This window comes from Natrix helvetica (assembly GCF_964273705.1).
Source record: "Natrix helvetica genome assembly, chromosome: 4".
In the NCBI taxonomy this organism is placed as follows: Eukaryota; Metazoa; Chordata; class Lepidosauria; order Squamata; family Natricidae; genus Natrix; species Natrix helvetica.
In genome coordinates this window covers 59,207,878-59,352,056 of record NC_138550.1, presented here as the reverse complement: position 1 = coordinate 59,352,056, position 144,179 = coordinate 59,207,878, and the positions used below count along the sequence as shown (strand labels likewise).

The 144,179-nt window shown below is 38.9% G+C and overlaps 1 long non-coding RNA gene across 2 annotated transcripts; it reads right to left on the bottom strand.

Annotated features, from left to right (window-relative positions):
- Positions 1 to 57,866: 57,866 nt before the first annotated feature.
- LOC309391183 lies at positions 57,867 to 132,280 on the bottom strand. 2 transcript variants are annotated; one of them, XR_014175239.1, is made up of 3 exons: positions 132,053 to 132,280; positions 130,871 to 130,982; positions 57,867 to 58,037 (listed from the first exon to the last, which is right to left on the bottom strand). It is a non-coding gene; the product is annotated as an uncharacterized lncRNA (long non-coding RNA). The 2 variants fall into 2 exon arrangements; XR_014175240.1 differs by lacking the exon at positions 57,867 to 58,037 and adding an exon at positions 128,554 to 130,233.
- Between the last annotated feature and the right edge of the window lie 11,899 nt (positions 132,281 to 144,179).

The window sequence follows — 144,179 nt, the reverse complement described above, 5'->3', positions numbered from 1 at the left end:
TACAGCCTGGCAAGGCCTCATCGGCCCCGACATCTTCCACGTCAAGCCCGATTGATCACCAATCACAGCTGGGGTCTTTTTACAACCTAAAGCCCCTGAAGAGAGTGCAAAGGACTTGTCTATTCACCAGATGCTTCAATCTATCTTAAAGGGACAGGATGAAATGAAAAAACAACTGCAAGACTTAAATGATCAGCTCAGAGAGACGAATCAACAAACCATACAGAATGAACAGAGGATAGGTGTACTGGAGGAGGGTGCGATTGGGATGAGGGACGAGGTGAAGACAATCCAAAGGAGGAATGTAGAATTTGAAAACCACATGATAAAAATGGTCTTTTTTCCTTAGGTTCCAAAATTTGCCAGAAGTTGAGAATGAAGATCTTAAGGAGATTATGACCACAATACTAGCAGAATACATTAATAGAGATAAACAACAGCTCTGGTGGGATATTGACCTGATCTATAGGATTAATTCAGCCTATGCAAGAACGCACAATGTTTCAAGGGAAGTTCATGTTAAATTTCTTAGAAAGACCACAAGAGATGAGGTTCTAGGAGCTCAAAGGGGAGGACCACTAAAATACAAGGATAAAGAAATAACCATTCTTAAACAGATCCCAAAGAAAGTAAGAGATAAGAGGAGGAAATATTCCTTCTTAGCAAAAAAATTATATAATAATGGGGTCTGGTTTAGGTGGCTGTTACCAGAAAGCATGTTGATTTTCTGGGAGGGCAGTAGAATTAGAATCAACACAGTTATGGAAGCAGAGGCTTTCACTAAAAAACACAGTGCTGTCTTAGGCGAAATGGGGGATGTTACACAAGAAACAAAGGAGGGAGGGGCTGAGGCTCTGCCAGTGGATGGGAGGGAGTATGCAGCAACCAGAAGACTCAGATCACAGAAATGATTTGAAACATTATTGCAATTGTTGTTATAATGTACCTTTATGGAAGTGATACAAAATAAGATGATTGAAACATACTAATGATCTAGTGTTAAACTTAAAACTGCTAATACTTATGCAAATGTTGATATTTTTTATTCTTGTTTGTAAAAGTTGTGAGACCTGGGGGGGCTTCTCCCCCCCCCCGTATGATGTAGCTGTCAAAATGTTCTATAATCTTTTAACCCTTTTTCCCTGTAAAATTTGTAAAATCAATAAAATTTGGACAATTAAAAAAATTCACTATATCTAAAAAAAAAAAAAGATTGTAGCACAATGTGACCATCCCTCTAATTGATCAAAATGACAAGCACATGAGGAGAAACTCTACAGTTGAACTTAGTAGCTGAATTTTGTGGGTATAATTTCTATAAAACTTGAATGTAGTGCAGCTGGTACAGAAAATTGTTCCACTTCCCTAGACCCCCACAAATGTAACAAAGACTAAACATATAGACTATAGGTTTGGGTTATACCGGTCAGAAGATTACAGCTAGTCCCCAGTGCATGATCATAATTGGGATTGAAATTTCCATCATAAGTCACTGAAGTCATAAATCAAGTTGGACCCAATTGTATGACACCTTTTATGGCAGTTAAGCAAATCATGCTGTTCTTAAGTGAATTATGCAGTTATTAAGTGAATCACATTGTTGTTAGCAATTTAGCTTAACCAATGGGTAGTTTTTGCTGGGAACTGGGAAAAGAGGTTGCAAATTGCAATCATGTGACCTCAGGATGCTGCAATTATTTGTAAATACAAACTAGTTGCCAACTGCAAGAATTGCAATCACATGACTATAGGGAGTGGTGTGGTGGTCTTAAGTGCAAGTACAAATCATAAGTCACTTTTTTCTGAGGCTGTTGTAACTTTGAACTCTTATTAAATGAACAAGCTCTACTTTCTCTATAAAGGGATGTAGCTGATAGATTAGCCAAAGTTCTTCAAATATTGTCTTGATAAGACAACAATGCATTTGTCATGTTAGCCACAAATTGAGGAAAACCTCATATGATGCATTTTATCTTTCAGGAGACTATAACTCCATGTAATAATTCCATCTAGACTGACATTTTTTTCAACTCATGGTATTTCATCTTATTTTGGTTAAACTCCAGTCAGTTGCCCTTATCCACTCAAAACCTTTGTTTAATCAGCTTTCTTGGAAATATATGGGAGGAGAAGAGAGATATATTCAAATGACAAATTGATCTAATCATTTAGTCTGCATTTGTTGATGCCTCCTCCAAGTGGCACAACACACATCAACGGTATTAGGATAGCTGCCTGAGTTATACCAAGGTACAATGGGGCAAAACAGAGATCACCAATTGTTCATTTTTACCCCCTAAAGTATGTCTGCATTTCTATAGCTTTCCTGAAAACTGCCCAGTCCTTTTATGTGTGAATGGTGCTCTTTTTGGCTGCATAAAGATTAGCACTTAGAAAATGAGTTTATTTTTAGGGTTTTTTTCTTGCTGATAGTGAATCAGTATTTTATCCTCATTTGGCTCTTTCTTCTCCCCTCTTTTGTTTATCATGTTTGTTTTCCCTTGCAAATCTCAGGGCTCCTCTGTGTCTTCCAATATCACTCTCCTGTCTGGGCTTGGTTGGTGCTCTTTATATTAATATAACATTTTATTGGAATTCAGTATTAGTACACTAAGGCAAAACTGAGACCTGTGGAAAGGAAGGCGAGATTTTTATTTGAGAGGGAAGCTATGGTCAATGACTTTTGACAAAATAGGCAATTTTGGTTTATTAAATCAGAAAGTATATAAAATAAATTAGTGCTTTTGTGGAATCATTTGTACTATCATTCTAAGATCAGACTAGAATATTTCTCAAGAGTCTGTGGTAGATCTCCAGATATTCATTGTTGTTAAGTATTCTCTAAATATAGTCTATTCTCTGCAAATATAGTCAGTAGAAGAATGTTGATCTATTACCTAATTATTTTTAGCCTGGGATTTGATTTAATACCAGAAACATGAGATATCTCACATGATACATTGCTCATAAATTAATATAAAGTTGTTCCATTTGTGCATGGAATTCACTATTTTGCAAACTGCAGAACTGAAACTGCACAACTGAAATTTATTTTACATGAAGCTAATCTCATAAATAATGCACCAGGGTGGGTGTGGCCAGTTCAGCATCCTTGTTTCATGGGGAACTGTGGTAGCCAAGTGATAAGGCAAGACTTCCCTCAGACACTCTCATCCTTCCTTCCCCATTTTCGCTGGCAGAGGGCTGCAGGAGGCCATCACAGCCAAAAACGTACGGCCCTCCTGAGCTCTGTTTTCACTGGCAGAGGCACCACAGGCTGGTCCTTTGCTGTTTCCAGGGCAGCCCCGTGGGCCAGATCTAAGCACCCTGCGGGCCTTGAGTTTGACACCCTTGTTGTACAGAGACTCTCAAACTTGCCATTTGGAAAGCATGTTTGCTGACTGTCCGGTATAAAGGAGAGGACCCACAAGAATGTAAAATCCTGATGAAAAAGGAAGGTAATTTCAATTTTCCTTGAATGGCTGCTTCTTAAAGTTATCTTCAAAACTGAATTGTTACAGTTCAATTCTTGAATATCCAATGCCTAAGGCTGTCTTTGACTGTACTGTTTAACACTCTGCCCCCCCCTAATTTTGACACAGAAATTACCCTGATCACTCACTATACTTAGAAATATAAAGTTGGTGAAGCAGTTTGGAAGAACCCTGATTAGGAAAATCTATTGTGTCAATATAGTTCATATACCACTCAAGGCCCGCAAAAACATAACCAAATGTCTCTTGTCTCAGGAAGGGAGAGGAAGGCAGACAGATAGACAGACTAATATGCTCTAGTGTAGGACTTTAAGCATCCTTAATTTCTGTGTGTATATGTTTTTTTTTTCTGGACTCCAATTTAAAAAAATGATCCCGCAAAGCTGTATCTGTATATCTTCTGCTGAATAAATAAATTCCTGAATTAGGGGTCAGCACGATTTTTGCCATGCTCAAGGGATGTCTGACAGGCAGATTCTGTCCCATCACCATAAGAGGAGATCCTTTACCTAGAGATGAAGGAAAAAAGATGGCTACATATTCTTAGCAACCTGCTAATCACTGCTTTGTAATACTTTGCTTTAGCATGAAATGGCATCCCAGATAGACATAATGAACTAGACAGTCTAGCACATATAGTAGAAACTAGTGGTACCCATATCAGTCATGGAACAACATCCAACATTATCAGTGAAGCTGCTGCAGTAGCTGCAACTCTCCAACATCAAGTACCTACCTTTTTGTATGAGAAATATGTGGGAATCCAAGCACATTTTTTGGCTTTCTTAACATAACTTTGTTATATTGTTGTTAGTTTGTTCTTTTGTTATCTTTATTTTTTTTCCTTTTCTGGAAAAAACTATAATGTGTCTCTTGATTATTGTATTGTTCCTGCTTTTAAATAATCAGTTGTCTGATCATTTGGAGCCAAGCAGTTCTCTACATTATATACATAAATAAAAATAAATGCATAATATATGAAACATCTCCCTGGCATCTTTCTCACCAACCAAACTCAAATTGTATTTATAATTTTTTTAATGATTGGTTAAGCTGAAAAATGGCCAACCCTCCTGACGCCGAACACATTTGAATAGCCAAACTAATTTTGCAATGTATAAATAATTTTGAGGAGCAGATCAAGCTGGTAACTTTCAACCAGGAAATTAATTACCCCAGGCAGAGGAAGCATATAATGCATAAGCATGTTGCTGAGTTTCAGCTGTTAGTTCTTGATGTAGTCTGTAAAGTTTTAAACTTATTAACCAATTCAAATATGGACTATCAGATGAGCTCTAAGCTAGACTAATTTCTCTGAGCACACCAGTGTTCTAAATTAATTCATGCAGTGGTGCAATTCAGCCAGTTCTATCCGGTTCTGGCAAACCAGTAGAGGTGGCGGCGGGAGGTTCCACTCACCCGCCCGGACGTCATCACGTCCCAGTTTTGACATTCTTTGCATGAGCTCACATTTGTGAACCAATAGCGAAGATAAGTTGATTTCACCCCTGAATTCAGGTATATTTGACTATTAGTGGAAGACTTGAAAAACAATACCTGAATGAGGGTAGTGTCTGGGGAGAAAATATTTCCTGTTTTAGTTAAGGGATGGCTAAAGTGAACCACCATATTTCTTTGCAAGGCTGCAACTCTTCAATTGCTGGGGAAGGCACTTCTACACAAGGATTCTGCAGCAGCTCAGGACCTGCTCCAGGCCTCTGTGGATCCATGATTCTAAATTCAATTGCTGTGCTAATTTCCTTCAGGCTCAGCAACAGCACAACAGGAATATAAATCTGAAGAAACCAGTGTTGTTTTATTTTAATGTTTAAAATAAAATAAAAAGAGTAATGCATTACGTAGTTTGCAATCTTCAACATACTATATATTAAACGTACAGCTTCAGTCTTGTTCCACATTAACACATTCCCTGACATTCATTGGATATTCAGACATTAGAAAGGCCAGTACAATCGATTTCAATGCATGGCTCCTCTCAGTCTGTCTGAGTTGAATGCTCAGTTCATAAACGCTACTGAAATTTTAGTCTGAAATTCTACAGATACGGGGAATAAACGCCATGGAATCTAGTAGGGATACTTTTGGGTACTCATTGAGTAGAATAAGGATGCTGCCAATTTCCTTCTCATTTTATTCTCAGATTTCAAAGTGGATTATATTATCTTCTTACTGTTATTATATTTTCAACAAATTTCAAAGGATAGAATATGAAAATATATTTTAGACTAGGCAGTGTGATTAAACCAAATCTCACATATGACAATCAAGTCTTGAATTGCAGGGCCTAAAATATTAGTCTCATAGTTCCTGAAATTATTCATATAAATATATATGACATGTCATAATAAGGTGGAGAGATAATGTGACTCAACATTTATTACAAAACTTTACATACTGAAAACACAGCTGATCTTTAACAGCAAACGACTCTTATTTATTAAATAATTTATTTTGAATAGCAGTGTTTTTGTTTTTGGAAATGTAGATTCTAGTAGATTTTGCAAAAGTTAGACTAGTGCTTTGTCAGATCAATCTCTTTCTATTTAATTGTGTTAGAATTAAAGAACATAAATATAGAAAAAAGGTACAAAAATGGGAATATCTTCAAATGAATGCAATTGGTATTAGGGATGTAACTGCCAAGTATATCGCCTGGTTAATGAAAGAGTTTGATTTTGGCTGCCTGTACTCATTTCAATTAAGGTGCTTTGGTCATTCCTATGACCTTCTCTCCAGTGTAGATAGTTTTACTCAGAAGAGCAGCTTGGACATCAATAAAGAAAATATTTCAGGCAAAATAAAGGATAATTCTGAGCCATGGTGGCGCACTGGTTAGAGTGCAGAACTGCAGGCTACTTCTGCTGATTGCCGGCTGCCTACAATTCAGCAGTTCAAATCTCACCAGGCTCAAGGTTGATTCAGCCTTCCATCCTTCCAAGGTGCGTAAAATGAGGACCCAGTAAAATGTTGTGGGCAATATGTTGACTCTGTAAACCGCTTAGAGAGGGCTGTAAAGCACTGTAAAGTGGTATATAAGTCTAAGTACTATTGTTAGTGCTATTGCTATAAGCTGAAAAGAAGAAAGCTAGAAAGAGGGACATGGAGTTAATAAGCAAGTATTTATCATAAGGAACAAGCCACAGAACATCAACAGATGGAAAAGAACAGATAGGCAGTATGAAACAGACAGTAAATCAAATAGTGCCAGAACTTCAGCAAAAAGCTACTCTATGAAGTTGCCAGATCATCTTATCTCATAAGTAGAATTAGTCATATATTAAAATACTTGCTTACTGGTTTAACTTCCTCTCTTAGTCATAGTCCAAATATAAAATTAAATGTTTTTAGTATTTGTGCTTATTTATCCTTTTGAGACTTAGATCTTGATTTTCTTGGCTTGCCTGTTAAAAGGAGAACACACAGAAGTTTGCTTAAAAGGTACAGAAATGCATGTCTCTTATTTATCACCTTTTCTTTTTGTGCCATGTTTTAGTTCATGTTGTAAAGAATTCTGAGAACACAATACTATTCATTGCATGAATAAAATACAATATATACTTGTTACCCTTGAAATATTATGTACCATATTTTTCGGAGTATAAGATGCACCGGAGTATAAGATGCACCAAGGTTTTGAAGAGGCAATTTTTTTTAAAAAGTAGGTAGGTAGATAGAGGGACAGAGAGGGAGAGAAAGAGAGAAATACAGTAGGTAGGTAGGGAGAGAGAGAGAGAAATAGAGAGAGATAGAGAGAGAAATACAGTAGATAGGAAGAGAGAGAGAGAGTAGGTAGGTAGGTAGGTAGATGTTTCCAGGTATATTTATCCATGTGCTGGAGAAAGAAATTGCTGACAATCTGCAGCACCTAAGACTTTGTTTCTGCTGGCATAGCACTTGATCAATGTAATTCTCATCAATCAGTTAAAGAGCTTTCCAAAAGGGAAAAAAAAGTTTTTGCACTCTGCTAACCTCCCAAAAACAGCCCGTTTTTCACGAAAATTGGGCTTTTTTTTTTTTAAAAAAAGGCATGAATAGCTTGCAGAGTGCTCCTGGGGGGGGGGCCAAACGAGCAAAAAACGGCCCATTTTTCACAAAAATGGGCCCGTTTTTTGTAAAAATAATTTCATGCATAGCCTTATGGAGGCCTATAGAGTGCTACTGGGGGCTGGAGCCCCCCAGGAACTCTGAAAACCTCCATAAGGGTATGCACAGCCATTTTGGTGAAGGGGGCAGGGGTGCAAAAAGTGATGTATTCGATGTATAAGATGCACCCAGTTTTTCAGCCTCTTTTCTGAGGAAAAGAGGTGCGTCTTATACTCTGAAAAATACGGTATATATAAATTCTGGCCAGAAGTAACTCCATGAAAAGATGGTAACAGAGATACATTAAAATTGTAAAACAAAAGGAACCAGATTGGAACAAATTCAGTGGAGAGTCCTGTCAACAGCAATATCTCAAAGATAATTTAATACAGAGCTTAATGTAATAATTGTTTATATACAGTAAAAGCAGATGTGGGTTTCTGGTGGTTCACCCCAGATCGGGCGAACCGGTAGTGGCGGTGGCGGTAGGCTCTGCCCACTTGCCTGAATGCTTCTGTGCTTGCACAGAAGCGTCGTGCGATCACGTGAGCACACGCATGCACGAGCGAACCAGTAGTAAAATAAATTACAACCCACCACTGAGTAAAAGCAATAGCACTTAGACTTGTATACCACTTCACAGTGTTTTACAGCCCTTTCTAAGTGGTTTACAGAGTCAGCATACTGCCCCCAACAATCTGGGTCCTCGTTTTACCAATCTTTTTTATGTCATTAGTCCCCTGTGGAATTGTGCACTAGCACTCTTCTATTCCTTTCCTCCACAGCTGCTACTAATGCATATTGCTACCATAATTAACTGTTACTTTCCTTTATTAATTTTCCTAGCCCACCTCTAAAGCCTATAATTTAATAATTTATAGGAAGAAATATGTTATCTAAGCAAAGTCTTTATGATTCAACAGCAAATGAACCCCATGTCCTTTCGTTATGAGAATGTAAGGAAGAAAAAAGGTAAGCATCCACTTTTAACACACTCTGTCAGGGTTCAAAGGAACACCCTCAACAAAAGAAGACTCTGAGGCTTGAGTTTCCCCAAAGTTCCATTTTATTAGAGATGTCATATTGGCACATCTGGGAAAAACCGAATCTGAAAGTTTCCAGGTTTTCACCACCCAAAAGAAAGTTCAAGTCCCTGCCCAGCACCTGGGCACATGATCCAATCAGGCACCATCCAATACTGAAGATGCTGCCCAGTCACCTCATTGCAGCTGCAGGGCAAAGTGGCCTTTGACTCTCTGAGAAAAGAACATTATTTTGACAATATTTCATCCATACTCCATATAATCCCCCCTCCCATTTTCCCACAGTAGAAAATGTGGCAGACCTAAAGGCCTAAATGTAAAAGATGGCTTCTAGGTCTGACACACTCTGTGAACTTTTATATACTGTGTCCCCCCCCCTCCCGCCCTCCATTTACAAGCTGAAAAACCTCAACTGATATAATCATTCCTCAAAAATGAGCTGGGCCTGTAGTGTTGCCTGATCAGTTGGACTGATCTTTTTAATTTCTTCAGCTCTACAGTAGCTTTTATATGAAGCAATAAAATTTACATGTTATTTCAAGTTTGGTGGTGCACTAAATTTGTATAAATATCATTACAATTTGAATAAACTCATTAAAATCACTGTTTTTAATCTCTAATATAAAATTTGACTTGTCACAATCATTGTATACTAAACTGCTGTCAATAATTTGTCATAATCCTAAAATTCCTCATACAACTGCAAATCTAGCCAACATCAGCCTTAACCATATGTGTGGTTAAGGGTAGGGTCTTTTTAAGATTTTGAGGGCCAAGCAGAATTAATATTTACTTGACTTTATGCACACACATTTTTCTTACTGTATCCTAGTAATATTTCACCATTATTTTTGTCTTAATTCTCATATCATTAATTGGGGCTATGTGAGGAAACCTAAAATAAATTTGGAACTGCTTTTTAGCTTATTAGTTTTGCTAATTTAAATAAAAAACATATAGATAACTTCAAATACTAAATTATATTTTGAATGGATATGAAATACCCCTTTGTCCCACACTTTTGTAGTATTCTTGAATTAGGATGCTGCATCAACAGATGTTGACCAATTTTCCATTTCTATACCTTTCTGCCAATTCAGAAAAAATATTTCTTGAACGCTGCAACACCCCATTTTAAAACTATCCTATAAAACCTGATGTAATCAGCAAAGCTGTGGCCTCAGTACTGACTTCTAACTGTATTTAAAGGTAAAGCTTTCTTCAAATAGAGAAAAGAGGATTCTCTCCCACAGAAAATGAAGCTAGTGACTGTTATGTCAACAAGCACAAGAACTGATTCTTAGAAGAGACTGGCATCCTTGCTGTTAGACCAAAAGTATTGGTGGAAGAAAAACAGAATCTTAATGGCTTTGAACTGCCAATAAATACTTTCACATTTTAAAGCAAAGTTACTTTGCTAAAATTATTGCACATCACTACAAAGTTATTCTTAGTAAATCTTAAACCAGATAAGAAAGAATTATTTTCTGCTGTCCTTCAGCCCCAATTGTTACTAGGGATCTGACATCAATTTGGATTTCCAGTGACTTCATGTTATATGTATATGTCATTTTCTTGGCAGTAATAAATCACCAATAGAAAATAATATTGATAACTCAGGATTGAACTGCAGGGTCCTAGGTGCTCTTTGAGCTTGGTTATTTTCTGGCAGAGGTTTCATGACTAAATTAGTGGTCGCTAACATATGTAATAAGAGCAAACTCTACTTTCTGCTAGCACTGATGATGTTACTTAGTTTGCTAATGAAATGTCTGCAACAAAACAGACCCTACAGTAATAAATAAGCTGTTTGCCATTTCCTTTTTTTGAGGATTTCTCCTGAACATTCAAGCTTCAAGATCCCTAGTAATAATTAGGACTAGCATACAGCTCTAGTACTGTCTAGAGCAGGGGTGTCAAACTCAAGGCCCATGGGCTAGTAGTGGGTTCCGGATCTGTAACCAACCGGATGCTGCGATGGGCCTGGGCGTCCAACACGTGAACATACGCTGCGTTCGCATGTGCACCCACCACCCTGTGATGCTCCAGGTGCTTGGCAGAGCGTCACACAGGTGCCGTACAGTGCATGTATGTGCACAAATGGCCCAGTTGGCTCAAATACAGATAAGGAACGTGGGTGGGTGGGCCTTCCAAAGCACTGTTCCAGTATGGTGCCTGCTACTCTCAACAGGCACCGATTCACCCGTACTGGGGCATACCTGCCAAAACCCACCACTGCCATGGGTGGGCTTCAAAACGCTTTACTACCTATTTTGTGGGTGTGGCCTGTTTTGTGGGCATGGCTTGGCAGTCATGTGACTGGGTGGGCATGGCCAACTTGATGTCACTCACCAGGAGATATCATGGATTGGGTAAAATGTGATGAAGCTCACTTAACAACGCTCTTGCTTAGCAACCAAAATTTTGGGCTCAATTGTAGTCATACGTCAAGGACTATCTCTGCCTTCTTCTGCATGGCAGTCTTGTCTTAGTAAACTCCTTCTCCTTTCTGGCAATTTTTCTTTCTGTTAGAGGTACCAAAATAATCCAGACAATGAAAGGTTTCCTGTTGCAGCAGGGGGTTGGACTAGATGACGTCTGAGTAGCCTTCTAGCCCTAAATTGCTGTGATGTTTTCCTTCCTTCCTTCCCTTTGTGGGAAGCACCCCCCCCCAAATAATTGCTGAATGTCAAACCTCCTTCCGAGTAGCTTTTCAATTTAAAATCCAAAGTTTGCAGCTTTAAGACTTGTGGACTTCAACTCCCAGAATTCCATAACCAGGCATGCTCAGTTCTGATTTAAAGTGACAGCATTTGCTTTTCTCTTGAATTTCCTGGCTGAAAAGTGAGTTAGTTTCTTTCTTTCTTCTTTCTTTCTTTCTTTCTTTCTTTCTTTCTTTCTTTCTTTCTTTCTTTCTTTCTTTCTTCCTTCCTTCCTTCCTTCCTTCCTTCCTTTCTTTCTCTTTCTTTCTTTCTCTCTTCCCTCCCTCCCTCTTTCTTACTTTTTAAAGCTTCTTTCTGATGAATTTTCTGATGGGAGAACAGGTTCGAGGGCGTGACCAAGCCACCATTATTACTACCGGTCCTATCCGGTACGCCAGATTTTCACTACCTCTTCTGTTGTACAGGGAGAAACCCACCTCTGCCATGAGCCAGATCCAGTCTGTGGGATGCTTAGATTTGGCCTGTGGGGCCGCCCTGGAAATAGCAAAGGACCGGCCCGCCATGCCTTTGCCAGTGAAAATGGAGTTTGGGAGCACCATGCGCAGCCCTCCCGGGCTGTTTTTGGCCACAATAGTCTCCTGCAGCCCTCTGCCAGTCTTGTTTTCACTGGCAGAGGGCCGTAGGAGGCTGTTGCAGCTGAAAACAGGGCCCGGGGGGGGGGGGGGCACTGGCAGAGGGCTAGCAAAACAAACTAAAAACAAAACGAGAAATGTTTCCTCTTTTGCATTTGAGCATGCAAGAAAGGACAGGAAAGGAGAAAGGGAAGGAGGAAAGACAAAGAAAAAGAAGGAAAGATGGGAAGAGAGCAATGAAGGAAAAATAAGGAAAGAGGGGAAGGAAGAAAGAGAATGAAGAGGGAAGGAAAAAGAAGGGAAGGGAAGATTATAATGAGTGAGTGAGGGTCTGAGGGAAGTCCTGCTGTAGCACTTGGCTACCACAGGTACCCCTGAGATGAGAAACATTGAGTTGGCCACGCCTATCCTGGCCATGCCTACCCCGGCCATGCTCACCCTGGCCCATCGAAGTCAAACACAACCCGGATGCAGCACTCAATGAAATCGAGTTTGACACCCCTGATCTAGAGGTTTCCCATCCATATACAAATTGGATTTCAGCCTATTTAGCTTCTGAACCCAAACAAAGCCAGCCAAATATTACTACTTATTTTCTATCAACTGTTTAAAAAACAATAATTAGTAGCAAGTGAAACATGTTCAACTCCTACTGATCAAGTCAACAAATGTTCATCATCTTAACCTGCCTTTTGTGTGTTTTAATTTTTCCCAAGGACATTTCAGTAATCTCATTAATGTTATGCATGTATTACCCAGTGTCTCTCTCTTTTAGTTCACTTAATCATACTATTATATTAATATTTTTCTAGCCAATCACCGGCTCTTGATGTATGCCTAAATCATAGGGAACTTTGCTTGCTTTAAACCTTTATTTAGTTTAGGAGTTAGTAACTAATTTTTGCAATCCATTGGTACATTATGCAAATCCATGATTTAAAGGTATCTATCTTCTTTTCTTCATTGAGATACACTATTATTTTAACTATTCCAATATTTGTACTCATCCAAATGTCCTTATCTTTCTTAATCTTAAATTGTTATTGACTTTCCCCCCTGAGATTTGCTTCTTTATTTTTCCAGCATTCTGTTCCTCTAACGCTATGTATGCATTTTGGCATGATCAAAGTCTTAATATTTAACATTGCCCTTGGGTTTTGCTTTCAGATTTTACTTTCTTAAGGGACTCTTCTAAGCATTCATTGTTTTCAGTTAATGGAAGTGGTGTCATCATCTTAAAATCCCAATATAAATGTTTGAGGAATGCTGTTGTTAAATCCTCTATTGTAAGAAATATCCATATTAGGCCTGTGCAAACTCAGATGATTCAGACAATGTACTTTGGACTTTGTCTGTAAGTGGATGCTTTAGAGCTGCAGCATATTCTTTTTACAGTCTCACTCTCATTCTGAATTATCTGTGGAATGTTCACAACCCTAATCCACATTGTGTCCATAATTTCTTTCTAATTAGCTACCTGCCACAGTAGGACCTCTCCTCTTATGACTGCCAAGTTTGTGACAGAATTTGTCAAAAATGTTTGAAACTGAATCAGGGAGTATTTTACCATTGCAGATTAACAGAGTTGGAAGGGACCTTATAGGTCATCTATTCCAACCCCCCCCCCCCCCAGCAGACCCTACACCAACGATGGTGAACCTTTTTTTTTTGCTTGCATGCCATAAGGGGGGGAAACGCAGGGGGGTTGTGCATGGGCGTGCTGCACCCATAATGCAACACGCGACCCCCCAGTGCACATGCGCACATGAGAGGCGCTCCCTCCCATTTTTTGCATGCTTTTTTCGGCCTCCCCAGGCTCCAGAGGCTTTATAGGAGCCTGGGGAGGGCAAAAACAGCCTCCCCTGCCCCCTGGAGGCCATCCAGAGGCTTCAGGGGACATTCAGGAGGCTTCCCTGAAGCCTCCGGAGGGCAAAAAAACAACCCTATGAGCAAACCAGACTTCCATTCCTGAACTTCTGGTTTGCCCATAGGGCCAGTTTTTTGCGCTCCATAGGCTTCAGGGAAGTGCCTAGCCTCCGGAGGGCCTCGGGGGGGGGGAGGCGGTGGGCTCCTATAAAGCCTCTGGAGCCTGGGGAGGGCGAAAAATGGCTTTAAAAAAGGTTGAATTCAGCTGGCCAGTGCGTGCTTGCTCGCTGGCCAGCTGACGGCAACGCCTCGCATGCCCTGACAAATGGCTCCACGTGCCACCTGTGGCATGTGTGTCATAGGTTCGCTATCCCGGCCCTACACCATTTTTGATGATGGCAGTCCAGTCTCTTCTTGAAAACTTCCAGTGAAGCTCCCACAACGTCTGAAGGCAAGCTGTTCCATTGGTTGATTACTCTCTCTGTCAGAAAATTCATCCTTATTTCTAGATTGAATCTCTCCTTGTTCAGTTTCCATCCATTATTCCTTGTCTGGCCTTCAGGTGCTTTGGAAAATGGCTTTGGAAATAACCCTCCTCTCTGTGGCAGCCCCTCAAATATTGGAACACTGCTATCATGTCTCCCCTGGTCCTTCTCTTCACTAGACTAGCCATGCCCAGTTCCTGCAACCGTTCATTGTATGTTTTAGCCTCCGGTCCCCTAATCATCTTTGTTGCTTTTCTCTGCACTTTCTATTCTCAACATCTTTCTTTATAGTGTGGTGACCAAAACTGGATGCAGTACTCTCGGTGTGGTCTTACTAAGGCTTTATAGAATGGTATTAGTACCTCCCTTGATCTTGATTGAATCCCTCTGTTGATGCAATTTAGGATTGCATTGGCTTTTTTGGTTGCTTGCTGCTCACTGTTTTGTAAGACCTCAGATGTTGCTGAGCTATACCTTTCAGCATCTTTAGCACAACAATACTATATTTAAGGAGTGTTGTATTCTAGTAACTCAGTAATAACTGGAAAAATCACAGATCTCCATAGCAAGAGTGTCACAGACTTTGGGACACTCTTGAAGAACAAATATTCCAGAACCAGATTATTCTTCAGAAAATCTAAATATATCTTGGATCCCATTTTTTAAAAAATATATTGGCCCTTTTTATTGGTCTTCTAATAGGAAGGCAATTTTAAAGAAATGTGATGTTTTTGGTCAGATGATCACCAATCTCATATTTACATTCTTTATGAAATATCGGATGGATACCATCTGGATCTGGTAATTTATTTGCTTTTAGTTGGTCAGTAAAGTGACCGCTACTATTTTGCTCCAATAATCTTTAAAAAATCTATATGCTTGCTATGAAAGCAGAAACACAGAAGTAATTTCTTCCCTGCAATCTTATTACTAATATCACTCATTTAATTCTCTTTTCATTTAACTGCCTAACTACTTTTCTACCTATAGGAAGTTATCTATAATTTTTCATTATTGACCGTAACCTTACATGATACTTTTCTGAATCTAGCATTTCCCTGTAAATCCAAAGAAGTGATAGTTAGCCCCAAATTTGCACTGTTTTGTATCTCATCAATGCTTCTAATATAAAGGTGTTGTATTAGATGTAAGAAAGACCCATTCTGCTTTCTTTGAAAACATGATTCCTACCTGCACTTATATTAATGTTGCAAAGATCAAGTGCCCAATTCTGGGCTAATGGATTCGGTACAGGAAGCATTTTTCTTCTTAATCTGAAGCCTAAGCCTTACTAAGAGACATGCAAAAGGAAATCAGTGTTTTTAAGAAGTGTTGTTCCTTGTGGCCAGCTGGTCCTCCCACCTCCAAAATTATATTGTAAATTGATAGAAAATAATTGTTTTTCATGGAACTGCAGAAATTGGTGAAAATTTTCTGTTTGTTGTGTTCTCAAATGAAAACAAATGTATTAATAAGAACATCAGAATCCTTATTAAGTCATACAGAGCTTTCACTCTCTCTTTCTGGAGCTTTTAAAAAATGTTTATCTTTTAACTTTGTATTAAAAAACCCAGTAAAGTTATAGAAAAACAACAAATGTTCAGGAAAATGTTCTGACATGAACCTGAGTGCAAAGACTCTTCTGACAAATTGTATCAAAACTGTGCCAAAGGGTAATGTGACTATACCAAATAAAATTGCATTAATATAAAATGTAATTACAAATATGGCTTACATGGAATTTATTTCTTAAATTTAGAAATATAACTTAAAATTCTTCCCCATTTTACAATTTGTCAACTAGTATGGCTCCCTCAATCACAGTGATTTCTCCCCCTAGTTCTTTTCTTAGTCGTAGTTTTACTTAATACTTGAATCCTAGGTGTGTCAGTACATGACATACCTTTTAGTTGGTGGGATGAAATTATTCAGATGTGGGTTTGCAAGTTGATATTCTTTTATATATATAAATTTTTATTAGATAAACATTAAAAACATTGAACATAGTGCAACATTTCTGGCATAAACATTTCCATATAGTGATTAGATCTTACAACAATTACATTTTATATCCATTACATAGGTGTGTGTAGTCAGTCAGATTACCTGTCTGTTTCTTATATATAATTACTATCATACAGATACTATACATATCCAATTCCTACTTATCATACATTCTTAATACCATATTTTCCAATTCTTAACTTGTCTGTGTTTCTCTGTACCGTCCTTTTCTCCTCATTTCTAACCATCGGTACCATTTGCCCCAGATTTCGTGATATTCCGTCTCACCTTTGTCTTTGAGCTCTAGAATCAGTCTGTCCATTTCTGCACAGGTCAGCATCTTATTTATTATTTCTTGTTCCGAGGGAGTCTCTTTATTTTTCCATTTTTGTGCAAAAACCAGTCTTGCTGCCATTAAAATATGCAGCATTAAATATAGCCCACCTCCACCATATTTTTCTTTTGTGATCCCTAGTAGAAATAATCCTGGCCTCAACTCCATCTTTCGATTTAGCATCTCTTCCAAATACTTTCTTATCTTGTGCCAGAAAGCCCTAGCTTTCATGCACTCCCACCACATATGGTAGAAGGTCCCTAGTGCAGCATTACATTTCCAATATTGTGGTGATACATTTTTGTTAATTTTTGCTAATCTTGTGGGTGGGATGTGCCACCTATAGAACATCTTGCATAAGTTTTCCTTATACGAGATGGCTAAAGTTAACTTTTTGTTTCTTTCCCATAAGTCTTGCCAATTGTCCAAATCTATGCTGTAACCAAAGCTCTTACTCCAGGCTAACATGATTTCCTTTACCTGCTCTTCTGCCATTGTATAATCCAATAGATATTGATATAATTTTTTAATCATTTTCTCCTGTTCACCTAGTAAAATTTTATTTAATTCTGTGGGTTCTTTCTTAATACCTCATTTTTTTTGTCTTTTGTGTATTGAGATTGGACTTGAAAGTCCATCATTCCAGTTCTATTCCTTCCTCATATAATTCTCTTCTAGATTTTAGTTCACCTTTTTCTGTTTAGTATCTCCTTGTAAGTAATTACTTTCCCTAAATTAATAACATTCAGATGGACGAACATCTCCAACGTCGATAACTAGTTTGGGGTTTCCATGTAGCTTTGTTGTTTAATCCTTAACCACACATCAAGTAGAGCTCTTCTTATATGGTGCCTCGGGAAGTACTGGTGGGCTTTATGTTTTCCATCCCATAGGAAGGCGTGCCACCCCATTTGCATATCATGACCGTCCAACGCTAAGTCTATTTTTAAGTCCTATCCAATGTTTTACCCATGTTAATGCTGCCGCTTGATAGTATCTTTCCCAATTGGGCAATCCGAATCCTCCTCTTTCCTTGGAATCCTGTAAAAGTTTCAATTTAATTCTGGGCCTCTTTCCTTGACAAATAAATTTAGATACTATTTTGTTTAAATTTCTGAAATATTCTTTCTCCAATCTTATTGGTATATTTTGAAATAAAAGCGTACTTTGGATAAGATATTCATTTTGACTGTTGCTATTCTCCCCATGAAGGAGAGCTGTACATTTTTCCACCATTCTAAATCCACCTTAATTTGGTCAAATAGTTTATTGTAATCATCTGCTGACTGTTACGCATCTCGCCATTAATTGTATTCCTAAATATCTCTCTTTCTTTGCTCTTTGAATGTTTATTCTCTCAACCAATTCATTTTTCTGCCCATTTGTCATATTTTTCACTAACATCTTAGTTTTTTCTTTATTTACCCTCAAACCGGCTGCTTCCCCACATTCTCCCAGAACTTCCATTAGACTCATACCAGATTGCAATGGTTTTTCCATAATAAACACTAGGCTGTCTGCAAATGCTTAGAACACAAATACTTCCTTTTTACTTTCTATACCTTTAATTTGCTCATCTTTTCGAATTATCCTAGTCAAGACCTCAAACGTTAATACAAATAATAGTGGTGATAATGGACACCCTTGCCTTGTGCCTTTTTGGATTTTTAAGCTCTGTGTTGTATCCCCATTTATTACCACTCTAGCCACTTGATTGCAATAAATTGCCTTAAACATATTTATGAAGTTTTCACCAAATTCCATGTACTTTAACTGGCACAACATAAAATCCCATTTGACATTGTTGAATGCTTTTTGTGCGTCGATAAGTAGCAAGTTGATATTCTTGATACTAAAGATTTTGACTGGCACAGAATATGGTAAATATACCTGGAGTAAGACTTGGCTTGATTATGCATGTAGCTACAGTGTTCGCCACTATTTAACCAAACTAACTAGCATTATTTCTTCTATTATACTATTATACTTTACTATTATAAAGTGCTGCATGCTATTTAATAAGACTAAATCTGGTAACCTAGAGCACAGGTCCCCAACCTCCAATGAGTGTACTGGCACTGGCGTGCAGCATGTCAGAAACTGGTCCGTGCAAACAAGCAAAGCACCATCTGCAGGATGCAGGCAGCATGCAAAGCCACACACCCTCTGGTCTGTGGAAAAACCTCTCTCCACGGAACCAGTCCCTGAGGCCAAAGACTGGGGACCGCTGACCTAAAGTACTCCTCTTCTTACTAAAAAGCATTATATAAAAGTTTCCAGTGACAAAAGCAATGAAAAGCAGAGATAAATGTTAATAGGACCATGCCTTAAGGAAGTTTATTAATGAAATAGAAATTGATATATTGTACAAATAAGAAAAAGCAGAAGGATCTGCCTGAACAGCATGACAGTGGTCTAAACATATAAATGGAATTGATGAAAATGTGCATGGGAGTGAAGATACAGTATTTAATAAGAAATGAGAGGCTAACATGAAAGTATGAATTGGAGCCTCAAAATAGTTGTGAGATGCATATGAAATGAACACATAGGTTGGTGATAGTTGCATGTTATATTCTGATGAATAGTGATAATGAGAGAACCAGAGATGAATACTGAGAAAAAAAAAATCAGTATTCTGAATGAATATAATATGGGTTAATATATATATATATATATATATATATTCTGTTGGATGAGGAATGCATTTCAGGAACAAGGTGAAAAGCTAGAGAAACAATAGCTATGCCATTTGGGACCTAAGAATGAATGAGAGTGATGAATGATTAATGAATTGACGGTCAATGAAAAATACAAGGGTTATGAGAGGATCTAAATGTGGAAAGATAATTTGTGGTTACTGTCGAAAGTGGATATGAAAGAAATGAGAGAAAAGATAGAATGACTGCAGGAAAAGAAAGTATGAGTCTTGTATTTAAAAAAGAAGGTAAACTGTTCTTCCAACAGAATGAGTGAAAAGTAGACATAATGAGGAGGAATGTAGGAGTTGCATGGAACAGAGACAAAATAACCACAGTACAAAATGATGCAGAGATGGGTCAAATTATGTTAATAGAAAGCATGAAAAAGGATGTTTTGAGAATGATGAGATCAAATATGAATGGAGGCTAAACAAAGAAAGTTTGTTGTTAAAATAATGACATACTTTGCATTAGAAGAGACAATTCAGAGCAAAATGAGATCCTCAAGTTGCACCTCTATAACTATTTAAGTCAGCTGCGTCTTTTCTTGGGTCTTCCCAGCTGACTTCCATCAATTCAGAATGATCTTGGAACAGGTACAATTGGGTTAACATGTGCCCACCAAGTGGCTAAATGTGCACTTCTGCATACTCCAAGTCAACTTGTCCCTTTGAATCTGACACATAGTTCCAGGAAGATGGGGGATGGGACAATTCAGTTTAAAAGAGGCACTGAAAATGCAGGGTGATTTTGATAAGAAGCAAAAATTGTTTGGAAAATGGGTAAAAACAGCTAAACAAATGGCCTCCAGCAGAGTGCATGAAATGAGAATAAAAGTAAGGATAAGAAACTAAAGTGAGGAAATGCTAGAAAGAATATTTCAGAAATTTGTGTAGGAATTAGAGCAGGAGTGTCCAAACTTGGGAACTTTAAGACTTGTGGACTTCAACTCCCAGAATTCCCCAGCCAGCATGGCTGGCTGGGGAATTCTGGGAGTTGAAGTCCACAAGTCTTAAAGTTCCCAAGTTTGGACACCCCTGAATTAGAGTTATATATAGATGAATGGAATTTAAATGATTTTTCCGTTAGTTTCCAAGAAAAAAAAGAAAAAAGTAAAATGCTGTAAAAAAATTTGAAAATAAAAATGTAAGTCTACAGATGTTGAGTATAACTGGAGGAATGCTCAACTCTGGAGTGTCTATGCAAAATGAACATGTGCCTCATAATTTTAATAATACTATTTTTGTTCCCTTTTACAAAAAGATAGTAAGGATGAATGTGATAACTACACCAGGATAGATTTATTAAGTATGTCTGTATGATAATTAGCAAAATTTGGGACATGCATTGTAGTTTTACACCAGGCAGAGGTGTAAATTTTTTAGCAAAGTCAATGAGGACATGAGAAAGTTTATATGTTATATATGAAAGCATATAATGGGAACAGACTTGAAATATAAAACCTTTTGCATGAATATGGATTCATGATTGTTGCTGTTTGATGGAAGCAAAGATTCTCTCTCCTATCTTTTCTGAGAGAAAGGGGGGGAGGGAGAGAGAGAGGGAGAGAGAAATTTATGAACACTTAGAAAGGAACAAGTAGAAAGGAACAAGCTAGCATGGGTTTATTAAAATAGATGCCAGATAAATGTTTCTGCTTTTTGTTTATTAAATGTATATGCTGCCCACTTCCAGAACCAAACAGATAGCACAGGGATGATGACTTCTTACTCCATCAATAATTTCCTGCAGTGACCCCACCCCCCAGTGATAGAATGTTCTACAGGGTTGGGGCCATAGTGAAAAGGCTCTTCTCCTTGATCTCACCTGCTGGAAGATGGGGCTCCATAGCAGGCCTCTTCCACTGGTGCAAGTGGGGTGGGCTAGTCCCATGGGGTGGAACAGCTCTCTCAGATAGCCTGGGACCCTTGCCAGATAGAGCTTTAAATAACCAAAAACTTTGAATTGGTTTCATAAGCAAGCTGATAACTAATGCAACTCACATAACAGTGATGTTATATGTGCCACTGACCTCCAAAACTGTATGTGCCATTGCATTCTGCACCAGCTGTAGCTTTCAAACACCGTTCAAGGGTGGCCCCATGTGGAGTGCTTTTTTGACAAAGTTATTACATATGTAGAACAAGAGAATACTGGGGCTGTAATATATTTATAAAATATTGTATTTAATGAAATCCACTATAGTTCCTTCTTTGTAAAATGAAACAATGTGGGATGAATGATGCCACCACCAGATGGACTCACAGGTGGCTAAGCAAACATAGCCAGCACCTGGTCCTTAATGAATGTGCCTACATAGAGGGAGAAATGCAGTGAGTTTCCTCAGAGTTCTATCCTTGACCCAATGCTCTGCAACATTTTCATAACAACTTAGATAAAGGGATGCTCAACAAATTTGCAGATGATAGATGCTGCAAACAAGTAAAAACAAACTGAAGAATCAAAAGGCTCTCAACAGACTTCAACATTGGATTCTATCTAAAAATCCAACTGTAATAAATGTAATTTTTTTGAGTGGGGGGAATGACAAGACAGGTAGCATGGCTTAGCAGTAATATGAGAAGAATCTCAGTATCCTGGTAGACCACAGGTTAAACATGGGCCAGCACTGTGCTACAGCTGCCAAAAAAGCTACTGCAATGAAGAAAGGTATAGTACTGAAATCATGGAAGTGATAATTCTATTCTGTGCTGCATTGTCTAGGCCACAAGCAGAGAAGAGCAACAAAGATAGTGAGGTGCTTATAGCAGATGCTAAATCCTTTTAAGAATGATTTAAAAAACTGAATATGTTTTGCCTAAAGCTAAGGAGAGACTTAATAGTTTGCAAATACTTGGAACTGCTGTCACAGAAGAGACAGTAGATTCATTCCTTAGTGCCCTAAGCTAGAAAAAAGATCTGATGGATGGAACCGTTGCAGAAGATTCAAGCTGAAAACAAAGACTTTCCTAATCAATGAAACAGTATACCTCCTGGAGTAACGGATTCTTCCATCAGTGGAGGCTTTCAAGCAAAAATTGGGCAACTATTTGCTGGTACCAAGAAGTTACTCTGCTACAGCCTATTATGGGGACAATTAACTGCCAAATTTATATATGTTCATAGGGCAATAATTTTAATTTATTTGCTAAACTCATGAACTGTTTAAATTATTTCAGGGTAGGCTATTTAATGTAATTTGTGTTTATTGTATGCTGTTTGTAACAATTTGCTTAAAACTTACATCTCCTATTATTATCTATGAACAATTTGTTTAGTGCAGAAAGATTTTATGGAGTACAAGAAGATAACAAGGAACATCATAAATTGGAGATGGAGGTAAATAAGAATTTTAAATCAATACATGCAATTATATGGAATGTAACATAAAAATCAACACAATGAAGTCACTGTACCCAAAGATACCTCGATGTATCATTTTGAAAGTTACAATTCACTGCAGATTACAACTTTCACATTGCAATTGGATCTATTTGTCAATTCTTTATTTTTTTTCTTCTGTTCAAGCATGTCAAATTCTCAAGACATTGCCTGGAGCTCCTGCAGTTTTCCTGGCAAGTTTTTCAGAAGTGGTTTGCCATTGCTTCCTTCTGAAGGCAGAGAATAAGTGACTGGCCCAAGGTCATCCAGCTGGCTTTGTGCCTGACTAGAATTCAGTCTCCTGGTTTCTAGCTTGATGCCTTAACTACACCACTCTTCTCTTTATTCATTCTGTTGCATTCAACGTGGAGACTATCTATATAGTCACTAAGAGTCAACAATGACTTGACAGCATGTAATCATCAACACAGAAATGCAATTCTGAGCCATAAGGAAATTTCTGGGTACCAATGATTTGACAACTCAGTGTAATTGAGCCCATTCACCTTTTTTCTTCTGTCTTTCTTGGCATCACAGACTCCTCCAGAAAGTTAAATGAATACTTTAACATTTCTCCACTGACTAAAGATGTTTTCCACCCATCCCTGAGATGGCAGAAAATGTAGGAACAAAATTTGTTGCCCTGTTACAGATTCGTTTTCTGCCTTTATATCTTCGGTCACTGCCAGTTACATGACTGCCCTGCAAAGTAATGTAGTGTGACAAATTTTACTTCTTCTGTAATGTAATGTAATGTAATGCATTCCTTATGGAATACTCTCCCCAGAAGCAGATCCAGTCCCCACCTTGATGCAATTGTGTAAAGAAGTTAGAGCTGTTTTACTGAAATGGGCTTTGGGCAGGAACAAAAAGGCTGCCTTCTTTCTAGATTTTTTTTCTTTTTAAATACTCCTTTTGGTTTATAATTTTGTTAATTTGGTTTGTTTGATGATGCACGCGTCCCAAAATCCTGAGACTGGATTGTAAGAATTATGAAATAAATAAAAATGAATCGAGGCCGGATAAAACCCCTGGGTGCTTTAACAGTAAGGGGTCAATGCTATTTTAATATTGATAAAGCTAACAACTTAAGGCTGTTCCACTAAAGAGCCTGAACAAAATAAGTTAATGGAAACAAGGGTAAAATTGTTTTGTCAAGGAATACTATGAGTAGTACCAGTCTGTAGCACTGAGAAAGGATGTATTAGTGTGGTTCCTAACTACAATTAAGCTAAAACAACAAAAGGCTCTGCCCTTTCACACTTGCATTGTGACACTATAGTGAGGAATTTACATCAGAAATTTCATCATTTACCCTTTTCCTGTGGACACCTATGGTAACGGCTGTAAAATATGACGAGACTAACAAGAAAAGGCTAAAATATTTGGGATTCTAATTGGGAATCCCAAACTAACTGGGAGCAGACATTATTACCTTGTACAAAATCATCCATGGTGTGGAAACAAATGAAAAAGCAGCAGCATTTATTCTTTTAAAATACTAGGATCAGAAATAATCCAATGAAACTATCTGGAAGGAGACTGGTGTTTTTTTTTTTTTTGCCATACTGCACTTGAGCGGAAGTTAACCTATGGAATTAATTACTGCAAGAATATTCTTAAGTTTTATGTAACAGTTGCAATATACATCTGAGTCTTCGACATTTCCTTTTTTGTATTTGGTTCTGTGTTTCTCGTTTTGATTTTTAGGATGTATAATTGTGTGCGTTCACTTTCTACTTTAAAAAAAACTAGGCAACTATAAACATTGTTTCAATTCAAAATGGGGGAGAAAAACCCAATTCACACAATAGAGGAGGCCATCATACAATATCTATAAAAATAAAGTATGTACATAGTGACAATAATCACCTAAGAGTACTGATGGTAAATTCCAAACAGTGATTCTGTAATAATTGCTTGCAACTCAGTTACACGTAGTCCTTGACTTAAGTTCACAATTGGAACAAAAATGTATAGTTAAATGGTGCTTAAACTTTGGAAGATAAAATTTGTCCACAGAATCAATAAGGATGACAATACAGATAGTCCTTAGCATTTATTTAGTGAAGTTACACCACCACTGAAGAAAGCGTCTTACAACTAGTCCTCACACTCACTATCATCACAGTATTCCCACAATATCAAAATTCAAGCCCTTGGCAACCAGAGTGTATTTATGATGGTGGCATTGTCCTGGGTTCATGTGATTATTTGTGACCTTCCTAGCTGGCTTCTGACAGTCAATGGGAGAAAGACTGGTTTGCTTAATGACTGTATGATTCACATAATGACCATGATTCAAGCAAAAAAGTTATAAAATTCAATTACTACCTTGCTTACCAATGGAGTTTTGATCCCAATTGTGGACATAAGCTGAGGTCGGTCTGTAGCTATAAGTGCAAATTGGATCTAAGTATCTGCTATTCCCAACCTGAACAAAATGCTACTGGTGAAAAATCAAAAGCATATGTAAAGGAGGAATTGTAAGAACAATTCTTCAGTAACCCTTAGAAGTGGCTACATTCATGCTGAAGCATGTTTTTAAAAATCCAATTTCTAGGTAACGTGCTCTAAAAGAATTGATCGTGATTTAATCCTTAGTGATTATCATGGTTTGGTGAGAGATGTGTTGTAACTCTGATAGGAAACAGTGAGTGTAATGCTATCACACTTAGCACACATGCAAGTGGGAATTTGCCAGAAGGAGCCAAAGTTCTACATTGTCTGTGCAAGGGAAAACTTCCCAGAATTAGGGAATAATGAAAGAGATTGAAATGAAAAGTCAAGAAAGCAAAATCTATTCATGATTCCTAGATGTTATATAAAAAGTTGCTAACTGAAACTCATCTGGAATGCCTCCACATGTAAAAAAAAAACAACTCAGCAAACTCAAGGAAGAGGCTAGCATAGCTCTTCAAAAGCATCCAGAAAGCTGTGAAAATTAACAAGGTTTCTTTCAAGAAACAAAAATAAAATGTATGATGAATTAACACAAGGAAAAATTTAGAACTGTAAGGCATAATGTACTTTAAATGTGTTGCAGTCACTTGCTTGAGATGGCTGGTTATAGAAATTGAATAAATAACTGAAACAGAAAACCAGCCCAGGGAATAGTTGGACTATTTATACAATAAAGAAGTGAAAAGGGATGCACATGGATGATAGGGAGACTGTACATACTGTACACCTTATAGAACATTTTAAGAGAATAAATAAGAAGAAATAGCAAATTCAACTTCATACTATTTAAGCTGGTGTTGTACATTGGGGCAAACCCCCTCACTTCACATGTGTAACTGATGGGATATGAGCTGTTTCTAACTCAGGAGAGGAAGGAAGGAAGAAGGAAAGGAAGGATCTTGAAGTTATAATGGAATAGCTCAGTGAAGGTATTATTTCAAGGAGAGTGTTTGAAACGGAATATGTGATTTACAATACACATGTTGGCACTTTTAAAAACCAATTGCTTACTTTTCTGGAATTACAAGCCAGTAGACAGGCAGCCAGGCAGATATAGTTTTGGCTTGCAGAGATAAATATTTTGTGGCCAGATAATTTTTGCTTCTTTGCTCACTATGTTCCATTTTAAAGTTTCTATTACTAGAAAATAAGAAATCATGCTATAACCGGCACCATGGTGGGCAAAATGCTATGTAGAAAATTTAATTAAATTTCCCAAACGCCAGCATTCCTATTTACTTAAGTAAACGGTGGTATGCAATATTATTGCACAACTGATCAACTAATGATTCATTAACAGTTCTGCAGCATTAATACACAGGTGCCATTGCATGACAAGCAGAGGTGGGTTGTTCCTGGTTTGGCCCGGATTGGGCGAACCGGCGGTAGCGGGAGGCTCCGTCCACCTGCCCAGATGCTTCTGCACATGTGCAGATGCATCGCGCGAGCGCACCCAAACCAGTAGTAAAAAAATTGGCAACCCACCACTGATGACAAGCCATATTTACAAAGAGAGACAAATGTCATAGATTGAAATGACGACTTTTTTAGACATTAATTTTACAAACAATGTGGCTCATACGTCTTTAATAATAGTTCATTCCTATCACTGTACCTAATATATTTTCTTTCTCATGTGCAAAAAAGTAAAATGTCTAAATAGAAAGTATTAAAATATGAAATTCTATATCTAAATTATAAACTGTTAAGAGCATAGCCTTGTCATTAAAGGCCAATCCAATATTATATAATTCTTATAGTGTTGCCAGAAAATGGAGCAATGGTTTAGAGAAACTATATTGCTTTTAAAAACACAGTGGAATATTAAAGATGAATCCAATTCCAAAGATAAATTTTATTTCATATTCCAAAATATGATAATCTGGTTCAATCGCTGGGATTATACCAGAATGGTGCTGGTGCTGGTACAGCATCCCTGCACTGAAAGCAGCCTTCTTCAAGGAAAGAAACTTTGTTATAGGCTTGACAGTCTCTGGTCTGAAGCATCTAAAAATATAGTCTATTTGCCTGCACTCCAAAAAGAAACAGAGTTCCTAGCGAACTCTTGTCAGAATTTGTTGCATAAATTCAAATCCAGTAGCACACACAGATAACTGATGCAGCAGGATTCATTAACTTCTTTATATACCTAAGAATAGATGAATAAATGTACAATGCCAACAAGTGGTTCCTCCAAGTAAACACAAGGCAGGAGAGTTACAGGCAAACACAAGCAGTTAGTTTTATATCAGCAGACAAGCACAGAGAGACCGCTAGTTTTTTACTTCTCAGAGCAGCAGACTGCTTGAGGCCAGATTTCTTAGTTTCTCTGTGCACTCAGATCTGTTTAAGCTCCCATTGGCTGACTTAGTTGCTATGCCTATTCATTGGCTGACCTTGTTCCCATGTCTCTCCCAGTCATGAATATTTTAACAACTCTACCATATAATCTTTATACGTATATGCCACAAGATTATCTATATGGTCTTGTACAAATACGTTTGAATTATTATTTAGCATGCTTCTATTTTTTCATTTAAAGTGCAACATCGCTAATGTAAAATGTATCCTTTTGAATGCATTATAATTTGAAATAAAAATGATAAAAGACCATAATGGAAGTATTTTAATTATTTAATATTAAGAAAGACTCCAGCATATCTTTCTTATAAAGCTAAGTTTGTACTGGTAAGTAAAAACAGAGTATAAAACAGTATCTTGACAATTTCCTTTTGTACTTCCAGACAGCCTGAAACCCAGCAGACAATGTAGCTGTTGCTTAACAAACACAGTATTCTACATTGTATGCCAGGTGAAGGCCACAAAGCTGGATTATCTTCATCATGATACTGGATGTTGTTTAAACAGGCCAACTAGAACCGATGGAGGACCCCAATATTATCTTCAGAGCTTGTTCAACTACTATTATTTGAAAGAGATGAATCAATTCCATTCACCACAGAAACAATGCCTATTTCCTATGTTCTAATGTCCCTGTGCATAGCTGCTTTTTATATGCATGGTGTGTGTGTGCGTGTGTGTCTCACAGGTATATATGCTACTACAGTGACCACCCAGTTTCAAAGTGCAAACATTTTGATTAGAGTGTTTGTTCAACATCTTTTTTCGTTTCTGATCTGAAGGAATATTTACATGCAAAATCCTTAAAAAGATTCCTGGCAATGTTTTTTTTTTTAAATCTCCTGTCCCTATATGTAAGTGTAGGACCACATGCTGTTTCATCCTCATTGCAAACCTCTCCCCGCCCTGTCCCCAACCTTCTGGGAACCATTCCTGTTCTAGATGCTTGGGGAGGAGGACAATGTGAAGTGGAAGAGAAAAATGTTAGGATGTGAAACAGTATCAATGGATGGTCTGAGCCACATTGCTCTCTGATCCTCTCATATTTTGCCTACATTTCTATCCATGTATGCTACTTTCTAAAGATAGTGTCCAATAAATCATACGAGTGGATAAAACACTTTATCTTTAGTATCAAGGACACTGGAACTTGGTTGATGGAAGACTGCAGTAATTGGTGAAAATATTTTTAAAGATGCTGCCTACTGTTTATTGCAACTTGTTATAATGGGCATTACTAAAAGAAAATTCGGTTTAATTCAATCAGAGGTATGTGTGTATATATATATACATCTCTCTCTGTGTGTGTCTGGATCACTTTTTAATACTTGCAGATAAACTCTGGTTATTATTAAATAATTTTATCTTATATATGATAGTTTAAAAAGTAATTCAGGCTATCCAACAATCAGGAATGAAGTACAGTGACAAGCTGCTACAAGATGTCTTCAGAGACCCAGTAGCCAGATGTAGCTGCTGACCGAAGAAACAGAATCTACACTGACTACTGAGCGACTGATGAGCAACTGAGGTTCCTGGGCCACCACGTGCTGTTGTTGTGGCAAATTCAACCTGTGGAAACAGAACAAGAATAATTACCCAGAATATATTTTTTATGATAAATAGATTCAGACACTTTTAAACATTATGCACTTCCTTATACATAAGGATTACCATAGCAAATATCAATTGCTTAGCAATATAAATCTTTGTTATCATGATAAACTGGTTGAGTTAATTGCTGCATGTGGATGGCTTGGGTCTCAATTCATTAATATCTCATAATGAGGTTAATTATTATTTTATTATATGCCACTTCCATCAAGTGACTAAGTAGCTTACAGAATATTTATATGGTGGTGCAGTGGTTAGAATGCAGTACTGCAGGCTACTTTTGCTGACTGCCAGCAGTTTGGCAGCTTGAGTCTCTGCAGCTCAAGGTTGACTCAGTCTTCCATCCTTCTGAAGTTGGTAAAAGGAGGACCTAGATTGTTGGGGGCAATATGCTGACTCTGTAAACCACTTAGAGAGGGTTATGAAGCACTGTGAAGAGGTACCATATTTTTCGGAGTATTAGACTCACTGGAGTATAAGGTTTTGAAGGCCAAGGTTTTGAAGAGGCAAAAAAAAAAGTTTTTGCACTTTGCAAACCTCCCCAAAACGGACTGTTTTTCATGAAAACAGGCCTGTCCCCCCCCCCCCAAAGGGCATGAATAGCCCTTAGGAAGCGTGTAGAGTGCTCCTGGGGGGGGGGGGCAAAAACAAGCAAACAATGGCCCATTTTTTTACTAATTTCTGCCCTCCCCAGCCCCCAGGAGCTCTCTGAAAACCTTCTAAAAGGTCATTTTGGTGAAGGGGGCAGGGTTTCAGGAGGCAAAAAATGCTGCATTCAATGTATAAGTTGCACCCAGATTTTCAGCCTCTTTTTTGAGGGAAAGTGGTGTGTCTTATAAGTCTAAGGGCTATTGCTATATACATTAAAAAATATCAAAAATATCAAATGGCAATGAATACTAATTCTATTAGATTATTGTTTTCAAATTGTTAGTATTTAACAATATTGGCAAGCAATGAATTATTAATTCCCTTGCATTCAAAATGCAAATTTTGATACCTTTCCTTAAGAATTATTTAATCTAAATTAGCTCAGTATTCAGCAAAAACATTGAAAATATTTAAGCAAGAGAGTGAAATAAGTTTACTACTACTTATTTTGGAGTCATTTTTTTTAACAATGCTTTATGATCCAGATTAAGTTACACCATTTTTTAAAGTATTTTTGAAACAGAAATTGGAAATTAAGTAGCATACAGCACAGCAGTTACTGTGCATATTTTGAGAATTATTTATGTATTTCCTTCAAGTAAAATTTGAATTAGTCAAATCAATCAATATTTATTTAGTCAATGATCAACAGAATTTAAAGGAATACTTATACACACTGATCTAAATATAAAACATTAATAGGTGTACAATAAAAACTATATAACCCAAACAATTTACTAAGATGTATCAAACCAAAAGTAATATTTAAACCAAAGGTAATTATGTTTTTAACCAAATATATCTTACTTTTATTGAAGCAACACAAAATGTAGCTTTTGCAAACATGGTTCTAAATCCTGAAGATCATGAATCCTGAAGATTAACGTAAAATGGATCTGGTCTCCTAGAGAATTTATCTATTAGGAGCACAATGTACATTGGCCTAATGTCTCCATAAAATTTACAATATAAATAATGTGTGAAATAGTTTCAACTTCCTCCTTCCTTCACCACATGGGCAAATACATTCAGGTACATGGATTTTACTATATTTGCCTTGAAGAAATGCAGATGGAAGAATGTTAAATCTAGCTTTAGAGAATGGGATTCTCACTTTAGGGAAAGGTAGATTTCGCAGATATATTTCTGGTTCCCATGCACCTCTGTTTATTCAAACTCTATTGTATTGGGGGAAGCCTCTTAACTTCAATCTCAAACTCCACCTCCCTTATTCTCTGAATAATTATTTATTTAGCTTGATCATAATCAAATGATATTAAGAATAGTGCAGAGAGCCTATATGAAGCCAGTTATTCTATTATTTCTGAGATGAGGAAAGTTATCTGTTAGAACCAAAGGAGTCAAACCAACTGGGAAGAATTTTATTTTGAGGGTAAAGGATCTTTTATATAGAAGGTCAAACAAAAATTGATACTTTTCTCACAATACAATGACAAATAACCATATTTTAGCTTTTACATTTATATTATATCATAGTCCCTTTCATCTAGTGTCTGGGTTAAGAGTCAAGTCTTATGGCTTTCTAGAAGGAGGAGGATGTTCCATAAGGTAGAGACCACCATTGAAAAGGTCTGTCTCCTAAGTCCCACCAAATGGGAACATTTTAGGGCATATCCTACCTGAACTGGGATAGGAAGATACTGTCACGCTGCCCAAAAATAACATAGTGAAATCCAATCGAGTCCTCTAGACGAGATGGGTGGCACATAAATCAAATAAATAAATAAATTCTATTTGTTTACACCTATTGGACAGACTGTTGCCAGACTAAAGCTATAACATTTTAACCTAACAAATATACCCTGAGAGATTCTAAGGGCTGGCTATCCTGAACCTTTTCCTTTCTCCCCCATCCAACCTATGACTACACAGTCTCTTACTTTGGGCTTCTCTCTGGAATGTACTGTTCCTCCCTGAGAAACCATGGAGCTCTTGCCAAATTCCCTGTTCCCACTTCTTCTCTACATATACATTCCATCACAGATACACTTAGAGAGAGAAGGTCCTACAGATAATCTAGTGCCACGCTATGTAAGGCTTTCAAAGCAATAATTAATACCTTCACTTGCACCCAGAAGAATCTAAGAGCGAACACAACAGAACTGTAACATATGCAAACCTACAGGTGCCCAAAACTGTATGCAATTGCATTCTGGATCAGTTATAGCTTCTGGGTGGTCTTCAAGGACAGCTCTATATATAACACATTGAAGTAGTCCAAACAAGAAGTTACCAAAGCAGAAATGATCAACAGCAAGGCTTTCTCATCCAGTAAAGGGTGCAATTCCCATACAAAACAGATATGTGCAAAGGCCTCCATAGCCATGGCTACCACCTGTTCTATGAATCATGAGTCTAGAAAGACTATAAATTCAGTTTAGTCCAAAGGAGTGCCAGCGTACCTAGAATCAATGATGGCATATCACCAGGCCCTAGGACACCAAAAATCCCAAGTCATTCTGTCTTGGCAACAGGTTCTTCAAGAAGGTTCTTCACTAATCAGACTTTCAGAGCCCCAGGTAGTTTATCAGTGCTGAAATAGCAGCACTGCCTGGCCTAGGGTGGAAATGTACAACTGGGTAACATCAGTATGTTGTTGATACCACACTCCATGCTGTCGAATGACTTCACCCAACTGTTTAGGTAAATGTTAAATAGGAAAGCAGGAGCTTGGAGCTTGATCTCTCTCACACACCCCTGGGCTGGAAATCACTACAAAGAGAGCAGGAAAACCACTTCAAATGGTGCCTCCAATTCCCAGTTCTTAAAGCCAGTTAAAGAATGACTAGTGCTTGCAGGAGGAGCCTCTGAAATTGCCAGTAAGCTCAGGAGGCAGAGGCCTCGAAGAAGCCCTGGTGAGTCTCTCCAAGAAGGGCTAATTGAGAGACTTAGCTCTGAGGAGCTATCCACTAAGTCTTCCCAATTTAGACGTAATTTAGGTGAAATGTAGAAAAATATCCAATTAAAGGTAATTATATTATTTACGAAAGTTGAGGAGAAAGCAGTTAGCACAGCCAGTTCGAATCGAACTGGGTCTAAAAAAGCAGGAGGACACTCCTCTGAGGCGATGACATCACTTTGGTAGACTCAGTTCTATTGGTTACTGACTGAGTTAACCAATGCATGACCGCTGTCTCCACCAACGTTGGAAAAAGGTGAACAAAATACAAGTTGCAGCATGATCTTGTCCAAAGAGTCTATCTACATACTAAGGTAACATGAACATTCATAAAATGGCATAGAACCGTGATGGCGAATCTGTGGCACGCGGAGCCATTTCTTAGGGCACGCGAGGCGTTGGCCTGTCAGCATGCAAGCGCTGGCCAGCTGATTTCAGCCTTCATTTTTGGCATGCAATGGCAAAAAGGTTAGCTATTACTGGCATAGAATGAATGTTGTCTCTTCAACTGTCAGAAAAGATAACCTCTATCCCAACAGGAATATGGGCAATATCTGTAAATGTTCTTTGGAGTTTAAATGTCATTAACAAAGACATTTTAACTTCCACAACTTTATTGGATTAGGTTAATGTTTATAGTATTTGGAGCAGCTTCCTTAAGTGACTTTCAACAGGGTATAAGCAGAGAAAAATCTATTTTTCTCTTCCTTTACAGCAACAGCATGGATTCTGCATTATGCTCTAAGCTGAATACTGAATACACTTATTGATTTCCATGGCTGACACTCCAGTTATCTGCCTACTTGCTTCATTGCCTGCAATGCCTGTGTAAACTCAGGCAACCTGTGGACTACTAAGCCTAGGATAACTGTGTGTTCAGTTCATCGCTCACCTCAGTATATTCCTCCTGTACTGAATTATGGAATTTCTCCAGATCCAGATCCATTTGCACGTACCTTAAAATCTCACAGAAAATTTGGAAGCGACTACTGTAACTTAGCAAAAAGTGATCTGACCAAGAGAAATTAATTCTGGTTAATAACTAGCAGCATATTTATGTTTTATTGCCATTTATGTCATTTACTGGATGATGTGGTTACAACGGATTTTTTTTTTTGAAGATGCAAAAATAAGTAGTTTGTATCAACTAGACAACTTATGTCTAGTTGACTGGGTCATCCCTTGAGACAAAGGTAGTGCAGTGTGGTGTGACCAGAATGAACTTTACATTTTTCCATCAGAGATATTAATTTTTTCCATCAGAGATATCCTCCTTGCTGCTTTCCAAAGTTTGGTGCCATCTCTTGACCATGAAGTCTACTCCTCTTTTCAGCTATATGCCTGTCAGGGATGCTGCAATAGCCAGAAATTTAAGAATAAAACTGGTCTGTGGGTGGTGGAAATTACAATTTCGTAGAAATAATATGTTCTGGATTTTTTATGCATTTTTAAATTACTGGAAAAGAGGTAGCTTGATTCAAAAATATTTGAATAATGTATAATGTACTGGGAGTGGAAGCAATTTCTGATTTTTTTACTGCCTTCTTTATTGACTTTGCTTGTGGGAAACTAGAAGGGAGCATTGGAAATCATGATCAAGTGATCAAGGGGATGCTTTCTAAATTGTTATGAACATTGCAAAATTTTCAATTCCACTGGAGTAGTTTTTTAATGCATTTTTTATGTTCAGAGATTTGAACTATCTGGATTCAAAAAATTGTTCCAATATAATGCACCACTTTGACAAACAGGAGGGTACAAAAAGACAGGAGAATTTTGATAGTATACAGATTTGTGCTAGTGTAGTAATAGGTTAATTTAACACAGTTAAATAGTAAGTAATAAAAAATAATTTTCTTTGAAAAATGTGATAAAATCTCCTTATGATTTTGGATTTAGACAGAGGAGATTCAATAATGGCACTCACTAAGAAATGTGAGATTGAATACTTTTTCTCAGCCCAATCTATAGGGCTGTTGTTGGAATAAAATCTGAGGAAGATTCTGACCATGAGTTTAAATACAGTAAACAAATATGTAATAATACTGCTTTTAAAATACATACGTTTGGGTGTTAAATTTGTTCTAGATGTCATCCTAGCATCTAGCATTCAACCTTTACAATACATTTTATATTAAATGTAACTTTGTTAAGAGTATTATTTTAAAATACAGTTAATACTTATTCACAATGAATGCATTTAAATCCAGACTGGTATAGTTTAGGGCAAATTGTTTGGAGATTTGATATTAAAGGATATAGAAAGCCTAAGACTAGGTTAACAATATCTCTGTTTGTAGTCCTAAGAATTAAAAACAAACAAGCAATTTGCAATTGAAAAGGGAAATGAAGTCCTTTTGATTGGAAAAACCTAATTTAGGATATCTCACATATACTTTTTATATTAACGAGATAGCTGATACAATAAATAAACTGAAAAAATCAAGTGCACCCAGGGTAAGGTCAAGTAAAAATTAAGGAAAATGCAACATCACTATTGTGCAACAATACCATAGTAGCTGACTCAAGGGCTTATGAGTCACTTTCCAACATATTCAGACCTGTTTTAGCCTGAATCAAAGGTTTGGTGAATAAGATTTAATGCTTTCAAAGCCAATCTATCAAAAGTACTTAAAACTGTTGCATCCATCACTTCTTTTTCAGAATCTGGGATTGATGGAAATAATTCAAGTGTATCTACTGGATACACATTCACACACAATTTCCTGCCTTTACTATTTTTGTGAATACATTACAACAGACTAAGGAATTAAATAGAATAATCTGAAAGGATAATTTCCCTCCATTAATGGCAGCTGTTAAGGCTCCAAAACTATATTATAGTTATTGGCTTTCAGCACAAACACATATTTCTATTAAGTCTATGACTTGGTTATTGGGAAAACAACAGAGGAAGAAATGTTCCTTCTACTAGTAGCATTTTCTTGGCTCCTAAGGAATGCCTGACATTACATCCAATTATGTTCCTATACAGCTTTATGTGTTAGAAACAAGGAGGAATTTGCAACAAAATAACCTTTAAACATATCATCATTCAAATTTCATTATAGTAATTCAGTCTGGAAAAGGGGGGGGGCAGGGCGGTAAAGGCTAAGTATTAATTTTGCACAATACTAAAATATATGTACTGTATGTGCTCATAAGCATATAAATAAATAAGCAATGCTATTTTTCCCTATCTGGAAAAGTGATTAATCAGCACCTTATTTTCAGACCACTTAGTTTTTCGACATAACTATTGATAACAATTGCGTAGATTCAAAATATGTATGAAGATGACTCCTTCCCCCCCCCCGTTTATTGTATATTGTGTAATAAATACTATAAATAAAGCTGGCAAAGAAGAAAGAAATAGCTAGGGAGGATAAATAATACTGGAAAGATCACTGTTGGTGTGAACTGAAAAGCCAGGCCATAGTGACTCCAACTTCTGCTCACAAGGTGCTCGTGAGAATTTAAGGGACTTGTGCTTCCTTTGCATTCATAATAGGAGCTTGCTTTATGCTTTCCCATTCTTCTTCTCCAATTAAACTTCAATTTGAGATGGGTAGGCAGGGATTCAGGAAAGGGAGAAAAATTTCCAGGCAAGTTACTTAGTTGAAGAAGCAATGTAACAATTTAGATTGCATAATGCTATATAATTCCTTTAAAAAACTAAGCATTCTGTAAATCAAACCTGAAGCCCCACAATACAAGCAGAGATATAAACCATATCTCTGAGCAGGAAATGTAACTGGGCATTTAAATTGAAGCAGATCAGTGTTTGAGTTTTTCTCTCTCGCTAATGTTGACATTATTTCATCATTCAGTAATAATTTCACGATACAGTTAATTCTATCATAGGTAAGAATTCAGAAGAAAGATTAGTGCCCCAAAATCCTTCCCACAACATTTATCCAGACTAAAATACTATGGGTGCAGGAATGCATAGAAGATAAACATGCTATTTTTTTTCTTTTCCAACATGAAACTATAACATTACATAATGTTATGTTATCACAGAAGGAAACTATCTGTTGGAACGCAGGTGCCTAATTAAAGCACATTCTTGAGAACAAGAATTGCTGCTCAGTGAGTTATGGATACAAATGTCAATGTATCTTACAATAATCATTTTGTCATGATTCCAACTTTTAAATAGTTAAGAACTTGTGACTGTATTGGACATAACAGCTGATAGTCACTTGACTTACACTAATTAATGAACTGCACTATAAATTAAACTTTGAAATGAATGTGGTCAGGGAAATTCCTGTTCAAGGCATTTTTAATCATTGTGCCAGACAATTCTAGTATGAGCAGGCCTGAAGAGGTGGGTGGCTGGCACAATACTTTAGAACAAGTTCCCAAAGGCAAACCACTGGCATGCCTATAAAGGCAGACTCAAACTAGTTTTAATTGCTGATAAATGTAATGAAATAGCTGCCTTTATTTTTGGTTATCAATAGAAGGTTCCCTGAAGGTTTGTAAGTGATATGTACATGCAAGCTTGGAAAAATGTTTCAAATTCCCTAAGTATTAAACAGCAAATTTTTAGGAATTAATTCTATGAAGAGCTTGATGTGATTTCTTATTCCTGGCATATGCAAAGTTGTCAGAAGTTTTTCTTCATCTTGTTAAAACTCACAAGAATTTCCAGACAGTATAGCATATTGAATTAATATTTTGTACAGTAGTAGATATTATGAACAATAAGGCACAATAGCCTTAATTATAACTGTAAAGACTCAAAATATTTGTCTAATATATTATGGTGAAGTACAACATAAAGATATTCTGATTTATCCTATTCCACCCCTCATACTTTAAAAAAATCTTAAGTTCACCGATTATGGAAATGATAGGCAATTTGATGTGCTCTAAATATAAAAAAACTTCATTCACCCCCAGTCCAATTACAATTACTGTAAAAGCCCAAAATATCTTGTTTTCTATGCTTTCACTATTAATATGTACAGCAAAATCTCACATATATTTTCTTTACATTTATCCACTTCACTCTCATAGCAAATTGACTAAAAATGTCAGCCGTGTAACAGTAGAGAAAGAGATACAGCTTGTACAACTTACATTTGTTATTGGGGATTTTAAAAGAGATGTTTGAACATGTGAAAAGATGCACACACCCATTATGGGTATTATTACAGAGGAATGAAAGATACATCAAATTATTCATACCTTTGTATGTTCCTCCTGCTACTGTATTTCTGCAAAGCTGCCTCAGGGAAAAATATTATATTTGTGACCCTAAAAAATTCTGAAATACAAGTTACTCATCTGAATGTTCAGGAATTTCATTATGAAATTCCATTATTCTGCACTCACCCAAAATTTAAAATTGCTGAATCTAGACTGTGAGAAATATTATATAATAATAAATTAAATAGTAAGTACATGAAGATATGCAAGTACGATCACTGTAGGAATATAAACATTAGTAATTCTAATCTGCAATCACGAATGATTTTATTGTACTTTCTCTTAAATTTATCTATTGCTTTTCCAAGTTCACAAAGTGCACAGAACATGAATATCAATATTCTGATAAGTTAACTTAAATCAGAAAAAACTGGGAATGTGCCAGATTAAAATCTAATACTTAAATTCAAATAATCATTCCCTAAGCCTAAAGTTTGGGGTTTTAAAGGTCAATGCCAACATCTTAAATTGTACCCAGTAGACAATGTGATCTACTGGTAGAATCATTGTTTAAGTATGGGTATCATGTAATTCCTCTACTTTGCACTTTTTAGTAGCCTTGCCATGGCACTTTGCACCAATTGAAATGTCCATAAGGAGTCCTTGGTGCACTCCGAGTTTGATTGTTTTCTTCCACACATTTCATTTCAGAAGTACATTTCATTACTCAAACTAGGTAACATCATCAATGCTAGTTATTGAAATTTCCATGTAGTGTTCAAGTGCAGTCCAAGTATTGAAGCTTGCTGCAATAATCAATACCAATTGTAAGGGAATTTACCAAACTTTTTGTGAGCATAGACATACTCTTTTCTAAATATTTGATTTACACTTTGCTATTGACCTTAAATTACAAATAGTAAAATTTCTTTCCTGAGAAATTTAGCAATGTCACTGAAAGTACAGCATCCTACATCTTTCTCTTCAGCCTTGTATTTTGACCTGTCTTTCTATTTTCAGGATTTAGAACTATAATAATCCAAAATGCTTAAAGCAACTGTTTGATTTTTCAGCATGGTATCATATAGAAGCCAGAGCTTTATAAAGTTCTAAGACAGCAAACAACACTTCTGAAAATTTTTCTATTTTAAATAACCTCAAAAATGAACAATGCAATTAATTACAATATTAATTTTGCTAAGGTAAACTGAAAAAATCTTTCGTTCTTACCTCATTAACATTCCAATTGTAATACAAATGTATTTGGCAAGATATTTCTTATTTGCCACAAGAAGTTTTAAATTGGACTAAATTATATAGAAATGTCAACATCTGAGAACCTGATCATTGAAAAGAAATCTCTGAAAAAGATTTGGTTGTGGGAAAATTTTAAATGTAATTTTTAGGTAGTCACAGTAATCACAATATTTATGTAGATCTTATTTGCATGTTATGCTCACATATTTTTTAAATGAAACCACTGTTGTAAACTAAAACTGAGGATGGACTGGAAACTCAAGCTTTATCATCAATTTGAGTTTGTTGTTAATGATATCAATAAAAATTATTTTAAAATATGAAGCTATAGGAGATAAAGCAGGAACAAGATGTTAGACATTTGATTACAACTTTAAAAGTTGTAAAGTTGTTTTTTAGGATTATAATCAAATGGAGGGAAGTTGACATTATAATTTACAATTTTGTATATAGGGAAGGCATTTACCCTTAGAGGATTCCCTCTTTCCTACCATCTATATGCATTTCTATGCTCAGATAGAAATTCAAATAATCTGGAAAGAAACTAATTTAATTTCTAGACATAGACTTGACAGACAGAATATCTATGTGCAATTTCTGATAATATAGAATTTACAATCATTTTGGCAACTACTATCATGTAATTATCTAGTAAGCCTCCAGAAGTGATTTACCTACTTAGCTGGAATGTTGGGAGCTGAAGCCCCAACATTTGAAAGGAAGCAGAGAGGCAAAAATGCTGGATAATTACTAATAGAAAACTGAAGGATTAATAGCAAAAAAAGAACATAAAGGCAAATCATTCACTTATCAAAACTCCGATTTGTCTTTAATAACACATAACAAAACCAGTGCAAACATAGGGGGAGTATCACTTCATTAAAACACCAATGAGGTGGGGAGGGGGAAGCTTGTCTGTTAGGAAATTGAAACTTAATTAACCCACTAGTGGGTGGAGGAGAGCAGTGAGAGAAGTTTTTATTCAAATATGTAAGGGAAGATCTACTTGTGGAAACTTTATACATTAGGAAAAGCAAGCCTAGAATCTTCCCACCTATTGCATTTTTGTTATAATTCCTACTACTAAAATTTTAGAGAAAAGAGAGCAAGTGGCACATTTTAAATAACCATTATAAATCTCTTTATTGCCCTCTATCATTACTATCCAACATAATCCAAGGCAAGGGACAATGAAGATGGTAATACTTAGAAAAACAAAAAGGTCTGCATCACATGCATACGGGAAAAATAGTGCAGGAAAAACATGTACGAATAGATCAGATGCCAAGACATGCTGAACAGATGACCAACTTAAGGGCATCTAAGGAGGGCTACCAATGGAATTTCCCAGTGAATTCTATTAAAATAAACTCAAGTGGATGAAGCAATGTTTTCAAGAGTGTTTGGAAGACAAAATATAAATTTGGAAATCTAATTCCAAAAATCAAAACCAAGATTTCTCATTTCGGAAATCTCACACATTCTGCTAGAGAGAAATTCCCTGAGGATGGGCTCTAGCATGAGTTCAAAAGCTCAAAAGACAAACCCTCTGGTCCTGGTGATGATCCAGATTGGATCCTGCAACATTATTCTGGGACACATATATTTGCGCTTATTTGTGGGAAATCTCAATAGTTTGGAAGGCAGAAATAGTGACAGAGAAGGACTAGATAAGCCTTTCATGTCAACCAGTAGAACTTCTTATATGCTTAGACCCAGTGTTTCCCAATAGTGGCAATTGGAAGATGTGTGGACTAAAACTTCCAGAATTCCCAGCCAGCATGAGGAGTCCACATGGCTTTAAGTTGCTAAGGTTGAGAAACAGTGGTTTAGACCAGTGTTTTTCAACCTTGGCAACTTGAAGATGTCTGGACTTCAACTCCCAGAATTCCCCAGCCAGCATGGCTGGGGAATTCTGGGAGTTGAAGTCCAGACATCTTCAAGTTGCCAAGGTTGAAAAACACTGGTTTAGACAATGGTCTGAGGAATGAACAAGAGTACTGGAAGTACAGCAATTTTATGTAATTATACATTAGCATCATCTGCATCAATATCCTTTAAATATGTTAAATATAGGTGCTTAAAATGTATTTTCCTCAGGACATGTTTTCATAATTATGTTCACTAATTATATATGTATTAATCTCAAAAATTCTTGGTTTTATTTATTTGCAATTTTTTTTAAAATTAACAAAAATATCTAGAAACTAACTATAAATCAGCCTATCAAACTATGGCCTCTGGATATATTGGACTTTAGCTCCCAATTTACATGATGGGCACTGGAAAAAGGTTTGCGATTCTCTCTTCACAGTCATTGGAGCTGCAGTCAGTGGTGGTTTACAGCTGATTTCTGAAGAAAAACAGAGGCTGCGAAGCCGTTCTGCTGTACAGGAGAACCATCACCTGGAAACTAATATGAGATAAAGATGGAGATGGGGATAAGATAACTCTGTCATTTTTTTACTGCAAAGACACTGGCCCACATTAAAAATGAAATTCTGTTGCCTGCTCTTAAGGGAAAGTGTATATCTACCGAAACACATATATAACATACATACACACATGCTATATACATACATAAATCTATACCTGCACCATACATACATACATACATACATACATACATATTAATCACTGTTCATTTAGAATACGTAGCAGAAAGAGGTAACTTTGAGAGTTCACAAGGTTGATGCTATATGGAACATATCCTCAGGGTGCCATTGGCCAGACAGTGTCGGCTAGCGACCCCCAGGGGGAGACCCTTCTCTGTGTGAGCGCCCTCCCTCTGGAATGAGCTGCCCTCGGAGCTTTGCATAATCCCCGACCTCCGGTCCTTCCGACGCGCCCTAAAATGTTGGCTTTTCCAGCAAGCTGGCCTGGCCTGAACAAAATAAAATAAATGCTTGATTTAATTGTTAATTTTAATCCAATTTTTAAAATGTTATTGTTTATACTAATTGGGTTTGTTGGATACTTTATCTAATTTCTTTTTAACTTTTGTAATATGTGTTTTTTAAATGTTGTATGCCGCCCTGAGTCCTTTGGGAGAAGGGTGGCATATAAATCCAATAAACAGAAACAGAACAGAACAAAACTGTGACTCAATCTAGATGTTCTGCTTCAGATAACACAAAGCCTCCCTCCAGAAGGTAACAAGGAAAATGAGTCATGAAGACACATGTGTTGTGCCCCAGACAATCCTGCAGACTCTGCTCAAGCATCACTTATGTGCTACGTGCTGGATAGAAGGAATTGAACTACCAATGATCCAGTACATTTTTTTTGAGTATACTCAGTCCCCAAGTTGAAACTGCTGTGCCTTCCCTGGCAACCCCTGGGGTATGTCAGGTGCATACATTGGATGTAGTCTGTCTAAAATAGTTCGGAGCCCATCAGCAACTATGCTGGCCTTTTGCCGGATGCTGGGCAAGGGGTTATGTGTTGTGTTAGTAAATAATGAGTAATATTGTCTGCCAAATTCCCAGGAGCCATCCATTCCAATGCCTCCTTGGCCAAGTGGACTGCTCGCTCAGCCCAGCCATTACTGCTACTAGTGTGTGCCTAATTCCCAATCCCGCTAGGAATGATTGGAAAATGGCCGAGGTCAGCTGAGGACCACTGTCGGACACTACAGTGTCCGGCAGGCCATGGGTGGTGAACAGGCACTGCAAGACTCGGACTGTAACTTCCGAATGAGTGGATTGCATGAGAGTTAATTCCACCCACTTCAAAAAGGTATCCACGACGACTAATATCATCTGCCATTGGACCAAATGGATTCTGGACAATGGGCCTTGGGGTATCTCCCATTCACTGGCTGGTGCTAATGGGGGTGCCACGGGTGACATTTGGCAGGGCTGGCACTGGGCGACCCACTTTGTTATAGTGTCCTCTTTCTTGGGCCACCAGATATAGCTGCGAGCTAAAGTTTGCATTCGCACTATGCCTGGGTGGCCCTCGTGGAGGAAATTAAGAACCTGTTCCCGAAGTGCAGGTGGCACCACCACTCTACTGCCCCATAAGAGACAGTCCCTTAATACAGGGAGTTCTAACTGTCTTCTACTATAGGGCAGGAATTCCTTGTTACCTACCCTTGAAGCCAACCCTGGCGTACCCAGTCCAATACTCTGTAGAGAACTGGATCCTTGCGGGAGTGGCAAGTGATATCTGTAGTGGAAAGGGGCATCTCAAGGTCACCTTATCGAGAGGACTGTAGTTGTCGGAGCCGGATCTTGTACCATCAGGGGAATGGGGCAGTGGCTCAATGCCTCTGCATGTCCCATTTGCTTCCCTGGCTGGTATTCCAGGTGGTAGGAATAGGCAGCCAGGAGAACTGTCCACTGTGATGTGCGCGGGGACAGTATTGTGGGTGTTTGGCAGTCCCTTGCCAGTAAGCCCAGAAGAGGCTTATGATCAGTCAGCAGTAGGAAGGAGTGGCCATATAAGTAATTGTGCAACCGCTTAATGCCTACCACCGCTTCCTTATCCAATTGGCTGTAATTTTGTTCAGCCTTGGATAAGGTGCGAGAAAAATATGCGATGGGGACTTCAGTGCCATTAGAGCAGTGGTGGCTTAAAACTGCCCCCAAGCAGTAAAGTGAGGCGTCACAGGCTAGAATTAGCAGCAGGTCCTGGCTGTACTGCATGAACACAGGTGATGATGTCAGTAAGGACTTGACAGCCCCGAATGCCTGTGCCTTCTGGCTTCCCCATTTCCAGGCCCCCGAGCTGTCAAGCAGTCTGTGCAAAGGTTCCACGATGGAAGCCTTATGGGGCAGGGATATTGCATAAAAATTTAGTAGGACTGAAAAGGCCTGTAGTTCCGTTCTGGAGGTCGGGGCAGGAGTCATTTTGATGGCTTCTACTTTGGCTGGAGCAGGATGAATCCTGTGGGCATCTATCAGATACCCCAGGAATTCAACTGCAGGAATTCCAATATGACATTTTTTTCCCTTTTTAATCTACGGAACCATTGCAGGACTCATCTCAACTTGTCCCTGAGTTGCCCTGCAGTAATCGGCTGCAATTAGAGTGTCGCCAAAGTAGGGAATAACCCCAGGTAGCCCTTGAAACAGGCACTCCATAATACTTTTGAAAATGCCCGGTGCAACGCAGACTCCAAATTGGTGGTGGCGACACCAGAATGTACCCCTATGGATGACAATAGTCTGTGCGTCAGCAGTAGCATCATCAACAGACAGCTGCTGATATGCTTGGACTAAGTAGAGTTTAACAAAAATAGACCCTCATCCCAATGAGTGCAGCAAATACTGCACTACAGGGACAGGGTACGGGTTAGCCTGCAGCACTTTATTGATAGTCGATTTATAGTTGGCAGAGATCCTAACGGATCTGTCCGACTTGATAGGAATGACTATGGGGGTTTCCCACTTCACATAGTCAACAGGTTTAAAGATGCCTTGCGCCAATAACTTATCTATCTCGGCTTTCACTTTGTCCCTCAAGGCAAAGGGAACCCTCCTAGACTTTAAATTGTCTAGGGTGACTTGGGGATCTAAATTGAATGAAATGGGGGACCTAGGGTGTCACTAAACACATCTGCAATCTCCCTGGCCAGGTCACCATAGTCATCAGTAAGCATGGTCGCATGAACACCTGCAACAGAAAGCCCCAGGGCAGCAAACCAATCAAGCCCCAATAGTGTAGCTAGGGGATCGGCAACCACATTTAGTGGCAGAGGCCCTTTAAAGGTGGAGTGCTCCACTTGGAACATGCCAGTACCCAAAATTGGATGGAGTTGCTCTGGTAGTCCCTTAACTTGCAGCTACACTTGTTCAGCTGGTGTCGGTTGATTGAAGGTATTAGGCTCTTGAGGGTGCTCCATGCAGTAATAGATTTGGCAGACCCTGTGTCTATCTCCATTTTGCATGGAGCCCCCTCAATGCGGACCTTGAGATACATCTTGGTTTGGTCTGGGTTCTCTTCAGATGCGCTGCTGATGGACGATTTGGGCTGCTACTGGCCATTGGTAATGGTGTAACAGTTTTCTGGTGATCTGCGAGGTCATCTGTCGTATTGTTTGTAGGGGAAATGAGTCCCAGACTGTTCCTCAGAGGGAAGAGTGGCCTTGCATACATATGCGAGTGGCCCTTTTTTCCACAATGTCTACAAATGACCGCCTTGAACTTGCAGGTAGAACTCTAGAGTTTCCCGCCACAACGCAAACAGCCCGTCTGATACAATCTAGTGGTGATAGTCCCTCGCTTCCTCTCTTGTATTTTGAGATGGCTTACTTCTTAGTCCTCCCCCGATTCGTATTTTCCCTCTATTTCTTGCTGGTGGACCGCAGCTGACATTGAGGCATGGCTATGAGCAGCCTGATACCTTTGAATTTCAGCCACGGAGAAGTCAGACAGCTCCGCTACGCGAGCCTCATCAATAGCAACTTGTAGAGTCAGTTCTGAGTGGGCTAATAGGTGGCGTTGAAGCCGCAAGTCTCTGACCCCACAAACTAACTGTTCCAGCAGTGCCTCATCCAGGTCCTGCAACTCACATTGAATGGCAGCATTCCTCAGAGATGCCATATATTGGCTGACTGTTTCTCCCTCACGTTCTGTGCACTGGCGGAATGTGTGCCATCTTGCTATATGCGAGGGGGCTGGCACGTAGTGTTCCTTCAATTTCCTCAACAAGACCTCCCACAGTATTGTATGAACTGGAGCCGGCACTGACAGGGCTCAGGCTGTAGAGAACATCTCCGGCCCACATCAACTTAAAAAGTAGCCCCGTTTCCTGTCATCCAATACGCCCGCAAAATCATTCGCCTGCAGGAAACATTCTAACCTTTCAATGAAAGCATCCCAGGATTCCTGCCCTTGTACAAATGCGGCGAAATGATCAATAGCCGCCATAGCACTGAGCCTGTCAATTCTGAGGTGATTTCTTTCAGATAGAATTCCGCATGTGTTGAATGAGTGGGAGGTATGCAGTTCTAAGGTAATCCCACCTTCATCGCCAGTGCTCAGTACTGAGCAACTGAGGGAAAGAGATGCTTTAACCATCAAAGCGTTTAACAGGAATGATAGTTAGAATGACTCTCCCTGCATCTGACAGCTATTTATACCAGAGCTGTCAGATGCTTAACCAATCAACTGTGTTTACTTCTCCTGCCGGCCGGGTGGCGTGTTGGGACCAATAGGAGTTGTTCCTTTGTTGATTGATGTCCTGCGGTTGTAACCATGAGGACTTAACACCTTTTAAGTATTTAGGTTCTTTTCCTTTGTCCTGATTTACCTTTCCTGTCAGTTTAAGTGCCACACTACTTATTATTACTGTTACTTTTCCATTATTCAGGCAAGTACTGTTTTATTGCCATGTTTTAATATTAATTCCCATTTAATATCGTTAATATATCCATATACAACACAGAGTATTCCAGCTACTGGGCATTCTATTCTAGATAATCCTTGACTTACGACCACAATTGACCCTAAAATGTCCATTGTTAAGCAAGACAGTTGTCACTTTTTTCAGTGCTGTTGCAACTTCAAATGGTCACTAAGGAGAATAGTTGTAAGTCAAGGACTACATTGTTAAAAGCAACCTTGAGACTACATAAAGAAAACTCATATAAAAAATATAAATTCATAGAGGATGACCCACTTTCAACTTCCCTATCAGTTATGTTCAGAGTTCTGGATGGGTACATGGCAATGGTGTAATGTGGATTTGCAGCATCTACTTTTCTTAGCTGAAGTTCTATACTAATAACATATTGACCAAAAGTTGATCAGATTTGCTATAGCTAGCAAATGTATTAGGAATTGAGATTCGGCTGGTATATCTAATAAAAGTGAAGACATTTTAGGGCTTTTTTCTTTTTTAATCATCGCCTTCAAAATCATCAATGGCAAACATTTTGGTTGTAGGGCAGAGGTTCCCAACCTTTCCAGCTTGACTTGCATGACTTGACTTGACCTTCACGTTCAAGTGGAGGGTACTTGTGCTCGCACGTGAAGCTCCACTCATGTTAGTGATAGGCACTTGTAAGCAAAGCTCTGCTCACGTGAGTGGAGCTTCATGTGCAAGTGCAAGCACCTCCACTCACACAAGGGAAGCTTCATGTGCACGCTTGCCCACCCCTTGTGTGCGTGGAACTGCACGCACCCGCACACTTGCCTGTCTCTCCTGTGGCCCAATTTTGAACAGGTCACGGTCCGGTAGTGAGCTACAGCCTGTGGACTGGGGACCCCTGTTGTAGAGCACATAAAATTTTTCCATGCATAATTATATAAACAGCCCACTTAAGTGCAAGTATATTTCTGTGAATTAAGTGACAATCTTATCCTGGCAATAGGGCAGAAAAATGTATTCAAGATCTACGTAAAAGCAGTAAAACATTGTTCTGCTTTTAGATCTCCTTTGGAGAAAATGTGAAGGACTAAGAATATACATTCAGGCATATCTATTGTGCCTCAGGGTTCAACTCAGAATAAGGTGCTGAAGAAAGATTTCCCTATAGCATCTCCTTATCAGCCACTCCAAATGTAGAACCACAGACCAAATTATTCCACACATTCCTTCCCAGGTACCAAAGCTGGTGCTATATTTATTTTTGCACTGTTATCCCAATCTTGCTTGAATTCCTCATATTGAGTTGTTCTGGGGATATGTCAATCATTGCCTAGACCATGCTATGCAACACTTTGGCTTGCCTGGTCTGCACTGAGTAACGAGGAATTGTCTTGAGCTACACATAAAATTTGGAATATAGTTAATGCATATAAATTACAAGCTTTATTTTTTATATTTATTATTTTGTGGAACTACATTACTAGCTGTCCAGGGGTGCATGTGACTCAAAGGCCATGGGCTGGACACAGATGGCCTAGACCAGGGGTATTCAACCTTAAAGACTCAAAGAGCCATATGGACCTGTTTCCCACAGAAAACAACACATGGGGAGCCACAAAATCTGGGTGGGTGTGGCCAACTCGATCTCACTCATTCCCACCCAGTCACGAGCCCTGGCAGCCACGCCTGCTCAGGTTTTGTGGCTCCCAGTATTTTCTTTTCTATGGGAAACAGGTCTCTCCCTCCCTCTCTGTGTCTTTCTCTTTCTCTCTCTCTTTCTCCTTCTCTCTTCCTCTCCCCCTCTCTCATCTCTTTCTCTCTCTCATCCTCTCTCTCTCCCTCATCTCTCTTTCTGTTTTTTCTATCTTTCTCTCTCCCTCTCTCTGTATCTCTATCTTTCTCTCTCATCTCTTTCTCCCACCTCTCTCCCTCTGTCTCAACTATCCATCCATCCATCCCCTCCTGCCCAGCTCCACATGTCGTGTGAATCCAACCACTTGGGCTGTGGAGAGGGAGTAGAGGCTGGCAGGCAAAGCCAAGCATTGGAGATCCATGCACAATAAGGCAACTCCAATTTGGATCCTGTTGGGGAGACAGCCCCCCTCGCCTTCTCTCCCCCCCGGTGGGGTCTTGGGCGTCCCGAGGGCAGCTCTCTTTTAGGAGATGACCAGCAAGCAAACGTGGCACTCGAGCTGGGAGGCAGCAGCATGGAGCCCCACCTCTGGCCGCAAAGATCAGAACAGGCAGGGCTTGCACCTTCCCTGCTGCCGTTGCGATGGAACTGGTTGACCTCTATACGCAGGGGTCTCCTTGCTCAGCCCTGGGAAGGCTCTGGCTGGGATTACACAACAGGGAGCCTCAGCAGAGGGACAAAAGAGCCACATGTGGCTCCAGAGCCAAGGGTTGTCGACACATAGCCTAGAACATAATCACTTCAACCCACCTGCTCTCATTCTTGTAACAAATATAACATTTATATTTGTTTTGAATTTATGAACTGATCCAGTTCTAAATTTTCAGTTATGGAATTCCAGCAGGGTTGATTTACCAACCTTCTTATTTTAGCTGGCTTTTTCTTGCAGTCTGTCTCTGAAGGATAAAACACAAAAGTGACTACTTTCATAATTAAGAGTTGCAAAACTACCACTCTCTGTCTTTTATGTTGGTGCACAGCCGGAAAAAAAAGAATATCTTCCTTTGTGGAACCTAATTATCTGCTATCTATTTCCAAAGGATTATTTCAGACTGTTGAAAACCACTTGTGCACAATGAAAACCATTTCCAAAATCAAGTAAGGATACCACATTTACTGTTTTGGAATCCAATGTTGAATCCTTGGATCTCAATGTCATGGACTACATTAGATGCTCCAGCACATTTTTTGTGGTCTATACTTTCTTTACATGCAGATGTAGTGGAATAGCCTGTAAGAGAGTAGCAGCTATCTGATCCTCTTTTAAGTTCCAATAGTATAATAGCAAGGATTTCAGATTTGCTATGACTTTAGAAGGAAAAGTACAGTTCAACATTTCATTAAGGTATGGCTGCACTTCCAGGTCTGCATCAAGGTACATGAACTTGTCCTATTATGGAACCTACTTTTAAAGCTGTAGCTAGGAAGCAGTTGCATCTATGGCAATAAGAACAAGTTCCAATCCTGACTATGACAGCATTTCAATGTGCTAGATAATTACGTGTCCCTCAACCTGTCTCACTCAATCATGGAGTCATACTTCTCTCCATAAAGTCCTGAGGGAGGGAGAAGAGAGGGAGGGGCAGAGAGGGAAGGGGAGAGTGGGAGGGGGAGAGGGGGAAAGAGAGAGAGATCACAACACTGCAGTTGGTTGCCTTGCTCCCTTACTTTTTCAGGATGCCTCAGCACAAGGGAGACTTCTAATATAGTAGTAATGGCAGTAAGGGTGGTGATATCTGTGAGCCCAGTAGGACAGCCTGGGTCCAACTCTGGTAATAGATGGAGACACCGCTAGCTGGATTTTCACTGCTTCCATATTATAATGGGGTTCCTGGTGTCTCTTCTAATTGCTATCCATATAAGAGACATCTGCCACATTTCCAACTCTAATAAATAGTTGAACCATCATTACTCAATCGCACTGTGGTTTAAAGTAAACAAAGGGTAAAAGTAGACAAAGTGTAATGAAAATTCAGTGAAAGTTTTTATTTAATGACATCCAGGATCCTCTTCATTTTATTTTTGACTCACTAGAAACTTTTAAATCAATGTCACGGAAATAAGCATATAAAAAGAAGAGGGGCTTTAACTGTGCAGTCACGGCCACTACCTTGACTTTCTTTTTTTGACTGCCCCCAGGATGTCTCTACTTACATTTCGTGAGTCAAATGAATTTCTTTTCAGATGGACTTCATTAATTAGGGGCAACTGGGAACTATATTTTGATAAATATGGCTTTGAGGGTTGGGAGTAGAAGGGCTCTGTACTTTCCTGGTTCACTTCTTTCTTCTGTGGCCGCTCTCAGTCATGTGGCCAGCGTGACTGTACAACACAGCGCACAGCATGCTCTTGCCTTCCTACCAAAGTGGTACCTATTTATCTGCTTGCATTTGCATGCTTTCGAACTCCTAGATAGGCAGGAGCTGGGGCAAGTATTGCTCACCATAAAATTTTCTTAATATTAATAATCTTAATAAAATATAAATTTTATTTTAAAAATACAAACTAGAAAGAAGCATCATTAGAAATATTTCCTCCCAAGAACTATTGTTTAGTATGGTATTATTAGATATTATAATATTACACAAATATAATATAAATGGCTTTTTAAATTTTCAGTTTCAATTTAGTTTACTACTTTGAATACAAAATCACAGACATGTCATAATCACAAACAAGTCAAAATTGTTTAACTATTAGAAGAATTACATTAGTTAAAAGCCAAATGCATTCTTAATCTATTTGCATCATCAAATTTGATACAATTGTGGACAGTGAACTTATTATGTATCCAAAAATCCTAAGACACATTTGCAGAGCATCTTGTGACTTAGGATAAATTTTAGACTATATCAATGCTACAGTTGATCTTAGTTTCCTTTAAGATGCTTTGAAAGTGACTAGGCTGACCACATCCACATTCTGAAATATCATTTTTGAGAACTCCCAACAAAGCTTTAACCAGAAGAACAGGAACTGACTCATTTTAAATGTGTAATCATTTTATAAAATTTTTGCCAAAGATAGGAATAGAGAGGACTTAAAAGTAGGGGAACCACACATTAAAACTGGCATATATGCTTCAGTACCACTGACATTTCAATTTAAGAAAAATGGCTTTTAGCAATACCAATCCAAAATGCTATAGGTAGCATGTGATATTGAGTTATAATACAGCAGCATGTTGGAACTGCTTACTTTCCATTCCTATATTAAGCATATGATAATCTATAGTTTATGGTTATTTTAGTGATTGTGAATACATTTTATACTAAAAAATGGATTACTGTAATTAAATATATACAAGTTAGGAAGAAAATTTTTCATCCTTATAGAAAAGTGGAAAGAAATGTCAATCCTTTGTAAGTTGGCTCTACTGTAACATCAATTAACCATAAATATCCTTCAGTGGCAGTCTTGTTCTCTACAGATAATGGTTGGATCCAAATAAGTGATGCAGGAGCAATCAATAGATTACTGACACAGGTAAGATGAACCTAGCTAGTATCCAGGGAGGACAACACGAAGATCTAGTAAAAAAGGCTCAGGAGCATTCCAGAGACTTAAACTAAATATATTCCAAGCAGCAGTTTCTTAAAAAAAAAAAAAGGAATCTAAGAAATCACAGTGGAATCACAGTAGAGTCATAAAATATTTTTGAAAGATTCAATAAATAAAAAAGCCCACCAAGCCCATCAACATACTAGCCATTTCTATTAAAGAAAGCTATTCTGATTTTAATAAAAACCTAAAACAAATCCAGAAAATAACAAAGAATTGCAAGATAAAAAAGAAGTGGAGAAAATAGTTTTGGTGTTATATACGAATCATATATTTGCAAATATTAATGGAAAACAGAATAAAACCAATTAATAAAAGGCAGCTATAACAATAAAAAAATGGAGCAAGTACTAGCACAATAAACCAGGTAGCAAGTAGTACAATGTTATAAAAACAGTAAAACAATTAACAGAATGTTGGATATATACCCAAAGGGATCAAAATATTTCTGCTATAGTTTAGTATACTAAAATATTTTCAGATAGCATGTCCTGGACTAGAATCAAGCAATGAAAACCACAATTTTCAATAGGCTCTATAAACAAACTGCCAGTGCAGATGACCAAATACTAGGATGAAATGATCATGTTGGCTGGTCTTGATTAATAGTCATAGCTTCCTTCCTTTGGATTAAGGGAAGTTTCCTCACCATTTTCAAAGACTGCCCCTATTTATAGTGCACTGAAGAAACTAAACGTTACCAGAGCAAGAGTAACTGTTGAAATGCTATTTTATGCACAGAGGATCATCACTGAGACAATAATGAAACAAAAATATTCTCAACCTACAAGCCTGTTTTTTTAAAGTGCAATTCCTCTAGAACAGTGCACATTTGACAGAATTGGAGAGATGTAGCACTTATAACAAGTCTCCTTCTAGTTTTAACTCAGTATTAGTTCTTTGATCCTTATATAAGATCAGAACATTTATTGCCTCACTCATATGAGACTAAAATAGGAAGATCTGAGCATAGTAGCTTCTCCAGACTGCAAACCCCTTTTGCAGTTATCTTCCTCCCATTAGTTTAGTAAAATATAAATTGGTATAGAAATCTACAATTGTTCACAGCAGCTATAATAATTTTCTTGAAAATTCACTATTATTTTGCAAACAAGCTATTAGTTAAGCTGCCTATTAACTGATGTCAGGACTACTGTGTTTCTCCGAAAATAAGACAGGGTCTTATTTTCTTTTGACCCTCAAAAGAAGCACTTGGCCTTATTTTTGGGGGAGATCTTATTATTTTTGAGATGCAGGAGGTGGCGAGCATAGTCACCTCATAGCTGCTGCTGTGTTGCAATGTTTTCACGAAGGTCTTATTTTCGGGGAGGGCTTATTTTAGCGCATGTGCTCAAAAGCCTGATTGGGCTTATTATCCAGGGAAGTCTTATTTTGGGGGAAACGGTACTTTTTGGATATTTTCACTAAAATGACCCAAAATATTTTACATAGTATTAAAACTTGTGTCTGTAACATTTAATTAGGAAAGGTGGTGCAACACAAGGCAAAACTTTTTCAACAGATACCTCAAATGGGCTAATTTATAGAATGTGCCTACAATCCTAAACCTATGATTCCCACGGAATTGAAATTTAGCAAATTTCATATGCTTACAACACAAAACTATCATAACGCATTTCGTAACATAATACAAAATGTTGTACCTACAACCTACAACAAGCATATTTAAAAAGTATATTATATGTTTGGATATCCATTTTATGTACATAAAAAATAAGTTGTTTTAACATCCCAATTCTAAACATATGCACTTAGAACTTACTAATAATTATCAGTGGGGCTCACTTTCTAAGGCACACCTTTAAAATGAAAAGCAAGGTTGCAATCCTTTAATTTCTTTACTTCTAGGAGATGGTCAAATATACTCAACAGGAATTATTTCTAAGTAGTCAGTGGGGACTGTCAATTGATATAATTTTCATACATTTGTGTTATAGGTATTTCATGTGATCCTTAACATTAGAAATAGACAATATTTCATGTTATAAAAACACATTTCAAAGATTATTAATAATACTGCCAGATTTATTAGGAAAAAGCTAGAACGTATCAAGTTTAATCAGAACATTCTTCATTTTATATGTCGAATAGACTAGTTAAACAAAGTACTGTATATTCCTATAGTAAGTACAATTTGTATTATACATAGGGTAACATCATTCAAAATATAATTTTATGGGCCAGAATCATAAAACTTTTAGACTTTGTATCAACTATATTAAGTAGGTACATGTTTAAACTAATTTTAGAGACTATTTCATGATGTAAAAAGAAAATCTCTATAATATTAGAGCTCTAGTGGCCCTCAATTTGTAACCTTCAGTTTTACCAAATGGTGCATCAAAGGACAACAATTTTGAAATCAATGTACCCCCAATAGGCTAACTTAAAAGTGCATCCAAAATCTGGGACCCATGACTTCCATGGCACTGAAATTTGGCAAAGCTACTCCGTATTATTTCTGGTTAGGAAATATATTTTAAATGATGAGCCAATGAGTCATATGTTGTCTAGTGGTCATTAATGTTTGGTTTGTGCTGCAAATGTGAGGATCCTACTATATTTAAGATACTTGTCAGTTTAGACCTAAGGATGGTTGGAAACACCTGACCCTACAGAAATCAATGGTCTTAAAAGTTCTTGACTTCCAAGGGAAACCCATAGACAGCCGCTGCTGGTTTCATGTGCAGAAAACGACACCAGTTTGCTCACCATTCTGATGTAGAACTTTACCATTGTCAATTCTTCCATATATAATCATATATTTCAACTCTAGGGAGGCCCAGAATATCAAGGAACACATATTCTTTGTACCTAAACTTTTTTCCCACTGAACTATCTTATAAATGGAAGACTGAAACTGCTATTGTGGTCTTCTCCCTTTAAATTTCAGTGCAATTGCTGAATCTAGACTGTTTTTCAGTCCATTAAAGATAGTAGATTCATCATAAATTTATATGGTCTATATCAGTGGTTCTCAACCTGTGGGTCGGTACCCCTTTGGGAGTCGAACGACTCTTTCACAGGGGTTGCCTAAGACCATCGAAAAACACGTATTTTTGAAAAAATATGGAAAACAAAGTAATTTTATGGTTGGGGGTCACCACAACATGAGGAACTGTATTAAAGGTTCGCGGCATTAGGAAGATTGAGACCCACTGGTCTATATTAATAGACAACACAATAAGGTAACATGGGCACTTGCCTACCTTATTCTAGATTAGGAAAACAATGTGAAATTTATGAATAGAAAACATGCTAAGCATAAGGAAGCAAGTGAACAGCAAGTGAAATTAAAAGGCTGACAACAACCACTATTAAAACACAATATTTTCATCATGCTTATTACATCACTAATAAGCAGGTTTGTAGAAGCTCTTTAAGCTGTTTTGTCACTTATTCTTGAACATTACATCTAGAATATACTTCTTGATAAGAAAAAAGGATGTCCCTCCCAATACCAGTTTTGATCTGACCTTAATATTATCCTTATCTCTTTACCTTGTTGGGGAAAAAACCCTGATTCTTAAGTCCTTATGTAATGCTTAAAAGATAAAATTAGAAAACAGTTCTAGTCAGTAGGTGGTTCAAAATTACAGAAATTATACTTTAATCTCTTGTAAAATAATTTTAAAAACTTAACTAGTATTTTACAATATTGTTCTCTAACTCTTGGTAATAAAAATCAGTATAAAGTTATCTCCATAAACATATACTCATTTTGCTACAGAATGTCTTAGGTTGCTTTAAGAAGGTAGTCATGACAATTAAAAAGCACATTCACACAAGCTTACTTCTGTTAAGTTCAAAAAAGTTGTGGAGTTCTAACTTTTCAACAGAAGTGTAAGTACCTTTAATGTTTTCATACTAGAGAGTTCTGGCTGTCCTAGTAGGATATACAAATAAAATGAACTATCACCAAATGTCTGAAAAATCTAGGTCAGATTTGGTGTCCTGTTATTCTGAGGACACTTCCCAACAAGTACTGGCTATATCTGTAAATGCCCAATTATATGTTCTACAGCTATATAAAGGTGAAATGTTAAAGTACTATATGGAAATAAAAACCTGGTGGTGTATTTTAAGGATATTCCATAATTACTGTACTTTAATTATATCTTTTCTAATTTATAAATATAAGCATATTATCTAGTTCCATGGATAATTTGATTGGGAACTGGCTCAGAAAAAAAATTATGAGATGACCTTTAAATAGTTCACATTCTATTATCACAGATAAATACCTACATTTTAAATAGATTTGAGATGTTGAAGACAAGTAAACATATTCCAACTTTTTTTTCAATACCAGCAATTCTTTGACATCACCTGATTGATCTTGTCTAGGTGCTGAAAACTAAGCAGTATCAGGGCTTGGTTAATACTTGGGTGGGAAATTCCTAGGGAAAACAGGGCTGTAACATTGGAAAACATCCTGGAAGAAGGCCAGGCTAAACAGCTTCCTTACTGTTGCCAAGATAGCTGCATGGACATGTCACCACTCAGGAAAATTTATGATTAGCAAAGAATGGAAATTAAACCTCCACATGTTTATAAAACAAAAGCCCCTTTTCTTTCTGATCTTACCAAGTACCCAGATACAGAGGATTGATGAAGCAAAATTATTATTTATAATGAAATCACTTTTTCAATGTTTGCATGGTCAGGTAAAAACATGACATGGGAGGGGTAGTTTGGCGTACAAGTGTAAACATTAAAAAGCACAGCAAATATATCTTAGTATAATTCTTATTTTAGATATCTTAAGATTCCTCACTTTTCAAAAAAGAATAGCTGGATATTTCTAAGCAACAACTGCTTTTTCACATTTTCACATTCAAGTTTATCCAGATATAATTTTACATTCTAAAAATTTAGAGTGTATAAGTCATAAACTGAAGGTTGCTTAAATAAGAACCCCTATCTTTTATGATAAATGAAATTATAAAGCCTCCCCCAAATTTTCTTATATCCAGCAGGTACCTGTTCCCAGGTGCTCATTGGACACACCTTAGCTAGAGCAAGAATTATTGCCAAAGTGGAGTTCACATTCTTTCCAGTTTAATAAGGGACAGTTGTTTAAAAAGCATGCTTATCTGAAAGCCTTTCTTTTTTACTGCTCTTCTCATTAAGAATTTCCTGTGTAATTTTATATAATATCTGCATTTTTTCTGAAAGAATTGTTTTAACATTTTTTACGAAGAAAACAATTCTGAATGGTAGATTTTAAAAAACCTGTAGCTAGAAAAATTACAGAATAAAAGTTGACTTCCTCTTCCAATGTTTCAAAACACCACAAAACCTTCAAACTTCATAAAAGCAACAAGCTTGCTATCAAAAAATCTACTTAATCAAAAAACAAATAAATGAAAATAAAAATAAGACACTATTCAGAAGTTTACTGTATTTTTCTTGATTATGTTCCTATTTAATTTTATTGACTACCCACTAATTATTTCCTCTATTTGTTTCAAGAGAACCATTCTTATAAGGAAAATCTGTAAATGAGCAAATTGAAGGAAGCATGACTAATACAAAAAAAAATACATTTTCTCTCTTGGATGTGACAAATTTGTTTCTTAGAAAGTTCATTCAAAAATCAGAATACCCTGCAACAAATTTTCTTTGCTACTATATATGCATTATGCACTTTTTCCTAAATTACACTATGCCAATATTTACTAAAAACTTTCATTTTTAAAAATTAAAAGAATTATGTCAGAAAATTATTGTTATGGAGCTGAGTTAGTGAAAAGCAGCATTTTTAAAACTTTAATTCTCAGAAAATTAGACTAATATTTAAGTTTCTAACAATGTATCTCTGTAATATTAGCAGGAAGGGGAATTATCAATTTAAAAACAATGCTGGTTTTCCAAAAGTACTAAAGTTTCACTACACATAAATGCTTCCTACATCTCCTACCTGGAAAATAGAAACTCATCCATTTATAACAGAGAAAGCAAAATAAAATCATGTCCTCTTCTTAAAACATTGTTCAGGAAATTAAAAGAAGTATATTTGATTTTAATTACATTATTATTCAAGTGTGGAAAATCTAAAATTCAGGACATTTTAACACATTCTGTATTAAGAGATGATGTATATAGCAAGAGCCAATATTGCATCACACTTACCCATTCCCATTAAGCCATGCTTCCTGGTGATGCCTTTTTTCAGCTTCCGTTAACAGTTCTTCACTGTCATAGTTACAGAAGCCAAATTTACAAAACATTTTTATAGAAGGCAAAACGAAAGGTTTCCCCCTACAGACATTTTCCAGTGCTGATAAAGTATCATCAACGCTTCATTCCTGTGATTAAAAACAAGAAAGGAAAACCGTCTCAGTCAAGTTCTCCTCAAAAGGATTTTCAGTTGCAGTCCATAGAAAGGGGGTAAGCAGCAGTCTTAAAGTGGCAGTTACCAACTCCTAGGATATACTCATTAATCCAAATTGGCAGCAGCTGGTTTTATTGTCTACCACTTGGTTCAATCGAGCCCACACAAGTGTTAAAATTTCATCACATGCTGCTGAATCAATCGTGACCAGCTTCAGGATTTTAACCTACACTTAACTAAGCAGTGAGTAAAGGTTCTAACTTCGGGGCAGAGAGTTCTTATACAGAGCCACCAATTAGCTCTGTAAGAGTTAGCCAATCACTGGCTGCAACTAGTGGCCTCTGTCACATGATAGGGCAGTACTCACTACACAGAAAGATTTCTGAATTAGCTGGGGTTACACAAAGGACATTCATTGGGAGGGGGAAGCAGCATTACAAACCGAAAACGCCCAGTCTCTCTGCTAGTGCTTTAAAGCAGGAAATTTGTTTGCTCTAGATACACTCAGAACCATATTTCGGATATGGAAAAATTAGCTGAAGCACTTAAAATCTTACTGTAAAAATCAATATATTCCCTTTTATATTTGGGATATTCCATTCCCCCCCCCTCATCTCTGTGCTTATTTAATTAGGCAACATTTCTTATTCATGAAAGAAAACAAAGTAGTTAAAAGAACAAACAGCCTCAAGGAAAAAGAAAATTAAATTACCATTTATCAAGGTAATTAACCAATTCTCTTACATATGGATCCAGAATCAAATATAACCTTTCCCCACTATTTTTGTAAAGTACCTATTGCTATTTGTGGAGCACATATTAATTTCATCTATATGCTTCTTTTTTCATTATGTATTAACCTAGAACAGCAAGTTTAACATGGTGTTTTAAAAAATATTTCTTTATCCCCATTCTCAATTGCAAATAAATGCAATGCTTTTTTAAAGACCAGAATTACAATATATAAAATTTATGTTTGAAGCCTAAAAATTTGCATACATTATGTAATAATTACCAGCATAACCTGGTTGCATTTGCTATTAAACAGCTTTTATTTTATGGCCTCCTGCTACTCCAGCCCACCCATCTCAGTTTATGGATATGAAACATGTGCCAGAACAAACCATTCAGGATTACTCAAATTGCTTCACCCCTAAAGAACAGCAAGGCTCTTTAGTACGGAATAGAAGAACCCCCTTATAAGTATGACTCAGAGCTTCTACTATATAGGGAGGGGGACTCTGGATGTCTTGCAAACTTTGCAAGGGCAAAACAAGAATGCAGTATTCTAGATTAAGCCAGGGAGGCATGTCTTGGAAAGTCTGGAATTCACTCTAGAGTGCAATGTGCCACTAACTGCTATTTTTTATTTCATTGGCTTCAAGAATATAACGTCGTACAATTCCATACTATATTACTCTATATGGTATCCAATCAAACAAAATATTATAGTTTGAAGGCATTTGGTATTCTAAAATGAATTTTCAGAAGTCTCAAATAGTAGATTTATAAAGAAATTAAAGTTTATTTAAATACTGTAACATATTTCCTGCACAGAAAAAGAGTAATATGTATGAAATGGAAGAATTCATTTATGCTGAGAATTAGGCTTTTGTTTAAAAACTATAATCTTAAAGCAACTCATGCTTGGCATGCCACCTCCATTTTTAAAAGTGTATAAAGAATAGGGATGAGCTACACACTGTTTGTATGAACCATGCCATGAACAAAACTATCAGTTTGGGATAGCCGATACCCAAACAAAAATAGCTGTATACAAAATGGAATAGGGCTGTTTTGAGCCAAATATGGAGTCAGGTTGTTGTAGCAAGAAGTATTTCAGGAAGTAGATGTAATAAAATGCCAAGGCTGAGGGATTTTCTTGGTGATGTATGGAGTGAATGGACATCAATGGCTAAGTCAGCTATTGTGGGTGGGTGGGTGGAGCAGAGGAAAGGTACTGAGACATGGGAGGGTACTAAGAAGATGAAAGACAGGTGGACCAGCAAATGGGAAGAGGGGGCAACATGCACCAGCCTTGCCTAACTCCCCTCTAATATTCTTCTAGGATCCTTCTGAGTTTTGTTTTGTCTAAAACTAGAACAATCAAAACATTATAGGAGAAATCTGAGAAATCCAAATCAATTTAGCATAACTTCCAGAATACAATAGTTTGCTTCAGTAGAAAACTAAAATGCTATCTGTTTTCTGAATATACCCATAACAAACTAAATACATATTAGGTGCAAATTTTTAAATGCAGATTCAACAAACAAAAACCCAAATCTATAGACAATGAACACACCAGGGATCGTTCTTATTATCAGTTTTAAATGATAAATAGTTAATATGAAAAGAAGCAAGGAATCATCCCATTCCCATTTTGTGATGTTCAATGACCCTTGCTAGATTTTAGAGCAAGGTATTCATTCATTTAATGCATAAACTTCTTATTTAACTGAAATTCTGAGAATTTTTAAATACAGACTATAAAATAATGGGATATATTTTCCAAAAGTAGTACTGCATTCAGAAAGGCATATCCCTTTTTCAAATTTTAATAGTTTTTCGCATGTATGTAAAATGCATTACTGTACATTTTACTTTATTCTATGTCAGGGGTGTCCAAACTTGGGAACTTTAAGACTTGTGGACTTCAACTCCCAGAATTCCCCAGCCAGCCATGCTATGTTAATTCTATCCCTGAAAACTCAACATTGAATTGTAATCATCATATTTATCTTGTTCCATTGGTTTAACAAGCGTATTTCCTACATTTGTGGTTTGTTGAATTGTGTTGAATAAAGTGATCTCTCTTATGGTAGAGATTACATGGTCGAAGAGGTCGATTATTTACTCAATTATTTTAATGAATACTTTGCTCTAAAACATTGACAACAAATGATGTTTCAAATTTTAATTGTTTTAATTAGTTTGCTAATGAAAGTCCATAAATTATACAGACAGTATAATTTGTAGAGTTAATTTTAACAAACAAGCAGTCCAAATGGAGAAATAAAACATCATCGTACACCTATTACAGTTGAAGATATGGGAGGCGTTGCAAACAATTGTGTGACATCACAAGTCCCAATGCTCTCAACTAGCAGCTGTGAAGCTGTGATTCTGGGTCACAACCACAAGCACCAAAGGAATTAGCACTAAAACTAGGAGATGGAAAGTCTATTGCATAACAACGTGTTATTCTGAATGAAAATTTGGTCCCCGGGATAGGAAAGAAAATGAAATATTATTGAATCATGCTCAATTTCAAATTAAAATCCAAAGGCTATTAAATAAATGTGCATATTATTCCAAATATGTACATATTTGATTTTTTTTTCTTATTTTTATTAGTAGAGATGGAAGGGAAAAGACCACATTATTCTGACACATCAGATTTCTCCTTTACTAAAAATTTATAGAAAATAATATGTCATATGCATGCACAATCAGACCTAAGGACAAATGAACAAACGGTGACTTTGAGAGGTCCTTGATGTTCTTTGAGGTTGGTTATTTTCTTGCAGACTTTTCATAATCCAAATTAGGTATTATCACCGATGCTAGTAGAGAGTGGCAAATTCCATTCTCTCCTAACGCTGATGATGTTTCTTAGTTTCGGTAATAAAATATCTGCAAGAAAAAAACCAAGCTCTGATAACACAAAGGAACCCTCATTTCAGCCCTGAGCTACAAATATTTCCCTCTAAATTGTGATTTTCTTTCAGATAAACATGCACTAAGGTTAGGAATTTAGGTTCATTGATGTTATGAGAGGATGAGATGACATACTGAAAAGTTACACTTAAATTTCATCAACCAATAATTTTAAAACCAGTATGAGTTCAGAAGTATTACTAATTGCATGAACTCATATATTGCTTTTAAAGTCCACTTTTCTTTAAAACAAGGTAACATACAAGCTTTCCACCATCTCTATTTTACTTTGTAAACCTTTGAGATAGAGTCACTGGAAAAGCTGATAATGATCCAGAGTTATTCAGTGAACTTTACAGATCAATGTTTGAGCATCTCTCTCGTCTTAGCCCAACATTTTGACCTTTTCAAAATTAGGAAAACCACTGACAATAGTATAAAGGAGGGAAATATGAAAACATGCTTAGATTATATTACATTTATGTATGTGTAGGTCAACTCAGTGCAACTTTCTGCAAAAATAACTGCACAAGATTTGGCTATTTATGTACATAATTGATAGGAAAAGAGCTTTTCTTAAATGGGATTTTTATTTCCAAGTTTTCAGCAAATAAAAACCCACCCTTCAATATAATACAGCCATAAGTGTTTCTTAACAACGATGCCAAAATGATCATGGCACCAAGACATGTTCCCCATTTTCACAGCTGAACTGCAACATCATGATGCAAACTCTACCCTTTTGTACTTGTATTCTGACATCACATACAAATAGATAAGAGGCAAGGTTTCCACAGCAATGTCACAAAACATATTGCATCACTTGTCACCCTCTGCCCCCCCTCCTGAAGATGGCTTTGAGTACAGCTACTTGATGCCAAAATAAAACTTGCCAAATTGTGAAATCTGGACTTATTACATCCAAGGCTTGGACTTTTTTCCAACATGCACATTTTAATTAACACTTCAGAAATATAAATTACATGTTGCTCAAATCTTTTATATACTCTGATAATACTGTATAAATTCCAAGGAATGCAATAAAAACAATGTAATTTTACTATTCCTGCTTGTGTAAAAAAGTTCAAGCTAAGCTTGTATTCTTTTTATTTGCATAATTCATTTATTACATTCAAGTTTGTTTTATATTTTCAAAGCAATTTTCAATCTTTAAAAAAATGTGTGGTTTTTCTACACATAGTTAGGTGTCTTAGGATCCTTTCATATGACATAAAGCATTTCTTCTTTCAGAAATGTTGTTAATAATAAATAGATATAAATGCTAAGAGACTTAGAATAGATTCATTGCCAAAATATTCACTGAAGGATTCCATAATGTCTGATATTTCTGAAGACAAGCAGAATATCTTTCCTAATTATCTGGGCATACTGGGTAAGAAGTTGCCCGAGAGAAAGAACGTAGGTCCTTACCTGGATGTTTCTTTTATGTAGATTGCGGGGGGGGGGGGGCTACAGCTAGGTTTAGTCACAGCCTGATTGGTCCAGAGATTGAGGGAAATTTCTTAAAGTATCCTTCCTTCCCTATTAGCTCCCAGTTTCCTCGAGGTCGAATGGAGAAAGCTGAGAAAACATCATGCAAGAAAGACAAACAACATACCCTTGACCGCCCCTCACCCGCTCTAACCTCTATACTAGAGCGGGATGTAGCCCCTCCTGCCAATCTACATAAAAGAAACATTTAGGTAACGACCAACGTTCTTTTTCCTGTAAATATGGTGGGAGGGGCTACAGCTGGGACATACCCAAGCTAGGTCCCAGGGCGGGATGTTGACCCTGGGGGAGGGGAGGTCGCCACCTGTTGAAGACCTCTACGTCTGAAAGACGCGTCCGCCGAAGCAAAATGGTCTAGCCGATAGTGTCAGATAAAGGGCGTTGGAGAAGCCCAGGTGGCTGCCCTACAGATATCCTCCAGAGGGGCCCTAGTGGCCCATGCAGCAGTGGTAGCGGTACTCCGGGTGGAGTGGGCCATAATCCCTTGAGGGGGGTTGGCCTAAGGCTTTGTAAGCCACTGTGATGGCCTGTCGTAACCATCTGCCTATCGTGGCAGAAGAGACCCTAGCTCCCAGAGTGCTGGGCTGAAAGGAAAGGAAAAGGGGCCTCCAACCGCTGAAAGGAGAATGTACACCTGAGATAAATGCGCAGAGTGTGGCGGACATCCAGTCAGTGCCAAAGGTGTTCCCTCTCGTGAGAAGTAGAGGGACAGAAGTTAGGGAGTATACCTCCTGTGATCTGTGGAAGATGGAATTGATCTTCGAGAGGAAGGTCGGATCCAGTCTAAGGACGATCCTATCTTGGTGGAATTGACAGAGGCCATCCTTGGATGATAGTGCCCCTAACTCAGAGATTCATCGAGCTGAGGTAACGGCGATGAGAAAGGTCACCTTTAGGGTTAAAAACCTGAGGTGTACTGTTCTTAACGGTTCAAACGGCGGGCCCTGGTTCTCAGTCTGCCCTGGCCTTCCTCTGTCACTTCACTGTGGGTCCCCATAGGAGCCTGCGCTGACTCAGGAACTGTGGAGGCCATGCCTCTCTCACGTGGCTTGAGCTTGGTGGTAATCTGTTCAGGAGTCCTCTGGCCTCAATCTATGGCCACGCTGAGGGCTGTGGCCAACAGGAGAAATCGCCTGCCGGCCTCGATTAATGGCTGCGATGCTGGCCTCTGCCTCAGAAAATGGCAGCTTCCACGAGGTCGCCCAAAGTGGCAGCCGTGACTCATGGCAAGCAGAGTAGGCTGCCTGGTGCAATGGCTCTGAGGCAATGGCCTCGCGGCGAGCCGAATCTCTCTCTTCGCTCTCCTTCGCGAGTACAGCAGATTGGAGCCATGGCGCCAATTACAAGCCGCGGCGTTGCTTTTAAAGCCACGGCTACTGTTCAAGCCACAGCGCGCTGTTTCTGAGCCATGGCGGCCACTCAATTAGTGGCACGCCTTTCCCAGCTGCGGCAAGGTTCTTGAAGCCGCTTTTGAAGCCGTGGCAAGGCTGTTGAAGCCGCGGCGCTCTGGAGACTAGAAGCAATGAAGGATGAAGCAGAGACGCCATCCCCTTAAGCCTCAGATTGTGCTCGGCTGCAAATGGAAGCCTGTCATCCTTGTGCACCCAGGGACTGGGCAGAGCACCCCCAGGCCCAGAGGTAGGAGACCAGGGCACTCCTACTTCCTTATGAGGCTGACAGATCAGACTCTATGGCCAGCAGTCCGCAAATTTAAAGAAATTTAGAATATCCAATCAATTGAATTAGAAATAAGAACAAAATTCAATACCTCAAAGGAGCCAAAGCTAGTGCTTGGACCAAAGACTCAGAGGAAACTGGGAGCCAATAGGGAAGGAAGGATACTTTAAGAAATTTCCCTCAGTCTCTGGACCAATCAGGCTGTGACTAAACCCAGGTGTAGCCCCTCCTGCCATATCTACAGGAAAATTAAGTGGATTCCAGCTTTATTACACATGACCACATTTAGGGTAGCCTAAGATAAGATGCAAACTGAATTATAATAAACTATTTTATACATTTGTTTGTCAAAGTATCCACTGCATCCCTTTAGAAAATAAGAGTATTATTTATCTCGTAAGACATAACATTTTTATACTCTGGTTTCTCTTCAGATTGTATAAATCTTTTAAATAATTGACATTAAACAGAAAGCTTCTTAAAATAGATTTAAAATTGTACTATCATTTTCATAAAGCATATACAGCTTCTCCAAACAGGGTTGCTGAATTCCTAGGCAGTGTTAAATCATAACATGTGGCGTCAGGAAGGGCATCTGGCTAGCAAATGCTCAGCTCCATCCAGTCGCCTTGACTCTACATGAATTAAGGGATTACAGGGTCATAAAGAGGGAGTTTAGTCTCTAGAATAGACTGCATAATCACTTTTTGCATTACTTTTACAGACATTTATTCACAGTCATTATTTTTAAATTTTGGGCTTCCACAATTACCAGCCAGCATATTTCAACAAACTTAGAGGGCACCACTCTAAATAAGCCTTTATTAATCTAACAAGATAGAAAATAGGGGGCATTCCTATTAGCATTTCATAGCCTATTATATGTAACAAAGGAAGTTTTTTTCTGAAATGAAATCTAGTACATTAAAATTCATCCTTTATTTCTAATTCTAGTTTCTGTGGCAATGGAAAATTGTTTCTGACCATTCTGTATGGCACCTTTGTATGCATTTGAACACTGATGCTATGTCTCCCCTTATTTTTTCTTCCTCCAGACTGAATATTCCGTGTTTGTTCAACTTGTCTTCGTAGGTTATGTTCTTAAATCTCTGTATTGTGTTTTCCATCCTACTCTGAACCTGTTGTAGCTTCCTAATATCCTTCTGAAAGTGGATTGGTCAGAATTGTATGCACTATGTTCCAGGTATGATTTTACAACTGCAAATAAGGTTTCTAAACATCTTTGTTAAAAGACAAATTGCCAGTTTGTAATGATGTAAGAATTATTATTTAGATTAAATATTCAGTACCTAATTCTGTTTTGTCTCTTTCCTTTATTCTAGCCATTATATTTTCCATTGATATCACAGTTTATATATTGTAACCCCATTGCCACAGATTATATACCAGCCACTCTGTGGATATTCTGCAAGCAGAATAATACTTTACATCAGCAGTTCGCAACCTTTTCTTCACCACAGACCCCTTTTAAATAGCATTTGTGGCCAGGGACCCCAAGACTTAATTCAAGATTTATTCATAACATTTCTTCAAGCCTTTGCAGACTCCCTGTGACAACATCACAGTCACCCAGGGGTCTGTGGACAACAGATTGACAACCACTGCTTTATATAACACACAAGTATAGATAAAGTTAATAGTCATTATAAGCATTTCTACACTCTAATATTTTTAAACAGCTACAATGTACTTTTGCATAACATCAGACACACACCTCACAAAATAGGAATAATGCTCTTAGTTTATCTAACAAGTCAACAAAAAAAAACTCAAAATCATTATTATTGTTTATACCACCCAGACTGAATCTGTGGTTCTTCATGGGAGTATCTGGCAAAAATTTGGCCACAAGTATGCAGTAGCACTGTTTGTTTAAACACACACACACACAGACAGAGAGAGAGAGTGTGTGTGTTTATGTAGTTTGCTAACCATTACAAAGTTCGAAACAAGATTACTGAAAATAACCTCTTAAGGAAAGTTCAAAAATTCATTAAAAAAAACTCTAGGAATTAAATCAAATGTAAAACTATTCATCATTTATATATGAAACAACTTCAGCTAAGAAGGGTTCTGGAGGCTAATTACCATACAGTTAATCCAAACAGCAGCAGAGTCACACCAATAGAGTAATATCTATCCTCTGAAAGGAGCATTAACTGCTGGTTGACCTCTAAGCCCAATTCAAAATGCAGATTATCACTTTCCAAATCCTTTAATGAGACTTTGCTACCTTTCAAACTATGCTCTGCTTGCCCTACACCACCCAGCTTGGAAGGAAGCTCCCCTGGGAATTTGAAGGGGAGGCACTCAGACCATTTCAGAAAATTAATTAGCAATAGAATGGATTGATGAGTATCCATCAAGTTTCAAAGCCTTTGTTAATCATTTGTAACACAACCATTCTTAGATGGGTGGGAGTGATCAAAATATTTTTAAAACATTGTGGTTTATTTACAAACCAGTTATATACTAGTAAAATTCTACTATTTAGTTGATTTTTTATAATCTTCCATTGGGTGAAATTGGAAGATATAGGGCCGTGATAGCAAACCTATGGCATGCGTGCCACAGATTGCACATGGAGCCATTTCTGAGGGTGCACGAGGTATTGCCCTGTCAGTTCCAGTGTGCATGTGCACGCTGGCCAGCTGATTTTTGGTCTTGATTTTCGGCCAAAAATCAAGCCCAGCAGGCAACCCGGAAGTCCGTTCCCGAATTTCCAGTTTGCGTGTTGGACTGTTTTTCGCCCTCCCCAGGCTCATAGAAAGCCTCTGGAGCCTGGGGACGGCGAAAAATAACCGGGCCCACTGGAAGTTGGAAAACGGGTCTTTTCTGGGCTCCGGGGGAAGCCATTTTCACCCTCCCCAGGCTCCAAGAAAGCTGGGCAAGCATGCGCGGGGTGTGTGTGTCACGCATGCATGCACAGGGGGCACAGCACGGGGGGCATTAAATTATGGGGGTTTGGCAGCCAAGGCGAAAAACTGGTATAAGGCAAACATTATTGAACTATGTTAATTCAATTCTCCAAACTTGGCAAATTTAAAACTTATGGACTTCAACTCCTGGAATTTCTCAGCCAGACAAGTTTTCCAAATTTGGAGACCCCTGAAGTAAAGAAACTCAATGTCCTAATTTACAGAATGCTGGGACCAACAACTCCCAGTAGAATGAAATTTGGGCAAGTTGTTGCTGCTTTGCTGCTGCTATTCAATGCCAGCTGCAATCATGTGATCCTCATTTTTTATGCTCCCTGACAGCTTCCCAAATGTATGGGGAAGCCAAAAGGAATTGATATAATTGCTGCTGTTCCTTCCATTTTCCCACCAGCAATGTCTTTGCTTGTATGAAGCTTTCAAGGAGAAAGTCAATTGGGAACCTTGCAGGAAAGGTTTCCCCACCCACACACTCTCTGCCAGTCCCTCTGTGCTTATGCCATGCTGTCTGCTCATGATCTCCCCCACTTGCTTTCCAATCCTGCAGCAGCCACTTACCTACTTGCTGGGAATGGAAGAGAGGAAAGAGGAGGGAGAGAGGGAAGAAAAGAACAAGAAGGGAGAGAAGAGAGGGAAGAAAGAGAAACAGAAATGACGAAGGGAAAGAGGAGGAGGGAAATGTCAGTTGTGAAAAACCAGGTCCACACATGAAGATTTGCAGATTTATTGCTAAAGCCTATGCACAGGAATTTTCTCTGACTGACGGTTTCCACCTGGACAGAACAATATAAGTGTCAAAGGCTTTGGGTGGGGGATGGGTTTTGTTCTTTTGTGGCTTTGTAATAATTCTAAATTGATGCCTTGTTTAACTCCGCCTCTCTCTCTCTCCTATATCAGAAAAGGAAGCAAGTAAAGAAGTGGAAGGAAGGAAGGAAGGAAGGAAGGAAGGAAGGGAAGGGAAGGGAAGGGAGGGGAGGGGAGGAAGGAAGGAAGAAAGGAAGGAATTAATTACAGATTTTGATTACTTTTGATTTCTGGGTGGTTTCTGCTCATACATCTTTATTCTGAGTAACCTAGAATTTGAGTATTCAAATGTGGCCAATAAGTTCACATTAATCTTTCTGTCTCTGAGGAACTGTTCTGGTTGAGTTAATAGAGCACATCTCTAGAAATACTTCCTCTCTGAGATTTCTTTCAGAAGATTCACATCTGAAATTACATAGGCCATCAATCCATAGTAGTAATGAGTAGGGAGTAATAACAAGTAATAGTAATCAGCAATCAACTGATGATATGAAAAAGTCACTTTTATTTTTTTTTAAATTAAAAGAAGCTGGTTCTTTCACAATTGAAGAGAAAACTAATGGAAAAGTGCATATAATTGATAGTATGTTCTCATGAACTTGAAAATTACTCTGGATTGATAGAAAGGTTGTGGATGCTTCTGCCAGCTCAAAGTCTGTTCCTGTACCATATCAAAAGCTCTACTCCAAAAATGAGTGGGAATTTTACGAAAAAGAGGGGCTATTTTGTCCTTAACATCTCGAATACTTCATTTTAAAAATCCACCAAATATTGGCTCCATCTGAAGTCTTCAATAGAGAGAAAGTGTATTTTAATATCTTATTTAAAAAAGATTATACAGTAATTATTTAAATTTTTATTTTTTGTTTTGAACAGGGCTCTTTAATAGCCAACTAATAATGTAAGTTGCACAGATGAAGTTTCTCTGGCATAAAAGCAACATAAGAATGACAGCTATTTCTTGCCTTACAATTGAGTCTGTAATTATGGTCATAAGTCATGATGGTTGTTAAGTGAGTCATCTTATGACCATCCCTGATTTTATGGCCTTTTTTGCAGCAGTCTTTAAGCAAAGGCGGTGGTCATAAAGCAAATATTAATATGAATATGTTAAGTGAAGTCATTGTTATTGGTGTTTTCTGCTGGAAAGCAGAACTCAAAGTCGCTTTCTGGCAAAAATGCTGTAAATTGAGGTCATATGACTATGGGATGCTTCAAATGGCTGTAAGTACAGGATTGTTTTTGAGCACTCAAAATGTGGTCACATGACCAAGGCATTGGGGGGGACGACATTGGAACTTCAAATCCAGAGCCTAATAGCAATAGCGCTTAAACTTATATACTGCTTCACAGTGCCTTCCAGCCCTCTCTAAGCGGTTTACAGAATCAGCATATTTTCCCCAATAATCTGGATCCTTATTTTATCGACTTTGGAAGATTGGAAGGCTGAGAATTAGACTGCCATACTGCATTCTAACTACTGCACCACTATGGCTCTTTGAAGTTCCTTTTGGGAGAGGGTCTGTCATTAAGTGGTTATAAGTTGAGGCCAACCTGTAACTCTTCATTTTCTTGGTGTCTGTTTCTAATTAAGCCATTAAAAGTACAGCAATTCTTGCAGAAAAGTAAAGTGTTGATATCCAAAATGCATCTCTGCTGTCAACTCCTAATGTTGCCACAGTGAGAGAAGTGGGGGAGCGCATTCCACACATACTGTCGGCTGAAGTTGGATCTCAGATTACTGCAGCAGGCTTGGGAGGGGTGCACCTCATTGGGGAATGTGATTTATGACACAGACTGAGGGGAGGGAAGGAACAGGGATAAAGTTCAGCTATAACTCAAAAAAAGCTTAGATCTGACTGCGAAAAGATCTTGCCTATGGTGCTCTTAATAAATGAATAGTTTTGTTTTGAAACTTGGCTCGATAATCATAAAATCAATTAGGGCATTTTTAGGAATCCTGACATCTGCTTTAAATAATGTCAAAGGGTAAGAAAACAAAAAAAAATCCTCCTGAGCTATAAATTACTCCTGGATATAACAACAGGAATCCTATAGTCAGAATTCAAGGATGCGACCAAATAAATAAAGAGGGAAATATAGGGCCAGATTGATGTTTACCCTAGAAAGTGTTGTTTGCATAATATCAGTGAGAAAAGCCCAAACAGAGCACAAGCATAATGATATCTTGCCACTCATGTTTTAAAAGGTACATTGCATCAGATGCTACAGGTATATACTATAAGTATTATCACTAATTGTCTTTCGCGAGCTTATCCTTTAAGGAAAAAAATCTTAAAGAAAAAAAAAGGAAGGAAAAATAGACATCAAAAGCTGACAAAAATAAAAAGTGTACAAAAAATAACAAATGACAAAATATATCAGGGTGGACAATTTATGTTTAATGTTAGTGTTAATGATATATTTGTCATGAGAAAAAATACTTCAAACATTAAAAAGTGCATTTGCTGCACTTTTTTCAAACTTTCCGCCTCAGAGCTGAGGCAGTTTGCAAATATTGTAAATCAATCAGTCAATAAGAGAGAGAGAAACCCAATCTTATTTTGTGTTACATTCACATCCCAAGGTGTATTGGGCATATTATATCCCAATTACATCACAATTTTGTTGCTAATAAGCAATTGCAAAGATATGTAAAATACACCATCCTAATATATCAGGGAGGCATGAAGGTGAGAAAGCTTGCTCTGTGTCACAGTAGGATTCACTTCATCTCATGCTTTGCAGTTCACCTTCTGCTTTCCTGGCAGTATACAACACACCCAGAAGTTCTCCAAATGCTTAGATAAGTAAGGAACAATATGAATCCCAATTTAATTGGATGGAAATTATAAAGAAAACAACATGAGGAAGACCTAGATATTATTACAAGTTACATATACAAAAAGAAAAGGGTGGAGACACATGTAGACCTGAAAAGGCCTGTCCAAGAGAACTACAGAGAACTGCTGAAGACCAATCACATGCAAGAAACATACATTCCTTAAATTCCTACTATTCCTTTAAGCTGGGAAATGTTACGTGCTTAGTTAGAAAAGGGAAGCACTAGTACTAACAAGCTACTCACTATTCCTGAGCCAAACATTTGTGTGCGTTAGTCACAAATTACATATATAACAGCTACTAACTTAGATGCACACGTTTCAAAATACATATAGAATTTTTATATGTGTAAAATTAAGAAAAATAATTGCATATTAAAAAGAACAATTGGAATATTAATTTATAAAAACTTCTTAAAATGCATTACAAGAGGATTGTTAAAATCTGTACTTCTGTTGTACTATTAATAAAATATTTAATTACTGTTCATAAATTAATTTATAGTTTATCAAAATATACTTCATAACTGTACATAAGATAGGATCAACTGGACTATAACATAATCGGCATAAGCATTTTGGAATATATTTCTTTGGAAATATATTTCATAGAAAAAGTACATGAAATATTACAAATCCCACCCATTTTCAGTTTAAGAACGTCCGCCTACACACTCCACACACCCAATATCCTGAAATCCACCCTTTTATTAATAAATCATGTATTTTAAATGATGGAAATTCAGGATATGCAACCACAGTAGTCTCCAAGTCATCACTAGAAAGTGTAACACATGGAATTTTTGTAACCTCTACCCACTTGATCATACTTTCCCCCTTATATCCTGTGAGTGGCTACCTAATCAAGGGAGCGCTTCCCACAGCTCTTACAGACTGCAACAGCAGCCACCCTTATCCTGGAAATTACAAGTTCTGGTCTTCTAAACATTCCATTCTTCTCTAATACCAACAACGTTTCCTGCTCCCTTTCCCTTCCAAACATCACATCTTACAATATCACCTCCCAACTCTGAAGGCTTTTCTTTAGCTATTCAGCTCATTGCTATACGTATATATCAATAAGTCCTGCATTATTATATAATTCTTCTGTACATGGAGAAGATCTAAATCTTCAGTTGTTGTAATCAATAATTTAGTAACATCTTTTATATAAATAGATCAGACTGTTATTAGCAAGGAAAAGCATCAGCTTTCCTCTTGGTTCATTATTTACTACAAACATGCATATTCATCCTACTTTAACTCTGGAAGGTATCAAGCCTTAAAATACAAATATTTAAAGCAACATGCAAAGTGTTATGTACTTCACTACATTAAAGGTTTTTGTACTATACTGAAGATACATACATTAACCATCCTATTTTATTAAAAATTCATGAACATATTTTATTTAATGTGTGTCATTTATCTGAGATTCAAAAGCTGCTGCACAATACACATCATATTTCAACCAATATTTCAACTATTGGTTTTAATATAACTTTGAGTCACTTCTTTATATATTATTAAAACTGCTGCGTCTGTCTGCTTGTAATCTTCAATTTGGTGAAACAGTGCAAGAATTTTTGAACCAAAGTACTTCAAATGGACAAACTTACAGAATGCATCCAAATCTGGGATCCATTACTCCTGTTGGATTGAAATGTTGCAAGGTTGTAGCAACTTTGATGCTGCCACACTGCCATAGTCATCTGTGGTCATGTGATTGTCATTTCCAATACTCTCTGACAGCTCCCCACATGTCATCTGGAAAGCCAGTTGGAAGTTACAAACCCAAGACCAGCAAGCAGGTAAGTGGCTGCTGCTTCCAGGTGGGGAAAGGAGCAAGAAAGCCCATGAGAGGTGCATGAGAATTGAAGAGGGTGCATGAGGATGCACAAATTGCTGGAATGAACACAGAGGAACTAGGGAAGTGCGAAAGTGGGGGGGGGGGACTTGCTCCAAAACCTGAAACTTTCCCTGCCAGCTTCCCTATTGACTTTCTCAGTGTTGGTGGAAGGCAAAGGGAATAAGCATACTCAAGAATATATGTTGTTTTGGAGGGTATATAAGGGCACAATTGGAATATATTGTATATCTAAGAAATATAAGGGGGGGGAAAGGTCTCCGGGGGTGGGGGCACACTGTGATATGTGGTTTTTTCCCCTTTTTCTTTTCCCTTTCTTTTTTTTAAAAATTCAGTTGTATATGTACTGTTTGTATTATTTGTGTTTTATAAAAATTAAAAAAAACATAAAAGAAACCAAAACGTCCAATAGCTCTATATTTAAGATTGATATTAATATTTAATAAATACAAAATGTGATACACATAAAAACAATCTTGTTATAATTTTCTCAGTTTTCCAGTGTTCTACAGATGCATCTACATAGTACTATCTAGATCTACAGTTAATATTATTAGTTATAGACATTACAGGAAGAGAGGTGTGTTAATCAAGGTTGCAAAAAATTCACAAATTCTGATGGCACTTTTTCTAACAAATGTTATTGAAGGGTACAAGCAAATGACTTTTAATAAAATTTGTTAATAAGTAAAGGTGCTTCTAGACTCCAATTTTAAGTAATACTTTGTAATTCTAAACATTCTGTCATGCTCCCCCACCTCAGAGTCTGAATCTGCGGGGGAAGATGAGCTGGAACAAGAACTGACAAAGATGGAGAGACTGGCTCCATTGGCCTTGGAGAAAACTGGGGAAGGGCAGAATCAGTCCAGGCAAGGCTTTTCTGAATTAGTAAGACTTCAGACAGGGAGTGCTCAGGAGAAGAGCAAGGACTACCCCCTCCTGAACCGAGAGCAAGGAGGGAAGAGAGACAGTGAGATCAATGCAGATTGAGCCGCTACAAGAGGGAGGAGAGTGCCCTGCCCCCTTTCACAAGGCACACCTGGGGACTGAGATATAAGGAATGCCAGTGGGAGGGGCATTTGTTGGGAACAAGCATTGAATCTGGGGAGCCTCGTATGCACTTGCCAAAGCCTGGAGATTGTTGTACTCTGTCTTGTGGGGCTTGCCAGTTTGCCTGCTTCGCTGAACTTCTTGCTCTGGTTACTGTTAGCTAACCTGGCTTATTGGACTGCTGGCCCTGGTTCTGTTTGGTTAACCTGACTTACTGGACTACTTGCAGCCAGAGGCTTCTGAAGGTGCGTGTGAGAGCTTTGCTCCAGGACTTGTAGTGAATGTGGGAACATTTGGGGGCACAGTTGGAGCAATAAAGGGGAGTGAGACCTGTTCTCTAGTTGTGTTGCTTTCGTGCCACGTCCTGGTTTGTCCATTCATCCACCTATCTATCATCTATCTATCTATCTATCTATCTATCTATCTATCTATCTATCTATCTATCTATCCATCCATCTATTTATCACTGCTCTCTGTTTTATGGGACAGCCTTATATTTTAATGCAAGGGAAACAATGCATTTCCATTTCAAACATTAGAAAGGTGACATTAAGGCAAAAAGGAATATAAATGGTAGATCATTATATATACATATATGTGTATGTATCTATATGTGGGTATATATTCATATATTCACAGTTTTTAATGTTTGAAATTGAAATGCATTGTTTCTCTTGCATTAAAATATAAGGCAAAATAAAACAGAGCAGCTCTACTTGTAATATTTTTTTAAAAAAATATTTTATTCTATTAAGTTTGTATTCTTCCCATCTACTAACAATTCTAGACAGTTTAAAAAAACCCGTAAGAAATGTAGAACAGCAATAAAAAAAAAGAAACAAGGGTGGCAAAATAGAGCAACAATAGCAACATACACTCATCCCTCCAAAGAGGCTACATACATGAGCCAAACATCTGGGCAATGAGTCGTATCATAAAGGCCCAGAAATGCCAATAGGATGGAAGCCATCACATCTGTGGAGAAACATAATTCAGAGGGCTGCTCTGCGACAGAGAAAGCATGCTTCCAGACTCCTAATACATGGCATTAAGAAACCCTGCCAGATCAAAGCGGCTTGGGAGATACTAGGAAAGATAGTCTCTCAAAAAGCTAGGCCCTGTACCATGTAGAGCAGGGGTGTCCAAACTTGGGAACTTTAAGATTTGTGGACTTCAACTCCCAGAATTCCTCATCTAGCCAGCCGGGGAATTCTGAGAGTTGAAGTCCACAAGTCTTAAAGTTCCCAAGTTTGGACACCCCTGATGTAGGGCTTTATATGTAACAATCAGCACCTTCAATCACACTCAGAAGTAAACTGGCAACCAATGCAGTTCATGGAGAACAGCTGTTACATAGACATACTCAGCCATGCCCATCAGTGCCTCCACTACCACATTTAGGATCACTTGAAATTTCTGGGTAGTCTTCAAGAGCAGCTTTAAAGAACAGGCAGACAGACAGGTATACTGTACTGCAAAATACTTTCAAATTCTATGTTAGTAATTCAAACATTGCTTTAATAGCTTATAGACGCAAAATAAGATCTAATCAAAACTCAATTTTATTTTTACTGTCATAATTTTTAGAGTACAACATAGATGCCACTAGATGGCACTCTGTGTAATAAAGCTAATTTATTTGATTTTGTATAAGCACTTCTTAAAACATCAGATTTCATGAAAGAATTAAAAACCTTACAAATATTTCTGCATGTGTATACAGTAATTTAACAATTGTAATACATGGATTTATGCATTTAGTTGACTAACCAGATATGCTGCACAGAATTTTAAAAAATCACAAAAAGGATGAGACAATGATCTCATACTCCACTAGCAGTATCTAAAAGCATTTCCATTCACACACACACGCATGCACACACACACATATATGCACACACATAAATACATATACACACACATATACATACATATATACACACACACATATACATACATATACAGTATATACACACACATATACATATATGTGTGTGTGTATATATATATATATATGTATATATACACACACATATATACATATACATATACACACACGCATACACATACACATGCACACACACACATACATATGCAATCACAAAACATGTGTTCACTATCAACAGTTGACACTGATAGCACATAATCATTCAGTGAATTATTTTAAAACAGTGACAGGACATACTTATGTGCTATCTTCTGAAGATCACTGACAAAATTTAAAAATAAGCTAAGAAGCAAATTTTAAATAATAAATTACATATAAAATGTTAAATAATTCAATCAAAATTATACAATGTACACAAATAGCTCTTTTCAAACATCTGCCTCAAGTTTTCTTAAATATATAAAACAAACCTACATTTCTTAAGAAACTGAAAACAGACTACTTATATTTATGTATATTTGTGTGGGTTTTTACAATAAATGGGCATTGGTCTTACCTAATACGCCCGTTCTCTGGGAGATTGAGATAGTATCCAGGAATGGGTTTACTCCGTCTGTCATCCAATTAGACTGAGTCTGCAAGCCGTGATGACACACCTCCTCTACTAGCTCCTCCCAGCTTTTTGATGAAGGCGTCGTGGCAGATTGACATGTGGCAGTGAAGAAATGTCTCCTCTTGGACCCAGGACCAGACACCTATCCGGGTGGGGCTGGATGCTATCTCAACCTCTCAGAGAACGGGGCATATCAGGTAAGACCAACACCCATTCTCAATAGTAGTGGAGATAGCATCCAGGATTGGGATATACCAAACCTTGGCTGTCCTACAGGTGGGGCTTTGTCTGGTCTGAAGTCCCGTGAGCTATGTGTACTCTTTGCAGAACCCACCAGCCAAAGGCCACCTCCACTGAGGCAAAGCTGTCTAACTTGTAATGGCAGATAAATGGGGATGGAGAGGGCCAGGTGGCAGCTCAACAGATCTCTTCAATGGAGGCCTGCATTACCCATGCCACAGTCATGGCTACACTCCAGATAGAGTGGGTGGTAATATGTCTTGGCGGTGGTAATGCCCGTAACTCATATGTTTTCACAATGCAGGCCCTGATCCAGGGTGCCAGACAAGATGGGGTCACCTTGTTGCCCATAGTGGCCAGTTGAAAGGAGACGAACAAAGATTCTGTGTGTCACAGAGAAGAGGTCCTCCTGATGTAAATGTGGAGAGCCGTCTGCACATCTAGCGTGTGCCACTTCCGCTCTAGACAATGGACTGGTTCAGGGCAGAAGTTTGGCAGCACAAGCTCCTGGGCTCTATGGAACCATGTGTTTACCTTTGGGATGAAGGATGGGTCAAGCTGCAACACTACCCTGTCCGAGTGAAACACACAGAGGTCTTGTCTAACCAACAAGGCTGCCAACTCTAAAACCCGCATGGCCGATGTGATGGCCACCAAGAACGCCACCTTAAAGGTAAGGTAGCATAGGCAGGTAGTCCTCAAGAGTTCAAAGGGGGTCGCAGTGAGGGAGTTCAGAACCTTGGTCAAGTCCCAAGTGGGATATCTGTGGACCACCGGTGGTTTGAAGTTAGTAGCACCTCTTAAGAACCATCGGATCAAAGGATGATGGGCCAGAGATTCCCGAGATCCACATGCTAACACTAAAGACAGGGCCGCAACCTGCCTTCTGAGAGTATTGGGGGACAGCCCACTATCAAATCCTTCCTGGAAGAAATCCAGAACTTGAGGAATGAAAGCCTCTGTGGCAAATGGCAAAAGGCTCTCCAGGTGGCATCGTATATATGGTTGGTCAAAGACCGTCGGGATTCCTGGATCATTCCGATGACCCTGTTGGACAGATTGTCCTCTCTCAGGACCCTCCCCTCAATCACCAGGCAGTCAACTGAAGCCACTGAGGGTCCAGGTGGACCAGAGACCCCTGGCTGAGAGAATCCTGGTTGGAGAGATCCTCCAAGGTGGAGTCACAGAAAGGTTCACCAGGTCTGTGAACCAAGGCCCTCTGGGCCAGTGAGATGCCAGGAGCAGGAGCTCTGCCTCCTCCTCCAGCATCTTCTCGCTGCATTTAGGCAGGCATCCACTAAGAATTCCATTGCTGCCTTTAATTTATTAATATCCTGGTGAGACCTAGTGTCACCAGGGGGAATCCTATCCTATAGTTGCTTTAACCAAAGCAATGAAGCTCTATTGAAAAAGGAGGCTGCTGTGGAAGCCTTTACCGCCCAGGCAGCTGCTTGGTGGACCTTCACTAAGGTCTGTTCTGGTCTTTTGTCCTCCGATCAGAGGGCATTCTCTGAGGAACCCATCATGACTGATGACACTGACAAGGCTACCATAGAGTAGCTATGGGAATCTCCAAGGCCTTGGATAGATCAGGGCCTATGTTATAGAGGCATTTGTCTTGATTGTTGAAGAAGGGTCCTGACCCAGAGGAGGTCCACTGCCTTTGCACTACATCCAGGAATAACCTGGGGGAAGGGACCACCTCTCTCTCTCTACAGCAGGTTCTGAGAAGAGAGGGTCTGCCAGGTCTCCTGACCTGGGCATTTCTGCCTCTTGCCTGGATTGACTGGCTCCCATGTTGGCAGCCTTCCTGGCCTTGAACAGTAGGGAGCTAAATAGAAAAAGTTGGAAGAGACCCACAAAGGCAGGTTGATCGGGGATTAAGCCCTCATCATCCGACAGCTCCGAGTCCCTGTATGCCTCTTCCACAGCGAAGCCTGACTGGGAGACGCAGAAGGAAAATACCCAAGGGTGGCATGAATGCCTCAGGCTCCCGAAGCTTCCTGTGATCTTGAGGTCTGTGTCTGTCTGCAAGCCTGCAGCAATTTCTTGTCTGATGGCCTCAGAGACAATAGTTGCCATGTTGGGAGGGAGTAGCACCTCTGCTGGTTCCTGAAGGTGGAGGTCTGCAGCCATAGGAGTAAAGGTTGCCTCTGCATTACTGCATTACTGCCTCACTGGCTGTTCCTTGGTTGATAGAGATCTACTGTCTGGAGGAGAGCTACAAAAATTCCCACCTTCTGGAGGTGGATTGGAGACAGAAGGGGAATGCAGCTCCTCCTCGCTATCTGGAGACATTGTGGCCTACTGTGGACTGTCACTTGTGCAAGGCTGGAATGTGAAAGAGTGGGGGCTGCACTGCCCTGTGGGTTGTAGGTCGTTGGCCTTCCTAGCTGCTTCCTGCTGGGCCTTGGCAAATCCGCAATCCAAGGCCCTCTGGCGATGGCATTCTGCTCATTCTGTGGCCTTACAGGCCTTCTTAGAGAGCCTTCTCGATCGGGACTCTGAGGCTCAACTTTTGGTGGCAGGTCTCGATCCCGAGGGCCCTGCAGTGTCCTCTCCACAAAGGGAGAAGACTGAGGGGCTTCTGTCTCCCTGGCTAAATTATCTAGAATGGCATCTGTCATTTTAAAAGTGGCACTTCTGATACAAGTCTGACTCCTGTAGGCCTACTATTGACCTGCGCAGAATAAGGCCAGCGATTCTTGAGCCTTCTCATTCAGTGAGGTGAAAGGGTCTAATTTGGACTCCATACAGTGTTAAAATGACCCCCGGGGCTCACCTTGTCATTACACCTCTTAAAATGGTGCCTGGGGTTTACCTCATTGTGGCACTGCTTCAAAATGGCATCCGATCATTTCAATCGCTTCTTGAGGCCTGGGGCTAGCACCGCAGAGTAGCAACTTGTGAGCGTTGCCCCATTCTAATTTTAGGATTGCCCTGGCGATCACCGCTATCTGCAGTCCAAGGTCAGCGTTTCGGAGCACTGCTCATGGGCGCTGCCCTATCTCGGCTGCCGGTATCTGACCAAGTTGCCACTTCATGGTCCTCAGTGGAATCGGTCAGAAGCCCTTTCCCCTGGAACGGGAGGCTGCTCAACCTGTTTTTAATGGGAGCCAGCCTCCAAGTCAAACCTTTTCTTGCTGTTTTTGATGTTGTGGGTGGTGAAAAGTATCCAAGAATTGAGGAGAAATTAAACACACGTCTTGTCCTAAGATAGACTGAGTCTAAAAGCTGGGAGGAGCTAGTAGAGGAGGTATGTCACAGCTTGGATTGGATTGGATGACAGATGGAGTAAATCCATTCCTGGATGCTATCTCCACCACTATGGAGAAAGGTAAATTTTCGTTTGTACTCAATTTCTGGTGATTTCATTGACACCACCCATCAAAATGAAATGACTATAAACATTATAATAGCCCCTTATTTTCATCATTATATTTTCCCTTCTCCTCTATTTCTAGCTCAACTCAAATACATAAACATGATTTGTCTTGTTTATACTTGAATTATAGCTAAATGAATATCCATAAGATGAGTCCATCTGTCAGGAAGAAAAAAAAGGAGACTTCCCTTTGTTTGATAAAAGACCAACCTTCCTTTCCTGCATAAAATCTACTAATTGAACTTTACTTAACCCCAAACATGTGTTCTGATCTCAAATTTATAACAATTTATCCCAAGCCTACACTAACATTTTCAAACCTGGGCTCTGAGATAGCAACACCTGGTAAATTTGATGTAAGCAATATGTCTCACATACTTTTGTGTTTATGACACCGGTTTCCTTTTTTGCTTCCTTATATTCCTTGCAAATCAAAATGGAAGATACGGCTACAGGAAAAAGGAATGGAAAATGTGCAGGAGCACATATGGCTGAAACCTTTTTAAAATAATGCAAAGCCCCTTTGGGGGGGGTTAGTCTTTATCATCTGTATAACTTGCATTCATAATACCTTTTCCACATTTCATGTATCGTGGAGGAATTAAGCACACCTTCATTCTTTCAATCCAAAACTTTTTCTACAGTTCACAAGTTTTGGTTTTATTGTATTATTTACTGTAGTGCAAAACAAAGGCATCTGGGGTATTCTGGGAGTTTAATCTTAAAGCTGCTAAGGTTGAAAAGCACTGAACTAATGGAATCAGTTTTCCTGCTAGGTTTGTCTATAGGCAAAACATTTGACACAATCAACAGACCTATACAGATAATTTACAGAACACTAGAAACTAACAAAGCATTAAAAAGAAATAAAAATGTCTAAAACTATATATATAAAACAACTTATATCTACTCTTTCAAATACACTGAATGTAAAAAGTAGGTCACATTTGTCAAATTTCCAGTGTTATATTAATTTTCATGGATTGACTGGTATTCTTAAGTTGAGGACATCCATTAACTGGGAGATTTTTTTCCTCTTTGTTCCATATTTATTTAGTTCTAGCATCTCTTAGCTGAAGACCATAGCCTGACTCAGAGCTGATCCATTATCTGAAAACACTGCAACTTCATTACAAAACTACAATAAATCCTGAGAGAAATAGACAACTTGAAATGGACCCCATGTTTTGCTTGAAACTGCTTCCTATGTAAAATGTTCAGTAGAACTTCCTCAACACAGAGGCATGCATTGGACTTTATTACTGTACTTCATGAGGCACCATGCACATTGTTAAGAGAGAGGAACGTATCCGTACAACATCATGTCACAAAAACGTCCACTTTTTAAAGTATCTTAATCACATTTAATAAATCCAATCAGTATGTAATAGAAACAAAATACCATGGCAATTGCATGCCATTGTGAGCATTATCAACTAAAATTAATTTCTAGACAATCACAGCATCTAAGATTTTATCTTTGCCTTAAGAAACAAATTACTTAATAAAAAGATGTAAAGAAGAAAATGTGTTAAGGAACTTGCAGAACACCTTTGTGATTCAAACATGTTCGTTTGATTACCTTTTCAAGAGCCAGTTTCCATAAATCCTTTGGCTCTTATATCTGACTGAACAAAAATTAATTAACATAATTCAGTCACATCTATCTTTCCATTTACCTTCTTTTCTTTAAGATAAGAAATTATACTTAATATATAATAGCCTCTAATTAACACTAAAAGTTGTATTGCCTCCACTACCTGGGAGTCACTGATAAGACAAATTTCCTTAGAATAATGCTAATGCCTTTAAAAACTGTCTTGCCTAATTTCAAAGCTGTCCAAGCCATCATGACATTTTGTGATTTTATTACTACATCATTTGGCAACAAATTCAACATTAGATGTTGAGTTACAGAAAGTAATATATCTTTTTACTTTCCCTCACTATATCAGTGCTCAATTCAATTATATTTTCCTACATTTTAACATATGAGGAATGGTACTTTTTCTACTACGCATAATTATACATCTTTCAATTAATGATAACCTATCCTTATGGGAAAGACTATCTTGTCATTTTCTATATCAGCTTCCTGTCAATATAAACTTTTCGATTCAATCTCATCAGGATAGAAACATGTCTTTATTATTTAATAAGGCACCATGGACATTGTTGAAACTGACGTCTGTGTTTCAAAATTGCACTGCTGCAATACTGTAGTAATAATACTAATGATAATTCAAACAGACAAGCACCTGCTGCATACCCTAGACCTAACAACGGGGGGTATTCGTAACATGGAAAATGATATGGCATTGCTGAAAAATTGGTCAAAAATGCAGAAACTGTACTTCAATGTTTCTAAATGTCAGGTCATGAACTGAGGGAAAAAAGGATCTTCTGGCAGGGTACAATAGTGGGGTACAGTGTTAGATACAACAACAAAAGAAAAAGATTTAGATGTGCTGATAGCAGGTGACTGCAAAACAAGCGAACACTGTGGCCAGGCAGCTAAGAAGGCAAAAAAAATTCTGGGATGCATCACTAGAGGGATCACAAGCAGGAAAAAGAGATCCTAATCTTGCTATATAGGATTTTAGTCAGATCCCATTTGGAATACTATGTCAGTTCTGGAGACCTGTCTTAAAAAAGATATTGATAAGACTGAGCGAGTTCAGACTGCACAAAAATGATGCAAAGTCTGAGGGAAAAAACGTATGGGAAGAGATTGGAGGAAATTAATATGTACAGCCTGGAAGACAGAAGAGAAAGGAGTGACATGACTGAAACCTTTAAATATTTTAGGGATGTAAATAAGGTTCTAGAAGGCAGTATTTTCAATATTAAGCAAAAACCAAGAACACAAGGACATAACCTCAATCTGACAGGAGGGGAGTTCAAAAGTAACGTTAGAAAGTATTACTTCACAGAAAGAGTACTGGAAGCTTAGGGGAAGCTTCAAGGGGAATGGGACCGCGGCTCGTGCTGATCTGAGGCTAGCCCTGAGGAGCCTCCTGCACACGCGGTCTCATTCCCCGCCTTCCTGAGCCAACATGAAGGGGACCGCGGCTTGCACTGATCTGAGGCTAGCGCTGAGGAGCACAGCATGGCTCTTCTCCGCAGCACAGTGGAAGGAGTTGCTGTTACCGCCACCGTGATCCTGGGGTATTTTGCTTGCACGCACAAGAAAGAGATGAAAGAGAAAAGGGTAGAAAGAGTGAGAGATGGAGAGAAATGAAAGAGAGCTGGAAGGAGAGAATGGAAGAGAGGAAAAAGAGAGGGAAACAAATCAGCGCTAAAAGCCACCCCTGTCCTCTCTCCCTTCCTCTCCACAACCTTACCAGCAGCCATTTCATCTCCACCAAAGTAGATACATACACACATGCAAGCGAGAAGGGAAGAAAAAGGGAAGAGTTGAGTCACAGGAAGAACGAACGCCCTCTACTAGGAGGCAGGAGAACTGCATGCCTCCCCTCCCGAGGTAGGGGAGGCATGCAGTTCTCTTGCCTCCTAGTAGAGGGTGCTTTTTTAGAGGCTTTTTTAAGCCTCACCTCAGCACTCGTCTTTTCTCTTTTACATTTTTTTTCTTTTCATGATGAGAGCGGTGAGGCTCTGCCTCCCCTGCCTCCCCTGACTGCACGTCACTGTACCATACCATACCATACCATACCATAAATAAGAAAACAAACTCAAGACTTTATGGATCACTAGGTCCTTTTTTGTCTTCAATTTTTTATGTTTCTATAACTGCTGATAAGAAAGTCAAAACAGTCTGGATGGTGGAGATGGCAATTCCTAAAGGCAGCAGAATAAAAGAGAAAAAACTGGAGAAGATAACAAAATTCAAATACATGCAAATAGAAAAAGAACAAACATCGGAAAAGAAAGCAAAGATGGTACCAAAGATGCACTCCCAAAACAAACATCCCACTTGAACACCATCATTCAATTGCAAAGAGCAGTTTTACTATGGATGAAGGGATTAAAATGTACATTAAATTATAGTTTGAAAGAAAACTTTTATAAAATGATGTATCATTGGTACTTGACCCCAGATTATAATTTTAATATAGTTAGTCCATGTGCAATTGATACACTGGACTTTATCATACATTTTACGTTACTTATGATTTCATTCTAGAATTTTTAATTGTATATTTACTGAATGTTTTTATTTGTTCTGGTCTCTGGTCTATGACTGTAATAAACTGAATTGAATTGAATTGACCCCAGATAGACAAGCAAAAATATATAAAGGGATTTCTAATAAGTGCTGGAAATGTCAAAATGTTCATTTTATTATATGTGGTGGTCTTGCAAATATGTGAAAACATACTGGATAAACATAACAATGACAATGCAAAAATATTTAAGGTACAAGTATTAATGAAACTTGAAGCTTTTCTTTTAGGTATGATGGACAAATCAATTGAACAGCAATTTGGGATACTATTCCTTCACATAGTGGCGGCTGCAAGGATTGTACTTACCAAACTTTGGAAAGAAAAAGTAATGCCAACTGTTGAAGAATGGATTTTGAAACTGACTGAATTACCAGAGATGGCGAAATTACTGTATTTTTCAGAGTATAAGATGCACCTTTTCCCTCAAAAAAGAGGCTGAAAATCTGGGTGCCTCTTATACACTGAATACAGCATTTTTTGCCTCCCGAAACCCACACCCTTCACCAAAATGGCCGTGCATAGCTTTTAGAAGGCTTTCAGAGAGCTCCTGGGGGCTGGGGAGGGCAGAAATGAGCAAAAAAACGGGCTGTTTCCCCCCCCCAAGCCCTCACCAGCACTCTATAAGCTTCCTAAAGGCTAAAAAACAAAAAGAGGGGCCCGTTTTCGTGAAAAATGGGGCATTTTTTGCTTGTTTTTGGCCCCTCGCCCCCCAGGAGCATTTTACAAGCCTCCCAAGGGCTATTCATGCTCTCTTTTTAAAAAATGGACCCGTTTTCACGAAAAACAGACCGTTTTTGGGAGGTTTGCAGACTGCAAAAACTTTTTTTTAATTTTCCTCTTCAAAACCTTGCTGTGTCTTATACTCCAGTGCGTCTTATACTCCGAAAAATACAGTAACTGCTTTGATTTGAGATAGTGGACTAGGCAGCTTTATAAGAGACAGTAAACTGTTTGTGGACTTTCTACGTGCTAAATATAATAGCAGATGGTTAACAGAGGGATTTGAAGATTAGTGTAATATTTAGCTCAACCTGTTGACTGCTTTTTCTTCTTTCTTTCTTCTTTTATATTTACACACACACACACACTAATTTGTAAAAGGGGAGGAGAATTTATTGCTTTTTCTTTTCTTTCCTTTCACCACCTAGCCAGGGTAGATCCTAGATCTTAAATGTTAAATTTAATTGACCGCAAAAGACAGCTTTACTTGGAACAATTTACATCCTTTAAGATCATCAAACATCCCCATCTGCCTATCCCAGGTCCTCAGAAAGGACTCGATAGGTGGATGAAAATACCAAATCCAGTCTAAACATCTGGCTGATTGTGCAACAAGCAATAACAATAGAATAATGTGCAAGTAACAATGTAATTCAGCAAGAAATACCACTTCATATATATAGCTTCACACCTGGTATGATAAAACAAAAATAAAGATGCAGTCACATACATACATTCAGGCAACTCTTCCTTTCGATCACCTGCTTTCACACCTGGTGTGGTAAAACAAAAATAAACTAGAGAACATATAAACACACACACACTCTTTCTTCCCACCACGTGTCTGTTTCTCCAATATTTCCCATATACTTTTTAAATGAGGAAGGAACAAATAACTTTCTTATAATTTTTGAATTAGTATGAAGACTTAGACCAAGGGATTCATATTAAAATATGGAATAAGTCAAAAAGCTGGAAGATTTTCCTGCTGGTCTGTTTCTCCATAAGACTGCAGGTCTTATGAAGGTTTTTCCATAAGACTGCAGGCTTTAGAGGTAGCTTATTCTGAAATTGTATGGTTAGTTGTATGGTGACGTGAGGTTAGAAAAGATGGGGTTGAACTAGATTGTCTTTGAAGTATATTCCAAATGATTATTTTATAAAAATGATAGTTTTATCCTCAACAAATGCAAATGAGTACCAACCCCCCCCCCACATATTTTCCTGAAATAAGTGACAGTTTGGGCTTGAATTTTTAAATTTTACTTTCACATGTAGTACCCTCATTTTTCAACTCATATTTCAGTTGTTGGAAATTTCCTTCAAATGCAAGGCTTTGACATTCTTACAAAATGGCAAATAGTTTTATGACAAATAGAATAAGCATTCAACACCACCCTTGAAAACCTTAGACCTCTATTTAGAATATGACATTTCCCAATAAATAATCTACAAAGACAAACAGAACGTAAGAAAGAGGAAAGAACCACAACTAGTTTTCTAATGACACACTGCAAGTGGAACACGCAGTACCTTTTACACAGTTATCACTTGGCAGATTTTTCAGAAAAGAATCAACAGATGCCAAGTCTTTCACACAAAGCACACTAACGGGCTGTAATTTCACTCTTACCTGGGTCTTAAGCAATTTAAAAATTATCCGTATCTGATTTATATCAGTTGATCACCTGACTGGAGTTTGAGGGAGGGAAGTCAGCTGACCATCCTTTCACGCTGCTTTGAGCTTACTCCATCGTACTTTTGTCATGTGAGTCAGTACAGAACCAGCTGTCATTGCTTCAAGAAGAAGGGGGGGAAGAAAAGGAAAATGGGCCCCTCTGTTCCCACCCTTTTCCTCCTTCTTCTTCCCTCTTTCTCATACTCCGCCCCACCTTCTTTTTACTAACCATTCTTCAGATTTTCATTAGTTTTCGGGGGAGGGGGGGAAGGTGTCTCCCAAAGGGAAACAAATTCCACAACATGCAAGCATTTCCCTTACATCTTCAGGTTTCTCAACCTCCACCGCTCCCCCTGCCTGCCCTGCCGCCCAGGAAATCAGAGAAAAGACATCACATTCCACAACCCTCAGTCAGCCCTGGCAAGCTATGAGGCATTTTCAGTCACACAGTACAAAATGCATTAGTCAGAGCCTGAAAGACCACACACTTTGTACCACTACCATGCAGTCAGAGTGGTCTGAGCTAAGCTATAGGGGGAGGAAAAAAATGGCTTTACCTAGCCAGATCATTTTCCTACATTTTCTTGTTTAAGAAAAAAAACCACACAGCAGGAGAAAAAGGACAGCTGGAATTTGCTGTAACGTCTACTTAAAGTCAGGAAGGTTCAGCCTCAGCCTATTCTTAAGGCACGTTCTTGAACAACACATCTCCCCCTTAAAGAGAATGTATTGTTCCAAAGACTGCAAGGCATTATCTAACTCAGAACTTCTATCTCACTCTTTTTTCCCCTTAGGAAGCCCCTAAAATAAATGTGGAAGCAATGATTCAGTTTCTTCCAAATTGCTTATTTTCAACAGAATTCTTTCTTGCTTTCTGTATAAAAATAAAACATTTTTTTAAAAAAATATTTTTAAAAAGTTCTATAAAGTTTTCTGAGATTTCTTTGGCTGCTTCCCTCAGATATTCTCCTCCCTTCCCACCATGCAGAAACTCTAATCAGAAGAGAGGTTTCACCATAGAAAAGAAAAAGGAAAGGCAACATTCCTAATCCAAATGATCTAATCGTTCATCCATCTGCTCTCTGCTTTGCCCCCTCCTCTCTGTTTCCCTTATCTGTTGCCTCAAAGCAATTTTGTACTCACTATGCACATACTAGTTTACGAGCAAATAAAATGCCACTTTGAAATTCATTTTTTTTTAAAAAACTCCACATATAGGGGGTACAGCTGCAGAAATCCACACTGCACAGAGTTTGTTCCTTAGTGACATGGGATTATAAGAAATACAACAAACAACAACCACAATAAAAGGGAATGAGAGGGAAGTATCTCCAGTTCCATACACTAGATTTCTTTCTTTTTTTTTCATAAGAAAGTATTAGATATAAGGCTCATAATCTGGTATTACAACCACAAGTAACTTTTGCATACTTAAAACAGGGATGGTTTTCAACAAGCAGACCTTTTCAAAGTGATTTTAATAATACAAAGTTGAAGATGATTTTGGGTGATTAGAAGTGATTATATATATTCAGTATAATAGCAAAGTAAAGATTTTTAAGAAAAAAAATCAGAATCTGAACTTATTTTATGCAATACTTAGATTTTTTTTTTAAAAAAAGACACTTTAAAATTGAAGGACCTATTTCATGTTTTAGGAACTGGTAGTGGAATTTCACAGCAGGGCTTGCTCATTTTTTAATTTTTTTCTACTTAAATCATGAATTTTAAATTATATTTCTAAAAGAAAAATACATATATTTATGAACTAGCACTAAACATTACATGCATTACCACTGTGCATTTTAAAACAGATTTTCCAATACTATAATGTTCAGGTAAAGGAAGATTGAAATTGAATCATTAAATTAAGAACTCAAAAGCCTATCAGATTTCTTATACATAAACCCAGGGAAGAGTTTAACAACTGTATATAATTATCATATTATATAGACACCTTATTTATCTAATTTATACAGCTGCCCATCCTACAAAGCAAATGACTCTCTACAACACTTTTTTTTTCAAAAAAATTTATTGGTTTTTTAAAAACATTTATAAGGAAAAGGGTAAGTGGAATGGTTACAAATTTTGGCAGTTGCAAGTGTGGTAGACGCCCCCTCCCTCCAAACTCATAAGATACATCTAAGTATAAAACATTAATACATAATCATAAAAAATCAGCATATTAATTCTAAAAAAAAGAGTTTTCAATCAATTTATATAGTTATGGTATATAGTCTAGATATAATTTCATTATTACTTTCGGTCTGTTTATAACATTGTGGTTTTCTTATTCATTTTTGTGATCTGAGCTTTCTTGGTGTTGCACCTTCACCCCCCGCTGGCAGAGCTCCGGCCCCTCCCGTGTCCTGTATGACCGTTGTAGCGTCTTCTGTTTTTTCTAGGTTCGCTTTATTTTTTTCCATAAAGGCCTGTGCCTCTATGGGTGTATTGATTCTGATTCTTGTCTCCTCCCAGAATATCAGCATACCTTCAGGCATCAACCATCTAAACCACACCCCCTTCTGGTATAGTTTATTCGCCAATTGCGAATAGTTTTTCCTTTTCTCCCTAATTTTTTTTGGGATCTGCTTCAGGATGGTTATCTCCCTGTCATGATATGTCAATGCTTGCCCCCTTTGTACACCCAGAATTTCATCTCTTGTGCTTTTCCTAAGGAATTTAATATGAACCTCTCTGGGTACATTGTGTGTTCTGGCATATGCTGAATTCACTCTATAGACCAAATCTATCTCCCATTCCATCTTCTGTTTATCTTTGTGTATGTATTCAGCTAAAATATTAGTCATAATGTCCCTTATATTTTCCCCATCTGCTTCTATTACATTTTGAAATCTAAGATAAAAGGACATTCTCTCAAACTCTGTTTTCATTTGTTGGATATCAAGTTCTTTGTTTCCCTTCTGTAGAGCCTCTACCCCCCCTCTCGCCTCCGCCACCCCACCCTCCACAAGGTCCAGTCTCTGTGAGTTCTTATAAATTTGGACTTGATTCTCTTTAATTTCTTCCTTCATTTCTTTTAATTGTTTCTTAATTTCTTCCTGGCCCTGTATGAGTTGCTGGAGCATTTGTTGCAAATCCATCTCTGTACTCTTAGGTTGCATCAGTTCTGTAATCTTTGACTGTGTGGCAGGACTGGATGTTGCAGATGTCGGTGCAGAAGTAGCAAAGCCAGGTTTTCCAGGGGGTGGTCTTTTTGGAGACATGGTTTATAAAACAAAGAGATCAGTCAGTGTAGAGACTGGGCAGCTGGAGAAGTAGAGCAGGCAGATGAGTCCAGGAGGCAGGGGATCAAACAGGTGGGAGTTTCTTTAGTCAGTCTAGCAATAGATGAAAGTTTTTTCTCCAAAGAGTTCAGGAAATAACAATCCACAAGAGATTCCTCTGGGTGACATGGAGACAAAGACCGGAAGCCTGAATTTTAAAGGTGGAGTAAGGTTTCACAGTTCATGAAGACAACGGAAGTGTGCCATCTTGCCCTGCCAGCTTTGGGCTCAGAGGCATAGGAAAAGTTTTAAAAGTTCACAAAGTTCTCAGGTCATCAATAAGTTCTGGAACTAAGTCCAATGAAAAACACTTTTACTGGGGTGAGGCATCATTAGTTGGCTCTCCCCCCTCCTCCTTCCCCTGGGGGCGAGAGCAAAAATTTTTCAAGCCGCTTGTCCAAGGGGGGGGGGAAATCCCCCTCCCCTCCAGCCGCTCCTCCAAGAAAAATCCGAAAGATTAACTTTTAAAATTACTGAAAAGTCCATCAACTCAAAAGTGAGGGAATGAAGAGAGGAAGCATCTCACCGCACCGCCACTGCTTCCTTCAGTTTTGCGTTCTCCAATCGGCATGGAGCGAGACGCAGGCGCGCCCTCCGAAATTGCTCCCCGGTGCCTGGAGCAAAGCGGAGAAGCCCCCACGAGCCGCCGGCGGTGCCAGAGCCTTCCGCGAGCCGCTCCCTCGGCAGGACGCCTCTCCGGGGCGTCCTGTGCCCCCCCCGAAGACGGGGGAAGCCCACCGAAGAGCGGGAGCGGGCAAAGTTCTTGCCCGTTGCCATAGCCGCCGGAACCGGAAGTCTCTCTACAACACTTTTGCTGTTTGGAGACATTTATAATACTGGGTAAACTAGAAACAAACTGTGGGAAACTGCCCCTCCCTCCCCAGAAGAATGAAATATTTTGGGAAATATTTAAAAAGGTCGAATATTATATTTCCCTAAAGGAGAAATTGAGAAACATGTTTTTAGAGACAGAAAGCAGCCCACGGTATTTCTTAATAGCCCATAGCAGATGCTAGCACTTAAGGAGATAAAGAGCTTATTGAAAGAGGAAGCCAACTATCTAGAAGGCTCCATTCATAAACAAAGCAAATACTGCCAGCAGAAGCCCATTCAAGATAGGATATTTCAAAACTCCTTGCAGCAAACTTTGACAGCTAACAAAAGCAGAATGGTAGGATTAGAACAAGCAGCCCCTCACCCAAGGTCCAACACAGGACGAAAGCCATTAGCCACAATAGGAATTGTCAAATTGCCTTTTAGAAACACAAAGCCCATATTGCAGAAATCCCAAACTTCGGTGTTACAGAAACTATAAAGGTCCATCCACCTATTCAGCCATTTAGTCAGCTGTCCCAGAATCATATGTGGTTGGTGGTTCTGTTTGATCAATAAAGGGAACCTTTCTTTCTAATCAGCCTCCAGCCTCCATTTTATTTCCAGTGCCTTTCTCCCAGCTTGGAAGTGAACCAGATGGATTTTCCTTCCAATGAAACAAAAAAACTAGCAGCAGGTGGATTGATTCAGTTAAAACAGCAATGGGTGTGCCAGTGAAAGAGCTGGAGGCGGAGGAAAACCAATCAATATGGCTAATAATAGTCAATGCAATGTTGATGGAATATAATCTATCAGTCAATTAAATATCCATCAGACAATTCCTTTTAGGGTGGGCAACATTCTGCAAAGAGCAGAAAGGAATTAGATAGTAACAAAACAAATATACGAGATAAGAGGAATAATTTTTTTTAACCAAATCTAATTTATATTAAGAACATTCTCTATACTTCATCATAATTTTTGTATTGTTGCAAACCACTGTTTTTTTTAACCATTTCTGCATACCTATTCATAATTGCCTTCTGCCTTTAAGTTTTTGGCTCTCTCTTTTGGATTATCTCACCAACTTTATCCAACCACACTTTTTTTAGACTTTCTTCTCCAACAGTAGAATCTTCTCAGATATACCATTTTCTGATTTGAATATGGCTAAAACACTAAATAAAAGCCAATTATCAATACCGTCATGTTGTAAAATTTCTTTGTCCACTTCAGCATCTTTAGAGAATATTCTATCAAGATATTTGGTCTTCATTTTTTGGGATTTTGAAGGAAAACCTATCTACCTACTTACTTACCTATCTGGAGCATGTGTGAATTATAGGGCAAATAATGCCATTAACCTTCTTCTGGCATTTCTAGTATTTCCTAGTTTAAGCATATTTTATCTACACAACTACACAAAACATTCATAATTCAAGTTTATGTGTTTATTGTTAGCTTTTCTAAATAAACAAACATAAAACTTACTTTCTCAATTCATACATTTCTTAATGGTCTGCCTGCATGCTCTTGTTATCTCCCTAAAACCAAAAGTGTTTCTTCTACAAGCACAATTTTCAAAGTTTCTTTAACAAGACTTACTGGGAAGGCAGGCATGAAATTACAAGAATTCTGGCACCAGAACTATTTTCCACATCAAACATATGGAAGTAAAATTGATGAGACCCTTGTTCGTTGGGTTTTGAACTGGCAAATTGGCAAATTTTCTTTGATAATGAAGGAAAAAATATATTCACACAAGAATCATACTTTTATTTCTTGTAGCTATTCTTGTCTGTTTTTCTAAGATTCACTTTTACCAGTATTAATAAATAGTTAAGTCAATACCCAGAATTTTTCATCACTCTTCTTTCACCAGTTCTCTCAGTCTTTCATTAAAATCAATCATAGTCAATTTTAGATTCTCTCCTCTGCATGAATGCATATGCATGCATGAATACAACTAAGCTTAAATCATTTATGTGAAGTAAAAAGATTTTCCTAAGAAGATAATCACAAAAAGATTATTCTCATTCAATCTTTAGTCTTCAAATGGACAAATTATTTATTCCACACCGTCTTGTCCTCTTCTCACCCATCACATGATACCTAAAACAAAAACTTTTTCCTCCAAATTTATTGATTCATTCAGAAGATTGCACAATTTTTCCACTTTTATCCCATTTCTATTCTTCACTCATTCAATCTTTTTCATTCATTGGAACATAGCATGTAACTGTCCTGCTTTCACACAGATCTTCACCAATCTAACCCAACAACCTTCAGTTCCATCTAGTGGTTAAGGCACCAAGCTAGAAACCAGGAGCCTGTGAGTTCTAGTCCCACTTTAGGCATGAAAGCTGGCTGGATGACTGGGCCTTTCTCTCCCAGCCCAATTAACCTCATAGGGTTACTGTTATGGGGAATTGAATTGTTTATAAAAACAAAGAAAAAAACAAACAAATTGAATTAACTACCCAGTTTTATTCCATAAGATCAGAACGCACTGGTCTACAAATTTTGGGAAATTATTGACCTCCAAGACAAAATGTGTTAATTTTACATATTTTGATTAGATGAATTAGAAAACAGGTGATAAAGGTGCTGGCTGGCTAAAGTTTTCAAAATATTTCTCAATAAAGATTGATATACAGGCGAGTATATTTACCTACAAGGGAGGGAGGTGTCTAATGATCATGACGCCTCGTAACTTCTTGACAAAGTACAGTAGAACAATGAAAATGGCACCATGTAGAAGTATATAAATTTATCTTCACTTTGAGAACAGCAGGGCAGGTGACTATGAAAAACATGTGGAAAATTTGCTTAGGTCCTATAACGCACTTGGCACAAACATTCCATTCATTTCTTACACCTGCATTTAGACTATTTCCCTTTGAACGGTGAGGTAGTAAGTGATAAGCACGGAGAGAGATTCCGTGCTTATCACAGGTTTGGAGAAAAGATACCAAGGGAAATGGAGTCCTTCCATGCTTGCCAATTACTGCTGGAATCTCCCCAAGGATGATCCTATTGTAGTTCACAAGAGAAAAATAAAAAAGCACAATTTAGACACCGAATAAAGATGGAACCTTGTTGTTTAATCTGATGTTAGAGCTTGCAAGTTTTTCATGCAAAAAGCATGAAACTGTTACATGAAAAACCAATAAATGAATGGAAAGTTATGTTATTGGTAGCAATAAAAAGATAAATTTATAATGATTGGTATGGCACAATTCTCATAGCTATATCACATTTTGCAGAAAAGTTATGGAACATAATCACACATCCCCCTCATAATTTTGAATTATATTGATACAATTTTGACCTGAAGCTGTATCTTGGAAATTTTAAGAAAATCAGGCATATAATATCAGGCAGATACAATATTGTTGCCATTACAGAAACTTGGTGGGATGAAGCCCACAAATGGAACATATAGCTAGAAGGATTTAAATTATTTAAAAGAAATAGACCAAATAAAAGAGGAGGTGGAGTTGCACTATATATAAGAAATAACTACATCTCTACAGAAATAGAGCACAACAATGATGAGAACTATCTTGAATGCATTAGGGTCAATATTAAAGGAGGGGGGGGGATGACATTGCCATAGGTCTATACTACAGGCCACCCAACCAAACAGAGGAAGTAGACGCACCTTTTTCCCTCACAAAAGAGGCTGAAAATCTGGGTGCGTCTTATACACTGAATACAGCATTTTTTGCCTCCCGAAACCCGCCCCCAAAATGGCCATGCATAGCCCCTAGGAAGCTTTTAGAGAGCTCCTGGGGGCTGGGGAGGGCAGATTTTACCTCCCCCCAGCCCCCAGAACCACTCTATAAGCTTCCTAAAGGCTATCCATGCCCTTTTGTTTAGCGAAAAACGGGCCATTTTTTGCTTGTTTTTGCTTCCCCCCACCCCCGAGCACTCTGCAAGCTCCCTAAAGGCTAGTCATGCCTTTTTTTGGGGGGGGAAACGGGCCCGTTTTCAGGTTTGCAGAGTGCAAAAACATTTTTTTAAAAAAATCCTCTTCAAAACCTTGCTGCATCTTATACTCCGGTGCATCTTATACTCCGGTGTATCTTATACTCTGAAAAATATGGTCTTTTTTTGTTGTTACAGTTATTTTAATATTTTATTTATTAGATTTCTATCCTACCTTTATCTAGGAGCTCAAGGCAGCATACAAATACTCTCTCCTCCTATTTTCCCGCATAGCAAACAAATCTGTGAAACAGATAGGGCTGAAAGAAAGTGACCAGCATGAAATCACTCTCTAAATTGCTGTGGCTAAATTGGACCAGAACCTACTCCACCCCCACCCACCCACCTGCGCACTAGACCAACATACCAACCACTACACCATACTAGTTGAGTTTTTCCCCCTCTCTTTTATTTATCCAAAATGTATTCCTCAAACTCTTTGGCTTAAGAAACATCATTTTATTTTAAGACAACTATAATTTTAAGACAGCAATACATAGTGAAAATACGCAGAATCTTCTTGAAAAAAATTATTGAGATTTTTAAATATAACTCTTCCTCAAAATTCTTTGTTTTAAAAGCAGATTAAATCTTTGTTTTAAAAGCAGATTCAGATTCAAAGTAGAGAAACATGTGCCCAAGCAATCTTTGTCTTCATTCATAAACAATCTTCATTATGTGATGGCATCAGAGATAAGCTGCATAGGTTATCATAGCCAATGACAAAGAACAAATAATGCAGAGGACACTAAGAACAAAGGAAAAGAAAGTTTGCCTTAACAGTAACAGCATAACTACAGTATAAATATATTTCAGCTAGTTGAGTAAATACGTTTTGAATGCAATGCATTTTAACAAACACACAACTAACAAACAAAAAAAATGCAAATCCATTTTGTCTATTATAATATGCTGAACGTAGGAAACACTAGACATACTAGAAGAAGGTTAATGACATTATTTGCACTATTATTTACACATTCTCTAGCTAGACAGGTAAGTAGGTAGGTAAACTTCTAAATCATGTTTTCCCAGGGTGGGAAACATTACAACATTTCTTATAGAAAGATCTGGTAAACTAAGTAGGAATGTTTCATTTCCATCATATGAGCTCAACACATAAGAATTTTATCAGAAAATACTCAATAAAATATCAGAAAAAGCACTTACATGTCTGATAATAACATATTTGTTCTTAAACCAAATACACTTTTAGGATTGTCCAGGAACAGATAGCAGAAAGATATTTGTATTTCCACTAATACTACTAATTACATGAAATGACTGTATATCTATATACTACTAAAGCTCTACTGTTTATCTGTCTAATCTTAAATACTATTTTAACAAAAAGACTCTTGTCTTACCTGAACAGTAGTTCTGTGTGTGCTGCCGGGGAATCCAAGTGTGGGTTCAACTTCATCTGCCCAGTGACTGAGTTTTTTAAGATCTTTGGCCATGCCTCCCTGGCTTGGCTGCCTTCAGTTTCTCAACAAAGACTTGGACCAGAAGAAGACTTGCGATGATCAGCAGATTGTTCTGATGTTTCCTCACTAATGGACGCTGGACCCAAACCCTTCAGGCGGGATTGGATTCTCCCGCAGAGCACAGAGAACTACCATTCAGGTAAGACAACGGTCTTTCTCCTGTGTGCTGTTTGGAGAATCCAAGCGTGGGATATACACAAGCTTAGTGTCTCAAGGGCAGGAGAGAAGCTGGTCCAGAGTCCTGTCCACCTCATGAATCTGTTGAAGGACCCATCGACCAAATGATGTCTCAGCTGAGGCAAATGAGTCCAGCTTATAATTCCTGACAAACGGCGATGGAGAGGCCCAAGTCGCAGCTCTGCAAATCTCCTTCATCGACACTTTCATAGCCCAGGTGGCTATAGTAGAATGAGCCATAACATGGCCAGGCACTTGTCTGGATTGATGTCCGTAGGCCATAGCCATGCATGCTCATAACCATCGAGCAATTGTGGAAGGCATTACTTTCTTGGCCATGGAGGCGGACTGAAAGAAGACAAAGAATGGTTCTGTCCTTTGGAAAGCCACTGTCCTTTTAATGTAGTGATGTATTGCCCGTCGGACATCAAGCTTGTACCACCGTCGCTTGGTGGGATGTCTGAGGTCCGGACAAAAATCCGATAAAATGACCTCCTGTGTTCAGTGAAAACGGGAGTTTGCTTTAGGTATGAATGATGGGTCTAGTCTGCGAATGACACTGTCTGGAGGGATGATACACAAGTTTTCCTGAATGGAAAGTGCCACCAGCTCCAATATGTGCCTTGCAGAGGTGACAGCTACCAGGAAGGTGCCTTAAATGTTAGTAGCCAGAGACTCATAGATTTCAAGGGTTCAAATGGTGGATCAATGAGACCCTGTAGAACGATGGTAAGATCTCATGTGGGATATCTATGAATCACTTGTGGTTGTAGATTTGTTGCACCCTGGAGAAAACTGTGCACACGTGGATGTTGCAAAAGGGAATGCTTGGAGTCGTTCCCCAGGATTGTCAATAAGGCATCCACCTGTCATCAAAGTGTGTTGGGAACGAGACCCCTGTCAAGTCCGTGTTGCAAAAATTCCAGTATCTGAGGAATTGAAGATGAAATAGGATTAATGAGGTGGGTGGAGCACCACCTATAGAACCCAGCCCAGGACGCATTGTAAATGGGGTTTGTGGACTCCCATCTTGAGGGCTGGAGCATTTGGATTACTCACCTGGAGAGATCGTCCCTTCTCAGGATGTCCCTCTCAAGTGCCAGACAGTTAGCTGGAGCCACTGAGGTTCTGGGTGGACCAGCACCCCCTGGCCGAGAGAGATCCTGTTCTGGGGTATCCTCCACGTATGTGAAACAAATAGGCTGATCAACTCAGCAAACCATGGACATCTAGGCCAGTACGGAGCAACCAGAAGGAGTTCCGCTTGCTCTGTGAAAATTTTCCGGATCGCCCTCTGGATGAGGGCAAGGGGAGGGAAGGCGTACAGAAGACCTCGAGGCCAAGGGCTGCAGAGAGTGTCTGTCCCTTCTGCTCCTGGAGCCAGGAATCTGGAGAAAAATCTCGGGAGATGAGCATTCTCCGGCTGAGCGAACAGGTCTGCTTGTGGCCGGCCGAATCTTGCGGATAGATAATGGTAAAGATCCAGATGCAGGCGCCATTCCGATTGGTCCATGGTGGCCCTGCTCAGCCACTCCATCTGGGTATTGGTTGCTCCTGAGATATGTTCCATGGTTAATTTATAATTCCTTTCCCATAGTTGTTGCCACTTTTCCAGTTCAATCGTATGGCCAAAATTCTTTGCCCAAGTTAACGTTGTATCTTTAACCACTTCTTCTTCTAACATAGTTCTTAATAGGAAGCTATATAGTTCCTTGATTATTCTTTTTTCAGGTCCCGTAAGTATCTTATCCAACCCTGAACTTTCTAGGTTAAAACATACTCCCTTTTATCTTTTTTATATCTTGATTGTATTTGCAGTTGTGAAAACCAACCTATATCAATCCATTATTTTTCTAATTCTTGTTTTTGTTTTAGTTCCCCCTTTTCTGTTAAGATATCTTTGTATCTAATAATATTTTTCATACTACTAATATTTGGATGTGTCAATGCTTTCACTGTTGAAAGCCACATTGGTACTTCTGAATAATGTTTCCCTTTCACTCTTTCCCATATTGTTAATAATCCATTCCTTACATAATGTCTTTGAAAATAGCTATGTGTCCTACTTTCATACCACAAAAAAGCATGCCAACCCAATTGCAAATTATGACCCTCCAGTGTCAATAATCTTGTATTTCTCAATAAAATCCATTCTTTCATCCAAGCTAGTCCCGCTGCTTGATAGTACAATTTCCAGTTTGGTAATCCAAATCCAACTCGAATCCTTGTATCTTGCAACATTTTTATGTTAATTCTTGCTTTTTTCCCCTGCCATATATATTTCCCCACTATTTTATTCATACTTTCAAATAATCTTTTTCTCAAGTTTTATCAGTATTGTTTGGAATAGGTATAGCAACCTTGGTAACATATTCATCTTTACTACTGCTATTCTTCCCATCAATGATAATTGTAGTTTTTTCCATCTTTCCAAATCTATTTCTATTTGTTTTCTCACCTTATAATAGTTATTCTCCTTTAGTGTTATACACCTTGATGTCAATTGAATACTCAAATTTCACTTTTTTCAGCACCTGTATGTCCAGGTTCCCCAGCAACTCTCTTTTCTGTCATATTTTTCACAGAATTTTTGTTTTATCTTTATTAATCTTCAAGCCTGCAACTTCTCCATATTCTTCTATTATTTTAACTAGTTTTGGCCCTGTTTCTATTGGATCCTCCATAATAAACACCAAATTATCCACAAACGCTTCTTTCTTGATCCTCATACCTTTTACCTCTTTATTTTGTCATATTTCTCTATTCAAAATCTCTAGCGTCAGTATAAATAATAATGGTGATAGTGGACATCCTTGTCTAGTTCCCTTCGTAATCATTATCTTTCCTGTCATATCACCATTTACCATTACCTTTGCTGATTGGCTATTATATATCGTTTTAATTATATTTGTAAATCCCTCACCGAATCCCATCATTTGAAGTTGCATTATCATGAATTGCCAGTTCACATTATCAAAGGCCTTTTGAGCGTCCAGAAACAACAACGCCATTTGTTGTTTCTTATATATCGCTTTACAGTGCTGTACAGCCCTCCGTAAGCGGTTTACAGTCAGCCTATTGCCCCCAACAATTTGGGTCCTCATTTTACCCACCTTGGAAGGATGGAAGGCTGAGTCAACCTGGTGAGATTTGAACTACTAAAGTGCAGGCAGCAAGCAGGCAGCAGAAGTAGCCTGCAGTGCTGCACTCTAACCACTGCGCCACCGTGGCTCATTAGTTTCATTTTTACTCAGACAAGATTTATTTATTTATTTTGTCATGCATGTGCAAAATAACAGGAATAAGAATAAACATGAATAAGAACACAGGATATGCTTACAAATAAACGGGGACAGTAAGACAGGGACGTTAGGCACACTGGTGCGCTTATGCACTTCCCAAATGATACTGTAAAAATACTGTACCTTCCAAATGTTGTATTTTACAGTACTTTTACTGCAATTATTGCATCACGTCATCATAATCTTCAGCTATGCTAAGATTAAGATCAGCATACTTGTCACTAAAAAGGATTATCATAAAATGTCCTGCTGCATCAGACCAATCATCCCTGTAGTCCAGCACTCTGTGCCACATAGTGGCCAATCAGATGATTTAAGTGACCTTACAAACATGGGCAAAAGGCAATAACCATCTTCTATCATTGCTTCCTAAAAGTGGATAAGCAGTCTAAACAAGAAGGGCAACTAGGTGATCTTTCAGTCTGGAAAAAGCATCCCATCTAAGCAAAAGCACAATATGTATTTGTTAAGCACATTTTCTTCCAGAAAATTAAGAAGTCTGTAGCTTTGTGGCATTTTCAAATGGAGCTGATATTAATAGATCAGCCAAGGTACCTATTAATGAAGAATTTCACCTGGAAGGAAAACATTCACATATTTATAAAGATTTTCTGCTATAAAGAAAGTGCAAATAAGAGAAGAATTGCTCGCTGCTCCTTATACCTTTGATTGAAAGAATCTTTTAATATTTTTTAAAGATAAAATAAATATTGTAATGTAGAAGCTTCCATGAGCTGTAGCTCATTTAGATTCATAGAGTGGCTTAATTGTGGCTGAATTTAAAGAAGAATGAGATGGGAGATGAAATAGGGGAAACAGGTAAGCTATGCAGATAAACTGTCCATGGATAACACATTATAGGTATTTTGCGTTAAAAACTAATTGTGTTTATTGAGATAACCTACTGATAACCCACAGCATGAGCTGTCTCAAACTCATGCTGCTGTATATCCTCTTTGTTCAAAACCATTATTTTGAGGTGTGAAATGGAACATCCTGGGAGGTTCCATTTCAGTCTGCTGAGTCCCTGCAATTGCTTTGTTTTTGTTTTAAGTTCTGATGTCATATTTTTGTCCATTAATTCTTTTGCAGAACATCTGGCTTTTCTGTCCTATGTAGAATCCAGATGGGCATAGCTGGTAGATGATGACATACATATCACATTAAAGGATGAACATGTGAAATGGCCTCTAGCCATATGTTCAGAGTTATTAGGGCCTGTGATTGTGCTGTTAGTATAAATTGGGGGGAGGGGGTAAAGTAAACATTTGAGTTGTTGCAGGGTGTGATTCCATGTTAGCATGTTTCTGTTATTTCTTGCTACTTCTGAAAATATGATTCAGGACTGTATGCTAATATGGACCTGCCACCAAATGGTTGAGAAAGCACAGTGTACAAATAGATTGCAGCTTATAATAATGTGTTGGAGTGGTTTGACATGTGAGCTCTAGATGTGGCCTGGCTTTTAAACAGGTCCTCCTGGAAATTGTATTGATTTGAAATTACTGGTTGGGTAATTAGAAGAGTGGGCTTCCCCTTAATAAGAACAAAGGAATGCCTGGTTTTCTTCCATCAGTTGAACACCTTTGTCTAGACTCTAGTGAGTTACAACAAACGAGATTATTGCATAAAGCCTGGCTATAGACAATCAATTTGCAAGTACGTTCTGGATAAAAGCTGGTATGTATGTTTATATGGCAATCAGTAGGGTTTTTAAGTAGTACGGTGCTTATTCCCCATTGTGTAGTTTTACCATGACATCAAGGAAATAAGCTTGTTCTGTAGATAATTTAAGACTTAGATTGATGGTAGGATGGAAGTTTTTGAAGTCTTCATGGAATTTGATGAGTTCTTTTTTAGAGAACCAAATAATGAATATGTCAATAATGAATTACAAGTAAAGGAAGGGTTTCATGGAACAAGAGTTAAGAAAATATGGTTTTAGGTGAGTGGTGAATGAAGATGTTAGCATACTTTGAAGCCATATGTATGCCCATAGCTGTGCCACTGATTCACAGACATATGTGGTAGAAAAAAAATATTGATGCAAACTTCATTCAAGTTTCAATAAGTCGTAATAATGTATATTCAGAGCAGATTTCTGCAAACAGAAGTCAATTTCCTGGAAAGTTCTTTATAATCAAGCTGCAGCAATTTCCACTTCGGCTGCCATGGTACAATACTGCACACACATACAATTTCCTGCTAATTTCTAAGATGTTCTTGTTAATTCCAAACTTTCATGAGGGATGCTGTTATATAATGACAATTAGATAAACACAGCTAAACTGTAAAACTGAAACAGAAGACATGCTTATATTTCTGGTAGATACAAAATTATGTCCATTCACTTTTTCTACAAGTTTCTTCTTCACAATGCATTGTTTTGCAGATTTCAGATAGCAATGAAAAGATATGTGTAACCCATCCCTCCTCCACCCTGGCCCATTCTTTCTGTGTTAGTGTTTAGTATTGAAAAATAATTGGAAAATCCATTGAAAATCCTAAATTCAGAGTTGGAAGAAATCTTGTGGGCTGTTTAATCCAGTTCTCTGTTCAGTATAGAAACCTTAACCACAACAAATTGTTATTTGAGTTCTGCTCAAAAAACTCCACTGAGGAATAATCCTTATAATTAATTTGCTATTGCAATCAAGAATTTAATATGCTAATAATCCATTCTAACAAAATTTTAGTTTCTTTTCTTATATTGTACTTAATCCTGCTTTCTGTTAGGAAAGTTGTATGGTGATGATCCATCGTGTGTACAAAGAATCTTAATGATACCCAAAGCATGTCTTTATTCCTGGCTAATAAGCTATATCAGTTTCCTTCATACTTTTCACTCCACAAAATGATTTTGCATACTTTGTTGCACTTCTCTAAAGCTTTCACTGGTCTTGAATTATGGTTTCACTTACTTTGCATAAAATTGCATTAACTGTTTTGGACCTTTAACCTTAAATTGTTCTTGTCTCATCCTGTGATTGACTACAATTGACAATTATACATCTGTAAGATAAGTTTTTCTTCTTCTGAAGATTATGAAGTTGCAGAGATCTTCAGTGTTTGCAAATAAAATTTAGCATAGTGGATTTTGTCTTCCTCTCCTGAAAGCATATGCAGGTAGTTCTCAAGTTACAACCATAATAGAGACTAGAATTTATGTTGCTAAGACAGAAATTTGTTAAGTGAGTTTTGCCCCATTTTACGACTTTTCTTACCACATTTGTTAAGTAACTGCGGTTGTTAAATTAGTAACAACATTTTAAGTGAATCTGACTTTCCCATTGATTTTGCTTGTCAGAAGTTTGCAAAAGATGATCACATGACCCTAGGTCACTGCAACTGTCACAAATATAAACTAGTTGTCAAACTTCCAAATATAAATCACGCGACCATGGGGCTGCTGTAATGGTTGTAAGTGTGAAAAAATGGTCATGTCACTTTTTTCAGTGCCATTATAACTTTGAACGGTCATTGAACTGTTATAAGTTGAGAACTACCTGCAGCAGCCTATTCCTAATTAGTTTCTCTACGTGCAGTGATTCTTAATTATTTCACTCACTGTGCTGCTTTGCTTGAAAAATTTCATGGGTTTCCTTTAAAAAAAAAACCTTCCATTGGTGTCTGATTGAGCATATTGGTTCTGTTCCAGTTAGTCTTCTAATTTAAGTTGCCCTTACAGTAAAAAAACATAAAATATGAAAGTGGTGAACCATAATGTTTATTTTATACAGGGGTTTGGCTCTATTTTCAACAGTGTTTTGCTATGGTGAGTTAAAGGTCAATGATTGACAGATCATTCACTATATTAGGTCAAATGTGCAACTGGAACATACACAATAGTGTTAGAATACTTTAAAATGTAAGGAAAAACATAGCTGTTGTAAATCATACATACAGGTATACTTAATACATTTGTAGTTTTTTTCATTATTATGCAGAACTATTCTTTATAAGTTACTATTTTTAGTAACCAATATTTCATACAAAGCAGGAAGATATACTAGTTTTTTTACAAGTTTCATTCACTCACTTTTAAGAAAGGAAAAAAAATGTGGTTTTATTTAGAACTAAACAATGATAAATCATTCCAGAAAATCAAAATCTGGTAGAATTTCCCTTCATATTAAGGAAACCAAAAAAGTTTCATTTTATTCAGTAAATAAAATAACTTAGTCATCTCAGTCAATAATTTCAGCCAACTGCCTACACATTACCTTCAGTTATTATTTCTTGCATAGATTAATGATTAAGGAGAAATGAAACTTAAATTCCTTCCTTTGGGGAAGGGCAGAATATGCAGCGCTGGTTTTACAAAAAACCAGTGGCTTCTCAGAAGTTAAAGTAACCTTCCCAGCAGATTCAGTAAATATCACCAAAAATAAGAGATGCTGGGCTTTGTATTTCAGCAACATCCGAAGAATCACAGATTCCCAGGTATGTCATTACGACATGCAGACATGTCTGCTCCCAGAGTCTAAATCAGGACCATCTTCAGATGAGTTTATTAGTCCAAAGACTATAGCGCTGATGTCTTTCATACATTGAATCAAAAATCTCAAATAAATAAAAATAAATTAAGAGTATCATGGTAAGCCATTAAACATAATGTAAATGGTTTGTGGCTGTGCCACTTGCCACTTTATCCTGTGGATGTATGTAAACCAGATTGTAGTTTGCCATTTCACTTTGGCACTTACTGTAAGTTGTAAGAGTTGCACAGTGCTGAATAAGACTGTTGTTGATATTGGAATTGGGTTCTCTGCAAAAGGGATTTTGGAAGCTAGGTTTTAATTCTGAAGCACTAAAACTCCAGGTAGATACCTAATCTCTGTCCTGCCACCAAAGCTTTTGACTTGCAGTGCCTTCAAACTCTCACCCCACTCCTAATGCAAGTCCTCCCTGGGCCTGCTCCTACTGCCACTACTATTGCTGTAGCTGCTTCTTGCTACAATGCTACAATGTTAGAGTAAGAAATACAATATACATCCTGCATATCAGGGGCAGGACAAAGGATAATTGCCTGGTGGTTGTGGAGGGGGAGGAGGATTAGATTAAGTACAGCAAATTGGAATACTTGGAGTACTGGTCCAATTCTGGTCACCATAATACAGAAATGATACTGAAACCCTAGAAAGAATACAGAAAAGAGCAACAAAGATAATGAGGGATCTGGAGACTAAATCGTATGATGACCAGTTAAGGGAACTAGGTATGTCTAGCCTAAAGATAAGATATAGGAGTGACATAGTAGCTGTCTTCTGGTATTTGAGGGGCATTGAGAAAAGAGTGTCAATTTACTTTCCATAACAGCTGAAGGCAGGACAAAAAACAATGGGTTGAAGCCTGTTAGATACAATCTGGAGCTAAGGAGACACTTCCTACAGTGAGAATAATTAATCAATGGAACAGTCTGTCTCCCAGAGTTTTAGATACTCCATTGCTAAAGGTTTTCAAGAAAAGATTGGACAATCGTTTGTCCAGGATATGATAGTAGGTCTTCTGCCTTGGGCAGGGGGTTGGACAGGGGGTTAGACCTCCAAGGTTCCTTCCAGCCCTATGATTCCATTCCATTCCACTCCATTCCCCACTCCAAAACCCAATAGTGTATGATTTAGATAACAATCTCCTTGCATGTAGCCATAGTCAGAATGAGCTTCCCCTGCCCCTGTTATTAATGTTACTTCTCTATTTAGGGTGAGAAGTGTAACTGCCCGTCCAGAAGCAATAGGCTAAGGAGTAACTGCACTCTTCTCTTAAAGATCCCCGATCCCAGCTGCATTGTAACATCCCAGTGCAGGATGAAGCAAGCAGTTTCTTTCATTCTTCCTTACACACTGTCCTCACACAGGAATGGCTAATTCTGCCTTCATCTGTTGCTGGATCTCATTATGCCTTAGGCAAAATAGATCTTACAAAATCCTATGGACTTGAGATGGATGTAAGAAGCTATTTGGGTCATTACTGACAATAAGGCAGCTTCCCTGACATGTAAGGGTGACATGGATTTTCCAAATAAGCTAAATATGTTGTTTGGATAGTTTGGGGCCACAAACAACGTTCCAGCAAGAAAGGTTGTTCCCCTCCCTGATGAGCAGTGCTCAGGTTTGATACAACTGTTCTTTGGAAGGTTCTGGGGAAAATCAATACTCAGAAAGTTGCTGGTCCCCAAGTACTAAAAGAGTGTGCTGACCAACTGGCCACTGTTCTCACAGATATCTTCAATCTCTCATTGCATCAGGCTGTGGTTCCATCATGTTTTAAGACTGCAATCATTGTATCAGTGCCCAAAAAACCTATCATTGCATGCCTTAACGATTACCACCCAGTTACACTCACTTCCATTATGATGAAGTGTTTTGAGAGATTGGTAAAGGACTATATAGTTTCATACCTTCCCCCTACATTTGACTCATTACAGTTTGCCTATCAGAAGAACCGCTCTATAGATGATGTACTTTCCTGTGTGCTTCATCTTAGCTTGGCGCACCTGGAGGAGAAGAATACTCATCTGCAAATGCTGTTTGTTGATTTTAGTTTGGCATTCAACACAATCATTCCTCAGCATTTGGTACACAAACTGGGCCTATTAGGTTTTAATACTCCTTTATATAATAGGATACTTGATTTCCTTATGGATAGTACCCAGTTTGTGCGAGTTGGGAGAAAAGTTTCCAACTCCATCTGCTTGAGTACAGGTTCCCCACAGGACTGTGACTTGAGTCTGCTACTGGTCACCTTGATCCCATGCCTCCTGTGCCAAATCTGCTATGAATCATATTGTGAAGTATGCAGATAACACGGCAGTGGTGGGTCTTATAATAATAATAATTATTATTATTTTATTTGATTAGCCGCAACCCTCTCCCGAAGGACTCGGGGCGGCGTACAATCAAAACAGATAAAATACAGATAAAGACAAACATACATACACAAAGAACAAAGACATATATATGTGCATGGAGGAGGTAGACTCATAAGTGAAAGACAATTAAAAAACACAATTTAAAATCCCATTAAACAAAATTACTGAATTAAAAAACCCATCAGGAGCGTTATGAAGTTATGATTGAGCCAGGCCGGCTATTTGGAATAGGTGGGTCTTGAGCTTTACACGGAAGGAGCGGAGGTCAGTAGTGGTCCTAATATCCGGGGGGAGGTCATTCCACAGGGCTGGGCCCGCCACAGAGAAGGCTCTGCTCCTAGGCGCCGCCCCATGGCACTGTCTGGTGGACGGCACCTGGAGAAGTCCCTCTCTGTGCGAGCGGATGGGTCGTAGGGATGTATGGGGCAGAATACGATCCCGCAGGTAACTAGGTCCAGGATGATAATGAAGATGCTTATAGGGAAGAGGTGAAAGTTCTGGTGGAGTGGTGCAATAAAAGTAACCTGATTCTAAAGGTTAATAAAACAAAGGAGACAAAGCATGGTCATACTCCACTCAGTATCAAGGATGCAGCTGTAGAGGTGGTCAACAGTATCTGGATATGCAGATGACTAACAATCTGAACTGGTCTCTCCACACGTCATCCTTAGTGAAGCATGCAAACCAGTGTCTGCATTTACTTTATCGAATGAGGAGAAGTCATTTTTCTCCTTCTGTCTTGGCCACTTTTTACAAAGGCACGATTGAGAACGTATTAACAAACTGAATCACTGTTTGGTTTGGTGGCAGCAGTGCCCCAGATAGAAAGTCTATACAGAGAGTGGTAAGGACAGACGAGAAGATAATAGGAAGCTCTCTTCCTGTTATTCAGGACACTGCTTATAAGTGCTATGTGCTTAGAGCTCAAAGCATTGTTAGAGACCCCACACACACACACCATCATCTGTTTCTGTTGCTCCCATCTGGGAGGAGGTTTTGAAGTATTTCTAGCAGGACTATCAGATTCCATAACAGCTTTTTTCCCTATGCCATCCGTCTGGTAAATTCGCAAGATTCATTTGTCTCACCATGTACATGTATATATCCGGACTAGACTGTGTTGCTTCTCTGTCTCATATAATGAATGTGGGTATATGCATAATTTTGTGTTTGTTTATTTTGTCATGTTTATGTAATGTATTGGAGATGGTGATCTTTTGAGAGCTGCATGCAATGAAATTTCATTTTAATGTATGCTGATTAGTATACATTCCAAGTGACAATAAAGTAATTCTATTCTATTCTATTCATATTGCAGGCACACCACTGGGGGAGGAGGCAGCAATGCCAGCCATTGCCTGTATGATATCTGTCAGGTCCCATAGATCTTTATTGGGACCGCCATTCTGGTAGGAGGGGGGAGGATTTGGGTTAAGACTTGCATGGGGTTTTCTTTGTTCCTTTTCTCTGCTTTGATGTACCTTTGGGGTGTTGAGAGGGAGAAAGAACATGCCTTGGGCCATCTGTTTTGTCACACTACCAGAGAAGCAAGATCGTGGCACCTGGGAAATGCCTGTTACCACCTTCTCAGCCCGAAGTTCTCACAACATCTTCACACCTTGGGATTGGCTTAAAAATGAACTGGACATTGGGAGGGGCTTCGAAAGGAGAGGTTTAAACTAATGCTTCAGCACATGAAATTCAGATTCTTCCTACACTCTCTCTGCTATCACTGTCCTCCAATAAAAGTTCCTTTTGAAATGCCATTCGATTCAAGAGTTCTGTTTTCTTTAGAAGGCTGGCGAGGCAGGATCTTACATTATGCAGAATCTGCAAAGTGGTCAACCTGGAGAGGCTCCAGCCCTACCATGGGGACCATGCAAAGAATGTCCAACCAGGCAATCACAAGGAAGCCGAAGGGGGGGGGGAATCAACTCTCAAACCGACAAAAGCCATCATGTGTGGATAAAGGATGGAATCATCGTCGGTGATTCCACAAAGCCAAGGTGTTTTGTCAGCATAGGGAAGGAGGAGGACTAGGACAGGAGAACCCAGGGAGTCACCTGGGTCAGCCGACAGCAGGGGTGGGAACACAAGCTGGAAACCCTTTATAATGACTATGAGATGGAGGAAACATCGGGCCGATCTGACCAACTCTTGAAGCAAGCAATGCACCTCATGAGGCCCTCCAAGGCATAAGAGTCTGTGACACCGGGGCCTGTGCTCCTGGAGACAAGAGGGGCTGAGAAAAGGCCATCAGTGAGCGAGAGAATTCCCCAGCCCATGGGACTTCCGCAGGTGCAGTGGAGAATGCCAATGAACCAATTAATAATAATAATTAATAATTTGAATTTATTAGCCGCTCCCTTTCCAGGCAGGACTCGGGGCGGCGTACAATGGAGCATATAGAACATAAAACATGTGTACAAACACATAAACATACATATATACAAAGACACACATGCACGGAGGAGGTAACAAATTACAACATTTTGACAGTTAAAAAACACCATTAAAATACCCCAATTGTAAGAAACCCAATGTACAATTAAAATTTAAAATTTAAAAAGACAGTCAGGAGGAGTGAGAAAAATTACGGTTGAGCCAGGCCAGATAATTGAAAGAGGTGGGTCTTCAGCTGTACACAGAAGGAGCGGAGATGGGAAGTAATCCTGATGTCACGGGGGAGGTCATTCCACAGGGCTGGGCCCATCACAGAGAAGGCTCTGCTCCTGGGTGTCGCCCCCCGACACTGTTTGGCGGACGGCACCCGGAGAATTCCCTCTCTGTGTGAGCGAATTGGTCGTAGGGATGTGTGGGGCAGGATGCGATCCTGCATGTAACTAGGCCCTGTGCCATGAAGCGCTTTAAAGATCATAATCAAAACCTTGAAACGCACTCGGTAGACCACAGGAAGCCAGTGCAGCTCGCGCAGGAGAGGTGTTACAGGGGAGTATCTAGTCCTCCCCATAATCACCCGCGCGGCCGCGTTCTGGACCAACTGTAGTCTCCGAGTGCATCTCAAGGGAAGCCCCATGTAGAGAGCATTGCAGTAGTCCAGGCGAGACGTCACTAGCGCATGGGTGACTGTGCGTAGGGCATCCCGGTCCAATAAGGGGCGCAATTGGCGCATCAGGCGGACCTGATGGAACGCCCCCCTTGCCACGGCTGTTACATGGTCATCCATGGACAGCCGGGCATCTAGGAGGACGCCCAAATTGCGCACCGGTTCCATGGGGGCTAGTTGCACGCCCCCGATGGCCAGAGATGGAAGCACCTGGTTGAACCGGGAGGCCGGAAGCCACAGCCACTCCGTCTTGGAAGGGTTGAGTTTTAGTCGGTTGCCATCCATCCAGACCCGTACGGCCTCCAAACACCGGGACATCATTTCGACAGCCTCATTGGGGTGGTTCGGGGTGGAAATGTATAGCTGAGTATCATCAGCATACAGATGATATCCCACCCCGAAACCACGGATGATCTCGCCCAGCGGTTTCATGTATGTGTTGAACAGGAGAGGCGAGAGCACCGATCCCTGTGGCACTCCACATGTGAGTGGCCTCCGGGTCGATCTCTGCTCCCCTGCCAACACACGTTGCGTCCGGTCAGAGAGGTAGGAGCCAAACCACCGTAAAACAGTGCCCCTGACTCCCAACCCCTCTAGCCGGTGCAACAGGATACCATGGTCGATGGTATCGAACGCCGCCGAGAGATCTAATAGGACCAGGATAGAGGAACAACCCCTATCTCTGGCCCTCCAGAGATCATCAACCAATGCGACCAAGGCCGTCTCCGTGCTGTGCCCGGGTCGGAAGCCGGACTGGCGCGGGTCTAGATAATCATTTTCCTCCAGGTGACGTGGGAACTGCTGTACCACCACACTCTCTACAACCTTCGCTAAGAAAGGAAGGTTGGAGACTGGACGATAATTGACTAGGTCCGTTGGGTCCAGGGAAGGCTTCTTGAGCAGGGGCCTCACCACCGCCTCTTTCAAGGCGGCCGGTAGAGACCCCTCACCCAACGAGGCGTTCACTAGGCCCAGGAGCCAGTCGCGCGTAACCTCCCAGGATGCCAGTACAAGCCAGGAGGGACACGGGTCCAATAAACATGTGGTGGGTCGTAGACGTCCACGCAACCTGTCCAAATCCTCGATGGCAACCGAGTCAAACTCCTCCCAAAGCGGACCCTCAAGACTCGCCATGGGCGTCTCTACTGAACCACTGAAAGGGGCCCATCCCATCCGGATTTGAGCGACTTTGTCCTGTAGATATTTCCCAAACTCCTCTGCTCTGCCCTGTAAAGGGGCTTCCCGCGGTCTCTCAAACAAGAGGGAGCGAGTCACCCGAAACAGGGCGGCAGGGCGGTTATCTGCGGACGCAATAAGAGCGGCGCAATGTTGACGTTTGGCCGCTCTTAATGCCACGAGGTACGTCCTCAAATAGGCTCGTGCCTGTGCTCGGTCAAATTCGGAATGGGAGGATCTCCAACGACTCTCTAGGCGTCTCTTGTGGCGTTTCATCACCCTTAGCTCCTCGGTAAACCAAGGGGCCAGGGTGGTTCGTCGCCGCAGGAGAGGCCGCAAAGGCGCCATCCGGTCTAGGGCCCCGGTAGTCGCACTATTCCATGCGTCTACCAGGTCCTCCACTCGGGGGCAGGTCAGGTCCACAGGAGGTGGCCCAAGCTCCGTCTGGAACCTATCTGGTTCCATCAGGCGCTTGGGGCGGAACCATCTAATACCTTCCAGTTCCGCCTCCTCGCGGCGGGGGGGGCACCAGGGAAGTCAAGCTGGAGAAGTGAGTGATCCGACCATGACAGGGGAATAATGGCTGGATCCCCTATTCCCAGATCACTCATCCACTGGCCAGAGACAAAGACAAGGTCCAGCGTGTGGCCTCCCTCGTGAGTAGGGCCCTGAATTAACTGGGTCAGGTCCATGGCTGTCATGGAAGCCATGAACTCCCGAACCCCCTCAGACGCTTCTCCCATCGACGGCAGATTAAAATCCCCCATCACTAAAAGTTTGGGGGTCTCAACCGCCACCGATGAGATCAGCTCAAGGAGTTCAGGCAGGGCCGCTGACGTATAGCGAGGAGCCAGGTATACTATCAGCAGGCCCAACTGCCTCCCTGGGCCCCATCTCACGACAAGGGACTCACACCCGGATGTCTGTGGCACGGTGAACTCTCTCGGCTCTAAGTCTTCCCGGATAATCACTGCTACCCCGCCGCCCCTTCCCTGGGCCCGAGGCTGGTGAAATGCTCGATAACCTGGCGGGCACATTTCCACGAGGGGTAAACCTCCCTCGTGTCCCAACCAGGTCTCGGTTATTCCTGCGAGGTCCGGCTCCCCCTCCAAAATTAGATCGTGGATGAGGGGGGCCTTATTGACAACGGACCTCGCGTTGCATAACAGCAGTCTCAGGCCTTGGGTCTGTAGATCCTGACCACCTAGTATGCTGGGGTTGGTACAAACGACCGGGAATGACCAAAAACCCCGGTCTCCCAACCGACTACGCGCTCTTGATCTGTCCTCGCACCTGCCCCTCCCCACGACCGTTGGTATCAAAGAGCCCTGCACAGGAATGCTATCTCCCCTCACCTCCCCCACTCCGCTCCCTCCTCCTTCGACCACACCTAGATACCTGGCTCTCCCATCCCTCCTGACCTGTTCCCCCCCCCCATCCCTGGAACCCCTTATAATTTTTAAAAAGCTATTAATTAAAAAAACCCTCAATGTGCGCTTCCTCCACCTCTCTGGGTTAATGAACCCGTCCTCAAGGTGGGCCCTCGAAAGGGCAGGAGGCCATACCTGCGAGAGGGGGGACTCTCGCAGTAGCAGTAGGTCAGACCTTGTGTACGTGAGAATCATACAAAAATCATACAGTTATATCACGGGGCAAGATTATTTCAAGTGCTGAAGATGGAATCATAGTTTGTCGTGAAATTGTCCTTACCCTAGATGGAAAGGGTAAGTTGGTGGGCTAGCCGACTAGCTAGATTTATCTAAGGAGACGCTCAAGATGGTATTGGAGCCGATTAAAGCAGGATGTTAATGAGAGAGCCATAGTCATGATAATAAAGAAAATAAAGAAAATTGATGGAAATCGAAGTTTTGGCAAGGGAGGCAGTTGTCAACAGGGGTAGAAGGGAAAAAGTCAAGCCTTCAGCAGATGTCCACCAATCCCCCCGGTGTCTCTCCTCCATGTCCAGGCCCAGGGAAGAATGGCCATCTGCCTCCTCGGGGGTCCTGGAGCTCATCTTCCCGGGGGCTGTTGTTCTCAAATCCGAGACCGCCATAGCTCCCTGAGGCTTTCCCAAGCCTCCTGGAGTTGGCAGCACTCTCTCTAGCCCCCCCGGGCCTCGTTCTTCTTCTTGCAACTCCCCTGGAGAACCAGGGGTCATGGCGACCAGAGGGTGTGGCGCTCGGCGTCTCCGACTGCCTCCCCCGCCACCGCCATCGCCAAACCCTCGCCGCCTGAGCTGTGCGGACCGCCAGGGCAATCCTCACCTCCGACATTGATCTTCAAAGCTTGCCACTCTGGCCTGCTTCCCTCCGGTCTGCTTCGCTCAGCTCCACCCTCCACCAGCCGCTTCCTTTTGTTCTACCCGACTCCATTCCACAGAACGCGGCTGTTCACCAGCTCCTTGGCCAGCGCGTCTCCAAACCTCCATGTCTCCACGCGCTTCTCCGCTCGGCGCCTCTCGCCCAACCAGCCGACCACCCGATCACCCTGCCCAACCAGTCCAAGCCAGGACAGAGCCGTGGGTGGCCGCCGCCGAATCCCGACCCTCAGAATAAAACCGAGGGTCGGCAGCACCCCTCCCAGCAGGGAGGCCCCTCCGCAATCATACGGAGCTCACAGATCGGCCGCCATTCCCTCCGGAAGCTCCTCCTCCTTGTCCCCCAGCGAACCCACCTCGAAGAGACTCAGGCAGAGTGCACCCCAGCGAACCCACCTTGAAGAGACTCAGGCAGAGTGCAACTTCCTCATGATGGCGGGATGGGACACCCACATAGCATGCCCCCTGGACATAAAATTCCAGGGAGACCCCCAGCAACTGGGGTTCTTCCTGGCACATGTGTTTACCTACATGGAAGAGTAAGGGAGGGATCTCTCAACCGAGGGGGTGAAGGTCAGGGTCATCATCCTGGCCCTGGAAGGAGCTGCCACATGCTGGATGGTAACCCTCCACAATGCGGATGCCCCTGAGCTCCGAAATTTGTATGAAAAATGTGTAACCTCTGCCCCTCATGAAGGACATGCTGGCCCACCTTCAAATGGCAAGATCTTTCCTAACCTGGACTTGTGGGAAGCCTATTACCGAGTCAGAATTCAGGAGGAGGATGAGTGGAAAAAGACTTTTAACTGCCCACTGGGCTATTTCCAGTTTAATGTGCTCCCGTATGGGCTCCAAGGGGCCCCTGCAGTGTTTATGCAGCTGATAAATGAGGTGCTGCATGAACACCTATACAAAGGTGGTTTGGTGTACCTTGATGACATTCTGATATATACCAGAACAAAAGCTGAGCACATAACATGGTCTGAGCAGTCCTGAGTTGCCAAACTATATGCTAAGCTCTTAAAATGCGAGTTACACAAAGACAAAATAGACTACCTAGGACATCTGATATTGCACCAGGGGGTGGAAATGGACCCAGAAGAAGTGCAAGTGATGTTAGAATGGGAAGCCCTGTGAACCCAAAGGCAGCTATATAGCTTCCTAGAGTTCATAAATTTCTATAGGCAATTCATCCCGTCATCCACCCAGATCACCCTCCCTATTACTAACTTGCAGAGAACCAAGGGGGTAGATAAACCAAAACCCAGCCAACCACTGAAGTGGAACATGGAATGCCAAGTGGCATTTGATAAACTAAAAACGTTCTTTTCAGCCAAGCCAGCGTTGAGACACCGGGACCCGGAAAAACTTTTTGTGATTCAGGCTGACGCCAGTGTGGCAGTGGGGGCTTGCTACTTCAGGAAATCAAGGGGGGGTCAACTACCACCCTGCACATACACATCGAAAAAACTAACCGAAACCAAGCAGCAGTCGGCAACATGGGAGAAGAAAGCATTTGCAGTCACTTGGTGGCACTTTCTGGAAGGGAATAAAATCCCTTTCCAGGTATTGACCGACAAGAAGAATCTGGAAGCCTTAAAGACCCCAAGGAAAATATCCCCCAAGCAAGCCCGTTGGGCCCAATACTTTCAGTGATTTAACTTCACCCTCCAATATTTACCGGAGGAGAAAAACTTCCTGGCAAATGCTTTGTGCAGACTCCTCTATGCTCCCCGCACATGTTAAACCCATGCTCCCTGCACTGCAATTGGCAGCATAGGTCACCGCAAGTTCACAAGCAAAGGGGGGAATCCCCCTGTGGACAATGCCATCACTGTAGCCTTTAAATAGGCCATTGTTAAATAGGCCACCTTTAAATTTAAATCTTCAGGGCTACCAAGGGGCCTAGAGAAAGACGAGTGGTTCCTTCACCACAAAAACACTTGTTCTATACAGGACGGACAACCATGGGTGGCAGGCAAATTCTATGTCCTAGCTTAAAACACTAAAAACCATGCAAGCCTGCCATGACTCCAAACTGGCAGGGCACTTTGGGATTGTAAAAACTCTGCACCTCCTGAAACAACAATTTTGATGGCCATCCCTTAAAAAGGACACTGAAAGTTATGTTGCCAGATGCTCCATCTGCAAAGCGGCAAAGCGCTGTCAGGGAAAAAATTGTGGCCTTTTGCAGCTGGTAGCTGATCCTTCAGCACCCTGGAGAGATTTGTATGGATTTTATCATAGAACTCCCAGAGAGCTTCAGAAACACAGTAATTTGGGTACTGAAGGACCTTTTTTCAAAACAGGTCCACTTTGTTCCTGCCAGAAAACCCCAATGGCTGAAACGCTAGCAAAACTGTTCTTATTTCACATATACCACTTACATGGCGCTGCATGCTGCATTATATCAGACGGAGGGGGGTTCCAGTTCACCTCCAAATCCTCGAAAGCTTTTTGGGACCTTTTAGGAACCAACCAGGGCCTCAGTTCTAGTCACCATCCTCAAATGAATGGAATGACGGAATATATTAACCCAGTTCTGGAACAATGCTTCCAATGCTTTATTAACTACAACAGGATGACTGGACCAACCTGTTGCCATTTGCGGAGATAGCATACAATACTTCAGTGCACACCAGCCATTCCAAGTAGCCACAGGCCAAGAATTTAACCCGAACTACCTACTACTGAACCAACACTCTCTCTCTCTCTCTCTCCCTCCCTCCCTCCCTCCCTCCCTCCCTCCTTCCCTATACACTATACTATGCAATATTGTACTGCTACATGTAGTTATAAACTTTAAAAAGGAATCTTATGATTCACAAGGTTTTAGAACATTAACACAGGGTTATAAAAAATGCAAATATAAAATTGGAAGTGCCAGCTAGAAAATAGGTTATAAATTCAGACATTTTTTTTTTGCAATTGTTTTGCATTATTCATTAAACATAGTGACATATGAACTATAGCTACTGATTAAAGGAAAAATTATATTAAGACTTTCTATAACGTTTTTAAAAGAAAAGCATTTTTAAAAGAAAAATGGGAATCTATTGATCAATATCAGCCTGATTTGTATACAAATATGGAATATTTATCTTCAGAACAATATAAATTAAGTACAAGTATCCTTGGCTTTCAGCCACAATTCAGCCCAAAATTTCTGTTGCTAAGTAAAACATTTGTTAAGTGAATTTTGCCACATTTTACAACTTTTCTTTCCACAGTTAAGTGAATCACTACCGTTATTGAGTTAGTAACACGGTTGTTAAGTGAATCTGGCTTCCCAATTGACTTTGCTTGTCAGAAGGTCACAAAGGTGATTACATGATCCTGGGATACTGCAACCATCAAAAATATGAATCAGTTGCCAAGTGTCTAAATTTTGATTACATGACTATGGGGATGCTGCTATAGTTGTTAGTGTGAAAATTAATCATGTCACTTTTTTCAGTGCTATTGTAACTTTGAACGGTCACTAAACAAACTGTTGTAAATTGAGGGTTACATGTACAGAATACCTTGTAGTATAAGCCTGAAATAAAGTTCCACAAGGTTAAACCTGATCAGATTGAGTAGTGTGTAAAAAAATATATGGAGATTAGCAAATTAAGCCTTTTTTAAAAACCGTGTTGATGTTTCATTTATATTCCCCCTAATATTCCATATAGGTTTTTTTTCCAGTAATAAAGATACATAATTTGTGGACATTGCATTGGCTGAGTCAAATCTTTTTTGGACAACATTAACAATAATAATACAAATAGCATGTGAAATGATTATCTTCCAACTTCGACAATATTTATCTCATTTCATATTTCTTTTACATTTCCCCATTAATTCATTTAAACATAAATAACATTTCTTTGTACCCTATATTTGTTATCCGTTCCTAGGTATTGTCCTTCAGTATTATGAAAATCACTCATTATTCCACCATAGCTTCAATGTTCTAAATGTGTGGGATTACTAATAACATCAATTATTAACAATATTCAATCCATTTTGAGAGTACAATATATTTTAACACTATTAATTTTAATAATACAATTACATTACTTAATCTTAGATTACCATCTACTAATCTGCACTTATTTGGATTATGGTATTTTCCCATTTTATTAATATATTTTCTCATTATCCATCATTTCTTAATCTTTCTAGAATTCCACCATTTATTGATTTTTTTGGTCAGCCTTTTATCTCTCTCTCTCGCTTGCGCTCTTATATATATATATTTTAAATTGTATCTTACTAATCTTTCCTTCCTGAGTGTCTTTTATATCTTTTTGTTGCATTATTTGAACACCCATCTCCAAAACTTCCTTTTGTTGTTTTTTAGTGAGGTTTTTCTCTTTTCTCTCTGTACTGTTATACATTGGGGGGCTTCTTGCTTCTCATGTCTATTTTCCCATTCCCTTGCTTTTTCTAATTTCTCATCTATTTCTTGTGTATCATGTTCCTCTCCCCCCCCCCAATTGTTGAGTAGCTTCTACATTCACTTCTGTATCTTTAAACAATCTTTTTGTCTTTTTAATATCTCCTATAAGTTCACACAGACTTTTTAACATCAACAATATTTCTAATGTCTCTTGTGGATCTATTTTATAGCAATTTAATACCAATTATAAAAAGTATATTTGTGTTCCTTATCAAGAAATCAGAATGCCAACCTCATTTAAAAACAGTCTACTAGCCCAGGGGTTCCCCAATGCTGGTCTGTGGACCAGCACCGGTCCACAGCATGCCAGAAACAGGGCCACACACACAAGCAAAGCCCCATCTATGGGATGCAGACAGCACACAAAATCACGCCCCCTCTGATCCACAGAAAAACTGCTCTCCACAAAACCAGTTCCTGGTGCCCAAAAGGTTGGGGGCCTGTATACTAGCCGGTTCCTGTTTGGTTATTGCACATTACAAACAGCTACACTATGCATACATTTAACAACATGTGAATAGGTTAGGACTGAAGCAAATTTCAGGTTTTCTATTCCTCGGGAAAACAAAAAAATTAAAGCCAAATTATTGTTGACCATCTGTTCTGGATAGTTTGAGAAAACAATTCTAAATCAGAATAAGCTTTTGTTTCTTCAGGGAAAACTAAATCATAAAATGAATTTGAATGTCATAAGCAATACTAGGAGTTACTTTACTGACATAAGCTAAAATAATGAAATCTTGAAAGTCTACTAGTGTTTCTCCTCTTTTCCTCTTATACTAAAAAGATCTGGATTATCTTTTTTCTCAAACTTTCTTTTCCTGAGACAACTTAATGTTTTCTCAATGAACGTGGTATATTTTGCTCAAAGCCTACAATCATCTGGTTAGTCTCTATTTCTTTCCAATCAATATTGAAGACCATTTAAGAGTGGTTGATAAAATGCAGAATTAGTTAAATCATGAATTTAAAATATAATTCTGTATATTTCTAGACATCACAAAATTGCCTCAAAAATCTTGTGAAAAGTTTCATTGGCATTGAAATAAAATCGCAAAGAATTTAGATCAGGAGTGTCAAACTCACGGCCCACAGGCCAGATGCATCATGTGCTGGCCACACCCATGCCCAGTTTAGCAAAGAAGAAAAAAGTCACAATATGTCACGTGATGCCATGAGTTTGACACCTCTGATTTAGATCTTTTCTCCAGATATCCAGAAACATGGAGCCACCTAATTTCTTAGCTATCAAATACTGATTTTTAATCAAGCTCTCCCTTTGAATTGTCCTGTAATACCTTTAATTAGTGTTATCTGTCTCATCATTTAGTTAATTAATTTATTAATATATAGCTGTAAATCTCCATACATGCCTTAGTCTCACTATATTTTAATTATTTAGCTCATCTCCAATATATTCCATGGTACTGTTGACACATTAGAATTCAAAATTATAAACAAACATTATAAGGATCAAAATAAATACCCACCCTAATCCAAAAAAATGAAACGATAAAGCTATATAATTAACCCAAATTCAGTAGAATTTCTGATATCAACTGAAATCTCTAAATACCTTAAAACATATTGCCACAGTGCCCCCCTCCTGCCATCCTCTAACATGGAGCTGCTTGAACTTCCTTAAGATACCCCAAAATTGGAGAACCACTCGAAAAGAAATATACTTTTCCCACATTGGGAATGAGAGAAGGAATAATCACTCTTCATGGACAAGCAGCATGCTTTTACAGACACAACTGCTTGCAACTCAATCAGATAGGAAGTCTTTAGTAGGATTGCTGAAAGGAATAGTTAAATCCCTTGTTACAACAGTGAACAGGATACCATTTCTTATTGTCAGGAGCACCAGGAGGAAGAGGGGTGTACTTAAGGCATTCAGTGTGATCAAAACATTTGTCCAAACACAATATAACTGTTGCAAAATACATAAAATGCCATGTTTCCTGGAAAATAAGACAGGGTCTTATTTTCTTTTGACCACCACCCCCCCAAAATAAGCACTTGGCCTTATTTTCAGGGAGGTCTTATTATTTTTGAGGTGCAGAAGGCAGTGAGCGTGGTCACCTCATGGCTACTACTGTGTTGCAATATTTTCAGGGAGGGCTTATTTTCAGGGGAGGGCTTATTTTAGTGCATGCATTCAAAAGTCCGATTGGGCTTATTATCCGGGGAGGTCTTATTTTCAGGGAAACAGGGTATGATTTCACCTAAATAAACCAGAAAGCTTTCTTGCTACTGGATTCTGCATTAATTATATATTTAACCTATCCTCAAAAACAACTAGCCATATAACAGACCACAGTCTTCCAATCAAAGATGACCAAAGCAGAGACCACTGTGGTCAATCCTTGCTCTGAGCATTCCCAAGGCTCTTAAAAAGTAATTTAAGAAAGACAGGATATAGCAAATAAGATTACTAGCCTGAACATATGGCAGTAATAATCATTAACTGCAATCACTTTGGACAATATATTGCTCAGAACTGTATTGTACATAAAGAAAGTTAATCAGATACAATCTGAAAACTATTCTCAATGAAGCTTTGATACTGATGTTTCATAAACCTACGCTGACTGCAGTGACGTGCGGTGAGGTTTATGGCTGGTGAGGCTGGTGATGTCATCAGGAAGGCGGGGAATTCTTAACAAGGCACCGGCCACGACTCAGTTTCCAGGGTCCTTTCATGAGCGAGCTGGCAGGGAAACAGTAGCCGACGGTCCGAAAAGTCAGTTGCACTTTCTGCTTTTGCGAGCAACTTCCCGTAAACCTGCCATTGCTCGGTGCGAGGAAGGTAGCCGCTCATGCATGCTCATTCACCCTGGAACATGAGCTCCAGCATCAGAACCCGATAGAAGGCGGGGAATGGGACCACATGTGCAGGAGAGAGGCTGAGGCTAGAGGAGCCTCCTGCACCTCCTTCTGTCCTGCACACCTGCAGTCCCATTCCCTTCCCCGCCTTCCTGAGTCAACATGAAGGGGACCGCGGCAAAGGCGGGGAATGGGACCACGTGTGCAGGAGGGAGGCTGAGGCTAGAGGAGCCTCCTGCACCTCCCTCTGTCCTGCACACCTGCAGTCCCATTCCCCGAGGCTCCTCAGCGCCTTTTCCCTTTTCCCTTTTTTTTTCATGATGAGAGCGGTGAGGCTCTGCGTCCCCTGCCTCCCATGACCGCACGTCCCTGGCTGACTGATGTTTCATAAACCTACGCTAATCTCAGTATACCAATTTCAAAGTTATCTTTGTAAGTCACAAACCTCTAACATGGACCTACTTGAACTTACTTAGGATACCCAATTTTTACAATTCTAACTTTTTAGCAAAAAAATTAAACCAGCATAGGGACGACAAGCATAACAATATTCCTACTATTGTTGCTTTCTTCCAAAAAGCGTATCTGTTAGTTTTAAAGGACCTTATAATGCACACCAAAAAAAAAGGAAAGCTTCTTGGAGAAAATTCATATATTGGGTCACACATATTTTATCAAAGCCAATACTGAAGCTTTTACAAGCATGACATCATTTGATCAGGTCTTTTTTTAGTACCCATGAGAACCCATTTGATATTATAATTTCTAATTATTCACAAACATTTCTAAATATAAGTTTCTAATGAGCCTTTCCATAATTAAAAGGGAGGAAAAACAATAAAAACAAATGGACTTCAAACATTTATATCATTAAAAAAATAGCTTTTCTTAAAGAGTTTGTTTGATGCCTGGGGGGCAGGATTTGGGGGACTGCAGAAAAATAATATCATCAAACATTTTTGGAAGGCAGACAAGAATTATATATCTCAATGAAACCAGTTAAGAAAATAAAAATCTGGGAAATTATATCCTACTTCACTGTATTTTGAACATATACATCTATTCAAAGTAGCAAACAGAGTGGATGAGCTTGCAATAAATCATAATTTGAAAAGATTGTGCAATCTTTATAAAGCTTGGTAATTTATCTACAGTTTACTCTGTCTAAATATGGAATCCTATAAGATAAAGAAGTATGGGACCATAAATTGTAGAATGAGTTGGCAATTGCAAAAACATTGTATATAGATTTTAAAAGATGAAAAGGAACAGATACAGCAGTCAAACTTCATTTAACTTCAAAACATCCAAGTTTAAAAGGTTTTTTTAATGTGGCTATTTCCCGCATTTTAAAAGCGACATCTTCAAAACATTTCACTGAAGGTTGCCTTAATATGGCAACTCAAATTAATCAGACATTATTCACCTTATATATAATGGAGGAATTAAAGGAAGATAGAAATATGTACCAGTACAAGAGATCCAGTGTGGCATCAGAAGCTGATCAGCATCAGAAGTTACATAAATACATAACTGGGTTAGGGTTAGGATTAAAGTTAAGGTTATGGTTAAGTGCAAGAGAAAAAAAGAAGTTTATAGCCTAAAACATTGTACTGGAATATGCGGCCATTGTGTTGCTTCGCACCCTAATAATTGTTTGAGAAGGGTTATTATAGAACTTCTAACTCCTTTAACATGATCGTTGATGTCCAAGCTAAAAAAAATGGAGTATATATCATGTATCGGTTATTTTAATGAATTTTATAAACAAAAAGGCATTAGGATTTATAAAATGGATTTTTAGTTTTAAGTCTTTGTCCCTCATCAACGTTCTGTATAACAGTTTCATCAGATACCTTCCCCCCACCTCCCAAGAAGTCACTGTTCAATATCTATGCAGAATTTTCTGGAAGGCTGTTGTTGGAAATTGGAAGCGCTAAAGCTCACTCCTAGGTCTACTTGCATATATTTAAATTTGGATCCAACTAAACAGAATTCCACAAATTAGGTACAGGATTTCAGAACTTTAGGCTTTAAGCATTCATCCATATTAGTTCCCTACACATCTAGATGAAATTTTTCCTATTATAATAGTGATTATTTCTTCAATAATGTTGTACCTAGATTAAGAATTTTGCAAAATGTTTGGATAATTTAATTAATGTACACTGATATTTCTATAATTATTTAATGTTATATAATTATCACTTTTTCCAAAGGCATTACATTGGGCTGAATAATATTGACCAAGTGAATCAGGTTGATATCTCAGAATTAATTATGTGGGTTTTAAAACATACAAACTTTCTGTCCTGGCTATTTTTTAATAAATTGTCACAATGCTGTTGATAAGCATGCATCTGCTCCAACCTATTTTTACCTCTTGTTTTTCTCCTTTGTTTAATAAATATTATATTTGTACAAGACTCCCTAGCTTTGCTCAAACTATTAATGGTTACAAGATATTTCAATATGCCACTCTTCACTTTTGGAGCTTCTCCACCTCTTCTTCATTCCCTTGTGGGGTACAGTTAAGAGAGAAAGGAGTCAACTGTGTGCAGAGAAATTCCAGAATAGTTGAATAGACTAGGAAATTTTAAAAAAACATGGAAAAAAGAATGGCAACTATTGCCATGCCACTGCAAAGAAACTTGATGGCTCTAGGCATCTTAACTTTTAATCTTCCTTAGCTATCAACAATTTGCTGCCATTTTAGATGAAGTCTGCATTCTGTAATTGCTTAATGTAACTTTTTAAAAACAGAATTACTGTCTCACCCCCATTTCACACAGACTTCAATACATCAACCCGAGAGCTCTTCATAAAGACTTGGCGTGCGTATGCACATGCACATGCACACAGGTGCACGCACACATGTACACATATTTAGATTTCTCTTAATCTTTTTGCAATTTGTTTCAGGTTGAGGAATTCTTTCCATCAAGAGAGAAGTCAAAAACTCAACAACTACTGTATTTTTCACACTATAAGATGCTCCGGACCAAAAGACGCACCTAGCTTTTGGGAAGGAAAACAAGAAAAAAAAATCTGCCTCTGCCTCCCAGCAATTTGCCTCCTTGCAACAAACAGCAAACCTGGTCAGCTTCAGCACAGCCTGATTTAACACAAGCAGCTGATAGGTGGTTGGATTGGCCTCCCAGAATACCGCCGATCAGTTGGTCCAGGCTGGGAGAATCTCTGCTACCCATCACCATCGTTGCTGTCCCCTATCGCTGCCTCCGCATGCCCCATTTTCAGCCTCTGCGCACTCCGTTTATGGCCTCCGCACATCCCATTTCCGGCCTCCGCACATCCCGTTTTCAGTCTGTTCCAAGTTTGCTGCCACCGCCGCCTATCCCCGCCACCTGGAACAGGCCTGGGAGCGCAGAGGCAGCAATAGGTGGTGATGAAGCCGATGGATAGCAGCGATCCCTGCAGCCTGGAACAGCTGATTGGCAGTATTCCAGGAGGCCCATCCAACCTCTCAGCTGCTCATGCAAATTAGGAGGCAGATTGCTGGGAGGCAGAGGCCAAAGGGTGGGGGACAGCAGTTGGGCGGGGTTTTGGCAACACACAGACATTTCCACCCACTTTTGGGGGGAAGTGCATTTTATAGACTGAAAAATAGGGTACTTTTTTCTTTTGTTTTTTACAAAACCATTTTTGGGTTTTTTTTTTAAATATTTCAATTTTGTTAAACTTGTTTTGTTCATCTATTTTTATACACACCAACAGGATAGATTTCAATAACTGAAATCTTAATTTATCTTAAGACCAAACTTTTGTTACATAACCAATACTTTAATGAATATTCTTCCTTCATTTCCTCGTTTCCAATGTTATGTTTAATTGTGAAATGAAAAAGCCAAATAATCCTAATACTTGAAATATTAATATCCTAATCTATACTAATATTGATAGAATATCCACTTTTTCATCTCCTTCCATCTATAGTAGAATATTAAGATTTTAATTACATAAATAGCATTGTATTGAAATAACATACAGTATCAAGATTTATACTAACATAGTAAAAAGGGGCAAAGTTCTGGCATAGCTTAAGAAGCAAGACCTATGAATCAACAAGATGGCCTTCAGCGCAAATCTGTTGCTATAAGCCATTAGAAGCTCTTAAGGAAATCAACTTCTGCTCTTAAAGCATGGTGAATAGTACTAACACTGACTTTTCTTTCAGGCTGTTCTAAGGAGATTGAGATAATGTGTTTGAAACACTGGGATTCCTTTCAAGTACCATACAAATCTTAAATATTTAATTTCTTTTTTCTACGTTCACTTCAGTGTATCTATGGATTGGTTTACATAAAACATTAATCTATAATGTGGCTTTATTTATTTTGATTTAGCATGATTCATTAATCTGCTGTAGTTTATAAACTAAGGATTCTTTCTTGGAATGGATTACAATATCAATTTAAGTCTAAAACCATATTATGAGAGTATCATCACACTCAACCATTGTTGGTATTGTTCCTGGTATTTCAATTTTGAGTATGTTTTTTCTTCTCCTAATTCGCAGGTTCCATCAAAATGATGAAATGTGCAATGGGAGTTTATGACATAAGATCCATCCTTTAAGAACTTGCATGTAACACCACAAGTGCAAAAGCAGTGAAGTTTGTACTGTGATTCACATTTTGTCAATTGCAAACTTGTGTCCCACCATATATGCCTGATTTTTTAACTTTATATATTGTTTAGGCTGCCATCATTTAGACAAATACGACCAATATGTTGTGTATTTGAAAATATATATCACTTTTTCATTGAACTTATCTTATTACCTTAGAATATTAGCCATTTTAATATGGTATTCTGAAGTCAACGCAGTTTCAGCCTCTTGCTTTATTTTTTGTGTTAATATTTTTCTTTATTTCTGTCTGAATTCCTACAATTATTTTCCTATAAATTTGTTAAGTCTTTCTGGATTGTGAAGCACTTCTGATTCAATTGCAAAATGCACAGGGGTGCAAGCAGAGCCCTTCTGCAATTGTTTAAAGCAGTTACCATATTTTTTGGATTACAAAACACATCTGATTATAAGACACACCTAAATTTAAAAGAGGAAAACAAAACAAAAAAGGTTTTTGGCTTCTGCGTGCCCCATTTTCGGGCTTTGGGGGGCCTTTTTTTCAGCCCTTTTCCAGCCTTTTTTCTACCCATTTTCGAGGCTTTTTTTTGGCCCTTTGTCGATGCTTTTGTGGCCTGTTTTGGGGACTTTTGGGGCCCCTTTTGAGACTTTTTTCAGTCAGTTTTTGAGGCTCTTTCGGTCCGTTTTTGGGGAGGTTTTTACTTGTTTTTGAGGCTTTCTTCAGCCCGTTTTCAAGGCTTTTTTCGGCCCTTTTTTCCCAAAACAAAATGGGCCGAAAAAAGCCTCGAAAACTGACTGGAAAAAAGCCCCCAAAATGGGCTGGAAAAGGCCGAAAACAGGCCCGGGTGTGCGGAGCCCAAAAAATGGTCGGGGGGTGGCCGGGGCTTCAGCAATATTTGGTCTATAAGATGCATAGACATGTTCACCCCCTTTTGGGAGACAAAAAAGTGTCTTATGGTCCGAAAAATACTGTATGTTTTTCCTAGAACTGCAACAATGTGAACTTTAAAGAAGCACCAGAGAAGTTCTCTAAAACATCTTTATGCAACCCAATCCAAAACATTGCATAGCTCAATTATTTACACTGGCAGAAAAAGATTTTATTTATTTATGACCTGAATACCTTTTATAATATTATTTCATAATTTTTAATTGTTTCCTATGGACTCCTATTTACGTTTTAATAGTTTATTATATTTGTCCTCATAAATTAGTTGAAGGTTGAGTATGTGAACTATTTAGTTATGACATTTACATGCAACTTCTAAATTAAATATTGCTGTTTATTCTTCTGTTCTCCCATATCTACTGTGATGTCAAGTGGAAAGTTTTCATCTTGCTCAGATTCTCATTCATTATCCAATGAGGCTGTAGTGACTTTTTCTATCATCCAATGATATTAAATCTAATGAAATTTCATTGTTTTGAAGTATTTTAGTGGCTGGATTGTAATATATTTTTAATTGTAAGCCATCCAGCATCATTAACTGAGATGGGAAGCTTAGTAATTGAATAAATGAATAAATAAAAAATAAATAAAATTGGAAAATTTAAAATACAAAAGGATGAAAATCTCTTTAAAATGTGTGTGTGTGTGTGTATATATACGTGTCTGTGTGTGTGTGTGTGTACACACACATACAGCTTTGACACGTTCGTATTACCAAGTGTCTGCTTCTGCTTTCTCCTGATTCATTCTGGCACCTTGCCTGTAATTTAGTGCTTTTTTTAACAATAAATTTTTTTTAAGTAACTTCTCCCTGTTTTCTTTCCTATCTTTCTCCACTGGCAAAAGACGAGAGAATAAAATCCTGATTAGTTTGAGAAAATTCTATTGAACTAGCATTATCACAATTATAGTTCCAGTTCAATCTACCTCACTGGCTATTATTATTGAGATAAAATTAGGGGGGACCTCATGTAAACTATATTCAGAAGATAGATGCCAATGGTGACAACAGTACTTATAATGACAATAATAATACTTTATTTACCATGTTTTTCAGATTATAAGACACTCCAGACTACAAAAGGCACCTAGGTTTTGGGGAGGGGGGAAAACCTACCATGACAACAATACTGTATTTATCATATTTTTCGGACTGTAAGGCACTCAGACTAGAAGATGCACCTAGGTTTTGGGGAAGGGGGGTGTCCAACTCTTCATGACCCCATTCAAATATTCAATTAAATACTGAATTTAGAGTTCAATATTATGGTATCCAGTCCTCCCATTTGCTGTCACAACAGGACTTACTTTTAACTAAAAATATTTTTTTAAAAGAACTCTTTCTCAGGTTTAGTTCTTTTGGAAATAGGAATTGTAATTCAATCAGGCCTGTAGGTACTGGCTGCAATTCTTTGTTTTTTATACAAATTCAATTCTTATGTGGGAATACCAGATATTGAATTTGGGATGCCTTGCACACAAAGCCCATGGTCTACTATTAAGATTCTAGTTTATATTTTATACACCCAAAAGATTAAGGTTGTTGACTTTCCTCCAAAGGCCAGATAAACCTACATGTATTACTATTACAATGTTTTCTTCCAATGCAGGTATGAGTTACAGGATGCCATCTGTGCTCACTGTCTCTCCATCCTTGAAATTTGTCTGCAAGAAAAACTATCAGTATCTGCCTTTTGGCTAGAATCCAGTGTCTTATTATTATCTGTGCATTTTGACTCACACACACACAAAAATTTAGGTGTCCATGTTGTGTAGGACTCAAAATAGCAGGAATGCAAGCTGCTGAGATGGCTGCATTGTAGAAATGGAGCCCAAATAGAATAGGGGAAAAAAGAGATAAATATCTAGTTTGTGATCATTTTTTTCTGAGATTAATATACTTCATTACCGACAGTCTAACATTCACATGTTTGAATTATGTAACAGTTTAGTATATCAGTACCAGTTTACACCAAAACCTGGGAAATCTTGATGTTTTGGTAGTGTACAGTTGTCTTGTACTCTCATTAACTTGGTGAGTAGATCAAACAATACAGATCAAGCATTTGGAAAGTAATGACAGTTTATTTCAATTATTTATGACAATTTATCATAATGTACAGTAATGGTACTTGTTGCATAGTGATCTCTGTAATAAGAACCCTCAGCAGAAGATTCTTCCTACTGCTTCTCTTACATTAGACATAACTGTTAATATTTTATGACTTCTTACTGTAAAAGGAGTATATACTGCTACATTTCTACATATAAGATTATGAATTTATACATTCACTCACACGTGTAACTTCCAGGAATACAAGCAATTCAATCAACTTTAAATTTCTGGTTCCAAGTAGACAAGTTCTACGTATCAATTGTTCCTCTTCAAGCACCCCAATACCAAGTCCAGATTTCTATACTCTCAAATAATTATATTTACTCAAGTAATCATATTTAGAAGAGAGGTACAAGTATTCCCATGCTTGGATATAATGCTATAATGCCTATTCTCACCATTGGTTTCTGTCTCCAAGGAGACTGAATTTTTGATAGATAGTAAATGAACTATGTATATGGGCATTAGAGAAAGACAAATACATAACTAAGATTCTGGTGTTACATTTTTAAACGGATTCAAGTAAATTGAAACACATTTGAGAATGATAACAAGGATAATTCGGGGAGTAGCAAAAAAGGACTGAAAAAACTGAAATGATTAGCTTTGAGAAGTATTGGGGAGGTGGGGAGTAGAGAAGGGGTGGAAAGAAGGGGTGAGTGCCCTCCTCAAACACATCACAGAGGTAAGTCAAGACTTGTTCTCTTAAAGTGCAGGGCATAAGCATTTAAGTTACAGGAAGGCAGATTTGACAGTGAAATCAATTACCTGGAGTGGCAAAGGACTCTGCTTTGCTAGATGTGTTTAAAAGAAGGTTAGGTTCTTATTTGGGGGGATTGCTTTAATTTTCATTCCTGTGCTGAACAGATATTATACTCAATGAACACTATGATTTTGAGACTGAATTCTTTTCTTGCAATTTAGTGATCACACGTGATTAGTAAAAATTGTTTTAAGTAAATTTCATATTTATTTTAATTCAAATTGGATTTGCTAGTAAGATTATATTGCTAACTAATTATATATATTTTGCTCCTATTGCAATAACAAAACATTCTAATGATTTTCAATTTTTCCTTTAAAATGATCAGTAATTTCCATTGTAATGTATATTGCTGGCATGCAGTTTATATTCTTGTGCAACACAGCATACCAAAGGTGAGAGTAAACAAAACTGTTAACTAGCCTAAAATAATTTAGAGGCAATGATCAGCAGTTCATCAGTTTTGCTAACCATGACCGACGGCCAAAATTTGTGGGCGCCACCAGATCTGGGCTCTCCTGAGTCAGGAGACAAGCAAGCTGTCACCTGTGATGTCACATGCAGTTTTGAAAGCTTTCAGAATCAAGAAGCATTTTGCTTTCCAAGTATCTGTAAAACCCAGTGAAAGGTCAGTGTGCTTACTTTTTTCCTGAGCCTAGATAAGGGTAAGCGCTTGTTCCTGATGCCATGCTATGTTTTAGAGAAATTTCAAAACCTCAGCATGATTTCAGGAAAAAATATCCCCTAATTTATCCAGAATCTGGAGAGGCATGGAAGCCCATTCTTGATAAAATGCTAGATTTTAGATGTGTATAGAAGCAGAGAGATGCCTTAGGACTCTATGGATGCCTATGAACTCCAAGATGAGGTCAGAGACCTCACCTGTCTCCTGCAAGACAAAAAGATGTGTTCACTATTGGAAATTGCATAATTTATGCAAAGATGTTTCTTGTACTTATCACTTTTTAAAACATCTGACCAGCCAGGAAAATAATTTTACTATTCATCTCACAGTAATGCTAAATCCGCTTTTAACTACACTAGTGCTCTACACATGTTTACAGACATATAATTCTAGTTCATTTTAACTTAACTGACTTTTTAAGTGGGCTGAGATTCAGTATATAAATATGTTTCTGATTGTGGTGCTAGACCACTCAAGGAGAAAATTGCCAACTTTAATTAGCATACTTGTGTTTGAAATAAACGTTTTACAGAGCATGTATATACACACATAATTTTGTTAGTGACAGCAGCAGTAACAGCAGAAGACAACATTACATTTATTTAACATTATGTTATAAGTTTAAACTCCTTAGAGGGTTGCTTCCAAGAAATCTTTCAGTTAAGCTGTCCCTTCTCACATCTTCCAATTGTTATAAACATGCTTTTCTGTATTCCTTGGTTTTTTAAACTTGTTCAGGTCTAATGCATCTGATATTTTAAGTTAAATTCTGCCTAAAAGTGGTCAACTTTGAGAATACAGAAAACATTGCATAGGCAGTTAGATTAATCAATTTACATACCTGTGGTTTCTCAAGTTCCCGGAGCCTAGTCATGTGTACACTGTCTTCATTTTTTCATAGAGAGCAAAAAATAACTTCTACCAATGCTCGTATTTGGTTTTCACACTGCCACCTATAGTTAAATGGAAGAAATTAAATATATGTTACATCTGCTGTAGCTAACTGTCACATCCAAAGCTCTAGTCCAGAATGCATGAAAAAGTCTCAGGCATTCCCACCATTTATGTCCATTAATTTTTTACAAAGTAATCTAATCCCACTCACTCTCAGAAAGTTCAGGATAGGGTTTCAGCCTTTAAGTATTCATTTTATTTCACTGAAATTGTATGAAGGGTAAAAAAAAGTAAAATATCAACTTTGCCTTAATGAATGTTTTATCTGCTACATTGCCTGATATAATAGTATATAAAAGTGTAGCAAATTGATGTGATTATCTAGTAATAAATGCAGACACCCTCATAAGCGTACAGTTTACAAGAAATATTATTCTGCAAATTATGTACACATTTTTGGAAGCTAGTAAACAAAATTTAAAGGGAATAAAATATGTTTAATATATGTTCGTACATAATACAACTAATCTCAACCAACATATTGATCAATCTCATCAGAAATCCTGATCACTTCATTATAATATTTGTAATATTCTTACATTTTTATATGCTTCTTGCAAACAAGTCCAATGAGTCCCCTATCATAGAGGTTTTTTCTTAGCAGTGCTATTCCATTGCCATCACAACTACTGTACTAATAAAAGTTAAGTTGGAGGCTAATCCCTTAAACACTGGGCACAGGTTGGTAGTGATTATTTTATCTTAAATCAGATTCCAATGCTCCGTTGCATCTAGCCTCTTCCCTCTTCCATGCAGGGCTATGGACTAATGTCCTCCTTCCTCGAAATTACTCCTGAATAAAGATCGTGTTTTTGCACATGGCAAAAAAGTCTCCCTGCCCACTCGACGCCAAGCCACTTGTCAAGGTACCTACACGCTGTTTTCGCTCTCTTCCCCACTACAGCTCCTCTAAGTCGAAATCGCAAAGTAACAACAAAACGCAAGGTAGTTCCGATATGCCCGCTAATGCTGCCATAAGCCACATCATACACACATTTAGTTTACAGTAGCCTGCGTGTGTATTTTTAGATTGTCAGTGGTTGAAGAATTAAGGGAAGGAGAAACAAACCTGATTTTCCCTCCCTCGATTCACGCTCTCTCGCAGTCTTCACTACCATCCAGCCAAATGAAGATATCAAGTTGTAAACCGTAACCTCTTGAGACTGAGAAAGACAGACTGGCACCCACGACACACACGTACCCAGAGCCATCCCGGACTCGCTGTTGGCTCTTGAATGCCGGCCTCCCATCTGCTGTCCTGTTCCCTCTTCCCTTCCCCAAATTCATGTCTGCAGCCATCACCGGCTGACAATGCGGTGGAAACGGGTGTTGCCCACCTGCGCACATGGGCTTCGGCTCTCCCTCGCGCGCACAGCCTCTCTTCCTGCTGGTGCCGCAGGATGAAGTGTCTGCTGCTCTTTGCAGCTCTCTGGACGTCTCCCCCCCCCCCTCCTCTCTTGCAGCCCGCTCCAAACAGCCAGGGGGAGCCTCACACTGCGGGTGCCGCTCCTTCGCCGCTTGGGATTCCTAAGGAGGGAGGGAAAACGAGCAACTCCTCTCCTACCCATACACACGCCGCGATTCCCGCCCCAGGCGGCCCGCCAAACGCGCGCGCGTCCTTTGTGAGGTACATTCCTCCCGCCGGGTCCCCTACGCCAGCGCCTCGGAGCTTGCAAACTCCTGGCTCATAGAGTATAGCCGGTTCCCTCCCTCTTTCCTCCTCCTCTTCCTCCCCCCCTTTCTTTTTGATCACATGCCCGCGTCTCAGGCGCCGCTTGCTGAGCGCAAACCTCACGCCAGCCTGCCAGCTGCCTACACACAACCAGTCCGCCCCCTCTACCCGCCTGTACTATGGGACGGAATACGCACGCACGCACGCACACACACACCTGTCCAAAGCATATGAGAGACCTCACTGTGCTGCCTTCTTCACTGCCCTCTTCCTTTTTGATCAGCCTCCACCACCGCGAAAAGTCTTCCAGCCCACCTGTCTGCGTTCCCTCCCAACCACACACCCACCCAGCCGTCCCTGCAAGCTAACCACCCACCCACACAGCCTTGCAGAGCAAGAGCGTGCGAAAACGGGTGGCAGAAGCGCGAATGGTACGCTGAGACCTATTCCCCACACAACGTCCATCACTGCGTGCACACAAAGATCAATGGACTCTTTCCTTTCCAAAAGCTACCAACCCAAAAACGTGGATGGCCCCACTGAGAAAGATAACGGGGAGGGGGGGGAGGATAGAGAACTCTTGGCATTTAAGACAGTGCTATGGTCTCAAATTGGGTCTAGAATGAGCGAAGCATTTGGATTTTAAATAGTTTCACCCAACTTCAAATGAAACTTACTTGCTTGAAAAGAAAAGCATTTCAAATCTTTTCTGATTCTGGCACACAAGGCTGGAAGTGCCTAGTCATCTCAATCTAACAATTCAGTCTGGAGCCTTATTGAAGCTGATGGAATCACTTCTGAGTTATTCATGTTTCTATGGTACTCCTACCATGCCATCTAAATGAAAGGTTTCATTTGACAATCAAAATTCTAGTCCTTGCTGAATTTAATGGCAGCTTTATCTTTCGAGTTAAGTAAGGTGATTGCATCAGGCAGTGCAGCAGTTGTGAGGACTGTAAACTTCTGGGCACACCCTTCCAGTAAATGGAAATATAGTTTGTTCCAGGTAGTTTGTCCTGCAAAAGGATATTGTACCTTCACCACTGATTTTTCGCAGATCAGCTGCCGCCCAGGAAGAACTTGTCTTTCATCTCAAACAGCCAAATTTATTGAGCTAGGTGTGTTTTATTTATTCAGTTTATATTATTATTTCACATCTCTTCGTATCGCTCCTGATGGGTTTTTTAATTTAGTAATTTTATTTAAGGGGATTTTAAATTGTGTTTTTAATTGTCTTTCACTTATAAGTCAACTCTCCTCCATGCACATATGTATATGTCTCTGTTCTTTTTGTATATATGTTTGTCTTATGTGTATTTTTATTCGTTTTGATTGTACGCCGCCCGGAGTCCTTCGGGAGAGGGTTGCGGCTAATCAAATAAAATTATTATTATTATTATTATTATTATTATTATTATTATTATTATTATTATTATTATTATTATTATTATTATTATTATTATTATTATTATTATTATCTCTGGATGGCTTAAAACATAAGCAAAAAATAAACAAACATACAAACAATTGTAGGAAGTTATCACCCAGACTTCTCCCAGAAAAATGAAATATCCTAGGAAATATTGATAAGGCAGAATATTATATTTTCCTGGATGTGAAAAAGGGAGAAACATATTCTAAAAACTAAGTAAATTCCTGCAGCCTCCTGCCCATCCTCACTTTATCAATGGGCCATTAAGAAGGCCAAGCTAGTTCACTTTACATAATAAAGAGTTCTCCCCTTCAGCTCCAGGGGGATGGGAATGAAGGCATGATAATATAAGCCTTTACTCAACTGACCACATGGCATCTGAGAATTCAACCAAACCTGGATTCAAAACTCAGCCTAGAGGGTTGCCCTTGCATGGGCCCATGTGAGTCTGACAACCAATCAGAATACATTTCTTACACAGGAACAGGAAACAAAGAGGTGGGACTGAACAGGTTATAAAAAGCCTAGCAAGCCCCTCCATCTTCGCTTCTCTTCTTCTCCACCAACATTGAAGCATGTGATCACCTTTTCTGTTCAGGACTCAAGCCATGTGGTCCTGTCCACCATTAAAACTATCTTTCCAAGCAGCCTCCATGTCTCCAGTGTCTTTTTCCCCACTTGGAGCCGAACCCAGAAGGACATTTCTTTCATCACAATGCAAACATTAAAAATAATTAAACAATTAAAGACAATCATGGGGGAAATTGATTCACATTAGCTATACTGGCACAGTATTCTACTTTAAAATCTAAACAGTGTTTCCCAATCATGGCAACTTTAAGATGTGTCGACTGCAACTCCCAGGATTTCCCAAGCTCCTAGGAATTTGGAGAGCTGAGGTTCTTTAGCTGCCAAGGTTGAGAAACACTGATCTAAAATCATTTATTATATCATGCTAAATTCAAATTTATTTTGATGGATTTATAGGACAATCCTATTCATATCAGAAACAGCTTTCTTTGGTAGTTTCTCATAATTTAGGTAGAATATCACCTTCATTTCTTCTAGCAAATGTGGTTGAGTTGTAGGTTTTTTACATTGAAGTATAGAGGGGCCTAGGTAGATAGATTGACCAAGGCATATCCAAGGGATATTTCCATTTCCCATTGTAGTAAGGTACCAGAAAGACATAACAAGAAAGCATATCCTAGAAATTAATAAACACATACGGGCAAGAGCCATAGTCAGGAGACATACATGTAGCCAAAATGGGTTACATTTAATCACAAAAGGAAACACAGTATAAAGGATTAAAAGTAACAAAAGCACGGGAAAGAGTCTGGCGATGACCACTAGAAATAACATAGAATCTAATCTAAGGCAAGACAAACATCATAACCATTTACATAAAGCTGACACCTACTCACAAGCACCCGCACAGGAAATGCCCTTCCTCCCCTTTGTGACAGGATTAACCCCAAGGACAAGACACTGGACGAAACAGAATCAGAATCAAGATCAGAGCAATCATCCAGAATAAATAAATCTTTGTAAATCAGAAACTTACACAAAAGCCTCAAAGAAAAAAAACTGTATAAGAGGGAAAACCAATGCCTTTACAGTGTGCTGCAGACCCGGGAATGCCTGAGCTGCGTATCGTCCTTTCCATTTTTCTTTCCTCAATAAAACTCATAACTTCCAGGCAGCTGTCTTCACGAAACTTTCTTTTAGCATTGGTGGTGACTCCCAGCTGGGAATGGACCGGGACATTCCTTCCAACACCATAAAATATAATCTCATTCAAATCAGTCTTGACTCCTAATGATTTCACATACATGTATATGTAGTTTTCTTGGCAGTAATATAGAAAAATGGTTTGCCATTTTTGCTGGTATACAAAAGTATTAGGTTATATATGTTACACTAAATGCAAGCGCAACATTTCCTTTGCAAATCTTTTATTAGCAAAAAAACAACAACAACAACCCTGACCCAGTTATACCTAAAAAACACCTTTGAACTGGAAATTATATTGGACTTTTAAGAACACAAAGCTAATGAAATCCTGTTGCAACAAAATTTCCAGTAATAAAAATAATAGGTATAAATCTCAATTTCACTGAGAGGCTGCAAGTTCATTGGGTTTCATAGCATTATGGCTGAAATGAGATGAGAGTTTATTTTCATAACACTTCCCTGTGACCTTGCAAACATGACAGGGACCAGGTTCAGTTTCCCACATCACATAAAACCATCAGACCTAAACTATTTCTGCTGGTAAACAAAGCCCCTAATCCTGCCCTTGGTGAAAAAAATATAGAAACATTGCTTATTATTAACAAAAGCAGGATAGAGTGCTCCATCACTGGATGTTTTCTAGATGAATTTTGACAGCCATTTGTTTGAAATGGTTTAGGTCTCCTGCTCAATCAGGGACTTGGACTAGGTGACTTCAAAGGGCTCTTCCAAGTCTCTTGTCCTATTAATCCTGTTTAAAAAATGAAATTGACTAGAAGCAATGAAGACCCAGCCCTTTCGGATTAAGGCAGTGCTTCTCAAATAGTGGGGCGGGCCCCCCTGAGGGGGCGCGAGGCTCTGTAAAGGGGGGCTCAGCTCAAATTATTTTATATATTTTTGTTTTGCAGGTTAAAGTTTTTTTTAATATTGTGTTCCTTTAAATCTTTTCTGCTACAGTTAATAAAGCTATTCTTTGTTGTAAATTGATCCACATTTCTTTCTTTTTTTATTCTCTTATACGTTAATAAGGATACAGTGTTATGCAGAGGTGTACTTATAACAATTTTATAGACAAATGATACTATTTACAGTCGCGCGGGGGGCGCGAAATGTTTTCTTCTTCCTAGGGGGGGCATGACAGAAAATAATTGAGAAGCACTGTATTAAGGAAAGCAAGTCTTATAAGGAAATTGAAATAAAGTAACTGGTAAGAGACACCTAATGCCATCAAGATTCCTCACTTGCTGACAAAGACTATTTCCAGAATCCTTGCCTGCTCTAAAAAAGTATAACAATAACACAATTAATTCTTACATAACTTATCCGTTTTCCCTGCATGATCCAAAGATCCTGATACCCAATCAGAATTCTACAATTTCCTGTTCCATAATTCCATAAAACATTTTATATTAAAAGAAATCTTCCCTCCTATTATTCTTAGTTTTTTTTTCTTTTGTAAACTGGAACCCATTGATTGTTCTTTTAATAAAGTGTGATCTTCCTCCTCAGACTTATGATCCATTTTTCACATCAAAGCAATAGTTTAGTCTCAATAGCCCTTACTCAGCAAAGAATAAGCGAGGGGTGTGGGGGAGGGGAGATTAAGTTGCAAAGGGTATCTGAGAAGCGTATCTATGTAATGATTCACAGCATAAATAAAAAAGGAATTCTCTGCCTTAGGGAAAGATTTTGTACATTTTAAATTTTAAACATGTTAATCAACAAAACAAAAACACCTTTTAAACATGCATCAATTAAACTCTATTGCATAAGGCATGTACGGCACAGAACAAAATATTGGATAAAATACCATAGCTCCAGAAATAACTTTTCTGGTGTATGTGTATACTAGAGCATGGAAAATATATGGTATACTACAAAACATATAAAATTGAAAGCATTTTAAATTACTTAATGAGTCTATAGACGTCTGTAAATACTAACATAATATTCATTCCTTCTGCAAGATAAATTTCATCTAATAGAACACTATTGTGCGTATTGTGAATTCATTTTTATTATAGCTTTATTAGTTTGATAAACTGGTTTCAAATTCAGTTAGTTCTGAACCAATCATGTATGGAAGAAAGCTATGCAATATAAATTTTATATCTGAAATGAAAGATGTACACATATCATCTAGAGCAGGGGTGTCAAACTCAATTTCATTGAGGACCACATCAGGGTTGTGTTTGACCTTGGTGGGCCAGAGTGGGCGTGGCCAGCTCGATATCACTCGTGTTGGGGGCTCCTGTGGCGGCCAGAGGGCTCTGCCTGCAAAAACGGGCTCCATTTTCAGCTGCAATGGCAGACTCAGCTGTGTATAGCAATTGTTTTAGTTTCAGGTAGGTTGACTGATATAAAACAAGAATCTGAAACCGTTTGGTTAAAAAGAGGATTACAATTGATAAAAGTCTACTTACATAATAGTGCAATCTTACAGAAATCTATTGTATTTATCTTGAGGAAAACGTCTTACAACATTGCAGCTATAAGTTAAAAATAATTTCAATCATTTCTTTCTAACCAGTAGCCAAATGCAGTGCAAGTCTATTATGAAATCAATCTATCTATCTATCTATCTATCTATCTATCTATCTATCTATCTATCTATCTATCATCTATCTATCTATCTATCTATATGTTGCATTTTTGCTGATAAATAAATGGAGACTAATATAGATCTATTTCAAACTATTTAGCTCTCATCATACCCTTACTGGGATTCGAACTTGGCCTGTTTTTACATATTAGGCAGTTATGTTAACTTCTAAGCCACAAGCTCTCCTCCCTTATCAGCTGAGCCAGGGGAATGATTAAATGTTTTGTCAAAGCACCTGGTGTGCCCAAATATGGGAGGGAGCATACTGCTTCCCTTTTGCCTTTCAGCCCCACTCCAGGAGCCTTCCAGGCAGAAAAACCTGGCATATATAAAATAATATGTATGTACCAGCATAACTCTGGAGTGCCTCAAGCAATTTCAACCAAACTTGGTACACAGATGACTTACCTTCTGGAAATAAATACTGGGGAAGTAAGACACCCCTGGTGTGTGTGAGTGTGAGTGTTCCAGCATAACTCTGGAACTCCTGGCCCGTTAAGGAGAGCTAATGCAGCATCCTAGAGCGGCAATTGTTTGTGATGTCATGATGTCATGGGAGGGAGAAGGGAGAGCCTGGGCCATCAAGGAGAGCAAGTGTGGCATCCTGAAGTGGCAGTTGATTGTGAAAGCCAGCCGTGATGTTCGCCCTCCAGTGAACCAATGGGGAAGCACCTGATATATTTGGGGCAAAGTGCCAGGATCGTAGACAGAGCAGGAAAGAGGAGAACATGGGAGGGGGAAGGGAGAGGGCAAGGATGGTGGGCATGGAAATAGGGGGAAGAAAGGCCCCTCTCAATGACTCCCTGTCAGACAAACGCTTCAACGTCTATAAATACCCGGAGAACATCAGGATATCAGCTAATATACTATAAACTCTGCTTCTGCTACTGCTGCACAATTATTAAAGGTATCCTCTTTGTGGACAGGGTATCCCAGTGTCATACAGTGGTATCTTAATACTCATCATAATTGGTTCCAGGAGGTGCGATGAGTACCAAAAACAATGAGTACCCAACAAATTTTCCCCATAAGGAATAATGTAGTGAATCACAAGGCAGCTGACACTGACAAGTTCTAGCATTTGCATTTGGTTACAAACAAATGATGAGTACCAAAACATAATTTTTGTTTCAAAATGCATTGAGTACCAAATTTGATGAGTTTCAAAGCAAATGAGTAACAACATAATACTTTTTAAGAGACATTATTTCATCATCTTGATGAATAACATTTTCCTATCTTTTAAGACTGAATAAACATAGTTAGCTTGTCTTTTCTAATATTAGACTAGGTTCACAATTCTTTCTTTTTTCAGGCTAAAAAAATAAGGTTATTTGGTTATGGAAATTTGGTTATGGATTAAATGGCCAGAGGTATTTGGAATTATCATTTTGGATTGTTTAGAAAATATTTTGTCATAGGAAAATGGAGAATGCTTTCATTTCTTTTATGATAAGGAGACCTTGAAGGCTGAACACTAGAGTCAGAGGATAAAGTAATTGAGAAAAATCCTCAGTGCAAACTTTTGAATATCTTTCAGTTAGGCTTTTGGATAGAATGGATGAAGTACTTGATAAAATTGACAGAAGTTGCAAAGTAAGAATGAGTTGAAAAAGAGGTCTATTAAATTAAATTGAAGAGGGATTTAAATGTAATGCAAATGACTCATTCCTTAAATGAAATCAACAGATACTAAATTTAGAAACTGATCTGAATTATTTTCTGAATAGACGTCATTTTAAATGCATAGTTTTAAAATTTCAATGCACATACAGGTAGTCTTCAACTTACAATCACACTTGAGCCCAAAATTTATGTTGCTAAGTGAGACATGTGTTAAGTGAGTTTTGCCCCAGTTTATGACCTTTCTAGTGACAGTTGTTAAGTGAATCACTGCAGTTCTTAAATTAGTAACACATTTGTTAAGTGAATCTGGTTTCCCCATTGACTTTGCTTGTCAGAAGGTTACTAAAGGGGATTGCATGACTCTTGGATACTGAAACTGTCATAAATGTGAGTCAGTTGTCAAGCATCTGAATGTAAATCATATGATCATGGGGATGCTGCAACGGTCCTAAGTGTGAAAAATTGTCATAAGTCACTTTTTTCATTACTATTGTAATTTCGAACGGTCACGAAATGAATTGTTGTAAGTCAAAGACTACCTGTAGTTTTAAAGTTTTAATTGCTTTACTATTTATCTTTTTATGTTCTGTAAACAGCTCAGAGTCACCCAATAGGAGAGCTGAACACCATATAAATTAAATAAATAAATGGGGAAAAAAGAGCATTGCTAAAATTTAGAACACAACCTTTATTAACAGTGACAACAGCTCAAATGTAAGGCAAACCTCGAACCGGCAAACAGCGAAGCAAATGACAGCTGACAGCTCTTTTATACTAGAGCTGTCAGACGCTTAGCCAATCAGGTAGTTAGATTCTCCCGCCGGCAGGCTACTCGCATCTTAGCCAATCAGGGACTAGCAATGTAGGTCAATGGCAGGGAACTTCAGTACTTAACAGTTAGGTTTGTTTCTTTGTTTTGTTTTTTATTATTAAGTTTAATGTATTACTTTTGAGTTAAGAATCCAGACAGTTTATATTTCATTTGCCAGTGGAGATAAACATCCTGTCAGCCTCTGCTTTGCTATTTGCTTTCAGCTGCCATTGAAACAAGGAGAGGGGGCTTGGTATTTGGAAGGGGAAGTTTTAGTACAGGAGAGATTGTAAAAAGGGAGTTTTGTTCTCACCGTCTACTGCGCATGCTGGAGACAGGTGCTTGGTGTTGGTCAAGGCCACCTGTCCTGCATACCAACCTGATGATGCTTCTTGAAGATGAATCTCACATGACACCTGAGGGATTTGCAGATTGGACAGTGGGATGAGGGTTACCAGGGGGGGGGGCACATATTGATATGTATGATTTCATGCACTTTTGCCTCAGATCATGCTTTGCTTAGCTGCTATCTTTTCATAACCAGTAAAAGTACTCTTAATTCTGCAAAATGGAGTTAAGTGGTTTCTTTCTTGGTTGCCTAGGGAGGCTGGCTTGATGCATCCTGCCTACCTGCTGTAAGAAAATGTTAGAGGATCCAAGTCCAGAATAATCTATAATCCTTAACAAATGATATACATGGCAATATCCAATTTGTGCTGGTCCTTGAAGCAACACCCCAAAATCATATAATGGTCCTGTAGTAAAGCAGAGTGGCCTTTCACATTTATGTTACTACTGAACCCAATTTCTGTGGCAACCAACTTAACAAGTTAGTTATTGTTTAAATTTTAGACAGTGTTAATCTTGAACTACTTGCACCATTTAAATGACATATTTACGTTTTAATTACTTGGTACCCATAAGAAAATAATCCAGGTCTCTCTGCTAACTAAATGTAACAGTTATCAGTAATAAATATTCGAGATTTTGTTGGTAGATCTTTGACCTATCCTGGTAGAAAAGGTTATTGGACAAGTCTATTGGTTATTTGACCAGCAGTTATAATGTATTGAGGGGCTGCAATAAAACATTACTTTAGATTCCTTATTCATCTTACACTCTCTAACAGATGGAATAAATATGTTATGTAAAAATGAATTTACATAGTTTTTTAAAAAGTGCAAATGCATTGTAATTTTTAACAAAATCTAATCAGTTGGAAAAGTAAAGCTGCCTACTCCCACTAACCCTTAAGCCTTTCTATTTGAGGTTTAGAAAGGCCATCTGGAGTTTTCACAATTTTCCCTTCTCTTTCATGTTCTCTTAATTTATAAGTGGAATAGTCAGCTGGCTAGACTCTAAATTCAGAACATTTCATTCTAGATTTTATTGACATTTTTCCATTTTATTTATCATTTTAAAATGCTATTATCTGAGCCAAGAGAAATACACAGCCATTCTTTAAAAATTACATACATTTACAGAACAATAAGAAAGTTCACAGATATCTGAATGATTATCAAATCAGAAGATGACTTGCATATGAACAATCAGTATGCATTTCTTTACTATATCCACATGCTTTTCAGTAGTATTATCATATTTAATTGGCAATACCAAGATCAAACTGTAGGCCTAAAAGTGATATACATATGCATTGTGGCCCAACCATATACATCTTAGTTCTTGCCAGAGCAACAGCAGAGCTTTCTGTGTTCAACTTTACAATGCTTGGTTTCCTTTTACAATTCTAACTGCTTGTTCCACCAACTGTCTTGGAAACTTTCCCATTCAGTACGAAAAAGTCAGGACAGGATTTGATACTGACAGTGAGGACAGGAGTGGGATGCACAGCCTGTCTTCTACGGCATGAATTATCTGAAAATGTGAAAAAATGACACCTGCATAGTGCTTGTATGTGACAGTAAATTCAGTTTCATATTATTTTTATAAGGTTGATGTCTGTATATAATACTCATAGAGGGCAAAGTTTGCTGTGAACTGTGGTGGAGTTTTAATTATGGAGTGTGTTTTTTTTCTTTTTGGCATGCCATATGCCCAATGAAAATCACACACAAATTGCTATCTATTGAACAAATCAAGTTCCTAAGGATTCAGATGGCAATTTTAATGATCTAAATTAATCAAGACCCTATAACAGGGCAGAGATGCAAAATCATATTCTTCTGTAGAGTTGTCTCTTTTCACTCCTAAAACTTCATAAAAATAAAAACACAAAAGGGCATATTTATTTATTTATTTATTTATTTCTTAGATTTTTAGACCGCCCCTCTCCCAAAAAGGGACTATAATATTGCAGGGAATTTGATCCTGAGTACCTGTTGCCTATGCCAGTGGTGGGCAACCTTTTTTTTCAACTGAGCCAAATCTCGCCAAAACCACGATTGAAATTTATTTTGAGAGCCACATTTTTAAAACCGAAAATACATAGGATGGTACACTGTTTTTAGTTTCAATAAACTCTGGCATTTGAAGCATGCAAGTCTTAAAGCTGTCAAGTTACAAGATCCTTGCACCCCTAACCCTTTAGAAAAAAAAAACCCAGGGGTCTTCAAACCTGACAGCTTGAAGACTTGTGGACTTCAACTCCCAGAATTCTGAGAATTGAAGTCCACCAAGGGCATCAATCATATTAGCCCAGGGATCTGCAAAATTGGCTCTTAAGACTGGTGGACTTCAATTCCCAGAATTCTGAGAATTGAAGTCCACCAGTCTTAAAACAGCCAACTTTGCAGACCCCTGTGTTAGCCCAAAGCCTGGTGCTGGGCCTTGCTCCCCCATTGGTGGAGCCCCAAGAAGCGAAGAGGGAGAAAAAGAGACGGAGGCCAAGGAGCTTCCCCCCCCCCCAGCAAAAATCTAACCGGGGAGCCGGGCAGTAGCAAATTAGCCAATCATGCGAGGAAAGCGAGGTCTGACCGGGTGGGCAGCGTCCCCGCCCGACTTCAGGATCCTCCCTAATCATTGTGGGTTGAAAAGAAAAAAGGGAAAGGGACGCTTAAAGGTTCAAACAGTAGAGCAAACGCTTCAGAGGCAACAGTTTTCACAGGGAATTAGAACAGAGAGCCCTGGAGTTTCGCTGCCCACCCGGTCAGACCTCGCTTTCCTCGCATGATTGGCTAATTTGCTACTGCCCGGCTCCCCGGTTAGAGTTTTGCTGGGAGGGGGCGGGGGGGGAAGCTCCTTAGCCTCCGTTTCTTTTTCTGCCTCCTCGCTTCTCGTCCCTGCCCGACTTCAGGATCCTCCCTAATCATTGTGGGTCGAAAAGAAAAAAGGGAAAGGGGCGCTTGTTTTGAAG